The sequence below is a fragment of the Diabrotica undecimpunctata genome, chromosome 8 (genome assembly GCF_040954645.1).
Source record: "Diabrotica undecimpunctata isolate CICGRU chromosome 8, icDiaUnde3, whole genome shotgun sequence".
Classification (NCBI taxonomy): domain Eukaryota; kingdom Metazoa; phylum Arthropoda; class Insecta; order Coleoptera; family Chrysomelidae; genus Diabrotica; species Diabrotica undecimpunctata.
Genome location: NC_092810.1, coordinates 85003936 through 85148114, shown reverse-complemented (window position 1 = coordinate 85148114; position 144179 = coordinate 85003936). Strand labels below are relative to the sequence as shown.

General features: G+C 31.9%; 1 protein-coding gene across 6 annotated transcripts; it reads left to right on the top strand.

Annotated features, from left to right (window-relative positions):
- The first annotated feature begins 40839 nt into the window (after positions 1-40839).
- Positions 40840-103024, top strand: Fer2 (basic helix-loop-helix domain-containing Fer2). Of its 6 annotated transcripts, none has more exons than XM_072541550.1 (5): positions 40840-41078; positions 77642-77760; positions 79025-79154; positions 95180-95391; positions 102804-103024. In XM_072541550.1, the coding sequence occupies exons 1-5, from the start codon at positions 41029-41031 to the stop codon at positions 102908-102910; spliced, it is 618 nt and encodes a 205-aa protein (XP_072397651.1). In that variant the 5' UTR covers positions 40840-41028; the 3' UTR covers positions 102911-103024. The 6 variants fall into 6 exon arrangements, with proteins under 6 accessions (XP_072397651.1, XP_072397653.1, XP_072397652.1 ...); XM_072541552.1 differs by having other exon boundaries at positions 77624-77760; positions 79025-79133; positions 95183-95391; XM_072541551.1 differs by having other exon boundaries at positions 77624-77760; positions 79025-79133.
- The last annotated feature ends 41155 nt before the right edge of the window (positions 103025-144179 follow it).

The window sequence follows — 144179 nt, the reverse complement described above, 5'->3', positions numbered from 1 at the left end:
TTCACAAAGCTCATTCATAACCGAAAATTTATGCGATAAACTTAGATTAAAAACGACAAGCGCGAACATATCAGTCATGGGCATAAATAATACTGCATCTCCCGTTCGATTCAAATGCGAAATAAATATACAGTCGCGTAGCGATATAACTTTTCATAAAACTTTAAATTGTTTCGTAATACCAGAAATTACGGGGTGCGTGCCGGCATCTGAATTAAACATTAGCGATTTGCACATACCTAAACATTTAAAATTAGCGGATAATCATTTTGATAAACCACAAAAGGTCGAATTGTTGATAGGAAGTGATCTATTTTGGCAAATACTGGGCACAAACAGAATTAGTTTAGGTAAAAACAAACCATTCATGCAAGAAACAATGTTTGGCTGGATCATAGCAGGGCCGTATATCAGCCAAAACAAAGCATCAGAAAAGCGAATAACTAAGTGTAATTTCACAAACACAATCGAAGTTACAGAACAGCTAAGTAAGTTCTGGGAACTTGAAGAGGTTTTCAATGGAAAACCTGCACTCTCGGGCGAAGAAATTGCATGCGAAAAACATTTCGAAGATACGGTGAAACGCGACGCGACAGGCAAATTCATAGTATTATTGCCATTCAAGGAACCGATAAGTTCACTCGGTGATTCATTTCGTCAAGCAAAAAATAGATTTTTAAATCTCGAGCGTAAGTTGAATAAAGATGCCAATCTTAAAACTCTTTATAGCAAATTCATCCAGGAATATAAAGAGTTAGGACATATGAAAGGTTTATGCAGAATTACGGAAGCAGCAACAGACTTTAGGGTAAATACTACATTTTATTTTATGCCACATCATCCAGTATTAAAGGAAAATTCTTTGACGACACGTTTGCGCGTTGTGTTCGATTGTAGTGCGCCAACTACAAACGGCATTTCATTAAATAGTATTCAAATGGCCGGACCAACCTTACAAAATGATTTACTCTCCATTTTATTGCGTTTTAGAACACACTTATATGTAGTTAGTGCGGATATAGAAAAAATGTACCGTCAGGTATTGGTTGAAGATGATCAAAAATCCTTACAATGTATCTTATGGCGAAATAATCCGGAAGAACCGATTGAAATATTTCAGTTACAAACAATTACATACGGTATGAAATGCTCTTCTTACTTAGCGATTAAATGTCTAATGACATTGGCAGAGGAGCAAGAAGCTAAAAATCCTAACATTGCTAGCATTATTAATTCCGATTTTTATGTGGACGACCTTTTGACAGGTTTTGATTCAAAACAGAAAGCGCGCGAAGCATGTAAACAACTTTTTGAGGTCCTCAAAGGGGATTTACATTGCGTAAATTCTATTCAAATGATCCTGAAATATTAAGAGATATACCGGATAATTCAACTACGGGTTCCGTTATTCAATTCGGTGAAAACGAGAAGGCGAAAACTTTGGGATTATTGTACTCACCGCAATCAGATACTATGTTTTATAGCATAAGTTCATCTCTAGGCCATATAATCACAAAGCGAACTTTATTATCGGACATAGCTCAAATTTTTGATCCCTTGGGTCTATTAAGTGCGTGTACCATCATAGCGAAAATTATGTTACAACAACTATGGCTCGAGCGTCTTTCATGGGATGATCCCATACCGGAGCATTTAGCAAATAATTATTTACAGTTTAGGAATAAATTAGGAAGCTTAAACAATTTAAAAATACCTCGGCATGTTATATGTTCTAGTAAGGTCAAACTAGAACTTCATGGATTTTGCGACTCCTCAGAAAAGGCGTACGGTGCTTGCATATTCATTAAATCTACCGATTCGTTAGGCAGGTCGTATTCGTTCTTATTATGTGCAAAAAGCAAGGTTGCGCCCTTAAAGCCAGTTACTTTGCCGCGTTTAGAGCTCTGTGGAGCAGTCATTTTATCGCGTTTGACCAATAAGGTCAAAAATTCATTAAATGTGCAATTTGATACGTGTTACCTCTGGACAGATTCATCGATAGTACTTAGTTGGTTAAAAACAGCAGCCAATGCATTGAAGACGTTTGTTAGTAACCGCGTAGCAGAGATCCAGGAAACCACTTCGTTTGCGCAGTGGCGTCATGTGCCAGGCAAGGATAATCCTGCAGACCTAGTGTCCAGAGGCGTGGAACCAGATAAAATAATGGAGTGCAACTTATGGTGGCATGGACCGGAGTGGATCGTGCAAGATTCAGATAAATGGCCAAATTTACAAGTTGTCCCCACTGAAACAAGCGAAACGAGGAAAAACATAAAGGTTTTTACGAATAAACTTGATGAAACACAGAATATGGAAGTATTTTCATTTGAGCGCTTCTCTAATATTTTACGTTTAAAAAGAACTGCTGCGTATGTGTTCAGATTCATCCGCATGTGTAAAAATAAGGAAAGAACTTCTGAACCCCTTTCTTTGGATGAAATACATTCTGCATTTAATCGTATTCTAAAACTGTGTCAATCACAGTCATTTTCTAATGAAATAAAGCATTTGAACCAAAAGGGATCTTTAGATAAAAACAGCAAACTCATAAATTTATCTCCATTTCTTGATGATCAGGGCATCATGAGAGTAGGCGGGCGTTTAAAGCATTCCGAGTTTACGTATGACAAAAAACATCCCATCATTTTGGCGGCAGATCATATAGTTACATCGTTAATATTTAATCATTTTCACAAGGATCTTATGCATGCTGGTCCTCAGCTTTTACTTGCAACTATAAGAGAAACTTTCTGGCCGTTATCAGGAAGAAATTTAGCGCGACGTACCGTACACAAATGTGTAAAATGTTTTAGATTACAATCTAAATCCATTCAGCCAATTATGGGTGACCTACCTGCCCAGCGTCTCGCAGGTGGCCCACCGTTTATTATAACAGGTGTAGATTATGCGGGCCCTTTCTTAATTCGCGATAGAAAGGGTCGAGGTTGTAAACTAATAAAGAGTTACATGTGTCTTTTTATTTGTTTTTGTACGAAGGCCATACATTTAGAATTAGTTACAGAACTGTCTAAGGAATCATTTCTGTTGGCCTTTAAAAGATTTATTGCGCGAAGAGGCAAGCCTCAAAAGATGGTCTCCGACAATGGAACCAATTTTATAGCAGCTAGTTCGGAGTTAAAATTGTTAAGAAAATTTTTAGAGCAGCACACTCCCGCGATAAGAGAATCCTTGCTAAAGAATAATATTTCGTGGTCCTTCATACCTCCCTATTCTCCACATTTTGGCGGACTGTGGGAAAGCGGAGTAAGAACAGTTAAGCATCATTTGCATAGGGTTTTGGGAAACGCGCACTTAACGTTCGAGGAATTTTATTCGTTGCTTGTGCAGATTGAAGCTATAATAAATTCCCGACCGATTCATCCTTTATCCTGTGATCCAAATGATCTCTCCCCATTAACCCCTGCACATTTTCTCATCGGAAGACCACTTATTACCAATCCAGATCCAGATTTGCGTCATGTTCCAGTTAATCGGCTCTCAAAATTCCAGCATATTCAGCAGCTTTCTCAGCATATATGGGAACGATCGAACAAAGAATACATCTCCGAACTACAAAAACGCACGAAATGGACTACTACTAACGGTGAAGTTGCGGAAAACACGTTAGTGCTCATAAAAGAGGACAATTTACCTCCCTTAAGGTGGAAGTTAGGTCGCGTGATCGAACTTTTACGCGGCAGTGATGGTGTAGCCAGAGTTTTTAGAATAAAGACAGACAATGGTATCATAACTCGTTCTTTTTCCAAGGTGTGTCCGCTACCCGTTTCGGACTAAGTGTAGTTTAAACATTTGAACATTTAGCATTAGCAGACGATTTTGTTGGCAGTGTTTGCCAAGGCGGGGGCCATGTTCACGCCTCCATCCAATTCAAGTTTATTTTATGCATTTTTACAACCCGGCAACATAGTAGCGTAGGAAGATATATTAGGCCATATGTGAAGATAAGACGAGTCCCTTAAGGCACCCCAAAGACGACAGACAGCACTCAAATACGAGACGCGACCGGTGATACAGCATTCAGAGCGAGCGGACATAATACTTAATAAGCGTTTATATATTGAAATTGTGTAATTCAAAATAAAGTCAGTTTTGTTTTCGCACGGAGTTTGATTATTAACCAGCGGCACAAGCGAAGTGCATATCAAGCAAATCCAATAAACTTTAATTGGGTCAATATTTTCGCGGACCTCGCGTGACATGTGTATTTAATTTATGTAAATTGTTTAACTTTGTCAGCACTTTTGACTGATGTCCAAATTATATTATTGATAATTGACCAAATGTGTATGTAACCTAATTAACTACGTGTGTGTATTTAATAACAAATAGATTCATTCGGTCTACTGGGTGATAAAATCATACTGTCCAATTTCGGATATGAATTCTAAAGATTTGATATTGGACACTTCTTTTTGAAAAAATGTACATTTTTCTTGATTTATTTTTAGTCCAACTTTGTCTAATCTGTTGATTATAATTTTTAGGTGTTTCTCATGATCTTCAGCCGTTTTAGAAAAAATTAATATATCATCAATGTAGTGAATAACAAAATGTTCATATTGATCCATAATATCATGAAGACATCTACATAGAGCACTGCAAGATGATTGAAGTCCAAATGGTACTACTTTGAATTGATATACTACATCATCTATCTGACATCCCGTATATTGTCTACTTTTTCTTTCTAGAGGTATTAACCAGAAACTATGCTGTAAATTGATTTTAGTGAAAAATTACATTCCTGTAATTCTTCCTAGTATTCCATCTATACTCATTGGTGCTTCAAATTGCTTTTCAGTAATCTTGATAATATTCCTTGCGTCCAAACATAACCTGATTTCACCTGATCTTTTACGTACTACTACTATAGGGTTTATAAAACGTGTATCTGCCTTCGCAATGATTCCATCTTCTAACATATTATTAATCGTTCTGTTTACTTCTTCTCTGTATTTATATGGTATTGGGTATGATTTTGTTTTAAAATATTTTTCTTCTTTAACTTTTATACTATGGATATAATTTTGTGCAATTCTATTTTCTTTATTGACAAGTCCCTTGTGTTGCTGCAATATGGAAACGACTATTGATTTATATTCTTCAGTGCAAATAACTTTTATCACATCTTCTTCTCTACAAATAAAATTATTCTTCATTATGTACTCATTATTCCTTGCTTCCAATTTTTCGCACTCCACCTCGTAGGCATCCATTTGCTTAAAATTTCCATTCCTTAAATATTCACTACAATTATTCTTTACATTCTTTTGGGATATTTCCCTATCATCAAAATACATTTCTTCTTCATAAACATCATTATTTTCTTTTAATAATATCCTATCAACTCTTATTCCTTCTTCCACCTCATCTTTCTGCATAAATTTAATTATTTGCCCTTCCAAAGTTACCATTTTTTCTTCAAAATCTATCTTTACTTTCTTCTTTTCCAATTCATCATTTCCCATTAATATATCAACACATAAATACTTGACAACAAATCCTTGCATATTAATTTCTTTATTAAGAATATTAATTTTAAAATTGGCTAGTTTATTAATTTCATCCAACTTCTTATTATTTGCACCAACAATTTTAATTTTTGGAATCTTTATTATATCTGATAGTTTTAATGTATTAAAAATAAAATTCTCCGAGACTAAAGTACTTTCTGAACCAGTATCTATCATAATTTTAATCATTTTATTTTTGGCCATAGCATTTATATAAATTAAATTAATAGATTCAATAATTTTATCTTCATCTAAAGAAATAAATTCAGAATGTTTTTCATAATAGCAATGGCCTAAATTGTAATTCAGAAAGTTTACTGAACAAAATTTTGATTGTTAGAATTGTCAGATTGTATCTGACCACTTGGATCTGATGTCCTATGTCTTTCCCTACTATGACTTCTACTCACATTTTCTTGCCTTGTACTATTTCGTTCCCTGTCTTCGCAGCTTCTATTCCTTCGTACATAATTAACCTGTCTGTTGTAATTAGGTCGTTCTGTATTTCTTCTATTGTTAAAATCTTGTCTATTATAATTAGTATTATTATTAAAATTTTGTCTATTATAACTAGTATTGTTATTAAGATTCTGTCTATTTTGATTATTGTTATTATTTTTAAAATTTTGTAAATTATCACCATATCTATTATTATTATTATATGATTGTCTATATTGTTAATAATTATTCTTATTATATTGAAAATTATTATTGTTTCTTCTATTGTTATTATTATTCATCCTAATATCATTGTTATCATTATTACTTGTCATATTACCTCTTTGTATTCTTTGAATAAAATTAATAAAACTCTCTATTGTTTGAATATTTTGTACAGTTACTGTTTGCACAACATCAGCATAAAAATGTCTCGATACATTTAAGACCGTTTCATCCTCTCTAAGTGGTGGTTCTAAATATTTTGCAACCGTTATCAGTTTTAATGCATAATCTACCATATTTGATCTTAAATTGTGATTATACTTTTCAAAATATAGAATTTCTCTAAATTTGGCTTGCTCTAATTCACCCCAATAATAATTTAAAAATTTATTTTCAAATTTTTGAAAATTATCTAAATTATTTTCAATACTGGCAAACCAAGTTGCCGCATTATCACTTAGTGTCATGCTAATATATTCTTTAATATCATTAATATTATTCACTAATCTTAATTTATATTTTAAACTATTTATGTATACTCGAGGAAGCAAATTTTTTATATTACCAGAGAATTTAATCCCAGTCTCATTTGTTAAATTTAACTGTCTCCCTATGTCTCTCATTTGTGAAATATCATCTATTCTCTATTCCACATTTCTTATTTGATTATTATTTATTTGGATATTTTGTTGCATATCGTATAATTTTTCTTCTGTCTTTCTCCTGTCTTCGTTAATTTTTACTTCTAAGTTACATTTCTGCAACTCTATTTTCTGTTCTATATCTATCTTATTATCTTGAATAATCCTATTTACTTCTGTCCTTTCGTTTTCTATCCTTTTTTTGTAGTCATGCCGTATATTTTTAATTTCATTTGCTACTTTTTTCTCTGCAGCTTCAAGTTTTTTATCCATTTGTTTTTCTATTTGTTTTACAATTTTATTAGTATTATCTTCTATTTTCTTTTCTAATTTTCTATAATTCTCTTCCAATTTCTGTTCAATTTTTTCCATGTCTTCTTTGACTTCTTTTGAATTCTCTTCCATTTTTTTCATGTCTTCTTTGATTTCTTTTGAATTCTCGTCCATTTTTTTCGTATTCCCTTCCATTTTCTGTTCCATTTTTTCATGTCTTCTTTGATTTCTTTTGAATTCTCTTCCATTGTCTTGTTCATCTGCATCATTAATGACATCAAAGCTGCCATATTGACATTTTCCTCTCTTTCTGGATTCATTTCTGCAGTATCTTGTGGAACTTGAACTAAACTCTCCTCTTCTATAGGTTGTGTTTCTACTTCCACATTTTCTTCATTCTTTTTGTTTCTTGTACCTTTCTTGCCTTGAGACATTTTGAGACTTTACTTGTTCAAATATAATTAAAAATAAAATCTATAATTTTTTCTTTCTAATGATAATTAATTTAATTATATGAGAGCACTTATCTTCCCAAACTAATTCTTTTAAATATAGAGCCCCGCGGTGGGCGCCAAATTGTGATGATGTACAGCTCGTCAAGAATTGCAATGTCTCTGAGTTTTGATAAGAATATAAATTTGGAGGGGAGGATCCGTCAGTAGCCCGAATATACTCAGTTCAATTTTGTTAGTAGAAGCAAACAGATCAGACGCATATCAATTACACTGGTGTAGGACTTATTAATATTAATCCGGTTCCGTTACAATGGAATTTAAATCAAAAGTTCATCGTAAAGTTTTGAGTGGTCAATCTCGTGAAATTATAGAAATGTGATATATTTTATGAGACGAGAAACGGAGGCTAAACATCCGATAATAGAACTAACGAAAATTCAAGAACGTGTTTCGCGCGCAACTGGTGTTAGTGTTATTTATGTAAAGCAAATTTCAAATGAAGTGAGATCAGTTGAAGATGGTGAAAGTGATTCGTTCCATACACCTAATATTAAAAGACAAAAAAGTGCGACCAAAACTAAGTTGAATAATATGGGTATGGAAATTCTTCGGAGATTTGTAATAAATTTTCACGTCCACGAAAAAAAAGTTCCTACGTTGAGAGGCATACACAGGAAATTTGTCAATAAAATTAATTACACAGGATCGTATGGAAGTTTACGAAAAGTATTACATAAAATTGGTTTCTGTTGACAAAGAAAAAATTGCTTATGGAAAAACCTGACATCCAATAAAAAAGGATAGCTTTTTTGCGAAGTATTAAGAAACGAAAATCGTCCTATAGTATACATGGACGAAACATACATCCACTCTTATCACATATTCAATAAAAGTTGGAATGATGATTCTCACGATGGTTGGCGTAAGCCTATCTCTAAGGGACAGAGGTTAATAATAGTTCATGCAGGGGGAGAAATGGGGTTCATAAAAAATTCCTACTTAAAATTTAAATCAAATTTAAAAACTGGTGATTACCATAGTCAGATGAACTTTCAAAATTATAAAAAGTAGCTAGTGAAAATGTTGATACCGAACTTACCAGCACAAAGTTTATTAGTGATTGATAATGCCCCATACCACAATGTTCAAAGTAAAAAAAATATAACGACTGCATCAAAAAAAGATGAAATAAAAGAGTGGCTAAGAAAGAGAAATATACCATTTACAGATGATATGCTAAGAGCCGAGCTATACACTTTAGCCAAATGTTATCGTCATCATAAATCATATGAAATAGATAAACTTCTAGAGGAAAATGGACATTCGGTATTAAGACTACCACCTTACCATCCCGAGTTAAACCCCATTGAGTTAGTTTGGGCATCCATAAAAAACTATGTTGCACAACGGAATGTAAGTTTTAACTTTAAAGATGTGGAGGTTTTATGTAATCAATTTTTTGAGACATTTTCAGAGGATGAATGGAAATCACGGTGTGAAAATGCCAAACAGGCTGAACAGTTTTTTATGTAAAGCGCACCGGCAGTGGACTTAGTTACGGAGAAAGTGATAATTAACTTGGATGATGATGATGATGACAACGATGACGCTGATAGTGATAGATGATCTAGAAGATAAAGATTCGAGTTCTGATCCAGATATTTAAGGCATTAAACTGTTGTAATGTTATTTTGTAAGTATACTGTTAGAATACGGACGTTTTAGAGGAAAAAAAGAACGATTAAACAATTTATTTTATTTTTATATTTCAATATGATGTATACAATGCTAAAATGATCATATAAAAAAAAGATGATGGTCGACGGAGATGGTTTTTTAATTTAAAAATGAACTAGTTATGTTATTAATAAAATTCTGGTTTTGGAAGATTAACTTGATTATAAAATTAAATGACCATTTATACATTATAAATTTTCTAACAGTCAGTTTACTTTCTCTTGTTTTGTTAAGGACATACCTAGAATTACTTAGCTATGTATTTCTTTGCAATGCTATATTCGTAACTATTATTTAACTGTCTGTCACTTATTCAGAGTATATTTGGTTGCCTATGCACATGGCTCATTTAAATATATCATAATTATTAAAAAAAAAATTTACACTTATTATATGCTAATTTCTTAAGAATGCCCTCACATAAATATATTTTATAATATTCTCTAGTATATAACTTATTAAAATAACCAAATACTTTTTATATCTAACATTATCTAGTGTGTAACTTATAAATTATTTTTTTTAAACACCATCTTTCTTTCTCCTATGTTAATATCATCTCAATACCCCAAAATTAATTTTAAAAGAAATAATTCACTTATTATTTTTTTAAATATTAATTTTCTTATCCACATACCTTAGTAAATATAAATTAAATAATTTAATTTTTTATTTAAAATTGTTCTATTAAATACATCCCTGTTGTCTGTCTATGTCAAACTGTCATGTCAAATGGAAGTTTTTGTGTTTACATTTTACAATGAATAAAGATAATCTAAGCGTCTATATTGTATTATGTTTATTTAAGGACAAAATCTAGGAATTCCTTCAATTTATTTTCCATCTTTCCGTTTAAAAGACTCTCATTAATATGAATTGGTAAGTTTTACACTTTTCATATTATCTTTAGAAAGACATTTACACAATCAATTCTGTATCTAACCCCAAATTATGATTTTTAGGGCACAAACACAATTGATTCACAACAATGAAATCTACCATCTATCTATGAAATGGATCTATCAGTAAGCTGTTAGTGTTGTTATTATTAGTGTTAAAAGTATAGAAAACATTATTCAATTTCTTCATAATATTTAAAGATATCATTTATATGAAAAATCCCTCTAAGTCTTTTATCTGTATCTATCAACACATAACTATTTAGTCCATTCTGATTTTCGATTCTGTATGGACCTTCAAACATTGGTTGCAATTTCTTACAACGGTTTCCTCTAACATTACTCTTTCTAAGTGAACGAATTAAAACTTTGTCTCCTTTTTGAAATGTGATTGGTTTTTTTATTATTCGATCTTGTCTTCTGATATATTTTTCAGCTTTCCTCCTAATTCGGTTATTCACTTTCTGCATTACTTGTTCTAACATATCCTGATTATATTCACTAATCCATTTTCTGTTTCCTATATGGCCAAACATTAAATATTCTGGTACTTCTTCTGTATTTAAATTATGTGTATTATTTAAAAAATATTCTACTTATGGTATATGTTGCTGCCATGTCCCATGTTGATCCTGACATACTATCCTTAAATATTTTATAACTTCCTTAATATATCTTTCTGTAGGATTTGCCTGAGGATGTCTGATACTTGTAAATTTTTTTCTCACAAAATGCCCGAAATTTTTGGTTGTTAAAATATGTAGCATTAATGTACATAAAAGTGATTATATATATATATATATATATATATATATATATATATATATATATATATATATATATATATATATATATATATATATATATAACTAATGTACATAAAAGTGATTATAGAAGTTACTCCAAAGTGTGACTGGGCGCCAGGAAAGTATTAACATATACTTTCCAAGGTATTTTGTAAAGCTGTTTGCTGAAATAAAAAGGGAAAGAGGTATTAATTGAAATATTTAGTTTTCTCCAAAAATTTAATCCCTATTTAAATATATACAGTCTAATTCTTTTTTTTATAAATGATGATCTGAATTTACAAATAATAAAATATAAGAAAATTTTAATGATATGACTTAAAAGGTAATTTACTTGACTACTAGATATGTAACTCTATACTTCGGCTTTCAACTAAAGGTTCTAATAAAGTAATGAGGACACTATCCTGAAGGGATAAGTGTCCAAAGGTTTAAATATATAATAATAAAATACCAATAAATAACTCTCTGATTAAATATGTACACATAAAACCGTACAACAGAGTTGAAAGGGAGTATTTAAAAACTCAACCTGTAATTGACAATTAGTCCTTAAACGTTATTTAAAATTATTTAAAAAAAAATGACGGGTCTTTATTATTAGTCTAAGTAGTAGGATTTAAAGTTAAACAAAAAAAATAGTATATAAAGATTATTAAAATTGATAAAAAGACTTAATACAAATTAACTGTGTTTCACCCTCTGAGGTGGTATTTCCAACTAGTTCCCTGAAGTTATTTGGGAAGTCTTATATGAGACTTGCATCTCTGATGGAACAGCTCAGGAAGACGGCAGAGTGGCCAACCCAGTAGGGAATAACTCAATTTCTTTTCTAATATAATCCCCAACAAAAATAAAAATGAAGAATTCTTGATTCTGGACTGAACTTCTGAAATAGGCTAAAATAACATTTGTGTTAGCGTTCCTCCTTACTCTTAATAAAAAGTAGGGAAAAACACAAGGTTTATTAACCTTGAAAGAAACGATAAAAAAAGTTACTGGCAACAAAAAGCTTTAATGATTTTGTAAATAGTGTGACCTTCGCATGGTTTGACAATATTTTAAGTAAAATGGATTGATTAAATAGATAATTTTATAAACGAAAACGCATGCTATGGATCTATTTGATAATATAAACGAACGGTATAAGACAGAATATTTTTATAGATAGTCTTAATAGATATATAATTATATGTTTGTTTAAGGCCGGAAAGTAAAATAGAAATTGGACATATGATTTTATCTTATAAATTTCGATTTAGACGTAGAATATTTCTTAATGAAATGATGTGAAAAATTACAGATAGATATATCGAGTATCAAAGGAAACATGACAATATAGGAATCAAAATGGCTGATGGTTTTTATAATTTTTATTGATAATTGAATCCACATACTGGCTAAGAGTGGCTATAACTCAATGGTATACACTAAAAACAAACTAAAACTTTCTTATTTCCTTCCCAAAAAAAAAAATACTTTTCTTAAAACAAATTTAGCTCATCTCTTGCCGCCTACTTATTTTAGTTCAACGAACTTCCTCTGTCCAGAGTTGAGACCGGAATGCGCGATAATTCTTACTTGTTAGTCGGATAAGAAGGTCTGCCTAAAACGCCTGCTGGGATCGCTGTTTAATACAAACTTAGAAATTCAAAATTATGAAATATTAATGGGATATGCCTATAAGAAATATTAAGGCGATATATAAATCGCCTATTCTGGGACCAAAAATAGTTCGATTGAACCTAACTTACCTAAGTACAATTGTACACATGAAAAAAAGTTACAGGTATTTGAATTTAGAAAATAAAAATCGATGATTTCCAATATATCGAAAACTGTTTCAGATTTTATATTGAAAATGAACATGTGGCTTTCTTATGGCAGGAATATCTTTAAAAAAAATAACAGTGAAATTTGTACACCACATAAAAATTTTATGAGGGTTTTGTTCTCTTAAACTTCCTCGAATGTTTGTATAAGTTTCAATTAAATTATTATTGTGGTAACGTTAGTTGAACACAATATTTTTATCTTGTTTCTTAGTACTTTTTCGATAAGCTAGTTTTTATCGAGATTCTTTTTTATTATGTTTCAAAATTTCTAGTACCTAACAAAATATAAAATATAAATAAATTTTCATATTATTACTAGGTCTCTATAATCTTGCTTAACCATTTACAAATATGTGGTGGATTTTACAAATGTTCAAAATGACCTCCATTTTCTTGAATACGCATTCGACACCGTTTTAAAAAGGAAAATCGAATATTTTGGAAAAACATGGGCTTCTGACGAAATCGATTTGCAGCTTTCAAATTATATTCCTTAGTTGTTGTTCGTTCATAATTGGTACGGAATATACGTACCCTTTCATAAAACCCCAGAAGCAAAAGTCAATTTTGTTAAGATATGCACCTCTGGGTGGCCAAGAAATAGGCGCATCAGGGCCCTTTCTAATCCAACGTCCAGGATACTGATCGAAAAGATATTCTTATTTCATTATGAGAATGCGCTGGAGCGCCATCCTGTAAAAACCACACATTTTTCCTGACTGCGAGATTGACCTCGTCTAAGTACTCTTGTTTTGTAAAAAGTGTAAATAATTTTCACCGTTTAAATTGTTTGAAAGAAATACTGGCCCTATTTGGTTATTATCCACAATTCCTGCCCAAACATTGACCTAATTGAAATTTCTTTGGTAATGAGAGATTGAGTGTTATTATGGTTCGTAATGCCATTTCTGTTAAAGGTAACTTTGTCAGTAAACAAAAGATGATAAATTAAATTAAAATTTTGTGTTTTTCATTAAAAACCAAAAGCAAAACCCTTTCTTTTAGGATAATTTTTATCCAGTAATTCTTGAACGGGTGTTAAGTGATAATGATGAAACTGCTGTTCCTTGAATCTTCCCTAAATCATCATGTTAGACGCATCTAATTGAGCCACATGAGCTAATTGAGCACATCTAATTTATTTGAAACGTATACAAACATTTTGGGGCGTTTAAGCGAACAAAACCCCATAAAATTTTTATGTGGTGTACAAATTTCACTGTTATTTTTTTTAAAAGATACTCCTGCCATAAGAAAGCCACATGTACATTTTCAATATAAAATCTCTAACAGTTTTCGATATATTGGAAAAAATCGATTTTCATTTTGTAACTTTAAAGGGCTATAACTTTTTTTATGTGCACATTTGTACTTAGGTAGGTTAGGTTCAATCCAACTCTTTTTGTTCGCATAATACGTGATTTAATTTATGACCTACCTTTTTGTTACGGTTTTGTTTAGTAAGTGATCAATCAATCTGAAAAAATGTTGTTTAAAACATGAGGAAAGTTTTTGCAATCAGTGTTTATCGTTGTTGTTATAATATCGGCTGTTCACTTTGTGTTCGATTGCTTTGTCTTAATATTTTTCGTACTTATTTTGTTAATTATTATTTTTTTATTTTATTTTAAAGTAAGACAACATATTTGGTTAAAGTAACACGATTTCCCGTACATATCATAACTTTTTCGTAGAATAAAAATAGATATAACCAGTGGTATAAATTCACGACAGCCACCTGATAGACCTGTGTCACAAAATAAAGGAAATTATGAGGAAGATATATGATCTACTAAAAAACACTACCTTCAACGGAAGCTGTTAGTCTCTTTTTTAACAGGAGTATCAGTGGCAACAGTTGAACTTGTGCGTTGAATCAATTGTGCGTGAGGAAAAACTAACATATGATTTTAAACCTCTAGCTGCAAATCAGGGCTGACGAAAACGTGTTAAGTTGGATGAAGTGCAAAAAAATCCTCCGCAAAATTGTACATTCATTTTTCTTTGAAAATAGGGCTCCACTCTCAAATCTACGGAAATTATTATGAAAAGCATTACAAGATTTTAACTTTCGATATACAAAATTATGCCGGAATTCCATGTTAACAGGATAAGGAGGAAATTTTATCATGGCGACATAATTATCTACTCCCAGTTGCCAAAGTTTGGCAAGACACAACAGTAATAAATGCACAACAAGCCTTTGTTGAAGGTTTATTGACAAGGTTGCAAGCGCCGTCAGGAAAGGGTCAGCGTCTAACTATCACTCATATTGGCAGCGATACTGGTTTTCTGTAAAATGGTATTCTTGTTTTCATATCGAAGAAAACTGGGGACTATCATGAATACATGAACTCCATATGATTCGAGAAGTGGTTCGAGAACATTCTCCAGCGTACAGCTAGTAACTCTGTCATAGTATTTTATAATCCATCCTATCACAGCCGTCTTGTTAAACGCATTCCAACGATTACTAATAGAAAATCAATAGAAAATCAATCAGGATATAGTCAAAGCAGAACTAATGACAATAATCAGGGTTTATCGTGCTAGATATCGTCAATATGCTATTAGATTTAATGGCTAGACTTCATGGTATTACTGTTTTGAGACTTCTACATTACCATTGTGAGTTGAATTCAATTGAATTAATTTGGGCTTAAATGAAAGGATACGTTGTACAAGAGAACGTATCATTTAAAATTGCCAATGTTCAGCGCCTAATACAAACCAGCATAGGTTGCATACATCCTACAAATTGAAAGAACGCTATTGGCCATGTATTGAAAATAGAAGGGAAAATGTGTAAGCTGGATGGAATATTGGAAAATGTTATTAAACTTGTAATAGTAAGGATCGGCGCCAACGAGTCAGAAGACTCAATAAATACTCAGGATTCTGATGATTTATAAACCAAGCTGTAAGTAAAAAGTTTAACGTTTAATATAAATATTTTTATTGTTATAATATATTTTTTATCCAAGACGGTTAAGAATGGATTTACTTTATTTGTACTAAATACAGTAAATATAATATAATATAATAAAGGAGGGACTCTGAACTAAGCCGGGATTCTTCAGTACTCTGTGCAAGACAGACTGGGCAGGGGAATCCTTAACTCCAACACGGCGCGTTCCAATGGTTGATAGGGAAGTTTCCAGGACAGGTACGAATAAGGTTTAGCCAAATAAGTACACTCGGATCCATTGAGCATATGACACAGGTCAGCAGCTGTGTCATTAGTGGCCCGTAGCTGAGGAATACAATTCCTGACAGGTGCGGTACCACAAAGTCGCAGACGGCAATCAAGTTGATTTAAGCGGCTGTGATACTGCGAACACTTACCAATCCGTCTGGTAGGCGTGGTGTTTTATTGCCAATATACCCCTTATAACCGCGATGGCAGATTTTAAAACAAATACACATATACCCAGGTGAGTAGTATGCGTCTAAAATCTCACACTGATTTATCAGTCTATTCCAAGGCTTCTGGGAGGGGATCAAAAACTGACTGTAAGGAAACTCAAAAAACTCCATAACTGTATACGTTAGTACATACCAGAAGTCTACTGTCCGAGAAGATATTCACAGAAATGAAAACTGAAATGAATAAAATTAAATGGCATGTCAAAGGTATCAGCGACATTAGAAAGAGAGGTGAAACTTTAAAAACACTGAAATCAGGGCATATATTCTATCAGATTGGCCTTGAAACTACATCAGTTGGAGGTATCGATTTCTTTGTCCATATAAACCACGAGAACAAGATAGTAAACATCCAAAGTATATCATCTAGAGTGGCATATCTTATTATGAAGCTGAAGGGTAGATATCAATTCAAAATTAATAAAGTATAAGCTTCAACAACAGACCATACAGACGAAGAAATTGAAATATTTTATGATGATATATCTACTGCACTTAATGACTTTCGTACTCAATTCACATTTTATGTGACGATTTTAACGCAAAAATAAGTGTAAAAGAAGCAGAGCTAGAAACATCCTTGAAAAAATTCGGTTCCACAGAAAGAAATGATCGAGCTCAAACGCTACTAGGATTCCTACCCCAGAATAATTTATTCAAGATGAACATCTTCTTTCACAAAAAGATGCACAGAAGATAGACCTGGAAAGTCCAAACGGTAGAACAAGGGAAGAAATCGGCTACATCATAAGTGACAAAAAACAAATAATTAAATATGTAACAGTACTCAACAAGCTCACTACAAGCAGTGACCACAGAATGATACAAGCGAAAGTTCAAATCAACATAAAAAGAGAAAGGAAGATAATGATTAAAAATAAATCTCATGGTATTTGGACACCCCCATTAGATATCAACCAATATCAGGCACATATCAAAAATAAGCTACTATTGCATGAAACCTCCGAAAACGAACTCAACGACTTGAAGAATTTCAACATAAACGCCTTACAAAAAAGTCACAGACTGCACTGTCCTAAAGAAAATCAGATAATAAAATAAGTCCATATACTGAAACGCTACTGGATCAAAAAACTAAATGAGAAGCGATAATAATGCAGACAGTCACACTTTAAGAGAAATGAATAAAACTGTTTCGAAGGCAATCAAGAGAGATTTAAGGAAATTTAAAACCGATAATACTAAACGCACTGTAGTGGAGAATAATTGCCTAAACGTTCTACGTACAAAGTTAACGAATGAGAAATGCGAAATTCATAAATTAAGAAAGAAGCAAAATCACGTAGAGACGAGTCATTACAGGTCGTCGAAGAGTTTTACGGGGAATTATATGGAAGTAGATGTGAAGATCAAACAGGAATACAAACAACCATTTAAAAGAAGATCATGAATCAAGGTTTCGAACTAATGCTAAAGATAAAGGTATATGCGATTCGACAAGCATTAAGAAAAATAAAAAATAACAAAACCGCAGGAGAGGATTTAATTGTAATAGAAGCTATCGTAAATGGAAGAGATATGCTATTAAATAAATTAAGGAAACTGTTTAATCTATGTTTGCAGCAAAGAAAGGTGCCCAAAGAATGGAACAATGCTATAACCATCCTTTTGCATATAAAAGGAGATAGCACGAATCTAGAAAATTAAACCTATTAGCCTGTCGAACCACATATATAAGCTCTTGACTGGGTTAGTGACATGAAGATTGCAGAAAAAATTAGATTTCTACCAACCGAGAGAGCAGGCAGGATTCCGTTCAAATTGTGGTACCAATGATAATCTCTATACAATAAAGACACTCGTTGAGAAATATATAGAATACAACAAACCTTGTGTCCTCACTTTCTTTGATTTTCATAAAGCATACGACCCGATGGAAATAGACAGCCTTATAGAAGCAATGAACGACAGCAGAGGAGTAACAATCGACTGAGAAAAGCTTAACCATCTTCGTTTCGCAGATGACATTGTTCTTATCACAGATAATATAGGAGAAGCCACAGATATGTTAAATGAATTGAACTTGACCAAAACTAAGTTTATGGCAAATATGGCCTTGGTATATGGTTTGAGGTATATCGAAAACCAAAAAATTATAAATTGGATGGATTTCTAAGGAATTGGGAATTCTACTAATGTGTTTAAAATACTATATGATTAGTTGGAAAGTGAAAGTAGTAGGTGTATTTATTTTTGATGCAATTTTTAAATCGAACAAAAAGGAGTCTATTCCTGTTTACCAAAAGAATAACATCTGAAGCTGAAAAGAAATTGAATGCCGGTGAATTTAAACGGTAGAAGTAAACTATGTTGTGTGAATTAAAAAGAAATTTTGTTTTTTTTTTTTGTTTTCGAAAGTGTTTGAAAAAGTGGTCGTAGTGGCGGTTATGTATGTTGATTGGTAACAGTGCGAAAGGTAATTTTAACAGTCTTTGTAATTACCAATAAATTATCATTGTATCGGGAGAAGCTTAGGCTAGAATAATTTAGTATCGAAAAGAGATAGGAGTTTTGGTTAGGATGTGAGATCGAGATTCGTTTTTGGGAGCAGATCCAAGGAGGGAGTCTACCTAGCGAATTAATAATATAGTATCCAGCTAAACTTTAGAATTAAAAGAAATTGGAAGTTAATCGGTTTATTAAAATTTGAGAACATTACAGAGATATAAAGTTTTGAAACGGAACAGTGAATAATTAAATTTATATAGCTGTTTGTTTTGTAAGATATGTAAAGTATAATTACTTAATAGCTGCGCAGTTTTCAGTTGTCAGGATAGGGACGGAGCGATATTTATATTTGGTTTGTTGTTGTATATGTGTCATAAAATTTTTCAATGTATTTTATCAATATTTATATGTATATATATGTTATATGTGAAAATAGTCACCTTGAACCACTCAAGGGTTACCGACACTTTGGTTTCGCAATATCAGTTCCTATTTCATCATCCTTTCAGCAAGCGTTCCCATAGAGATAGCTGACCAGCACGGACATAAAACTCTGGTCTCCTACTCAGTCAGTAGGATCCGGTTAACGTTGTTAAAACAAGGAAACTCACTAGCAACGGCGGATCCCTATCCCTCAACGGAAAAGAACCTAGAGCCGTCCTCATTCAACTGGATACTACGGAAGGGTCAAGCCCCTGGTAGCAGATCCCGTTAGAAAACAAGACGTCCTTGATGTTTCTGTTAATGTAAGTTATTGAATCATCTCGTTTTTTAATTTAATATTTGCAAACATACCGTACATACGTCATAATATTTTCAATTTATAATCTTTACTATACAGAAAGTCAAGCCAAGTTGATTATCTAATAAGGAAATATTTTTTTATTACATACTTTTATTGTTTTATCATTCTTTATTTACGCATTTCATTGATTTTATAATATATTTTTACCGATATTTTACTATATTTTACTTTATTTTACCACTTTTTAGTTGATTTTACCATATTTTACTTGATTTTACTATATTTCATTTTATTTTACCATATTTACTTTTCGTATATTTTGTTTTTATACTTTCACTGACATATTATTATCAAAATGCCTGAAACACGTTCACAAACCCAAGTTGAAATTAAACCCTACAAACTTTCAGAAATATTTTCCATAATTCCTGAGTTTGAAGGAGACCCAATTTCTCTTCCCACATTCTTAGACGCATGTGATTGCGCGATTAAAATGTCTTCGGGAGACCAACGCATCTTATTAACGATTCACGTTAAAAATAAACTAAGAGGTTAAGCAGCTCAACTAATAAACTCTAGAAAACCAACTTCATATACGGACATCAAAAATTTATTAAACCTTCATTTCGGAGATAGTAGAGATCTCACTTATTTAATTCATGACCTACAAAGACTTCGACAGTTATCAAATGAATCATCCTTAACCTTTTATAACAGTCTACGAGTTTTAAATGCAAACATACACGCCTCAATCCAAAAATCATGCCTAACACAAGACCAAAAGACCGCCCAATGCACGTTAATTGACTCTATGGCTTTGAATACTCTTTTAACTGGACTAGAACCCCGCTTAGAACAAATAATTAGGACTAGTAACCTTAAAGATCTTATTGAAGCCAGTAACCGTATCCGACGTGAACTTCAGTTATCGAATTTCAAATAACAAAAATAAAATAAAGATAGCCAAAATCATCCAAAACCTTCCCAACCGATGAGAAGAACCTCATCTAATTTTTCTAAATGCACAAGTTGTGGTCGTATTGGCCATTTAAATAGCGAATGTCGCTCATCACGTTTTCCTTCCTACCAAAATCAATATAACGGTAGACCACAAAACTACCAAAATAACCAAAACCAATACCCTTCCAATCAATATAATGGTAGACCACAAAATTACCCAAGTAATCAAAATCAACACTCTTCCAATCAACAAAATTTAAACTCACAGAGATCGAACTTCCCTTCTAAAAACCAACCGCAGAATCGCCCCTCTGTTATTCAGAGAAATCCAAATTTCCAAAATTTTCAGCAAAGAGCCCATGTCTTTAATTAATACACTGATGATCTCGTAGAATCTTATGAAGATTATTATACAAAAAATGATCTTCAAACTGACTATTTTTACGATTAGACCAATGATACATCCGATTATATCAATGATACACCTGATATAGAAAATTATCAGGATTTTCTTTCGCTACCCAATCAGAACCATCCTCCAGTGCATATGAATCTTTCAACCGATATTATGAACGTACAACAACAAATCCAAGCCCTCAATTTGGACAATTTCGATCCAAATGTGAATTTCCCCGAACAGAAATTCCTGTAAGCCCCTTTCACACAATGAGTTCTAAAAACTTATATTATATCAATGCCGCTACGAATATTTTTAAACTTCTAATTGACACCGGTGAAGGAATTACAGTTTTAAAAGAGAATACTGCACGAAATTATCATAACCGATCCCCAGAAAATGTTACCGTTCAAGGCATATCCGACGAAAAACTCTTAATTACAGAATCTGTCCTTATTCCCTTTCCCGATGACAACCCTCACAAAGTTTTCATTTTTAATCTAGACATTGACTTTGACGGCATAATAGGCCTAGATTTCCTAGACCATTACGAATGTATAATAGACCTTAAAACCAGACAACTTCATACAAACTTTAAAACTCTTACCCTGCATAAAGTTGGACAAGACACACATAAACCCACAGAAAATATTCCGGTGAAATTTCCTACAAAAATAGTACCGCCAAATAATTTTCAAACATATCCGAAATTAAACACAAACATTAAAGCTCAACAAAATAGCAGCTCACTTCACGAAAGCACTCATGATCAACAACACATCCCAACACCAGAGAAAAAAATTAATAAAAGAAAAAATAAACCAAATTTCGATTGATAGCCGAATACAACAAATATTCAAATTAAAATGCAACCTATCCAATACAGACGCAATACTGTCATGCCAAGAAATCGAAAAAGTTCGAATTCCTCACGCATTAGTTCATGTAGATGAAAATGAAGACTTTTTAACTTCCGTCATTAATGCTAATGCAATGCCAAAAATAATCGAATATTTCCATCGAACCTATAGAAAACTTGGAGTCAATTTTCACCTACGACGAAAATGACTGCGAACATCGAATTATAGACAGAGAACAAATAATTAAAGAACAACTGAGAATTGACCACTTAAACTCAGAAGAAAAGGAACAAATTCTAAACATTTGTACGGAATTTTCAGATATATTTTACATAGAAGGTAACAAGCTAACATTCACGAATGAAATTAAGCACGCAATCAAAACGAACAACGCGAAACCGATATACACGAAAACTTACAGATATCCACAGGTTCATAAAGAAGAGGTAAAGACACAAACCAACTCAACAAATACTAGAGCAGGGAATAATTTGGCATAGCATATCGCCCTAATCAAGTCCAGTGTGGGTGGTACCCAAAAAACTTGACGCATCTGGCAAACAGAAACGAAGAGTCGTTATTGACTATCGTAAACTTAATGAAGTTACAATAGAAGACCGTTATCCACTTCCACAAATTTCAGAATTGTTGGACCAACTTGGAAAATGTCAGTACTTTACAACATTAGATTTGGCGTCCGGATTCCACCAAATTGAAATCGATCCAAAAGATATCCAAAAAACAGCATTTTAAGTTTACAAGGGACATTACGAATTTGTTCGTATGCCTTTCGGATTAAGGAATTTTCCTTCCACATTTCAACGAGTAATGGATAATATCCTCTTAGGAATTCAAAACGAAAAATGTTTAGTATATAATATGGACGACATAATCATCTATTCAGCCACCATTCACGAGCATATGTCATGACTGACAGAAGTATTTAAAAGATTAAGGAAAGCAAATCTGAAGATACAACCGGATAAATGTGAATTCTTAAGAAAAGAAGTCGCATACTTAGGACACCTCGTAACTGAGCACGGAGTAAAAACAAATCCTGCCAAGGTATCATGCATAAAAAGTTTCCCAGAACCCAATACAACTAAAGAAATAAAATCATTTTTAGGCCTAGTAGGTTACTACCGCAGATTTATCCCGAATTTTGCCAAAATTTCCAAACCACTGACTAAATTACTTCAAAAAGATGTCCCTTTTGTTTTTAATGCCGAATGTAAGTAAGCATTCAACGATCTCAAAATATTCTAATAACAGACCCAATTTTCATATATCCAAATTTTGAAGAACCCTTTTTACTCACTACTGACGCTAGTGCTTTCGCAATTGGAGCCGTTTTGTCACAAGGCCCATTAGGAAAAGATCTGCCAATCGCTTATGCCTCACGAACATTATGCAGTGCAGAAACCAAATATTCCACAATAGAGAGAGAATTACTAGCTATAGTATGTGCAGTAAAACATTTCAGACCATATCTTTTCGATCGCAAGTTTACTCTTATCACTGATCATCGACCTCTTACATGGCTATTTTCAATCAAAGACTCAGGAAGCCGCCTAGCACGCTGGCGTCTAAAACTTGAAGAATATAATTACAAAATAGAGCACCGTTCAGGAAAAATCAACAGAAACGCAGATGCACTCTTAAGAATAAAAATAAATCATTTTAAGGACTGTGCAGATTTTCAATCAAAACTTGCCCTGCATGCATCTAACAGAGATGAAACCCAGACAGAAGAAGATGAAGAAGGAAAAGAGGACACAGAAGAAGGAATAGAAAAGATGTCCTAAGAATTCGAAAATTTTCTCGAATTATATAGAACAAAATCCATTATCGATTACTCCAAAATAGAAACGTCAAACGCAGAACTGTTAGATAAATCTCACAAGAATATCGTTACCTTTTTCTGGCAGAATAAGCTTGTGAACCTGCACGAAAAAATAATAAGTGACATATTCGAAGAAAATATAGAATACAGTAACCGAAGGATCAATATCGTATCTAGTAAAACCATAAAAGATCGAAAATATTTCATTATCCCATTACCTTTCGACCCACAAACAGTAATATCATACTTATTTCTCATACTTTATGCGAACCAAGAACAATTTGTAGAATTAGAATAGATCTGTAGAAAGATTCCATTCCACACTATCAGAAATGATCCGAGCAAATAAAGCCGAAAATCCCGATGATCACCCATTCGTGATCCTCCCTTATGCAGTGATATGTTACAATAATGCAAAAAACAAGACACACGGTTTTACGCCGTACGCACTAGTCTTTGGACATACTGCAGGACGACCACCAGAAACTTTATATAATCAAAAAAGCCTAATTAGCTAATATGTTAGAGACCTTAATAACCGTATGGAATACTTTTATAAAGTAGCCAGAGAGAAAACAGAAAGAGCAAAAGAAAAAGCTAAAGAAAGATTTGATGAAAATATTTCAACACAACGCCCTGATTTTAAAATCGGCGACAAAGTATACGTAAAAGAATCCCAAATAAAATCAAAATCTGAAAATTTATTTAACGGACCTTTTCAAATTCAAGAAATATTTACAACTTCTGACATTATCCTAAATCCCCAAACAAATCAAACTTCTAAAGTAAATTTTGACAGGTTAAAACCATACTTTGAGTAAATTTTTTCTTTACAGATTCTATGGACTATTTTCAATCGCCTACTCCCAATTTCTCCTCTCTCCCATTAATAATACCGTCGGAATCTTCTATCACGAAGAAGAAGGTACCATTCGAATATCTAACGATAAATGGGCATTACTTGTTTACAAGGAATTGCTCCCTATAAAAATTGCCATATCCAACATCGACAGAATTTCTGTTACAACTTCTGTCATAAAATCTTTTAACACTACTATCCAAAAATTACAAATAGACGAAGAAACTTTTAACAAAGACATAAACGATATCGATACCACTCTTACAGACATTGCTGACGACATAACATTTTACTGCGCACAATTACAAACCTTAAATTTGTGTGAATCGTTAATGGAAAGCTACATATTTTTAGAAAATTATCTCAATGACATTTTAAATGCCATCACTTTTTCTCGGTTGCAAATTTTACACAGGTCAATTATTTCGCCCAATGATTTACTAGATTCATTGAAAACTATCTCACAATTATTACAAAATAATGTATTACCATTGCCCATTTATACATCAAATATAGCCCAGTATATCGATATAATAAAACTTCAAGCATATCAACTCGATTAAAAAATTGTATTCGTCTTAGAAATTCCACTAGTCGACCCCGAAATCTATATCTTATATCATTTATATTCAATGCCAATATTAGATAATCAAACTGGTCTTTTTTATACACTTTCTACAATACATAATTATATAGCGCGAGATGATGATTCAATTTCATATGTATTACCCCGAAACACAGAAGAACGCAAATCAATTAATCCAAACCAAAGAATGTGCACAGATATTCTTCCCTATCCAATAGACAGCGATACTATATGTGAAGCCCAGTTATTGAAACCAGTTAGCGTTCTACCAAAAACTTGTCAGATGTCGACGTTTTTAGCACAAGATTACAATTTACAAGAAATTGACAGAAATTTATGGTTAATAACAGTATCCGATCCATTACCAGTTACAATCAAGTGAGAAAGAAAAGACATCAGTACCCAGATAATCAAAGTAAACACAATTCTAAGATTACCACCCAAATGTACAGCATTTATTGGAAGTACTAGAGTCCACGCCAGAGATCAAATCGATAAATATCCAAATATAACCTACAGAAGTCATCCAGTTAATCCATACAAATGATGTGAAAGAAAAAACCACATACCAAATTTGAAACCATTACAACTCAATAAGATCAATGCAGATATTTAAATATTGCACAACATAAGCTGGACCAATATTCAGAAGAACTTGACCGAACCATGAACCAACCATTCATCGAAGAACATTTGCCTTGGTTCACTATATTGTCTTTATCATTAATTATCATTCTAGTTTTTGTATACATCTTTTGCAAATGTAGACGCAAAAGATTTCCAAGACTTGCCATGAACTATCCGCAGGATTCACCTCCACCTTCACCACATCGCAGCAGTTCCATTAAACAGAAACTTAAAGGATTAACCTTTAAAAGAAGACCAGACGTACGCCCAGAAAATGAAGAAGTATCAAAAACCCCAATTGAACTTTAAAAGTCGAAGCAAGGCATCGAGTTTTCACTAATGAGGGGAGCTGTTGTATGTGAAAATAGTCACCTTGAACCACTCAAGGGTTACCGACACTTTGGTTTCGCAATATCAGTTCCTATTTCATTATCCTTTCAGCAAGCGTTCTCATAGAGATAGCTGACCATGCACGGACATCAAACTCTGACCAAAGCTGGCCTTTCGTGGGAAATGTCGACACCACATTTTGTAGGAAGATTATAAATTTAGGACTTTAACATAATTGTATTACTCGTCATTTAAGTTGGTTGCTAATAACATATTTGTATTATAATTTTATTTGCTTCATTTTATCGTAGAACAAAGTGTAACTTTTGGAATCCAGTTCGAGACTCATTAGTAAGGTGTCAATAAATTTCAGCTCCGAATAAAACGTGTTTTTTGTTGGTTTATACCAAAAATTTAAATACAAGTTTGTACTAAGAGTGAAATTAAAGTGTTTTCTAATTACAGAAGAGAAAAATTGTAAGTACAATTTTTATTTGATCCAGATAAAACCATTTAAAGATTTTATTGAAAACTAAACAACAGAAGATCTATTTTTATTTCAAATAAAAACGCCGATAAGCCGGCTTAATTACAATAAGTCATTAGCGGCTCTAGTATAATTCTATGAAATGAAGAAATTAAAAATTAAAAATGGATAACAATTTAAAAACAGACACAGTAATCACCAAACCATTATTAACATCTTCAACACCAACCTCTTCTTCAATATTAACCTACTCTAATGCCGTAAGCAACTTTAACTTTCCATCCAAAGAACAAGCAATTGTTTTGTCATCAGTGCCAGATATAAAAATACACGAATACATAACAGCAATAGGAACTTTGGTACAACCAAAAAATATCATCTTCGCGTCCAGAATTTCAAATAACAGAGTATGCATTTATCTCAGTAACACTACAATCTTAGAAAAATTACTACATAATCACAAATCCGTTTCAATACAAGGAAACGACATAGAAATTAGAAGATTACTTACTCCTGCGAGCTGACTAGTGATATCAAATGTCTGCCCCAGTATTCCAAACACTATTATCGAAGAAGAGCTCAAAAAATTGGAGCTTATTGCAGTGTCTAAAATAACATTTATAAAAGTTGGTATGCCTGAATCTAAATATAATCATATATTAAGCTTTAGGCGTCAAGTATTTTTTGTTCCAACAACTAATAATCATATCCCAAATTCACTTCTTATATCTCATAACAATACCCCCTACAGAATTTATCTTTCCTTAGATGGCCTAAATTGCTCTAAATGTAATACCACAGGACACAAAGATGAAAACTGCACTATCGAACCAATTAATATACAAAATATTGACCAGCTATCTCAATCTATAAATGTTAATATTTCTGAGACAGAAAATTATCCAATAAATAAAACATCCCTTACATCAGAAACCCCAACTGCTCATCAATCCAGTACTCCTGCTACTTCTTCAATCAGACTACTACCAAATAACTCTTCTAACTCACAAAACCTACCCGAATCACTATCTAATAATACCAACATAATATCACATACTTCTATAAAAAAGACAAATGTCAACATCTCCTGAAATAATAGAGTCAGAAAATCAAAAAATAATAATTCCTGCTCCAAAGAAATCTGCACCTAAAAGGATTAAAAAATCTTTGAACATCGAAATCTCAATGAAACCTATAGAAGCCATTTTATCGTCAGCTACTATTCCTTACACACTAAAATACACAGAGCTATGCGACTATATTACAAATGCTATAGGTTCAAAGTTTCCTGAAAACGTAGCAAAGGATTATACAAATGATCTAGAAGGACTTAGCGCTGAATTGCAAATGGTACACACAAACACAAACGACCGACATCTTAAAAACAACATTTCAAGGATCTTAAAAAAGATACATGGAACAGACAACTCTTCTATTACTGAGGAAGAAAGCGACAGCAACTCTATCCAATAACCAAATTCATAGTTCAATGGAATTTGAATGGCTTTTACAGCCATATTGAAAACTTAAAAATATTAATCAATGAATTCTCACCTTTAGTAATATGTTTAGAAGAAACACAACTTTCTAATAATAATGTAAAATTGAAAAACTATACACCATACATCAAAAATAGACCGTTGCAGCAAATAGCTAGTGATGGTGTTGGCATCTTTGTGAAATCTACGGTCGAATCCAAAGAAATTCCGTTAGATACAAATCTGGAAGCTATTGCAGTCTCAATAATTCATCATTTCAAAATTAACATTTGCAGTGTATATTTACAACATCCGGAAGAATCTATACTACTAGAACTACAAAAAGTGATAGAACAAATTCCATCTCCTAAATTAATTCTTGCTGACACAAATTGTCATAACGAATCTTGGGGATCTGCGAAAACTGACAAAAATGGCAAAACTCTATTAGAAATAATTAACAACCTAAAACTGGTGCTATTAAATACAGGAATGCCTATCCGTTTTAACTCATATAATGGCACGTTTTCAACCATCGATTTATCCCTCAGCAATTTAACTTTAGCACTACTACTTGAGTGGAATACACTTTCGCACTTATTTGACAGCGACCATCTACCAATTTTGATTACTCATATTAAAGACACAAAGATTAATACAAAACCATATGAAACATGGAAATTAAAATCAGTGGATTGAGAACGAATGAAAGACTTCAAAATATTAGAAGATATAAACATTACAATAACAAATTTTAATGATATCCTAATAGATTCAGCCAGAGAAGCGATTGGAAAAACTAAAGCTACCACAAAAACACCTCTACCCTGGTGGAATATCGAAATAGAAACTTCTTTGAAACAAACAAAACATTCCTTTAATGTATTGAAAAAACACAATTCCGAAACTAACTTAGCTAGATTTAAAGCGTTAAGAGCTAGGTCCAGATTTCTAATAAAAAATCCAAAAAAGAAAGCTGGGCCAATTATGTCTCATCAATAAATTCATCTACATCAATAAGTGATATTTGGCAGAAAATAAGGAAAATTAAAGGCTCAACCAAAATTAATCATATTGACACCATTGCTACAGATAACTTAATTACTTCAGATAAACTAGAAATTGTAGAAAACTTAGCTGATCACTATCAACTATATTCGAGCAATGATCAATACAACTCTATATTCCTAAAACACAAAGAAAACACCGAATTATGACAAATCAAAATAGAAGATATTTTATGCCCTCTCAATATACCGATTACACTAGACGAGTTAAACGAAAGCCTAGGCCATTCTAAAAAAACTTCTTTAGGACCTGATCATATTCCAACCATATTTATTGAGACACTACCTGAAACAGTAAAGAAAATTTTAGTTGACATCTTTAACAATATTTACACAAATAAAACGTTTCCTTGAATATGGCGTCAAGCAATTATAATTCCTTTTTTAAAAATAAATAAGCCAAAAAACTTACCATCCTCCTATCGTCCAATATCTCTCACCAGTAACATTTGCAAAGCAATAGAGAGAATATTGAGTAAAAGACTGAAATGGCACTTGGAAAAGAAAAAACTCTTTACTCCAATACAAAGCGGATACCGTTCAGACAGATCGACAGCTGATAACATTGTTGCACTAGAATCCGAAATTCATAAAGCATTTACAAATCAACAAAAAGTAATTGCAATATTTTTCGACATCAAAAAAGCTTTCGACACAACATGGAAGCATTATATCCTCAAAATTATGAAAAACTGGAAAATAGATAGTAACTTTCTCGCTTTCACTAAAAACTTTCTTCAAAACAGGTCCATACAAGTAAAAACGAATGGATTCATATCAACATCGAAATCACTCCATAATGGAATTCCTCAAGGATCGGCCTTAAGTCCACTATTATTCTTAATCACAATAAATAATATAACAAACCACATAAAGCTTCCCGTAAAAGCTAATCTTTTTGCTGATGATCTAGTAATATATAAAAGTAAAAATATAGAATTAGCTAAGCAAATTTTACAGAAAACATTAAACAGCTTAGAAATGTGGTCTTTAGAGACTGGTTTAACTTTTTCAACTGAGAAGACTAAAGTAATAATGTTTGACAAAATAAGGGCAGAATACAACTTAAACTTGTATCTAAATGGTCATTCTCTGAAACAAGTCCGCGAAATCAAATTTTTGGGTGTAATATTTGACTCACAACTCACATGGACTTCACATATCAACAATTTGATCAAATCCTGCCAACAAAGAATAAACTTACTAAGAGTTTTATCCAATCATAAATGGGGTTCAGATACTAAAATTCTTCTTTATTTATATCAGACATTAATAAGAAGCAAACTCTACTACGGATGCATCTGTTATGAAACAGCAAATACAAATACACTAAAAAAACTGGATATTATTCAAACCACATCTCTACGACTAAACTTTGGAGCCTTTAGAACTACTCCAATAAGAAGCCTTCAAGTGCTAGCAGGAGAAATGCCACTATACCTCAGAAGACAATATATATCACTATGCTACGCTTTAAAAATTCTAACCGCAAAGGATCATACCTTTCTCGCAAGTTTAGTATCGGAAGAATCACTAGAACAATACACAAATTACACCACCAAGACAGTACCATTTTACGAACGAGTTAAAAGATTACCATATTATATAAATCAAATCACCTTGGCCCCCATAAAACTATACCAGACTCTCCCTGGACAGTTTCTTTACCAATAGTAGACCTCTCCTTACTTAATTATGATAAGCATTCACACATTTCTGCTGAGGTGAGGCTTCAGTATCGTGCAAATTTACTCAAATATTCCACTTATAAATTGTTCTTCACTGATGCCTCCAAAGATTGCAACGGAGTAGCAGCTGCTACTGTATCAGAAAACGCAATTGCTGCCACTAGATTAAACGACGGCTGTAGTATTTATACCGCAGAGCTCCAAGCAATACTTGATGCACTAAATCATTGTAAAATCACACATGAAAAACAAATACTAATATTATCAGATTCATTAAGTTGTTTACAGGCCATTAAACATATTTATCCTACACACATCAATCTATTCCTAATTAAAGACGCATTGCAACAGCTCCAATTTTCTGGAAAAACCATATCATTTATGTGGGTCCCATCCCATGTCGGAATAACTGGTAATTAGCTAGCAGACAAAACAGCATTTGAAGCAATAAACAATGTGAACATTCCGACTACAACAGGTATACCAATATCAGATACTAAGACTTTATTCAAGACTCATGTAAATAAAATCTGGCAAGAAATATGGGATCAAACAATCACAAATCTTAAAAGCATCAAACCCGACGTATCTTCAAAAAATCTTCCTATACCACCAAAACGAAAAGACCAGGTAATTATCAGCATACTCCGACTTGGGCATACACGACTTACGCACGGCTACATAATCTCCAAAGAACCACTACCAATGTGCCAAAGATGCCAAACACCTTTCAGAGTCAACCATATAATAATAGAATGTCCAGAGTACACCTCAGCCAAGGCGATATTCAAGATACCCAACAGCCTGAAAGAAGCACTGGTTACAAAATTCAATGAAGTTCTGTCTTTTTTAAATTACTGTAAACTCTATAATAAATTGTGATTTAATTTTTGTTACATTTACATACATGTACATCATACCATATTGTTGTAAGTCATAAATTGTAAAATGTATCTTATTTTCTCTATTTGTATCATAAACCTACCGCTAATAACCCTAGCGGTTGATGTGGATAAATAAAAATAAAAAAAAGTGTAACTTTTAATTGTGAAATAAATCTTTTTTAAAAAGTCAATCAAGAAGTTAGTGATTTAACATATATATATATATATATATATATATATATATATATATATATATATATTGTTATGATGTATTGTTTGTTTGAATGATGAGCAATGAGTATTTTTAATAATATAATATATAGGGTTTTTATCGCGGTTCTCAAAGAATTAGTTTGTAAGTACTTTTTGAAATTATCTTTATTAGATCTACTATGAAACACACATATATATCTAAACTAGCTAATGTAAATTTAAAATAAACTATCTTTAAATTGAAATTCTTATGAAACTAATTAAATTCTATAGACAATGTAAAATTTAAACAAACTATCTTCAAAATTGAAATCGATATGATACTAACTAAATTATATTAACAAAATTTTTGTACCTTTCTGTCACTGAATGCCTAAATGAACTGTTTTCCACTATATAGATTATAATCACCACTCAAATGTCTTCTTCTCAGCTTCGGTTATCCTTGTTTTTATGAAATTACTTTTTCCAATTATCAGCTTCCACCAATTTAAGATATTTTTCTTCACCAGCATTTATAAACCACCAAGCAAACCAGCAAACAGCATTTATATTTATTCTTCTTTTCTATATACCAATATCCAATCACCAAATATATTATTTAATTTTAATATTCAATTAATACTTCTTCCATTATCCAATTATCATTTATACATAACATAATTTTTAATCTTCAATATTTTCTTTATACTGTTTCTTACTTTTGATTTAACTCACTATATTGAACAATTATAACTGATTTGAATTCTTCTTACTAACTGAATGACCTCTAACTGATTGAACTGAATGGACTTTCTTACTAAAACTTTCTGACTGACTTGACTGAAACTTTCTGACTGCTTGACTTAAACTTTCTGACTGCTTGACTTAAACTTTCTGACTGCTTGACTTAAACTTTCTGACTGACTGACTTAAAAAACTGCCCTCTTGAATCCAAATCACCGGGTATTTATATCTTTTTGGATGTTCCAGAACCATCTGGTAAGAAATCATGTTCCATTTGTTCTATTAAATACATGTCTGAATTTTCTGGAACAAACCATTTCGCAAACAAGGCCATCTCCGGTGATCTAGAGAATTCCATACTTTTCTATTAATAATTTTGTTGACATTTAGGCTTTTCAGATCAGAATAAACACTTAAATCAGTAAATATATATAAATTAAACATTTTAAACTAACATTATTATTATAACCCCACTTAAATTCGTAAAAAATGATTAATTTCTGTCTGTCACTTACTGTATAGTTGGTTGCCTATGCACATGGCTCACTTAAATATATTTACAACATTAAAATACAACTTTTTACAATTATTATATGCTAATTTATTAAAAATGCCCTCACATAAATATATTTTTATAAAATTTTCTAGTATATAACTTATTAAAATAACCAAATACTTTTAATATCTAATATTATATAGTATATAACTTATAAATTATTTTCTATAAACCCCAATCGTATCAATATATATATATATATATATATATATATATATATATATATATATATATATATATTGATACGATTGGGGTTTATAGAAAATAATTTATAAGTTATATACTATATATATATATATATATATATATATATATATATATATATATATATATATATATATATATATATATATATTAGAAGTGATTATTTCGACCAAAAAATAATTTATAAATACGTTCGAAATATCAGGTAAAGTGGTATGTAATGAAAATCTTTATTTTTTCTATGATAGTCAATATTTCGCTATTTATTTAATAGCTTCCTGGGTAATATTAAAAAATGTTCCTAATATTAGTATAGCTAAATATAATACCATGAACAGCAAACAACTATTTTCAAAAATCAAAGACCCAGTACCAACCTTATATAAAAGTAATGTCGTTTATGAAATACCGTGTTTAGGATGTTAAAATAGCTATATTGGTCAAACATCACAATGGCTAAAACAACGCATCACACAACATAAAAGTGATTGCTGCTTGAAAAAAAAAATACTTGCGCAGTGGTTGAGCACTATAAAAACACTGGTCATATGCTAGACTATAACAAAGCTCACATTTTGGCACAGACTGATAACTACAAAAGTAGATTATTTCTTGAAATGTATTACATTAACAAAAATAAAAACACTTTAAATTATAAAACGGACACTGGACAGCTAAGTAACATATATTGTAATATATTGAACAAAATTTATAAATATTCAAAATAGCCAACATTCATCTTAATAACAACTAACCTTAATAATTCATCAAAGAAACATCATTCTTCTAACGTTTCTTTTGTTGTTATTTTTATTTTTACATTTAAAATAATTTTAATTTTTTATCGTATAGCTGTAACGAACGTGCTTAAGACAATTTAATCTTGACATTCAATATTTCAAAAACTTCAATGTCATTTTTTATTTGTGAAATCTTTTAATTTCTGTGGGTGTTTTAAAATGTATTTGTACGTCATTTTTTGTAATGTTCAAATTGTTTTAGTTTACTCCTGAGAAAGCTATTAAATAAATAGCAAAATATTGAGTATCAGAGAAAAAAGAAAGATTTTCATTACAGACCACTTTACCCGATAATTCGAACGTATATATATATATATATATATATATATATATATATATATATATATATATATATATTGATTTATTATATATATATATATAAATATATATATATATATATATATATATATATATATATATATTGATTTATTATATATATATATATATAAATATATATATATATATATATATATATATATATATATTTATATATTATATATATATATATATACATATATATATATATATTATATATATATATATATATATATATATATATATATATATATATATATATATTTTAATTGTATGGATTTCGCATTCTTTGTCTGTTGGTATGTATTGAACACTATTAAAAGACAAAGGTATTTCAGAACAAAAGAACCGTGAGATTAAAATTTAACATCTGTACAATTGCCGTCTGTAATTAAGATAAATGAAATATTCATTGAATAAAAATCTGAATAATTTATTTTTATTGTTTACTTTGTCAAGTTTATTTTAATTTTATAAAATTAGTAACTGTATTATAGAGTAAATTTCAATATCATAACTTTCACCAAAACGTGGAAGACTGTAAAGAAATACCAGCTATATAGTGAAAAATAGGACAAAAGCATATCTTTATATATAAAAATCTCATAGCACTGTGTTTGTCCAAGCTAATATTCAAAAACCAATGAACCGATTGCAATAAAAGTTCATTAAAACATGAAATGACGTCTAACGAATTTTAAAGTGACTATTTAGTCTATTTAGTTTTATCGTTTCGCTTAAACTTGAGAAAATATGATGAAATTGTAAGGAAAATAGTAAAAGCAGTTTTATTTTCCCATACAAACAGTTATATATACTGATCTATACCATATACAATCAGATATCAACTTTTATTAGTTGTGTATGAAGTGTTTTAAAACATGTGATTTTACTCGGAAATAAAATATTTTTATTTTTGGCAGAATAATTTTTATTTAGAATTAAAAATAATTTTAAAATGTTCATCATTGTTTATTTACAATAAAAAAACTATTTTTCAACGTTTTCTCTGCAATAAAGAGAAATTTAAGTTTGTGCATTAATTCAATTTTAAAATTGAAAATTAAAAATATTAAAATCTACTGAAATGATAATAATTATTTACAGTCGTTGAGTTGCACCAACTGAGGAATCATTTCACTTAATATTTCCTTAAAGCAACGAATATAATTCAATATTATTTAATATTAACATCTCAAATTTAAAGTAATGATTCGAAATGAATTTCATAGTTTATTGAAAATCGAGGCAACACTTTTTTGTGAATGTATTATTTGTTCATTTGAATAATATATTACACGGTGTAAATAAATAAATTTTGATTGGCGGTAATTAGTTTTACTATTATGGTTGTATTTGTTTGGTTTCCACCAAACAAATGGTGATGGCCCAAAAACTATTTTGTAAATACAAATCTTTAGACGATTATACAGTTTCAAAAATATAAACATGAAATCTTTGATTTATAGTTTCAAGCTGTTTTATTTTGCATGGTTTAGTAGCGAATAATTGTTAGTTTACAGGCACATCCAGTCTTTTAAAATGTAACTAACTTCGCAAAAAAAATAAATTTCAAAGCAAATGTGTAAGCAAAGACATAGAAGAAGATAATTAGTGATTAGTAATTGTAATTTTAATTCGGTTCGGGTGCATCCAAACTAATAATAAGTATATTGTTACCCTACCCGCATCCCACAATTCTGCCTAAGCGCCCTAAGCGGGAAGGCTACTTATATTTTCTTAATCTTTTTTATTAAGATAGAGCAATATAAATAAATTTCAAATCGTGACGGCTTGCACCGTGGAACGATTGTTCTCACTTTCAGACGTATGAATACCTTTCTCAGATTCAGGATAAACTAAGAGAGACTAAATGTTTTGGTATTACTCAATATTCATCGCAACACTGACTTTTCCACTAAATCCAAAAAACATCATAGACTTTTGGCAAAAAAATATCCTAGTACTGTACTAATTACATTAAACTGTAAATAGTAAGGCTATAATATAACATTATCCTTTATATTGTCTTTGGTAAAAATTATTTTAATTTATAATATTATATTATAATATCAATAATAATAATAATAATAACATAGATATGCTGGTACATATATTAAGAATATATAAAGTCGATGATAATATCGTGACCTTTTTAAGACATATAATGACAGATTGGAAGACTAAAATTCACCTCCAAATACATGGTGAAAGCAATATCGAAACGGAAAATATCGCAATTAACCGCGGCCTATTCCAAGGAGATTAGCTGAGTCCATTGTGGTTCTATCTAGCAATGAACCCACTATCCTAGCTATTGAACTCCACTGACTCAGGTTTTAGTATTAAAAACAACAATACTGTAGTGGCGAAGCTTAACCCATTAATGCCCACTATATTTTATGTAATACTGCTACATATTTCGCTATCTACTAGTCAGAAAAAAAAGTAAACATTGTGGACAAGTGGAAAAGTGGACGAAGCCATGGAGCCGTATTATGTGCATCATTCAATAAAGCAGATTATTTGAAGAAAACCCATCCGTTACGGATATAAATTCTGGTGCGATGCGACCAATAAAGGTTACCTTGCAAAATTTCATCCCTATACTGGAAGGGGAGATAAATTACAGGGTAACTCGTTAGGAAGTTTTGTAACCAAAAAGCTGTGTACAAGGTTTTTACCACAAGAATCTGTTATCTATATTGATCATTTTTATACATCTTTACCTTTACTGACAAGATTGAGAGATCAAAAGATACACTGTATCGGCTCAATTAGAAGAGACAGGATTGAAAGAGCCCCACTCAAAGAAATAAAAAAACAAACGCTCTACGTAGCGAAGAACATCAGCTCACTCTTGTTCGCTAGAATGACAATAATGAAGTTATTATGGCAACTAATATTTCAACTCCAGAAATATTTACTATGTATAGGAAACTGTAACAGATGGTCCAGAAATGACAGAAAAATTATAGCGGTTCATCAATCAAACGTTGTGCACAGGGAATGGGGGGTATAGACTTATTCGATAGGCTAAGAGGTTTATATAAAATTCGAATTCGATCTAAAAAATGGTATTGGGCGATAATAAGATTTTGCTTGAATGAAGCAATATTCAGTATACTTCTTCTGTCTTCTCTACTGCAACATTGACGTAATTTCTTTATTAGATTTTACAGGCGAATTATGGAGGCCCTGCTGACGGCTCCAGATATTCCAACGCCACGTAGAGTACGTAAAAAATGTTGCTGAAGAAATTCGTTTGGATAATGTGGGTTATTTGGTGGACAAAATTAAAAAACAACGAAGGTGCGGCAAATGTGGCAAGTGTACCAATCGATGCATTAAAAATGTAATGTAGGACTTCATCCCCAGAAATGTTTTGTCAAAGATCACACGATCTAAAAATTTTAAAATAAATAATGTTTTATGAAATATTGTGTACTTCATTGCCCAGCGCATGATATATCATACGTCAAAAAAAACACAGTTACAATGAAAAAAAACTCAAATTTTGCAGATTGCTATTAAAAACAACCTCTCCTTATTTCATTCTGAAGTTTTGATTTCGTTTTGATGAAAATTTAATTTTGGGCATTTATGGGTTAATCATCTGTTGTATATGGATCATTTGAAACTAATGGCTTCCACTCGAAATCACTTAGATCAAATGCTAAAAACTGTAGAAACTTTTTCAAATGATATCAGTATGCACTTTAGGTTAAACAAATGTCGTGTACTAAATATAGTCAAGGGAAAAGTTCAGCCCGGAGGATTTGATATGCAAAAATGGCCAAAACATCGAGGCTATGGGCGAAAATAATATGTACAAATATCTAGACGTAAAGCAAGCGCGGAAAATAGACCATAAACAAATGAAAATCGAATTAACATCAGAGTTCATACGAAGAGTAAAACAGCTACTCCGCTCAAATCTTAATAGTAAAAAAAGCAAACCAACAATACGACGTCAAACTATTGGTCGAATTCAGAAGAGATGTTCCCTGAAACAGAAGGTTCTTTGCTCCTCATTCAGGATCAGGTTATTCTAACCAAAAATTACCTCAAATATATTTTCAAATACCCTCAGGTCCAAAAAGACAAATGCCGGCAAGGATGTCAAGTTCAAGAAACCATCCAACATCTTACTGGGGGCTGCCAGGCATTTGCTGCAACTGAATATAAAGAACGGCGTGACCCAATAGGAAATATCCTTCATCGAGAGATGGCATTAAGCTGGGACTTCTTCAAACCAACCATTATGAATATGTTCCTGAGAGTATGCTTCAGAATGACAACTAAAAGCTATACTGGAACCACACTGTATTCACAGATCAAACAGTGGCACATAATAGACCAGATCTCAGATTAATAATACTAATAAATTAACGAAATAAACAACACTAATTGATGTGGTGGTAACTAATCATCATTGATGTGGTGGTAACTAAACATTAAATTGTCGCGATGTCCGGGGCCAAATAACCCTGTTAGAGGACCTTATTTTTAGAAACCCCGTTTTCTATTTGGGAGTTCATTTTACCAGGACTCTCAACTGGAAAACCGACGTTCAAGATACCCTAGATAGGGTGAGAAGGAGGTTTAAACTCCTGGCAGTGTTAGCCGGTAAACTGGGCAAGACGTCATCCAAAACATTATTGCACACCTACAAAACATTCATTAGACCCATCATCGAATACAAGGCATGCATCTACGCTTCTCTTAAGACCTACGAAATCAATGCCATTATGGCAACCGAAAGAAAAATCTTTAGATTATGCATGAGACGGAGCAGGCTATATCCATCAGCACACATACATACACTTGCAAACATAACACCAATAAAGCACAGAATTCTATTCCTCAGCAGGAGGTATGTCCTTAGAACCATTGCAGGCTCAAACAACCGAGCTAAACGAATATTAAAGACTCCTTGCAATCGCCGAGGGTAAATACTTGGCACAATCACCTTGATTCCTCTTGCGCGTTTCTAACGCATCGCAAACACGCCACCTTCTGAACCCCAGCTCCTTAGTAGTCCACTATTTCTCCACACAAACATCATTCATCACGTTTGTTTCACCACCACTACTCCAAAAAAAAGGAGTACCCCTTCCTTGAAGAAGCGTTAAGCTTAAACAAGGTTAAAACTCTGGATCCAACTAACAACAATAATCTGCGTGGTAAATATAATGAAAAGATCGCCAAATATAGAGATCTGGAAATTCAAATACGGATACAATGGAGAATAGAAGGTAACAATGGAACAAGCTGGGTCTAAATAAACATCTCTATAGAACATGCAGAAAGCTGTACTAGTTTCGACGTCCAGATCTGTATGAAAATTTTTGGAAGATACTCCAGCATACCACGTCACCTAGTAACATGAAAAGAACCCCATCAGAGTTCAATCCTTTTGACGCCGTAGGTATTTGGAATGAGTGAATTTTCCCCTTAGTGGGAGTGAGAGCTGTATGTCTAAATCTAGAATAATGATAAAAAAATTTTCCCTTAGTGGGAGTGGGAGCTGTATGGCTAAATCTGGAATAATATTAATAATAAAATTTTCGGTAAGTCTCGCCCCCTCCCCCTATTATGGGTTTCTAGATCCGCGCCTGTCTACAGGCTCAACAAAAGATATTTCTTTCAACTGGGTACCTTTCCATATGGGAATAAGTACCAATGAGGAAGTAAACTCCCTGGCAATTAATGAAATAACCGACCAAAATTATGCTATCATAAATCAAATACCTTGGACTGATGTGTACCAAGTGCAACACTCAATTATCAGTGGAATATATAATCATCGAGTGCCCAGTACAAAAAATATGCTTACTTCAAATTAAACATTTTTATTAAATTATTTTTAAATAACCAAACTATGCACCAAACTGTAAAGTTTTATTATGTAATAATCTATTATATCTTACTGTATCCCGATAATAACCCTTAGTGGTTGATGCCGATATATTTGTGTAAATAAAAAAAATTAGTATTTGTTACTTTAATAATTAATGTAGTAAGATCTTTTCTCGAACATTTGTCTACAAAGTATTTAAAAATATTGTTATCAGCATTATCTTTTAATAAAAAGATATTGGCAGATTTTAAGACAGTCTAAAATGGATATAATAGTTTTTAAACTGATTTATCTAAACAAAAAATACATTTACTTCTTCAACTTTTCCTCCAAACACCCTATAAAGGCCATTAAATACAAGCGTCTGGAACTGATGGCTCATTTTAGGCCTGTCACCAGCAAAACCCCTTCAAACGAATATAATTTACCAACCCTCCTTTGAGCAGAATAACTCCCTCGGAATTCCTACGACCAACCCCAATAGAGGAACCCTCAAAAACGCGGAGAGTCTGCTCTTATTGGTGAATAGAAAATTAAACCACACCCTTAATCAATAATTTCAATTCGATTATATATTATTACCCCGATGTGATATCGGGGTAAAATAAAAAAAAGCTACTTGCCTTAGCATATAAACAAATTCTCCGGCGAGTATTTATCAGTCGAAATTTAGAAATCGTAGTGCACAAGTTTTATCTTATAATATATTTTGTTTGTGTTAGTGCCCTTTTGTGGTATATTGAACAAAACATAAATTATCAATATTGGTCCGGCAGTGGTTTTGAAGAAACGTTACAAAAAAATGACAAATCGCGTTCACCAGTTGCCCGATTCTTCGTCGTCACCTCCTTCGTAAGTATTTTATTTTTCGTTATATTACAGTTTACGGTTTTGCACACAAAGCACCGGCATATTTAAAAGAATAGAGTTTTATTAAGTTATTATATATATATATATATATATATATATATATATATATATATATATATATATATATATCTAGTGACGGTTAGTAGGAATAGTCATGTTTGACACTTCTTTTTATGATGTCCTGAATATTAGAAATTTTCAAGTCTTCGTGTATTATTTCCGGTCAAAATGGTAAATTGTATCTTCTTGTAATTTTTGATTGGTTACGTACCATGGAGTATTATGTATACCAATTATATATATAGTATAATTTTTAAGTGGCTTCTCTAAATTATTGCAACATTAGTTTTGCTTACGATACGTCAAGGCCTACTGCGAATATTTAAACTCGCTAATTACAAATTAAACCTTTATTAATATAGGTAGACAGGTTTTTCTACTAATCATTTAATATAGCTCATTTATTTTCAAATCGATTCGTGTCCATTTTGACTCATGTGCTACTTCTACACCAAATTTAACTTAAAGATGCAGTAATAGTAAACAAACCAATACACGTTATCAACATTATGAATATTACGAGGAGCACTCCCAAATCACGATTTACGATGTATAAACGTACATAATATCCACCTCATAAACTATATAAATAGACATTGTATACGAAACTCAAGTATTTACAACATACCATATCATTTAGTAGTCCTTGTACGCGGAAGAATTGCTATAACTTAGTTGGACCACTGTCGTTCTAGTGATAATATTTTCACCAGGGCGTGCGTCAGGGAATTATAGTGCTTGAATTTATTCATTTATATTTATAATAAATGTTATCATTTATATTTTATGATCAGAAGAATAACAAAGATAAAATTAAATTAATAAATGTTAGAATGAGGTTTTCCAACAACATAATATGCGAATTCGTTATTGTAATGCATTGAATTAATAAAATTAAATTAAATATGTAAAAATTGTTTTAAAATTAAATGTAATATCTAATGGCGGTTTCCCACCAAACGGACAAAATAAAAACAAAACACAAACTCGTGTCCAATAAAACAAAATAGCAACTTTTCACAAACTTTACTAAAGACTGGCGTGTTTTCAAGGACCCTTAAGCTAGCGGGGACACATGAGCGGAATCCAATTTGGCCTACGTAATATTTTTTCACCCATTTTTCACTAATTTATTACCACCCTAATAATTTTTCACCACCAAACCAACCTTAAGGGGAGCGATTCTGCTGGCTTAAGATTCAAGCTAGCAGAATTCAAAAAAGAAACTTTTTGTTGATGGCATATTTTTTCACCCATTTTTCACTAATTTATTACCACCCTAATAATTTTTCACCACCAAACCCCCCTTAATGGGAGCGATTCTGCTGGCTTAAGGTTCAAGCTAGCATTATTAAAAAAAAAAAACTTTTTGTTGATGACATATTTTTTCACCCATTTTTCACTAATTTATTACCACCGTAATAATTTTTCACCACCAAATCACCCTTAATAGGAGCGGTTCTTCTGGCTGAAGGTTCAAGATGGCAGAATTAAAAAAAAACTTTTTGTTGATGGCATATTTTTTCACCCATTTTTCACTAATTTATTACCACCCTAATATTGTTTCACCATTATACCACCCTTAAGGGGAGCCATTCTGCTGGCATGCGGTTCAAGCTAGCAGAATTAAAAAAACATATTTATAATATACCACAGTGTTTTGCTACGTTTTTACTCCTAGTAATTTTTCACCCCTTAATTACACCTTGTGAAAAGTCAATAATTGTGTTAGATTAAAATTTAAGGAGAATTTTGTTTTTCAAATTTACGGTCCACTACTTATAACTGAAATAAAAAATGTTTTGTTAAGTTTATACTAAACTTTGACCAACCTGATAATTTTGCTCCCATAAACCTATTCGAAAACTTTCCTACTAGCTGAATATTTGAACCAGCAAAATAAGAAAAAAACGTATTTTTGAAATACCTCAGTATTCTTCTAAGTTTTTACTAATTTATTACCAGCCTAGTAATTTTTCACACCTACACTACCCCTTGTGATAAGTCAATAATTCTGTTAGGTTAAAATTTAACGTGAAAAAAATCTTTTTTTACAATTTTACTATCCTCTACTTATAACTGACATAAAAAAGTATTTTTACCCTGATAAGTTTCCATCTCTAAACCAATCTTATTTGGAAACGTTCCTGTTAGCTTAATATTCGAGCCAGCGTAATTAAAAAAAATTATTTATGATATACCAGTGTTTTGCTAAGTTTTTACGAATTTATTACCAACTTAGTAATTTTTTTATCCCTCGACTAACCCTTAGTGGAAGTCAATAGTTTTGCTACGTTTAAATTAAAGGTGAAAAAGTTTTGATTTATAATTTTACTAAATACTATTTATAAATAAAATAAGAAACTCTCTGGTTAGTTTTTACTAATGTTAACCAACTTCACCATCTACACATTTACGCTGGTTGAATGCAAAGCAAATCTTTTCGGAAATATGAGATACTACAGTATTATGCTAGATTTGTACTAATACATTACCATCCTAGTAATTTTTCACCCTTCAACTACCCTCTATGAGGAGTCAATAGTTCTACTACGTTAAAATTTAAGGTGATAAAAACTCTATTTTTATAATTTTACTGTATTCTACTTGTAACTGAAAATATAAATTGCTTGACTGGTTTTTACTAAATTTGATCCACCCTTATAATTTTTGACCCCCTAAACCTCAGTTAATGGGAAACATTCAACAAGATACATATTGACGCTAGGTGAATAAAATATCTTTTTGAAAACACAAGAGTGCTCTGCTAGAATTTTACTATATTTTTACCAGCCTAGTCATGTTTTTCTCAACTACTCTAATTGAAAAACATTTTCAAATGTTATTCTATACTAACTAATATTTATTTTTTCAATGTTTAAATATTAAAAATATGAAAACACTTACACATTCCAAAAACTATAAATTTTACCTGTTTTAAAAAATTGACTCTGATTCGAGTCGTATTACATGGCTAAGCGAAATCGAACCGTTAGTACCTTTTATGAATATAAAATAACTGAAATCAAGTTGAGTTTAAGTAAATACAATGGAATTTTTATATTTCACAGAATAAATTACCAGGTAAGAAATATTCAAATTGAAATAATTTTATTACGTCTATTACATTATTTATCTGATTGCAAAGAAGGGTCGTCGGGACCGTACGCACCTATTGTTAAAAGATTTGTATTCATTAGGTAGATGAAAATTTGAAAAATAATTTAGGTATTTAATATTTTAATATTATTTAAATAAGAAGAGTATTAACGATTGGTCAAAACATAATTTTAAGATTAGGTGTATAACATAAAGAATTTATATTGGAAAACATTTTAGGATATAAATATTTTAAGTAGGTATATTCAAATGAGACCGAAATTACCGGTTGGTCAGAACAGCTGATATAGATTATTTGCGTGGTAAAATAAATTTATATTAGCAGCATTTTAAAAAGTTAAAGATATTTGTATTTTAATTCTTCGTCGATTTTTCATTCATTGTTAGTTGAATATAGGTAAAAATTAAAGGTTATTACAAAAAAATATTAACTTATTTATTTTGTTTATGGAAATGTTTGAAAGAATCGCCCACGGAGAGATCTGGTTTCTCGGCACAATCCACACACTCATAAATTGGGTTTTTTCTTATTTTTAGGATAGGACATACTCTGCATCTTTTCGTTTTCGTTTTTCGTTTGTCCGATTTATTAGCAATTATTTATAGGTAAATGTTCGCGTGAGATATTCCGTCTTTATTTGCTTTTTTATAAATTAATTTACGAATTAATTCTAACCTTGATATCGTCTTTTATGTCTTTTGTTTAGTATATTGTTTAAAACTAAGTCTAACTTTCCACGGTACCATCGATTCATCTAGCGATAATTCTTTTACTGGATAACGCAGAGCAGTCATTTTATTATTAAAAAGTCTATAACTGTTCTTATTCTATAAAACCGTCTTCAGGAATAACATTCGGTCCCATTGGATTATGGATGAACATTAAGCACCTTAAAATTATAAGAAAAAGATCTCTTCCGAAGTTCTGCAAAAAAGATTTTAAGTTGAATAGTGGATCTGTTTTCCAATAACCATCCAATCTTGAAATCCGTATGTTTCAGTGTGGAAGATAATTCCCATAAATACTAGAAATTCAAATAAGGAAAGTAGTTTACATCTTTAAATGCTAGAATTTCCACAAACACCAACTTCACCAACTTTTTTATATGCTAAACATTGCAATATTGTTGTTTTGTACATTGCCTATTTTTTAACAAAATTTTACAACTTAAAAAGGGACCATTCCCGTGAGTTGGCTGTATATCATATAGTTAAAAAACTCGAACATTGAAGTAAAACACTGTTGTGATTGGTATATTTAATTAAATTTTAAAAATCCTAAAGGATTAAGTTCAAAACGTTTTCGGACGTATCAGTCCGTCTTCAGTGAAATTTGTAGTACTTTTAGTAAGTAATTAAGAAGTAATAGGTAAGTAGTAATTTTTAATTAAATATACCAGTTATTACAACAGAACTGTTTTTCACACACACACACACACACACACTCGCAAATTTATTTAATTTTTGTTAAAGGGGTAATAAGGGGAGAAAAATTACTAAAGTCGTAATAAATTCATAAAAACCTAGCAGAACACTGTGGTATATCATAAATATTTTTTTAATTCTGCTAGCTTGAACCGTAAGCCAGCAGAATCGCTCCCTTAAGGGTGGCTTGATGGCGAAAAAATATTAGGGTGGTAATAAATTAGTGAAAAATGGGTGAAAAAATATGCCGTCAACAAAAAATTTTTTTTCGAATTCTGCTAGCTTGAACCTTAAGCCAGCAAAAACGCTCCCATTAAGGGTGGTTTGGTGGTGAAAAATTATTAGGGTGGTAATAAATTAGTGAAAAATTGGTGAAAAAATATGCCATCAACAAAAAGTTATTTTTTTGAATTCTGCTAGCTTAAACCTTAAGCCAGCAGAATCACTCCCATTAAGGGTGGTTTGGTGGTGAAAAATTATTAGGGTGGTAATAAATTAGTGAAAAATTGGTGAAAAAATATGCCATCAACATATAGTTTTTTTTTTGAATTCTGCTAGCTTGAACCTTAAGCCAGCAGAATCGCTCCCCTTAAGGTTGGTTTGGTGGTGAAAAATTATTAGGGTGGTAATAAATTAGTGAAAAATTGGTGAAAAAATATTACGTAGGTTAAATTGGATTCCGCTCATGTGTTCCCGCTAGCTTAAGGGACCTGTGTTTTCAAACAGTTCGTTTTGTTTTTCGAGTCCCGAGTTTGACGTCTGGGCGGGGCTTCGAAAACCTTTCTAAACATTTCTACACTAAATATAAGATAGAGCTGCAGTAAGTATAAATAAACCGTCATCAGTATGAATGTTACGAGGGACACTCCCACATCATGATTTTAACGATGTATAAACCTATATTTTCCTGTATTATGAAATACATATGAAAATATGAAGTAGACATCTTAGCATAAGTTGCGGTCGCCTGTATGATTTATAGTCATTGTACGCGGAAGGATTTAATTTAACTTAGTTGGGCCACTGCTACCTGGGTCTTTAATGTCTTACCTAGAGCATGCTGTATTTACGTACTTGAATTTATTCATATAAATTTTTTGTTCACAGAAATAACAGAACTGAAAATAACTGAATAAACATGTTAGAATCAGGTTTTCCAACAACATAATAATGTGAATCCGTTATTGTAATGCACGGAATTAAAATACAATTACATTAAATTTGTAAAAATGTTTTAAAATTAAACGTAATATTTAAGGTTGAAACGGAGTTGCCACTCGTGAACTGAGCTCTTAATGACACTCCATTCGTTGGTTTAAGGAAAACGAAATTTCAAAGCAAAAACCTATGCAAAGGTCAGAAAAATCTTGAATATCCGCTTTCTTTAACTCGGTTGTCGATATTTATTAAACGGGGAATATATAACGAATATATTAAGGCGAAAAAAACATGGCGACTACCAAAATGGCACTACACAGGATCTTGATTATATAGAACGTATAGTAACGTACGAGATATCATAGGGCACTATGAATGAAAATAAATTTACTATAGAAAAATTTTGATTTATTGACTTAAGGAATGCCTCTGGTTGAGTTCAAAATAAACAACTGATCGAATCCTAACATGCGACATAGCAAATGAAAAGGGACGATATAACGAATCTATTAAGATATGTAATTGATTTTCTATCTTAATATATTCGTTATATCCTTCCCTTTCATTTTCTATATCGCGTGATAGGATTTGATCAGTTGTTTATTTTGTACTCAGCCAGAAGCCTTCTTAGTCAATAAATCAAAATTTGGCATACGGTTTTGCTTTCGTATTAAATTATTAAAACAATATGTAAAATTACAGTTTTGTTTACTATGAATAACAAATATAAAATATGCAATGTTAGTATGGTTTTCAAGGAAATCCAATGCAGCAACTTAAAATATTTGAAAAATTGAAAATGAAAATTTTATATTAAAAAAATTATACTAAAAAAACAAAAGTTAACGCTGGTGTAAATTGTGAGAATTGCGACGCCTATGTTAATTAGTCATTTTCTATTGATTTTACAGGTTGCTACTTGTTTTAGCAAGAATCTTTGAGTCTAAGGCTTTCGGCTATAGTAGTTAATTTCCAGTTCAAGAGTAAATTAAAAATCGCTTTATTTTTAGGTAAAGGAAAGAGGTTAATCATTTGTCACATTGGTAGTGAGGACGGGTTTGTTCCTGATGCTTTATGGGCTTTCGAGTCAAAAAAATCTGGCGACTACCATGAAGAGATGATTGGCGAGTCATTTGAAAAGTGGTTCTTTTCGATATTAGAAAAATTGGACAAAAATTCAGTTATTGTTTTAGACAATGCACCGTACCACTCAAGAAGAGTGGAAAAAATACCGACAACCGCGTTGAAGAAAGTGGACATTCAAAATTGGCTACAATCAAAAAATATAAATTTTGACAACTCGCTTCTAAAAGTTGAGCTTTTGGCTATTGTAAATAACCATAAAAAAGAATATACTAAGTATATTGTAGATGAAATGGCTAAAGAAAAAAATCAGATAGTATTGAGGCTTCCGCCATACCACTGCGAACTTAATCCGATTGAGTTAATTTGGGCAGATTTAAAAAATTATATTGCAGAGAAGAATACTACGTTTAAATTTTCAGATATGAAAAATCTTTTTTATGAAGGAATTACGCGTATTACATCTGCCAAATGGCAAAAATGTATACAGCATGTTCAGCAGAAAGTCGAACAAAAGATGTGGGATCTTGACAATATCATTGAGACTCAAGTTGAACCACTGATAATTAACGTAGGTAATGAGAGCAGCACGTCAGACTCTGATTCTGAATAAAATATTAATTTACACTGTGAGTTTTTTGTTTTATTTATTAGTCAGATATGTAGAATGTTTTTATTTTTGACGAATGATTTTCTCTGACATTTGCATAGGTTTTTGTTTGAAACTTCGTTTTCCTTAAAAAACGAATGGGGTGCGATTAAGAGCTCAGTTCATGACTGGCAGCCCCGTTTAAACCGGAAGCTCTTAGATATTGATACTCATAATTTCAACGCAATTTAAGAAGTTTTTACTTCTGGCGGCACTTCTCCAAGTGCAATACCTTATTTTTTTTTAACACAAAATTTTCGTTTATGAAAACATTTTAAGTTAAGGTATATCTGTATTCAAATTTACGAAATTTATGTAAAATGAGATTTCAATTTCTGGTAACATTTGTAATCTGGATCACGTGAGTTTTATTGTTTTTCAAATAAAAACTGAAAACATAATAATAAGTTACTACTTTTGATGCGAACTAACACACAATTTACTTTAAAAAATAAGTGTATTTGATGTTTCGATTTCGATCGTTTAAGTGTCAAAACAACGTTGCAATTACTGCTTTATTATTTTTGTCAAACCCTAAGTTTCTTTTTATTTTACAGTAGTGAAGCTAATTTTGAATTTCCTTGAAAATAATACTAACATTGCATATTTTATCTTCATTGTTCATAGTAAACAAATCTTTAATTGTACATACTGTTTTATTAATTTGATAAGAAATAGGAAATATGAAAGCAAAACCGCACGCCTATGGAGTCTTACGTAGCATAGCCTGGTTTTGTTTACTTTTACTGCACGTCGAATTTGAATGAGGTGTAGATGGGTTTGTTGTCGAAGTGCCTATTATGTATGTATATATATATATATATATATATATATATATATATATATATATATATATATATATATATTTACAGTGAAAAGGAGATAATGCTGGGAGATGCCCTTTTATTCCTGAGGAAGCAAAATAAAACTCGGGTGCTTCCTTTAAAAAGGGGAGTTTTATTTTGCTTTCTCGGGGTTAAAAGGGTATCTCCCAGCATTATCTCCTTTTCACTGAATATTACAAGTGCCCGTTATCATCTTTTTGGTTATATATAATATATATATATATATATATATATATATATATATATATATATATATATATATATATATATATATATATTTATATATATATATATATACCGGGTGGTCCATAAAGCCGATCTCTCGGCTATATATCAGAAACTAGTCATGTTATAACTTTAGGAGAAAAAATTCCTTAGTAAAAGTGGCCAAGAGAAATCGCTGGAAATAACTTTCAAGTTTCTGGATTAACCGCCAGGGGGCGTAAACTGTGAAGAAAAATTTGAAAACCAGTTTTTTGTGAAATATGCCCAATTATACCAGGTGTTCAATAAGTAAACTAGAAAGAGGCCTAAATTCCGCACAAAGTTGTTTGAGTACTTTTTTTTTATTTTTTCAAATAAAGGGTGGGGCAGAGTGGGAAAGTATTTATGGATAAATACCTATAACTTTGGTTTGGATCAACCGATTTTAACGAAATTAGTGTCATTAGAAATAGTGTAGATGATTTAATTTACATCTACTATAAAACAATTGCATTTAGTTTTAATTGTCATGGGTAGAGGGTACTTTCTAATAGAAAAAATTAAAATTTGTTTTTCTTCAAAATGTTTAATGGAAACACCTATTTATTGTAAATTATAATGGAACAGGATTAAATTCGTAACAAAGTGGCGCAAACCGCATGTTGATAGCTTTTGTCGAACTCGAGATATGAATAAAAACGCATAAACACAAGTAAGTATAGTATTGACTCACCCTTTATTATAACTTAAAAAAATTAAATATGTGAAATATCATACAAATATCTCGATCATTAAAACTTAATGTCCAATTAAATGTTTAAATCGTTTTCCATCGTTGTCCACAGAAAGATGTAATCTTTCGCGAGTATACATAACAGCTGCTTCAATCTCAGCTGTTGATATACTATTTATTGCGTTTATAATGCGCTGTTTGTCGCCTCGCGTGGTTGGTCGAGTTTGGTATACTAAGTCCTTCAATCTTCCCCACAGATAAAAGTCCAGACATGTTAAGTCTGGAGATCTAGCTGGCCTTGAAAATATACTTCCCCTTCCAATCCATTTATTTGGATAACTTGCATACACATAATCTCGAACTCGTCTGGAAAAGTGCGAAGGACACCCGTCATGTTGTAATATCATACCTTTTCTTGTTTGTAAGGAAATATCTTCCAATAAAACAGGCAGCTGATTTTCCAGAAAATCCAAATATGTTTCGCCATTTAAAGTTCTATCAAAGAAATATGGACCTACGATCTTTCTATCAAGTATACCACACCAAACATTAAGACTCTATCTACCTTGAACCTGCACCTCATGTATCCAGTGCAGATTTTCTTCAGCCCAATAATGCATATTATGCAGATTAACAACCTGTGATGTTTTAAAATCCTTAGAACAGTAGTTTTGGGTATGTTTAATTCTATAGAGATTTGCCGACTACTTATATGTGGATTCTGTTAAACTAAAGCAATAACATTGATTGAATTATCTTCGATCATACCTCTACTTACTTACTACTTAGTCCTAAGCCTTTCTACCGTTAGGTGTAAGGCTGGTGGGGTTAAGATTTGCACTGTTGTCTCCATGCTATCCGGTCTTGTGTTAGATTTCGTGCACTTTCCCATGTCAATCCTTTCTTCTCAACTTCTTTTCTGATTTCGTCTACCCACCTAACTCTTGGTCTTCCTCGTTTGTTTTTCCCTTGCATTCTCGTTTCAAACACTCGTTTTGTTAATCTTTCATTCGACATTCTACACACGTGTCCGAACCATCTTAGTTGCCCCTCTACTATTTTTTCGTTTATTGGTTCTAGTTTTAGGTTTTGTCTGATTGTTTCGTTTCGTATTTTGTCTGTCCTCTTTCTGTTTGCTATTTTCCTTAGGAACCTCATTTCCATAGCATTGACTCGAGATTTTTGTCTCCCAGTCAATGTCCATGACTCGCTATTATAGATGATTGTAGGTCTAACTACTGATTTAACGACTGCCGTTTTTACCTTGTCCGGTATTTCTTTTTTCCCCAAAAATGTTGTTTTCATAGTGTTAAATAAGCTTCCTGTTCGTCCCATTCTCTCATTTATTTCCATGTCTTGTTTACCGTTTGATTCAATTATTGCTCCTAGGTATTTAAAATGTTCCACTTGTTCTAGTTGTTTTCCGTTTAATTGTATTGCGTGTGTCTTTCTCTTATTTGAAATTATCATTGTTTTTGTTTTCTCTGTATTTATTTTCATATTTATGTTTGACAGTTCTTCTTCTAGGATTTCAAGGTTGTTCTGAAGGTCTTCTCTGTTTTCTGCTATCAAAACCATGTCGTCTGCAAATAGAAGCTCTGATAGTTGAGTCTGTTTCATTTGCCAGTATCCTAATGTTAGTTTTCTCATTCTTCTCTTGGCTTTCTTTATTGCTGTATCCAGTACCACTGAGAACAGCAGTGGGCTCAACACGCATCCCTGTTTGAGGCCTTGACTTGTAGTAAATTCTTCGGATTCCTCGTTGTTGGTTCTCACCGTATTTGTATTATTATTGTACATATCCTTTATTACATCAATTGTTATCCTGTCAACTCCTCTTTCCTTTAATGTCCTCCATACGTCCTTTCTTTGTATTCTGTCAAACGCCTTTTCCAGATCAATAAAGCATATATGTATTTCTCTATTTTTATTGATTGCTTTCTCACTTATTTGTCTTATTGTGAATATGTGGTCTTGCGTGCTTCTGTCCTTCCTGAATCCACATTGTGTATCTTCCATAGTTGGTTCTATTTGGGTTTTTATTCTTGTTTCTATTATTCTTGCGAATACCTTCCCAGGAATACTTGATATAGTAATACCTCGGTAATTATTACAGTTTCTCTTGTCGCCCTTTTTGTGTATTGGTAGTATAATGTCTTTCTTCCAGTCCTGTGGTATTTCTGCTTTTTTTATGATATCATTCATTAGTTCTTTCATGCTGTCCACTCCCTCTATTCCCATGAATTTTATCATTTCCGGGGTGATATCATCCTTGCCTGGTGCTTTGCCTAATTTAACTCTTTCAATTGCCTTTTCTAGTTCCTCTGTTGTTATGGGTTCTACTTTTTGTTCTTCATTAATTTCTTGTATATCCACTATGTTGTCTACGTCTGTATGAGTTAGCTCTTTGAAATGTTCTCTCCATCTTTCCATTATTTGGTTTTCTTCTGTTATTACCTTTCCATTCTTGTCTTTTATATTCGGCATTATGTGTTCTTTCTTTTGTCTGAGCTGTTTTAATGCGCCATAGAAGAGTTTTTGGTTTTCTCTATAATTATTTGTCATTTTTAGTCCAAACTTTTCCCATGACCTTTCTTTTTCTGCTTTTACAGCTATTTTAACCTCTTTTCTTTTTTCTTTATATGCCTCATAATCTTCAGGGCGCTTTGTACTTAGATATCTCTTCCATTTTTCTTTTTTGTTCTTTACTTTCCTTCGTATTTCGTCCGTCCACCATTCAGTTCTCCTCATGCTATTATTTGCTATTTTTGTCTTCCCGCAAGTTTCCTCAGCAGCTATGATTAAGCTGGTCTTGAGATTTTCCCACTTTTCCTCTATACTAGCAGTTTTTGCCCTACCTTTCAAAATATTGTCTAATTTTTCTTGGAATATCTTCTTATATCTTTCTTCTTTTAATTTGTAGCTTTTTACTTTTTCATTTACTACCTTTCTCCTCTTTTCTTCATTTTCTTTTGCTGTTCTCATTCTCATTATTACTAGATGATGATCACTGCCAATCACTGAGCCTCTTTTGACTTTCGTGTCTTGTACTCTTTTCCATTTGTTGCTACTTACCAAAAAGTAATCTATGATTGATTTTTCATTTCTACTTTCTTGTACTCTCGTGTATTTGTGTACTTTTTTATGTTTAAATTTTGTATTTGTTATAACAAGTTTATTCTCCATATACATATTTCTATTATTCTTTCGCCATTTTTGTTTAGTATTTCTTCTCCTTCTTTTCCCATGCATTCCTCTACTACGTCGTTTAAAACAAGGACGATGAAAACTACCAGATTCTCTTAATCTTCTTGCCTTTCTTTCAAATACTTCTTTGCCATATTGTCTCCTGTCAGAATATCTTACAGAATATATACATGAGGCAATAGCGGTATTTTGGTGACATTCGAAATAAACTCCAATCATATCATACAATTCTTCATTTGATATACTTATCACGAATTATTAGTACTGATAATTAATTACCAATATTACCAATATTAATATCTATTGAAAAAAGTGTAATCTTCAATTCGAATTATAATATAACACTTCTTTACAATGTTTTGACTGCTGTTAATAAATAAACAATATGAACTCACCGTCAAATTCATTGTCGTAGCCTACTTAGTTTCGAAAAAACTATTTTTAAACATATGAAATAACAGTGGTCAAAATAGGTATCAACATTAAGATTCTTCTGCTATAAAAAAATTTGAAAGTACCTACTGACTTATTTATAATTTAATTTGTAATACAGGGTGAGTCAATACTATAATTACTTATGTTTATGCGTTTTAATTCATATTTCGAGTTCGACAAAAGCTATTAACATGCGGTTTGTGTCATTTTGTTACGAATTTAATCCAGTTCTATTATAATTTACAATAAATAGTTGTTTCTATTAAACATTTTGAAGAAAAACAAATTTTAATTTTTTCCATTCGAAAGTACCCTCTACATATTATAATCAAAACTAAATGCAATTATTTTATAGTAGATGTAAATTAATTTATCTACACTCTTTCTAATGACACTAATTTCGTTAAAATCGGTTGATCCAAACCAAAGTTATAGCTATTTATCCACAAATACTTTCCCACGCTACCCCACCCTTTATTTGAACAAATAAAAAAAATACTTAAACAACTTTGTGCAAAATTTAGGCCTCTTTTTAGTTTACTTATTTAACACTTGGTATAATTGGGCATATTTCCCAAAAACTGGTTTTCAAAGTTTTCTTCACAGGTTACGCCCCCAAGCGGTTAACCCAGAAACTTGAAAGTTATTTCCAGCGATTTCTCTTAACCACTTTTACTAAGGAATTTTTTCTCCTAAAGTTATAACATGAATAGTTTCTGATATATAGCCGAGAGATCGGCTTATTGGACCACCCGGTATATATATATATATATATATATATATATATATATATATATATATATATATATATATATATATGTATATATATATATATATATATATATATATATATATATATATATATATATATATATATTGAAATGATATTATTTAAAAAATTAATTTATAAGTTACACATTAGATAATATTAGATATTTGGTTATTTTAATAAGTTATATACTAGAGAATTTAATAAAAATTATTTATATGAGGGCATTTTTAAGAAATTAGCATATAATAATTGTAAAAAGTTGTATTTTAATGTTGTAAATATATTTAAGTGAGCCATGTGCATAGGCAACCAACTATACAGTAAGTGACTGACAGAAATTAAGAATTTTTAGGAATATAAAGTGGGGTTATAATAATAATGTTAGTTTAAAATGTTTAATTTATATATATTTAATGATTTAAATGTTTATTCTGATCTGAAAAGCCTAAATGTCAACAAAATTATCAATAGAACATTATCGAATTCTCCAGAATGCAGAATTTGATCTTTGTTTATGTTGGAACATTCTGGAATAATGATTATGTCCGTGGATCGAACAGATACTTTTTCGAGAACATCCATATAGAAGTAATAGAACAAATGGAACATGATCTCTTACCAGATGATTCTAGAACATCCAAAAAGATATAAATACCCGTGATTTGGATTCAAGAGGGAGTTTTAGTAAGTCAGTCAGTCAGAAAGTTTTTAGTCAGGCAGTTTAGTAAGAAATATGAAAGTTAGTTTGAGTCAGTGAATCAGTTACAAATAGTACAATTGTTTAATATAATTAAAAAAGTATGTTAGAAGAATATTGGTTGGATATTGGAAGAAATTAAAATTATATTATGATTGGAGATTAGTATAAATCAACTTATAATAATTGGATATTGGTATATTAAAAAGAAGAATAAATATAAATGCTGTTTGCTGGTTTGCTTGGTGGTTTATAAATGCTGGTGAAGAAAAATATATCTTAAATTGGTAGAAGCTGATAATTGGAAAAAGTAATTTCACAAAAAACAAGGATAACCGAAGTACGAAGACATTCAGTGGTGATTAGAATCTATATAGTGGAAAACAGTTCATTTAGGCATTCAATGAAAGACAGGTACAAAATTTTGTTAATATAATTTAGTTAGTGTCATAACAGTTTCAATTTTGAAGATAATTTGTTTAAATTTTACATTGTCTATAGAATTTAATTAGTTTTATAAGAATATCAATTTAAAGATAGTTTATTTTAAATTTACATTGACTAGGTTAGATATATATATATATATATATATATATATATATATATATATATATATATATATATATATATATATATATATATATATATTATATGTGTGTGTGTGTGTGTGTTTCATAATAGTTATAATAAAGATAATTTAAAAAAGTACTTACAAACTAATTCTTTGAGAACCGCGATAAAAACCCTATATTATTAAAAATACTCATTGCTCATCATTCAAACAAACAATACATCATAATAATTTGGCACCCAACGCGGTGGCTCTCTATTTAAAAGAATTAGTTTGGGAAGATAAGTGCTCTCATATAATTAAATTAATTTTCATTAGAAAGCAAAAATTATAGATTTTATTTTTAATTATATTTGAACAAGTAAAGTCTCAAAATGTCTCAAGGAAAGAGAGGTACAAGAAGCAAAAAGAATGAAGAAGATGTGGAAGTAGAAACACAACCTACACAAGAGGAGAGTTTAGTTCAAGTTCCACAAGATACTGCAGAAATGAATCCAGAAAGAGAGGAAAATGTCAATATGGCAGCTTTGATGTCATTAATGATGCAGATGAACAAGACAATAGAAGAGAATACGAAAAAAATGGAAGAGAATTCAAAAGAAGTCAAAGAAGACATAAAAAAAATAGAACAAAAAATGGAACAGAATTCAAAAGAAGTTAAAGAAGACATGAAAAAAATGGAACAGAAATTGGAAGAGAATCATAGAAAATTAGAAAAGAAAATAGAAGATAATAATAATAAAATTGTAAAACAAATGGAAAATCAAATGGATAAAAAACTTGAAGCTGCAGAGAAAAAAGTAGCAAATGAAATAAAAAGTATACGGAATGACTACAAGAAAAGGATAGACAATGAGAGGACAGAAGTAAAGAGGATTATTCAAGATAATATGATAGATATAGAACAGAAAATAGAGTTGCAGAAATGTAACTTAGAAGTAAAAATTAACGAAGACAGGAGAAACGCAGAAGAAAAATTAGACGATATACAACAAAATATCCAAATAAATAGTAATCAAATAAGAAATGTGGAACAGAGAATAGATGATATTTCACAAATGAGAGACATAGGGAGACCTTACTTAAATTTAACAAATGAGACTGGGATTAAATTCACTGGTAATATAAAAAATTTGCATCCTAGAGTATACATAAACAGTTTAAAACATAAATTAAGATTAGTTAATAATATTAATGATATTAAAGATTATATTAGAGTGACATTAAATGACAATGCAGCAACTTGGTTTGCTAGTATTGAAAATGATTTAGATAATTTTCAAACATTTGAAAATAAATTTTTAAATTATTATTGGGGTGAACTAGAGCAAGCCAAGTTTAGAGAAATTTTATATTTTGGAAAGTATAATCAAAATTTAAAATCAAATATGGTAGATTATGCATTGAAACTGATAACAGTTGCAAAATATTTAGAACCACCACTTAGAGAGGATGAAACAGTCTTAAATGTATCTAGACATTTTGATGCTGATGTGGTGCAAACAGTAACTGTACAAAATATTCAAACAATAGATAGTTTTATTAATTTTATTCAAAGAATACAAAGAGGCAATATGACAAGTAATAATAACAAAAGAAAAAACAATAATAACTTTCAATATAATAGAAATGATAATCAACAATATAGACAATCATATAACAATAATACTAGATATGGTGATAGTTTACAAAATTTGAATAATAATAACAGTAATCAAAATAGACAGAATTTTAATAACAATACTAGTTATAATAGACAACATTTTAATAACAGTACTAATAATAATAAACAAGATTTTAACAATAGAAGAAATACAGAGCGACCTAACTATAACAGACAGGTAAATTGTGTTCGAAGGAATAGAAGCTGCGAAGACAGGGAACGAAGTAGTACAAGGCAGGAAAATATGAGTAGAAGTCATAGTAGGGAAAGACATAGGACATCAGACCCAAGTGGTCAGATACAATCTGAGAATTCTAATAATCAAAATTTTGTTCAGTAAACTTTCTGAATTACAAGTTAGGCCATTGCTATTATGAAAAACCTTCTGAATTTATTTCTTTAGACGAAGGTAAAATTATTGAATCTATTAATTTAATTTATATAAATGCTTTGGCCAAAAATAAAATGATTAAGATTATAATAGATACTGGTTTAGAAAGTACTTTAGTCTCGGAAAATTTTATTTTTAATACATTAAAATTATCAGATATAATAAAGATTCCAAAAATTAAAATTGTTGGTGCAAATAATAAGAAGTTGGGTGAAATTGATAAACTAGCCAATTTAAAAATTAATATTCTTAATAAAGAAATTAATATGCAAGTATTTATTGTCAAGGATTTATGTGTTGATATATTAATGGGAAATGATGAATTGGAAAAGAAGAAAGTAAAGATAGATTTTGAAGAAAAAATGGTAACTTTGGAAGGGCAAATAATTAAATTTATGCAGAAAGATGAGGTGGAAGAAGGAATAAGAGTTGATAAGATATTATTAAAAGAAAATAATGATGTTTATGAAGAAGAAATGTATTTTGATGATAGGGATATGTCCCAAAAGAATGTAAAGAATAATTATTGTAGTGAATATTTAAGGAATTGAAATTTTAAGCAGATGGATGCCTACGAGGTGGAGTGCGTAAAATTGGAAGCAAGGAATAATGAGTACATAATGAAGAATAATGTTATTTGTAAAGAAGAAGATATGATGAAAGTTTTAAATTGCCCTGAAGAATATAAATCAATAGTCATTTCCATATTGCAGCAACACAAGGGACTTGTCAATAAAGAAAATAGAATTGCACAAAATTATATCCATAGTATAAAAGTTAAAGAAGAAAAAGATTTTAAAACAAAATCATACCCAATACCATATAAATACAAAGAAGAAGTAAACAAAACAATTAATAATATGTTAGAAGATGGAATACTAGGAAGAATTACAGAAATGTCATTTTTCACTAAAATCGATTTACAGCATAGTTGGAATAGTTGTTAATACCTCTAGAAAGAAAAAGTAGACAGTATACAGGATTTCAGATAGATGGAGTGGTATATCAATTCAAAGTAGTACCATTTGGACTTCAATCATTTTGCAGTGCTCTATGTAGATGTCTTCATGATATTTTGGATCAATATGAACATTTTGTAATTCACTACATTGATGATATATTAATTTTTTCTAAAACAGCTGAAGATCATGAGAAACACCTAAAAATTATAATAAATAGATTAGACAAAGTTGGACTAAAAATAAATCAAGAAAAATGTACAATTTTTCAAAAAGTAGTGATATATCTAGGTTATAAACTTAACACTAACAGCTTACTTAAAAATTATTTATGTGAGGGCATTTTTAAGAAATTAGCATATAATAATTGTAAAAAGTTGTATTTTAATGTTGTAAATATATTTAAGTGAGCCATGTGCATAGGCAACCAACTATACAGTAAGTGACTGACAGAAATTAAGAATTTTTAGGAATATAAAGTGGGGTTATAATAATAATGTTAGTTTAAAATGTTTAATTTATATATATTTAATGATTTAAATGTTTATTCTGATCTGAAAAGCCTAAATGTCAACAAAATTATCAATAGAACATTAACGAATTCTCCAGAATGCAGAATTTGATCTTTGTTTATGTTGGAACATTCTGGAATAATGATTATGTCCGTAGATCGAACAGATACTTTTTCGAGAACATCCATATAGAAGTAATAGAACAAATGGAACATGATCTCTTACCAGATGATTCTAGAACATCCAAAAAGATATAAATACCCGTAATTTGGATTCAAGAGGGAGTTTTAGTAAGTCAGTCAGTCAGAAAGTTTTTAGTCAGGCAGTTTAGTAAGAAATATGAAAGTTAGTTGGAGTCAGTGAATCAGTTACAAATAGTCCAATTGTTTAATATAATTAAAAAAGTATGTTAGAAGAATATTGGTTGGATATTGGAAGAAATTAAAATTATATTATGATTGGAGATTAGTATAAATCAACTTATAATAATTGGATATTGGTATATTAAAAAGAAGAATAAATATAAATGCTGTTTGCTGGTTTGCTTGGTGGTTTATAAATGCTGGTGAAGAAAAATATATCTTAAATTGGTAGAAGCTGATAATTGGAAAAAGTAATTTCACAAAAAACAAGGATAACCGAAGTACGAAGACATTCAGTGGTGATTAGAATCTATATAGTGGAAAACAGTTCATTTAGGCATTCAGTGAAAGAAAGGTACAAAATTTTGTTAATATAATTTAGTTACTGTCATAACAGTTTCAATTTTGAAGATAGTTTGTTTAAATTTTACATTGTCTATAGAATTTAATTAGTTTTATAAGAATATCAATTTGAAGATAGTTTATTTTAAATTTACATTGACTAGGTTAGATATATATATATATATATATATATATATATATATATATATGTGTGTGTTTCATAATAGTTATAATAAAGATAATTTAAAAAAGTACTTACAAACTAATTCTTTGAGAACCGCGATAAAAACCCTATATTATTAAAAATACTCATTGCTCATCATTTAAACAAACAATACATCATAACAATATATATATATATATATATATATATATATATATATATATATATATATATAGCCTTTTTATTGACTCCAACCCATCCAAAACAGTTATATATTTATAATTTATACATATATATGTATATATATATATATATATATATATATATATATATGTATATATATATATATAATATATATATATATATATATATATATATATATATATATATATATATATATATATATATATAAGTTAAGAAACCAGAACTGCTAATTCAACTATAATAAAAGGACAGCGTCAGCATGCCACACCTCGGCGTCACCGAGATTATAAATTTACTTTTGCATTGTATAGCGTCACTCTTATTTTGCATTTTACTGTAGTAAGTAGTCCCTTGTAAATAAAGTTCTTTTTAAAAATATCGTTCTTGGACTTAGAGACATCATTGGCGCAGTCAGTACAGATTTTCGGGAATTACGTTGCTAACCGTTACAAAAATCGAACAGTTTCGTGTAGTTTTTCGTTTTAACGATTTACCGGAAAACCGAACCTTTTGTGAAAGTGTCCAAGATCAGCTTTAGACAAGGTATCACCAAGACCTGGGGAAAGAACAAAATCGTCGAACCCTAGAGGCAGCAGATTTAAGCAGTAGTTTCAACAAGACCTGGGAGAAGAACAAAATCGTCGAATCCTATAGGCAGAAATGCTGAAAATCTACATTTTTATGTAAGTGTTTCCTATTTTTGCCATTTTATTTTCCATTTTATTATTTCCATATTTGAAAATACTTATAGTCAGAGAGCTAACGAGAGTAAACAGTTTTTAAAGATTTTATGATGTTATGAGATATTTTTAATAAGAGAAAGATTATTATTACTATATTATATTATCATATTTTTGAAAATATTTTATTATATTGAAGTTGAAAGTTTTATATTGAAACATATTTTATATTTTATTACAATTTGATATATTATCTGAATAAAAAGAATAAATATTTAATGAGTGAAACTGATAGTAAATTAGATTTAAGTAGCCTTGCAGCAGAATTAAATTCAATTTTAGAACCAAATAGCGATAAAAATATCGAAATGGCTCAAACAAACTACCAGTTGTTAAAACTTTACTTAGATTCTATACCAGCATATGATGGTAATCCACATACCTTAACCATATTTATAGAAAATTGTGAAAATTTAATAACTAATTTTGCTAGCCAAACAGACGGCACCTTAAATACATTTTTACTTCGAGCTATATTAGGTAAATTAAATGGAAGAGCTCAAATGTTAATGGGTTCTAGGACAGAATTAAATACATGGCAACTCGTAAAAGATGCCCTTAATCTTAGTTTTGGAGACCAGAGAGATCTCGATTGCCTTATCCAAGACCTGATAACGTTGAAGCCTTTCAAGAATGAAACCCCTTATAATTTTGGCATGCGATGCCAAAAAACACGTAGTTTAGTAACACAAAAATTAAATACGCTTAATATTAATGCACAAGAGAAATTAATTAGAATAAATAGTTACGATGACTTATGTTTAAAAACTTACATTAGAGGCTTACCCTTATCGTTACAAACAAATATACGATTGAGAAACCCAGACAGTTTAGAGAAAGCTATGAGCTTCGTTATCGAAGAAGAGAATTTTCTATATTCATTACAACGTGGAAATAATTTAAACTCACAAAATTCTTTTAGACCATCATCGAGACATAATCCTACGAGAAACAGTAATCTTAATCGAACTTTTATTCCTAGAAATAATTTTCAACAAAATGGCCCTAATATGAGATTTCCACCTTACCAATATCAAACCATCAGACCGCAATACCAAAATAATAATTTTTATCCCAACAATACTTTTCAACCACACCAAAATCACTTCCGAAATTTCAATAATTATAATTCTAATTTCAACCCAAGAAATTTCGACAATAATAATTCTAATTTCCGACCATGGAACTTCCATACTAATAACCCTAATTTTCAACAAAGAAATGTTAATAATAAACCCCAAAATCAAAATCAATACCAGCCAGAACCGATGGATACAAATTCACGAAATACTTCTTTAAGATCTAGACCACATTTTACCTCTACCCAATTATTTAATCAACAAATTAATAACGATCAAATACAATTCAAAAACCCCTTTGAAAATAATATTCCCACTGATTACGTACACCCAACTCAAAGTTCATTACCGTCTTACGATAACAATTATGAAACTCAATCCAGTCCTTATCGCAATCCAAATGAGACAAACGAAAGATCATATCACAATCTCACTCAAAATGTTGAAACACAAATTTTTGCATGCGCCAAGAAAATTACAATCCGACCTAATATATTTAAATACAACGATAGCAGATTTACCACATATTATTATTCCTGAACTCAATGCCAGATTTTTATTAGATACAGGGTCTTCCAAAAGTTTGATATCTCCACAGATAGCGCATAAATTTTATAAAAATTTTATTTCTTACGAAAATTTTAATATACAAACGGCTCACGGAATTTCTATGCACAATGAAATAATTAATATTCCAGCTTTTAACATTTTTAAAGTAAATCAATATAATAAGTTTTATGTTTTTAAATTTAGCGAAAATTTTGATGGATTAATTGGTATAGATTTATTAGAAAAATTAAAAGCTTCAATTAATGTCAACACGCGACAAATAAAAACGCCTTATGTAACGATACCCATAATTTTTGCACCCAGTAAAAAGAATATTTATATTATATCCCAAATCAACTTTTAATCATACAATAATTAGTCCCCCTAGAACTAAGCAAATAGTCAAAATACCGGTAAAATTAAATGTAGGATTAGGTATATTAGAATATAAGAATTTCGGTAAAGGAATCGAAATGCCTAAAGCAGTAGTTAACGTAAAAAATAATTTTGCTATAACCACTATTACGAATATAAGCGAATATAAGACAACGTTAAGTATTATTGAACCTTTTGATATAGAACCATTAGACATAGTAAATATAAATTTTATAAAAAAGATGGAAACTGATGAAGAAACGTCTATTAATGATGATAACATGTTAAAGAGGAATTTAAAAAATATAAGGATAAATCATTGTAACAAAGAAGAGAGAGAATTACTAAAAAAGCTTTGTTTCCAATATAGAGACATATTTTATTGCGAAGGAATACCCTTAAGTTTTACTAATAGTATTAAACATAAAATTAAACTCACTGATAATTCTGCAATATATACAAAATCATATCGTTTCCCGGAAGTTCACCGAGGAGAAGTTAAATCCCAAATAAATAAGATGTTAGCAGAAGGTATAATAGAAGATAGCAATTCCCCGTTTTCGAGTCCCATTTGGGTGGTCCCGAAAAAACAAGATGCTACAGGAAAAAGAAAATGGCGTCTAGTAATAGATTATAGAAAGTTAAACGAGAGAACCGTAGATGATAAATACCCGTTACCAAACATAACAGAAATTTTAGATAAATTAGGGAAAGCAAATTACTTTTCGACACTAGATCTTGCAAGTGGCTTCCACCAAATAGAAGTAGACCCACAAGATGTTGAAAAAACAGCCTTTAGTACACCACAAGGTCACTTTCAATTTAAAAGAATGCCTTTTGGTTTGAAAAATGCACCCTCGACTTTTCAGAGAGTTATTGATAATGTTTTAAGAGGATTAACAGACGAAACATGTATAGTATATTTAGATGATATTTTAATATATAGTACATCTTTTTTAATATATAGTACAAGAGCACCTTGAAAAGTTAAAAATAGTTTTCGAAAGACTAAGAAAGAGTAACTTAAAAGTACAATTAGACAAGTCAGAATTTTTACAAAAAACAGTTATGTATTTAGGACATGTAATTACCCCTCAAGGCGTTAAACCAAACCCTGATAAAATCTCCGCCATAAAAAGATTTCCCATTCCAAAAACCCAAACTGAAATAAAAAGCTTTTTAGGATTACTAGGTTACTATAGACGATTTATAAAAGATTTTGCAAAAATTACTAAACCGATGACCAAATGTTTAAAAAAAGGTTCTAAAGTAAACCACGATAAAGATTTTATTGATTGTTTTGAAACTTGTAAACAAATCTTAACAAATGACCCCATTCTACAATATCCGAATTTTTCCCAACCATTTATTTTAACGACAGATGCTAGCAATTTTGCAATTGGAGCTGTATTATCACAAGGAAATGTTCCAAATGATCGACCCATTGCATACGCCTCGAGAACTCTAAATAAATCAGAGACAAATTATTCAACTATAGAAAAGGAGCTACTAGCAATTGTATGGGCCTGTTAACATTTTAGACCATACCTTTACGGAAGAAAATTTTATATTTCCACGGATCACAAACCATTATCTTGGCTTTTCAGTCTAAAGGAGCCAAACTCAAAATTAATACGATGGCGTCTAAAACTAGAAGAATACGATTACAAAATTATGTATAAAAAAGGAAAACACAACACAAGCGCAGACTGTTTATCTCGCATTACAATTAACGCATTAGAAGATGAATCAATAGTAAATAATCCTGGAGACGTAGACGAAGATATTTTAAAATACCTCCAAAATTTTGCAGAGAATCCATTAGACCCACAACCTTCAACAAGTAATAATAACGACTCAAGACAAATTAACATTATTTATGATATAAGAATACCTCCAGACAAAATAGATACACCAGACGAAACCTCAGATGAATCTACACAACATTCAACCGCAAATGAAACAACAAATCAAGGAATACCCATTTTAGACGAAATAATAAATAACAAAGTTCACCAAATTTTAGTGTACCCAAACGTTTACCCAAAAACCGATATAACTCATGAAACTTATCAAAACCATAAAATAATTAAAGTCAAAATTCCTGAAACTGATAATGAAAAATATATTTTTGAATTTCTTATGGCATACACAGATCTTAACAATACATTTTATTTTTATTTCAGTAAAGACAACCTGTATAATGATTTTAATAAGTATTACCTAAAACATTTTTCTGAAAATGGTCCGAAATTAATTAAATGCACTAGATTAATTAATACAGTAGCAAACGAAGAAGAACAAATCATTTTATTAAAAAATTACCACGAAGGAAAAACTAACCATAAAGGAATTAATGAAACTTTCGAAAAATTACGTCAAAATTATTATTGGAAAAATATGAAGACATCTATTACTAATTACATTAACGAATGTTCTATTTGCCAGAAAAATAAATACGGTAGACACACCCCCTATGTCCCGCTAATGCTTACGGAAACCGCCAGCAAACCTTTTCAAGTTGTTCATATAGATATTTTTACATATGACGGTAACAAATATTTGACTATGACGGACGCATTTACTAAATTTGCCCAAGCTTATTCGATTCCAGGTAAAAACGCGATTCATATTGCGAAATCCTTAATAAAATACTTCACTTCTTTCGGCATTCCCCAATTAATAATAGCAGACAAAGGTAGAGAATAACGAAGTAATAAAAGATTTATTAGCAATACACAAAATCAAAGTTCACTTTACTACTCCTGGCCACCATGAATCAAATTCAATAGCTGAACGAATACACTCTACTTTAATCGAACATTTAAGACTTCTAAAACAGACATATCCTAACGAAGATGACTTAATGGACTATGCTCTTATAGCTTACAATAATTCTATTCATAGTTCCACAAAATTTACCCCATTTGAATTGACTTTCGGACATACAGACTCTAGAAACCCCAACGAACTATTTCTTTCTCAAAATTTCTATTCCGAATATATAAATAATCATAAAGACAAATTAAAACACGTTTACCAAAAAGTACATGAAACTCTAACAGAAAATAAAACTAAAGTAATTAATAAAAGAAACGATCAAGGAGAGATAAATTCAGAATTCAAAATTGGACAAGTAGTTTATAAAGCTAATACCCAAAAACGTAACAAAAAACATCAACCATACTTAGGTCCCTACAAAATAACTAAAATTCTTGACAGAAACCGAGTAGAACTTGTACGACAAAGACTTAAATATAAAAAAGACATTAACCAGACAGAAATTATACATATCAAAGAACTAAAGAAACCTCCCGTTGCAGGTTCATCCTCTGGACAACAAACGTCGACGCAAAACGTTACGACGACGCTATATCAACTCTAACAAATAATCAAAATAATATTAAAACTATAGTTAAAAATCAAATCACCTTATTAAGTTCTTCAATAAAGAATTTTGAAAATAATACAAAAATCTTAGCCCATAACCAGTTAATTTTAAGCTCACGAATAACAGAAGTTCAAAACTTAATTAAAGATATAAAGATAGAAAAAGTTGAGACATTTCATTATTTTACACTAGAAAGACTTGTATCGCAATTTTACACTAGTTTCCAAATTATTTATGATCTATTAGAAAAAATCGAAGTTGCTATCAGCTTTTCAAAACTAAATACCTTTCATAATTCAATAGCCGACCCAAATGAACTATTTCTCGAAATTTTAAACGTTAATGAACTTCTTAAAAATAACAAACTCCCTTTTGAATTATCTTTGCAAAATATTTTGTTATTTGAAAAAATAATTAAGATAAAAAGTTATAGTAAAGCAAATAAAATAATTTTTGTACTTGAATTGCCTATTGTTGAGATCAATGACTATGATTATTATCATCTTTATTCCTTTCCGACCAGATACCAAACTCATTTTAGAAGAATTATTCCAAAATCCAAGTTCCTACTTTCCAATCGATACCAATATGCACTTGCCAACGTTCAATGTCAAAAATTGGTAGAAGAAGAATATTTATGCCACGATGTCCAGTCAATTGAAGTAACACCAACAGCCCCTTGCGAAGTTCAACTCATACAGTACTCAAAGTTTGTAAATCAATGTCAATCAGTGCCAACAGAAATTAATAATATAAAAATTCAAAAACTAGAAAACAATAAGTGGATCGTAATAACGCTAAACAAAGTGATCAGTATGAAAAAATTCGATAAGAATTCGGACAATATTCCATTAAACGGTAGTTACTTAATCGAAGTCAATAGTGCGTGCGAAATATATATAGACAATTACGTTTTAAAAACATTTGAACTAAAAATTCCAAATTTTGTTAAAATGGAACTGCCAAATTTAGAAGTATTACTAAAAATGCCGGTCAGTGATCTAAACTTTAAACCAATAAAAATAGACGCGATAAAATTAGATGAACTAAATAATGTGCAAAGTGCTTTAGCAGATCAAGAAAACAAAAGAGACAATCTAAACACAGTTCCTGTTCATTTTCAACATGTCAGTTTTTATACCATAATTTTATATGTCTTAGCAATCATTTTCCTTGTCTACACCATTTGGCGAATATACACAAAAAGGACAAATCCAGAATCACCAAAAGAATCCACAGTACGAGAAAAAAAGGTACCAGATAATTTTCCATTTCTTCGAACTATGCCACCCCATAGTTCTCATCTAGCCCCGGAGGAGTTAAGAAACCAGAACTGCTAATTCAACTATAATAAAAGGACAGCGTCAGCATGCCACACCTCGGCGTCACCGAGATTATAAATTTACTTTTGCATTGTATAGCGTCACTCTTATTTTGCATTTTACTGTAGTAAGTAGTCCCTTGTAAATAAAGTTCTTTTTAAAAATATCGTTCTTGGACTTAGAAACATCATTTATATATAAAAATTAAAAAACATGTGACCCAATAACCCCCACTTACCCTCCAAAACTACCCTGTATTAATATAGGATGTGGTAGGTGGTGACATGAAATTAATTATCCTAATGTCTTATAATCACTCCCAAAATATGAACTCCGTATTCAAAACCGTTTGGAAGATATTTGAAAAAATAAGAATTTCAATTCACCCCTTTAAAGGGTTGTATCTCCCTTATTATTCAGTTTTATAAAAAAGTGTACATAAAGAAGTACCCTTATTTTTGGACGTACTATGAGCTCTAGAAATTAATGTACATAATTCTGGACCACCTTGTATATATATATATATATATATATATATATATATATATATATATATATATATATATATATATATATATATATATATCATCATGTGCAGTTTTATCAACCGTTTCCAATTACGGTGCAGCCTCCCTTATTTCAATGTTATTCTATGTTCTTATTATTATTCGACGATGTCTTAGTTATATGTTGTTCTAATAATTTGCGCTCATTTGCGCCCATATTTTTCTATCTTGTGCTATTCGAGACCACGTTGTTCCTGTTAATTTTCTAATATCATAATCCCATCTGAGATTTGGGCGCCTCTTTGGTCTCTTAGCGTTCCTGGGGTACCACATAGTTGTTCTAGTGGTCCATCTGTTATCTGTTCTTCTTGCCATATGTCCTGCCCATTGCCATTTCAGGGATTTTATTCTTTGGATTACATCAGTCACCTGGGTTTGCCTCCGTATCCATTCAATTCTTTTACGATCCCTCTTTGTTATCCCTAGCATACATCTTTCCATTGCTCTTTGAGTTACTTGGAGTTTCGACGTTATTTCTCTCTTTAATATCCAAGTTTCACATCCATATGTCAAGACGGGTAATATGCATTGATCAAATACTCTCTTCTTGAGGTATAGTGGCATTTTGGACTTGAAGACTATGGAATTTCGTCCGAATGCTGACCACGCTTGTTTTATTCGTCTGTTGATTTCCGGAAGTAGTGATCCCGATTTATGTATGGGCTGTCCCAGGTATATGTATTCATCTACTACTTCTAGCGAGGTTTCATTAATTTTTATTTCCACGTTGGCGATCAGATCATTGCACATTATTTTAGTCTTTGCTAGGTTCATTTTTAGGCCTACCTCATTGCTGGCTGTATTAAGGTCATTAATTTGCAGTTGTAATTCTTCAGGACTTCTAGCAATTAGAATGATGTCATCAGCGAATCTAAGATGGTTTAGGTATTCTCCATCTATACATAGACCTTGGTTGTTCCAGTCTAATTTCCGGAAGATATTTTCTAAGGTTGCAGTGGAGAGCTTAGGGGATATGGTGTCTCCTTGTCGGACTCCTTTCTGAGTGGGAAATTCTGGGGTATTTTCATATATGCTTACTCTAGCTGTGGCCTCTTTGTATATATTTGCTAGCGTTTCGACATATGGTTTATCTACTCCTTGGTCGACAAGAGCTTCTATGACTGCTCTTGGGTATACGGAGTCAAATGCTTTCTCGAAGTCTATGAATGCTAGCGCCAGTGGTAGATCATATTCTTTTGTTCTGCTCATTACTTCCCTTAATGTTTGAATATGATCCATTGTGCTGAAGCCACTTCTAAAGCCTGCTTGCTCTCGGGGTTGTGCAGCGTCAAGTGTGTTCTGTATTCTGTTGTTAATGATTTTGGTGAATACCTTGTATATCACAGGTAGCAAGCTGATCGGTCTATAATTTGTCTAAATAATGTCTTCCTTGCTACCTTTCTTGTGAATAAGGATTATGTTGGCTGAATTCCACTTTTTTGGAATATGTCTCGATTTTAGGCAGTCTGTGTATATTTTTGCTAGGATTTTCCAAGTTGTTTTACCAGCAATCTTTAGAAGTTCGGCTGTAACACCGTCATTACCGGCTGCCTTGCCGTTCTTCATGCTCTTAAGAGCTGCCTCTACCTCATCCACGAGAACATCTGGTATATATATATATATATATATATATATATATATATATATATATATATATATATATATATATATATATTTATATATATATATATATATATATTTATATATATATATATATATATATATAAATATATATATATATATATATATATATATATATATATATATATATATATATATATATATATAAGAAAAAAGAAGTACTTGTGACTCGTTTGGAACAAATATATAACTGTTTTGGATGGGTTGGAGTCAATAAAAGGGCTATTGGTTAACTATTTTTTTATTCTCGAGCTTTCAATTGTGTTTACAATTATTATCAAGAGCTAAAAAAGACAAAATACTTACAAGGTTGAACTAAAAAGAAAAAACAATTTTTGTTAACTTACCAAATAAAAATTAGTTTAGTAAGGAAAAATTACTGCTAATACATCTTCAAAATATTTAATATAAAAATGCTTTAATCCAATAAATGTTTCTCCAAAAATTTTTATAATTTTGAAAACATTTTTTGAAGACAAAAATAATTGAATTTATAAATAAGTTCAAATAGCAACCAATTACAAATAGCCTCAATGTCATAAATGTCAACATAAAATTTTTATTTTTGACAATTATATTGCCAAAAGTAAAATTTCGTTTAAACATTCTTTTTTGTTTAGTAACAAAAAGAAGAAAATTTATTCACCGTTGACAGATATATAAGTCATATTTAATTCTCCATATATCTGTTACATTCTTTCAGACATCTGTCAACGGTGAATAAATTTTCTTCTTTTTGTTACTAAACAAAAAAGAATGTTTAAACGAAATTTTACTTTTGGCAATATATTCCAGTGTTTTCCCTAGAATTTGTCCCAGGGTTGAAATCTGATGAATTGTTGATTTACCACCTCTGAAACCAGCCTGGTATTGTCCTATTATTCGCTCTGCATATGGTGCCATACGATGGCATAGTATATTGGAGAATATTTTATACGCTGCATTTAGGAGCGCAATTCCTCGATGGTTAGAGCATTCAAAGATATCTCCTTTTTTGTGTATGGTGCAAAGTATTCCAATATTCCAATCATTGGAATACTTTGGTCTTCACCTTGTCAAAGGTCTTTAGTCTTCACTTTGGCAAAATTGATCTGTCTGTATCGCAAGATAGAATTCGACCTGTAGATCCTTTACCAAAACAAACTACAATTAGATATGTATCTCTTCCATACATTAAGGACATTGGACAGAAACTAAATAGAATTTTTTCATCAATTAATAATATAAAAATTGCACATAAAACGGTACTAACAGTTAACAAAGTTTTTTCTAAACTTAAAGACTAATCCACACTCTTGTCTTTAACGGATGTTATTTACTGTATACCGTGCGGATCATGTAAACAAGTATACTATGGTCAAACATCAAGATGTCTTAAAGACCGCATTACATCCCACAAGTCAGATAATAGACTGCATCCTGAAAAAAGTGCATTGGGTGAACATGCATTTAAAAATGGGCATCAGATAGATTATAATAACATCGAAGTAGTAGAACAGGAAAGTAACATCACCAAAAGACTTTTTCTTGAAATGGCCTACATTTGCCAAAATAATAATGAAATGAATCATAGAACTGATATTGGTCATCTAAATGAAATGTTCTCCTATTTGTTACTACTAGATAAATGCAATAATAACACAAACAATAATTTATCAATTGACATTTAAAAGAATTTTGTCAGAATAATGTCATGTATTTATTTAGAATAATTAAGTGTTTTTGGATGTACAGTAATTTTTTAAATTTTTAAACATAAAAATAGGTTTTATATATTAAAAAAGATGAGAGACTATGATAAATTTTATCAACATTATAATACATCTTCGTTGATACAACCTCATTAAGTTTGTAAGTAGTGAATTTTTTAATTAATTATACCAACGCCAACAATCACATTTGTAGCTCCCTGATGAAGGACATAACCAATGTTCGAAAGCTTGGAATAAAAATTTAAAAGAGTACACGTTTCATTTTTTATTGCTGCAAACTCACTATTTAACGTTTACTTCCTTACGTTGTCAGCAAATACTTCTGGTTCATTATATATATATATATATATATATATATATATATATATATATATATATATATATATATATATATATATATATTTATAAAACTTAGAGCTAAGATTAATACTATTATAAAAATTAATATTAAACTCACCAGTCTTCCGGGTTGAACCGCGTCGATATCCATTTTGCCGAGTTTTCGACATCCTCTCTGATGTCTTCTTCTCTGATGTCTAACATCAGACAAGTGGGAGTCTGGCCTGTAGTTTCGTTCACGGCCGAGCGGTAGGCAATTAGGAATAAATGAATGTGCTCGTCCCAATCTCTTTAATGTTCTGATACAACTTTGGACAGGTGTTTACCCATCGTTCAGTTCATTCCCTCGACCATTCCATCTGATTGAGGATGCAGGGGTGTCGTTCTGGTCTTATTGACACTAATCAATTTACAAACATTTTGGAAAAGGGTTGACTCGATGTTTCGCCGTTGGTCGGAGTGGATCTCCAAGGGAATACCAAATCGGCTAAAGAAGTCTTTAACAAGTACCTCTGCAACGGTAGCAGCCTCTTGATTTGGTATCGCATACGCCTCAGTCCATTTCGTAAAATAATCCATGGCTACCAGGATGTATTTATTTCCATCATTCGTATTTGGAAACGAACCTACAATGTCGATTGCTACTCTTTCCATAGGACTACCAACATTGTACTGTTTCATGGGTGCCCTCTTTTTACCAACTGGACCATTACTGGTTGTAATGTGAACACAGTTCACATTTCCGGCACCATCTTCTTAAATCATCTTTACAGTTCACCCAATAGAACCGTTCTCGAACCTTTTGCAGTCTTCGTAATACCGAAGTGTCCATCTGATGCACCGGCATGCAACTGACGCAATACTTCTGACACTTTACTTTTAGGTACAATCAACTGAAGCTTAGTTTCTGTACCATCATCGTTCTCAAAGGTTCTATACAGAAGATCATCTTTTAACACTAGGCAATTCCATTGGCTCCAGTAACACTTGACTTCTGAACTACATGCACTAATGTCTTGCCAAGAGGGTCTTTCACTTCGACGCACCCAATCCAATACAAAAGTTCAAAAGTCTTTTTTTTTAAGTCACTGCTGAATTTTTTTTAAATAAATCAATTGTCCTCACTCTGTGACACCAACTGTAACGTTTTTAAATAAAACGAGCGGTTCGAATTTATACAAATATATTTATTTATAAGTTTACAGCACGATTATATCTTATCGACTAACTTAACTCATAGAAGGTATGTTTATATATAAAAGTAATTATGTACTAGAACATTCTGGAATATCCCACCTCTAATTCGCCTATTTGACGGGTCGATCCCTCCCGCGCTCCATACATCGCTGGAAATTTCTAGTCGCTTTCGAGATGCAACCGTTACACGGGCCACACTGAATGCATGTTCGTAACAATACGAAAAAAATATTATTTAAAATATGTGATATTGACTCAGTTTCTTTAAATTTGCCGATGTATATATATATATATATATATCTATATAGATATATATATATATATATATATATATATATATATATATATATATATATATATATATATATATATATATATATATATACCTGCATGTATATTTTTATATTTTGGCTTTTCTATGCATATAATTTTCTATTCTAACATATATCTAGCTAGTAAGTTTAATAAAAAATTAGTTTCATATATTTCTAAATATATTTTACCAAATTTCGTCTCTTTGAGTTTGAAAGGCAAAAAACCAAGCTGATGAGATCTGATAAACCAAACTGACACAGATTAGATAATCTATAGAACTTAAAAAATTTGCATAATAATTTCATTCTTAATATATACATATGTAAAGAATTCACGCTATGTAGATGAAACACCCATAAAATGTGACCAAATGTTAATTAAAAATTTAACTAATAAAAAACACTAGAAAAAAGTAGAAAAAAGGAAACGAACATCCAGAAGCCAGAAGACATAATATGTCTTCTGGCTTCTGGATGTTCGTTTCCTTACAAAGTTCGTTTCCTTGACATATTATGTCAAAGAAATAATGGAGGAGAGTGAACTCCATGAAGGTGACTGGCAAGATCGAAAATTATGGATAAAATAAGTGATACGTTCGAACCAGAGCACAAAAACTGACAAAGCCGCAAGATGTCTGATTGTTTCTTGATATGTGTGCAGCAGTGCCATCCATATTAGTGCTAATATGGACGGCATATATGTATTCTAAGATTACAGTTCTGTTTTTTATCATTATTCTCAAAACTTCGTGATTTGTGATGTTATTCACCCAGTATATTCTACATATACGTCGCACATTTATTCACATTTCGAATGTCGCAATGCAGTTTATTGTAACGACGGTTATGGTCCAAGTCTTTACTGGAGACACCAAGACAGAATACACGTAGCTCTTGAAAAATACGAACCTGGCTGTTACAATGAAGCTGCGGTCTTAATCTTGAGGAAAGTTGCTCTTCCTGGGACCAGATCTGGGTCTAGGTAATCTCTTATCCAACAGCTTAAGTATTTGATTCTTGTCGCGTGTTCAAGTGGCTCCTTAAAAATAGTTATCTTTGTCTGTAATTTGGGGTTTAGGTCTATGAACTTGATTTTTAGATTCTATGATTAGTTTTTTAGTAAGAGTTAAAAGTTCTCTACGCCATCTACTAATACCGCTGTGTCGTAAGCGTATTTTTTATTTAATGAGGGTTTACTATTTTTTTTCGTTCTTTTGCATGTTCCAAAAGTAAAAGATACATTCTGAGTAGTCGTGGAATAGAATAGGCGATAAGATAGGTCGTTTTGTTACATATGGTTAACAGATGTTAGGTACTGATGTTAGAACGCTTTTCAGTTTTACTAACACCACTACGTAAAACATAGTTCGCATGTTGTTGTTGTCTAGTCCTTTTGTATTCAAAATTTCCATTAACTCAGAGTGTTTGCTAAAATCCAAAAGCTTTTGCATAGTAAGTATACGAACCAAATATCCGGGTTTAAAATAAAATTGTTCTAGCCATTTTCTTTATGTTCTGGGATATGTGATTTTTAGATACAGTTTTATGGTTTGACTCATCAGATTTATAATCTTTTTCATTCGTAACTTCCAAGATTAAGGTCAAGAGTATGTTGTTTACAGTTACATCTCAAACAATTTAAATTTTTTTAGTTACACTTTTTTTTAAACAATGAAACAAGGTTTCACATTTCAAGGTATTTACGATTAATAACATGTAATGGTATTATGGAATTAACGTAAAATCTCACTAAACTGGCACTTCAATAAACCGACACGCCCACAAATTGTTCTCCCTCCGTCTGCTGTCAAGTAAACGGAATCACAAGACTCTAGCTTTGAAAGGTAAATAAACTGAGCATTTTAAAGAAGTTCGATAGTAAAGAAAACATGTGCAAATTATTAAAACAATATGGAGTTGAGGGTGCTGCTACTATATACGATTCTATGAAAAAAAAATGACGTAAAGACGACGCAATTTGTACCAGGAAAGCGTAAAACATTAAGAGTTGGTTAATGTACAAAGAGAGAAAACGCTCTATCTATATCTAGAAAAATTATAAAAGCAAAAACGAATCGAATTTAAAAAAAATCACAAAGAAAGGTAATTATCATGCCTGGTTAGGTGGCTGGATAAATTTAAAAAGCAACTTGGTATTCTACTGTTAACTATATCGAGTAAAAAATTGTTAAGCGACTGCAGTGTAGCCATTTATCCAGCATTTTAAAGACAAAGTAAAAGAACTGCATCTTCTTCTTGGCCAAATCTATAATGTAGACGAGAGTAGTCTGTTTTGAAGACTTTGGCAAAACAAAAAAATCGCATTCTCTAAAGAACGTCCGCACTAAGTCGTGAAATAAGTAAAGGTAGAATCATGTGTGTTCAAATGCAGCTGAAACAGACAAATTATTGAATTTGTTAGTGATTTGTAAAGTTAGAAATCTCAAAGCTTTTAAGCATTTTTCTGCCAGTCTGCTACAAGAACCACTTTAAAAGTTGGATCACGAGAAAAGTATTTAGTGAATAGTTTTATAAACACTTTGTCTTAAAAGTAAATAAGATCCAACTTGTCCATAAAAGCTTTACTAGTATTTGAAATTGCTCCAGGCCACCCAAATGAATAAAAACAAGATCAAATGATGGAAATATCCAAACCATCTTCCTACCACCAAACTGCACACATTTACTGCAGCCGATGGATCAAAAAGCAAAGCCCTTGTATAGAAATAAATTAATCATCCATATTATTTCTAAGGACTCAAAATGATGACATAACGCAGAGCCTCAAAAAATTTAATTTGAAGGATGTTTTATTCTGACTTTCACCTGACTTAATTTAATCATAGTAAAAACTATAGCCTACAATGAATTTTATATCACAAGAAACAGAAAAATATGATCCTGAAGATAATCTACCTATTGGCGATGAGTTCCAATTTTTTTGAAGGAGGGGGATTCGAGACATGTGAAGAAGATTTGGTTTAAATTCTTGGTTTGAAGGGACTGAAGAAACAGAGCAAGTTATGACAGATACAGAAATATGTGAAACAGTACAACAAGAAGGAGAAAGTCTAGTAGAAATATTGGAGTTACCAACTACTAAAGCAGAGAAAGTAAAACCAGAGAGAACATTTAATTGTTTATTGTTAAATTAGTTAAATGTGAAATATGGTACGGTTATAAAAAACATGTAGGACATGAACACAAATACATATTTTATGTTGTACCTTTTATGAAATGATTTATTTTATTTATTATAAATTTTCGTGTAAAATCCAGTAATCCGATTACTCCAATAATCCGGCACCCTCTGGTTTAATACTGCTGGATTAGCGAAATTATACTGTACTTTCTAATTATAATTAATTTGAGAACTGTTGACGCTCATCCATTATTGTCTTAGTAATAAACTACTATTTTTTTTTCTTATTCGTGTGCAACATGAAATTACATAGATTGTCTTCATTTGTATTTATGTCCTCAAAATATGAGCCAAAATTATAATACCTGTTAGCTCACGTCTTTTTTAAGCATTGAATCTTTAATTATTTTAATTATTTCTTTTGCATTCTTATAACTTTACTTTTCAGTTTAATTTTTTTTTTTGTGGAAAGGCATGCATCAGCACAAACCTTTTGCGCACATTAGAACAACCTTTTCACACTGTATACGTACGATTCCGCAATAATCGCACCACCTATGGATGTTTCCCTATGTGTAATGCACTTTCCTTCCTTTCTATTTAAGCTTACAATTTGGATATAGTGCAGGAGACATGTCTGAGGATGAAGTTTCCGATCTGCCCAGCTGTGCCTTCGCGTCCAGGCCATCTTCCAATTCCAGTCTTCAGCATCATTATTTGAGCAGCTTACATCATGGTGGAGGTAAAATTTTCGCTTATTTGTTGATAATATTATTCTAAATTTGGTTTTAACATTTTGTGAATAACAAAATTGTTTTCGATAATGATAAATTATATTTTATCTGATTTATTAAGCTCTGAATATCTGGTAGCCTTAGGGCTAAGGTGATGTTACGTTTTAACTAATTAGAGTTTAGTTTTCAAATTGATTAACGTATCATTATGTATTCAGTTTTTCCATTGCTTCCTTTACTAGTTTCATCCGGTTCTCTATTCCTTTTTTTTTCATTATTATTATTTTCTTTTTAAATCTTCTTTCACGCTTTCTATCTATCTTTAACGTATTTTTCCCCTACAATTTTTACCAAAAACCATTTTATTACCTGCGGTTCTATGTTCTATTTATGTTGCTATTTTAGATTAATTAAACTTAATTTGTATCTCTTTTTAGGTCCTTCTTGTCGACTTTTCTGCGGTCCTAGTCCCCATATATAGCTCTTAATATGTTCCTCCCCCATCGTTCTAATTATTAATTCATGTGATTGCGGTTCTCATTACGGTACTGTAAATTATTTCCTTGTTTTTATTTTTTCCAGTTATACACTTTTTTAATAATCTTCTCTTCAGCGTTTATTTCAGATTTCCTACGGCTTTTTCGTTTATTTCGTAGTTCTGTAACTAGTTTTACTCCAGGTATGGAAATTTTCAGACCGTTTTAAATTTATACTCTTCCCTTTGTCCACTTACACTTTTAAGTCTTTCACGTCTTGTCGCATGTTTTTCATTATCAAATATTCTTTCTTTTCGTGTCTTATTCTTAGTCGATATTTTTCTGTTTCCTTCTTTCATCTTCTTACAGTTCGTTCTAGATAGATTCTGTTTCTCGCAATTACTGTAGATTCATTGCATAATGCAACACACTGATGGTTTTTCTTTTTGTAATTATAACTTCTAACACTAGATCAAAGATCACCAAGCGGGTCTCCTTATCGGAAATTTCGTTAACTAAAAAACCCATTTTACTTCATCTTCAGTTGCTTCTACATTTATTCTATTTATTCTGCATCTTTATTACTCTTTTTTTTAGTTAACTTAAGACCCAATATTCTTTGTAATATTTCTGTAATTTAATAATTGTATTTTGAAAACAGCTTTCGTTTTAAAAGCAGAAATGCCAAATATAGAGTTAATTACGTTTTTTCGAAGCAAGATATTTGATCAAAATCATACAAACAATCTAAAAGTGTTTAAATATTTTTGAAATATATATTTTTAATTGTTTCCAGATGGTCAATGCACAGGTACTCTCTCCAGTTCAGGTGACTACTACGGATCGTCCCCTTACAGAGTTCAGAGGCACGCAGCCAACATCAGGGAGCGAAAAAGGATGCTGAGGTCTGCTATTGGACCCACCGGGTACACCTGTCTTGATATGTGATTCATTGCTAGTTGTGTTGCATATTTTTAGTTTCTTCTGAATGTTGTAGGTATCATTTATAGTAATTGTATTAGATAGTTTTCGGCTATTCCATTGTGTATAACATTTGCTTACTTAATTATAAGTTTAATAATGTTCATCATTCTATCAAGCAAATTACAAATAAAAAGGATGATGAAAAATATAGAATAACTTAATATGAAAAATTGTCAAAAAAAGCATTTTTTTTTAAAAGAAAATAAATACACAATTCGGCCAATAATTGGATTTTAATAATAGGATTAAATCTTCTAATATGTGTATATCTTTGGTTCTTTGAAGAAGAATTTCTTGGCCGCAAAACCACCAAAACCTTCCTGAATGGTTTGGAATTATATCGGTCGAATTATTCCGTGCAGCAGTTTCGAACAGCCATGTCGATCCGCAACCTCCACAGAAGACATTGAATACAAGAAGAAAAATGTGTATATCAAAAAATAAAAAGGACTGATAGAAAATAGAAGAAAACTTAATAAAGAAAGAATAAGGAAGTCAAATATACTGAAATTAATAAAATTAGTCAACACAAAGAGTCACTAATGTCGAACTACTGTGACATGTCAAAAAAGAACTAGATATAATAAAAACTATAAAAATTATAAAACTGGAATAACTCGGTCACTTGGCCTTATGAGAAAAATATGAACTAATTCGTATCATCGTAAAAGGCGGAGTTAGGGGGAGAAGAAGCGTATGAAGTAAATGCATTTCCTAGCTCAGAAATGTTTGAAAAGGGTTCAAAGCAGCGACTGCAAAGTTATTGTAGCCATAATAATATTCAGCCTCCGATAAAAGAAATAAATTTGAGAAGAAGAATAAAAATATCAAAAAACAAATAGACGAAGATATCAGAAATACTTCAGACATAAGAAGGGAGAACTAGAATTAATAAAATCAAAGATAAGAAAGACGTAGATAAAAAGAGCTAAGATGAAATTATAAACTCAAGTCAATATATATATATATATATATATATATATATATATATATATATATATATATATATATACCTATATATATATATATATATACATATATATATATATATATATATATATATATATATATATATATATTATATATATTATATAAAACCAAATAAGACACCATTCCTCAAGAATAGAGATCAAGCATCCTAATACCTCTCTTCAAAAAGGAGACAAATCGGACCCGGAAAATTAGAGAGGAATTAATTTATTAAACATAACACTTAAATTACAAATCAAAGTAATAACAAATAAATTAAATAAAATTATAATATTAGCAGAAGTACAACAAGGTTTCAGGTCGGGAAGATCATACACCGACGCTATATTTATACTGAGGCAAGTGCAAGAAAAATAATTAGAATACAATAAACCGGTATATCTATGTTTTGTGGACCTTAAGAAGGCATTTTTTCTGATCAAATTAAACGACAGTATCTACTTATTATATATGCAACAGAGATATCGATAGGAATAATCAAAACGATCGAAAATATTTACCAAAACATCACAATAAAAGTAAAAGTAGAAGAAGAACACCCTATTAAAGCTGGCAATGGGATAAGACAGGGAGATTCTCTGAGTCCTCTATTGTTCAACCTGATTATCGAAGAAATAATAAAAAAAGTAAAACTAAAAAAGGATACCAAATTGGAGAAAAACAACCAAAAGTTGTTTATTCTGAGTTCACTTTCAGACTGAAGATGATTTACAACCTATGCTGCACCAATTTAATATAACCGCCAGAAAATTTACCATATTAATTTCCCGAAAAAAAAACAAAATGCATGGTTATAACAGCAAATTTACTAAGATGTAAATTGAAGCCGGAAGGTCAGATAATACAACAAGTGATTAAGTTTAAATATCTAGACATCAAATTATCTAGCTACAGAAAGCTCTAAACGAAACTGGGAGATCACCTAGTAGAGCAAACAGAGCTGCAGGTTACCTGAATGAAATAATATGGAGAAATAAAAATTACGAAAAAAAAAATAAAAGGGAGAATTTACAAAACAGTCATCAGACCAATAATGACATACGCGGTAGAAACACAGGGACCTAACACAGGGAGGACAAAACGGATGTTAGAAACAGTAGAGATGAAAACACTTAGAAAAATGGATAGTAAAACACTATGGGACAGAGATAGAAGTACAAACATACGACTTAGTTGCAACGTGGAGAATATCAAGGACTGAGTAAAAATAGAAGACCAGTTAAACGATGGAACGACAACTTACTGGAGGCACATTGAAAAACAGACAGAGTCATGTCTACATAAAAAGAAGAAGAAAAAAAAATCCAGAAGAAATAGAAAAAATGCTTGAAAGGAAACTTAATGACGTAAACGTAAACTGTTGTTACAGCCTGAAACCAGTAAAATACAGATCTTTAAAGAAAATGAAATAGAAGGAAAGAGAGTTAGGATTGGATTTCGCGTACAGTGCGTCTGTATATCCGCTTATACGTATTTCATCCTAAAAGGAATTGACAGAGCGGCTATTTACAAGCGCTCTTAACGTGAAAACAATCTTTCCTGTCGTAGTAGAAGCAACACTAAAATGGCTTCGATATGGACGCAATAGCGACATCTGATCATAAATCCGAAAACTAATTGTCGAAACCAAATTCAGATTTCTGATTTAATCTGTGCCTCCTAAGAATTGCAATGCAAAACAGACGTTGATAAAGATGTAATTAGAGACATGGGGAATCTAAAATTGCATTCCACAACATATCTCCTCAACTAAGCAAAAATTCTTAGCGAATTGGTTTCTAGTACTCATAAAGAGTATACCGAGATAAAAGGAAAGACAGTTAAAATTTGATTTCACGTACACTACTACGACAGGAAAGATTATTTTCACGTTCAGAGTGTTTGTAAATAGCCTCTCCGTCGATTCCTTTTAGGATAAAATACGTATAAGCGGATATACGACACACTGTACGTGGCGATACCTAACAACAATAATCTGCGTGTTAAGTACAACGAAAAGATCGCCAAGTACAAAGATCTGAAAATACAAATAAGGAGACAATGGAAAATGGAATGTACCCAGACGATATCTATTATTCTTTCTACCAGTGGAGTCAGCCCGAAGAACCTCCTAGAAAACATAAAAAAAGCTGGGTCTAAATGAACATCTATATAGGATCTTACAAAAAGCTGTGCTACTTTCGACGTCCAGATGCGTGCGAAAATTTTTGGGAGATACACCGACGTACCAAGTCACCTAGGACTTGATAACATGGAAAGAGTCCCACCAGAGCTCAATCATTTTGATACCGTAGGTATTTGGGATGAGTGAGTTTTCCCCTTAGAGGGAGTGTGAGCCGTATGGCTAAATCTGAACAATATATTAATAATATAATCAATCCTGTGGGAGTTTTTGTCAGTACTTCTATCAGGCGCGGCCCCTTGCGAATGGGGGATGCTCTATGAATATTCTTGTCAACGATATCCAGAGAGAAGCAGAGATACCTGTCGTGGAACAAAAACTGATACTTGACAGTAGGAATAAAGTACACAACAATGAAAATATGAAAGTGACAGTATGTGGTACGTTGGTGGCAGGGTATTGATGAGGAGAGCTCATGCCATACAATCAGCTACAGCTCAACAACAATTACAATCAAGCTAAACAACATGAGCTGCACACGCTGAAGGTTCTGCGCTGAAACATTAGCCGGCGCTCACTCAAACGGTATGACTAAGGCAGCGCATGAAATGGACTGTGTCCATAAACAAAAACATTTTGCACTTCGATTATAAGATAACAAACCTCGGTCAAGAAACGATCGGCTCTCGACAACATATGTATGCCGTCTTTTGCAGCGTGTAACCAGAGATTCAAGTGTTAGAACAATGAATAGCAGACCAGTACCAGATAATTATAAGAAATAACCTTATCCCAGAGACTAGACGAAATATCATCAGAAGCATGTTTGAACGGGAGATTTATAACCAACAGATAGTTGTAGATTAAGTCTCTAACATAATAAATGAGCAGATTCCTACACTTCTCATACAAGAAATTCAACCTGATGATACGCAGAAGGACAACAATGATTTGCACAATGGTTTGATAAATGAAATGTGACGTGCTATACAAGAGTTTAAAGGAACAAATCCACTTAGCAGACCACCGCTACTAAAAATAAACTCTTCTCAAAAACTAGGTGCTCTATTACAAATTTTGAATTCTTAAGTCCTACCCAATTATACGGTAGAAGCACATAGATTGGAATAATTGCATATGCTGATTTAGTATGCAGCAAAATCAATAGCTACAACACGACGGAGTACTAATATCGAAAGAACTAATAACAGAATTGCACCCTGGAAAAATGTGACTGCTAAGGTAGATTGAATTATTGCGTAGGGGTATTGGACAAATGATGGAGTACATTGATAGAGTGATAAGTAGAGAAATAGAGAAGTAATCAAAAAAGCTGAAAGAATAATGTTGAATACTTGAAGACACTCACAATGTGATCCACAAAACAATACATATCAAAAATGCCTGGACACAATAAAACAAAAGCTATCCATTTATTTAGGCCACCTAAAGAGATACAAAGATAGTAACAATCGAAAATTACGAACCCAAGTCAAAAATAAATTCATGAGTTTTAGGGAAATCAAGTTTTAACGCAAGCTACTCACAACACCAATGTTATGTGGATTAATGGCACCACGAACAACTTTCAACACCACTAATATTTCTCACGAACCCTTCACCACTTAAGAAGTCTCGAACCTTATCAAAAACTTTCATAACTACAAATCAGTATGAGGTTTATGGAGTTTTATCAATATTAATTATTCATGTTATTTTTAATCCGCAGAAAATACCATCATTTCTTACTCAGGGAACCTCTTATTTAATACCGAAGGACCAAAATAACACCCAAGATCCAGCCAAGTACCGCCCACTTCCGTCTTTCAACTTGTATAAATTGGTCACATCCTGGGTAGCCCAGCGTATCTACCAACACTGTGATCTAAACAATATCAGAGAGCAGATCATAATGAATACGCTAAGAGTTTCGTGGGCTGCAAAGAATAACTTATAATCAACTCAGTCATTTCTAACCAGGCATACACCAAAAAAGGAACCTTCTCATTGCCTTTATTGGCTACAAGAAAATTTGTTTAATGCATTAAATATGTACACCTGTTTCACGCATAGCTACTCATTTGGTATTATAAATTAGTCAAAAACGGATATAGAAAGTCTTAAGCGGAAACTTCTCACAAAGGCACAAAAATATCATCCACGCCGTGGGGTAGATGGAATAGCATTACCACAAGATCTAGGAGAAGAGGACTTATGAACATAGGTGAGCAACTGGATAAACAGATTATTAATTTAAGGACCTTTCAGAAGCAGGCTGAGGCATCTACTTTACATCGCCCAATTTGCGCAGTAGACATAATACCGCTTAAACTGAGGGAACAAGAAATGCGCATAAACCACCGGTCCAAGCAAAAAAAATGCTCACCTGTATGAGTAAACCTCTATGTGGGCGACTTCTCAATGAAATTAGCCATAAATATGTTGACAATACAGCGTCGAACTATTGGTTGACATCAGGAAAGATGTTTCCCAAGATTGGTTTTGCTAGTTGCCATTCAGGATCAGGTTATTTCAACTAAAATTTACCTGAAATATATTTTCAAAGACCCTCAGTTGTAAAACAATAAATACCAGTATAGATGTCAAGTCCAAAAAATCATCGAACATGTTACCGAGGGCTGCTAGGTGTTTGTAGGAACTGATTATAAAGAACGCCATGACTTAGTAGGAAGAATTATTGACCAAGAACCAGGTAACAAACTGGGACTTCTCCACACCGACCATCTTCGTTATTATCAATACTTTCCTGACAAAATGCTTGAAAACGATCGTTTTCAACGATCGAAAACGAACGAGCACAACCTGTACTGGGACCGCACTCTGCTCACAGACTAACCAGTGGCACATAATAGATCGGATCTCATATTATTTAATAAATTTACTAGGTAAATAACACTAATAGATGTGGCGATCTCTAACAATAATATGCGTGTTTATTATAACGAAAAGATGGTTAAGTGCAAAAATATGGAAATACAAATAAGAAGACAATAGATAATGGAAAGTACTCAGATGATACCTCTTATGCTCTCTACTACTACAGTCATTCCGAAGCCTCCTAGAGAACATAAAACAGCTGGGTCTTAATAAACATCTCTATAAGATCGTTCAATAAGTCATACTACTCTCAACATCCAGATCCGTAAGAAAATTTCGATAACACTGATAGTCTCACCATAGCTCAATCGTTCTTAAACCGTAGGATTCTGGGATGATGGGTCAATTTTTCTCTTAGAGGGAGTGTCCTTAAATCTGGATAACATAATATTCATAATATAAAATAAATATTAAAATAAGTATTTATAATCTGCTATGTTTACCCTCCTGATCTCTTCTTGTGAGGCTGGGTTGAGAATGTTTTATTTCGATTTTCTTTTTTATCTTAGAAATTGTAATATTTATATTAACACTTTTTAACTACATTTATTATTTTTTTCACAACTACTATTATTTTTTGTTTTGGTTTATTTATACTTTCTTAGAGCTACAACTAATATTTTTTATAACTACTACTAATATTTCTTGTTTTTGTTTGTTTTATTTTTTGTTTTATATTTTAGAACTATATTATTTACATTTAAAACTAATTTTGAAAATTATATTTTTTAGATATACTGATTATATCAAGTTAGAATTTATAATGCGTGGATCCATTCATATGTCTCTTATTATACATGTATCCGGTTCGCTATTGCATAATTTTTTCCTGAACTCTTTTCCTTCTTCTCAAGGACTGTTTATTATATTGTTTTCTTGGGATGTGTGTACTTCTTATTTCAGTAAGACACTCTTTTTGGAATACATGATTGACTTCAACGAAGATTTATATATTTGGATGCTTTCTACTGAAACATTAACTAAATTTTGAATGGAAAGATGCACATGGATTGGTAGTAGCCTCTAACGCAAACTCTGAAACCGCCCACATAAAAGGTAAATTCTGCGAATCTGGAGCTATAAAATTATCTACCAAATAATCTGTATATGGATGAAGTCCTTCTAGAGCTCCAGCCATGAGATCTTCCACAAATGCTTCGTCTACTTGATTGTGTATCAAAAATATGACTATACCCTAACCATTCGCCACTTGGTGATTCTGGATTGATGTAATCCTCAGAAAAACCTCATTTTTGAATCTTCCTGTACCAAGATTCATTATTCATCATCATCACCCAGCCCTTTGCGTCAACTGCTGGACATAGGCCTCCCTCATTTTTCTCCATTGTGCTCTTGAGCACTTTTTATCCAATTTCTTGACATTTTCTTGAGATCGTCAGTCCAACGAGTAGGGGGTCTTCATCTACTTTTTTTTTCAAATCTCGGCCTCCACTCAAGCAATCTCTTCGTTCACCTTTCATGACTGATTCGGGCGACGTGTCCAGCCCAATTCCATTTCAGTGTGACAATTCGGGAAATTACATCGCTAACTTTTGTTCTTCGTCTGAAGTCTTCATTTCTAACTCGGTCACGAAGCGATATAGTCAGCATTGATCTTTCGATTTTCCTCTGCGCTATTTGCAGCTTTTTAGAAGTTGTAGCTGTTAGTGTCAAAGTTTCGGCACCATAGGTCATCACAGGCAACACACATTGGTCAAATGTTTTATGTTTTAAAGAAATTGGCATATCGCTTTGAAAGATATCTTTGAGTTTTCCATAGGCTGTCCATGCTAGGTTTATTCTTCTTTATAGTTCGCATGTTTGGTTGTCTCTTGTGAGCTTTATTTCGTGTTCAAGGTATATGTATTTTTCCACCATCTCTACTTCGTTGTCTCCAATATTAATATTTCCAAATTTGTTAATCTTCTACCGTCAATGTTCAGGCCTTTCTCTACCCAATTAAGTTTTTTACAAGCATATTCTAGTACTGCGGTAAACAGTTTAGGCGATAAGGTATCACCATGTCGGACTCCTCTTCCGATTGGGATATGATCTGTGTTTTTATGTATTTTCACCGAAATAGTTGCATTCTTGTATGTATTGTAAATTAACCTTGTATATCGGTAGTCAATGCGGCATGCTTATAGTGCTTCCAGGATTTTGTCAAATTCTACCATGTCAAATGCTTTATGGAAATCTACAAAAGCTAGAACGAGTGGTCGATTGTATTCGATAGTCTTTTCTATTACCGTTCTAATGCTCTGTAGGTAATCATTTATTCCAAATCCGGTACAAAATCCCGCTTGCTCTGTTGGCTGGTAGAAATCAAGTTTTTTTTCAAGACAATTCGTTACTATTCTTGTAAGGAGTTTGTATAGGTGACTAATAAGACTTATAGGTATGTAGTTTTCTAATTCGCGGGGATATCCTTTTTTGTATAATACAATTACCTCAGCATTGTGCAATTTGTCGGGTATATTACTGTCCAAAAGGCATATGTTAAAAAGTTTTTTTATTTTCGTAAGTAGGCAAGAGCCTCCGATTTTGATTGCATCACTAACTACACAATCTTCGCCTAAAGATTTGTTATTCTTAGCTTTTCTTCAGTCTTCAACTGTTTTAACGGTTTCCTCTCTGTTGATTGTAAGATGACCATTTCTATCTTTAATCTTTATTATCTAACTTGTCCCCGTTCTTAGTCTTTTTCTCAATACTTGCATACTTCTATTGTTCTCAATGGTATGTTCGATTTGTTCTTGGTTGTATATTCGATTATCTTGTCTAACATTTCTTTTCTTTTCTGCATCAGTTGCCTGGTATTTTGGCTAAGCTTCTTTTCTTTTTGAGTTCTAGGACAGAATTTATTTTGACTTTCCAGTAAGGCATTTGTTAATTTATTTAGTACCAAGATTAAGCTAAGTGAAATCCACATTCTCGAATTGATACAGTTGGCCACGACGTTTTTAGTGCTAAATGGATAGCCTCTTCATAATCTGCGACAATCTTCCTTGGATGAAATACCTTCCTTGGATAAAATAATTTTGATACATTTATTTATTTATTATTATTATATATTTATATACACACAACCAAACTTATATAGAATCATCTGATAGTTCTAATCGAATTTAAAAAAACCAACCTACGAAGTTAAAGAATATTTATTTTAAAGCAATTTAATCACCAAACTCTAAATTTAAAGAAACCCATAAATTTTTAAATTATAAAATTGAAATTATTTGTTTTAACCCTTTAATCGGCAAGATAGAAATAGCAGATTTTAAGTTTCAGGAATTTTGGTTTTAGGGTAATTTGGGTGTGGGAAAAATTAATCTAAGGTCAGTTTGGCGATATTGGGTCTGTGTGGGGTCTTCAGCTCAATAAATGGTAGACCGTCTACAGACGGTCTTGTCGTTCAGAAGGAAAATTTATGAAACCACCATAATTTATTAGTTGCACGAAATTAATATTTTTATTGAAAAAAAATTACAAGTAAATAAACAAAAAGGTATCAGACTTTGGTGTGATACTATGTGAAGCAATTTTTACCTTTCCTGTTGGAGGAATAAAGGTCACTTGGTGAAAAAGAAATGAGTGTCAGACTTTATACACAGTGTGCACGACTTTTACGATTCCCATTCAGGCCAATGATTTAATCCGCCGTATCTTACACTATCCACCTGAAGAACAGCTCGTCTACCGGCGGCAGAACTACTAGACGGCTGTGGAACGGACGATGGTCGTCCAACAGGACGTTTTTCAGTAGTAGCACACAGCTCTTTAGCAATTTTCCATCGAAATTGTTGCGTCGTTATGTCCTTGTCTTTCACCTTCATCGGAGACATTCCGATTTTTCTCGACATTTACGCATCGATAAAGACCGAAGACATTGGTAATCGCCATTTCCAGTAGATGGTAAAAAATTCTGGTGGCCATGTCCATTCTTTTGATAATAAGTCTATTTTGACCCATATATGACTCCATGAGGTCTACACCTCCCATGTGGGAGTTATATTCTCAAATGATTTGTACAACCTCGTTTACATGTAAGTACACTGAACGTTGACGCCACAGAATATTCTTCCATTCCTGTGAAACCTTTGCAATATTTTTTAACGCTGAAAGAAAAAATAATCAGTAGATCTCATTTTTTTTTATTCATAATATGTACAGACCTCTTCAAGTGAAGCCACCTACTGATGGTACTACTCTCGGGCCGGAAACTTCCAAAGTCGGTAACAATGATGTTGGTCCCTTTGGTGGTTTGAATGTAGATGCAGGTGTTGCTATTGATGTTGCTGCTATTACTGTCATATCTACTGTTGTTGCTACCATGGTTGTGTCTTCTGATGTCGATGCTACTGTTTCTGCTGCTGTAGTTGGTGGAGATTCATCTCTAATTACTATAGCCGCTAAGTTTGTACTATTGGAGTAGCATCGATCGAACTGAGTGAAGTACTACTGATATTCAGTGATAAGTTTGCAACCTGTACAAATTTAGTGGTTGAATCTAAGTTTTGCATGCATTCAGTTATCATCTCATCATCCTAAGGTGTTATTTCATCACACTTGTAATTCGGATCACTGTCTACGTCATCAACATATTCTTCATCCGTAAACGATTCCATAATGTCTGTTACTTCTTCTTCACTCAGAGTAGAGACATAGAATCCTTTTCCTACCGCCCACGCTCTCCTACATCCTTCTACACCATGTTTACCCTTCATTTTCTACATAATAAAATGATAACCACAGGTTTAGTAGGTAAAATAAAAACAAAAATATCGAGCAACTAAGCGACAAGACCGTCTGCAGACGGCCTTCATTAAATGCGCGATATTTCAAATCCACTGTTTATTTCCTCAATACACAGTAGTAAATCAATAAATATACCTAATAACTACTCATCACAAAAATTTTCATGTTTATTTCTCAACTAGAAAGTACTTTTTTAAAATTCATTGTTGTTACCCGTAACACAAATAATTTTAGCGTCTCAATCATACGAATGTCTCGACACAAATGCCAGCTAATGTAAATCAACTAAAGCTAGAGTGTTCAAACTGGTACCGTTTGTTTCGTATTTTCAGTACCTACAAACGGTTTTGTCGTTCAGCTCGATTACACACGTTATTAAAAAAATACTTAGGTTAGAGTAAAGACCGTCTGTAGACGGTCTTGCCGATTAAAGGGTTAAAGTCAATAGCATTCAAAATTTCAATGTACATGGAATGGTGTTTAAATTGTTTTTATTTATTTATGTTTTTTTTTAGTAGTCAGTGTTACTAACCCTAGGCCTTATGCAAGCTCCAATTCGTGTGGGCATGCTACTAAACAAATTGTCAACATTTTATTGTGGTAGGTTGTTTCATTTCTTCAAGAGCAATTTGTACTAGCTGTTCGGTGTTTTGTGGATTATGGCGGCGAGGTCTAATTCTTTTTTTAAGCATATCCCACAAATGTTCTATAGGGTTAAGGTCGGGTGAGCAAGCAGGCCACTACAGAATAGTGATATCTTCTGCTTCAAGGAAGTCTGTAGTTACTTTGCTGGTTTGTGGAAGTGCATTAGCATCCATGAAAATTAAATTTTTTTCTACTGCACTTTTTTAAAGTCCAACTACAGATTTTAGAACCAAATCAATATACCTACGAGTTACTAAAGAAATTAAAGGAGTTTTTTCACCGACCATATTACTTTTCCAGAATTTAACACTTCCTCCTTTATCTCTGTGAACAGATCTGACTGTTTCCGTTATAGCTTGTCTTCCTTGCCCTCCAAGTACACGAATTCATCGGTCATATGATTTTACAAAAATCCTGGTTTCGTCTGAAAATAGCAAGTTTTGCCAATTTCCAATGTGTCAGTTTTGGTATTGAAGACACAAATTTAGGCGATCAATCTTATGCTGCCTGGTTACTAGGGAACCCGTAGCTGTCTACTGCTGTGTAGTCTTTGGGCACGAAGTCTTCTTCTTATCGTTTCAACTGAAACACTTACACTTGTATCTTCCTAAAGCTGCTTTTAAAATTACGGGTGAGAAATTGTTGGGTCTCTTCTAGCTACTTAGATTAAAAAGGTTGTGGCAAGCCGTTGTTACTTTTTGGCGACTTTATTTTGGTCTATTTTTAAGCGTTCCAAACTCCTGATACCTAGCAAAAGTTTTTAACACAACAGCCTGTATTACGCCTAAAGCTATGTCCTTCTGAGACATTCCTTGTCCCACAAGACCAATTATCTTGCGCCTTTGCACATCCGTTAACCCCACATAAGGTATATTTTCGTTTTTGAAAGCAAAAGTTAGTTTATTAATTTTCGTTCAATTTACAACTAAATCAAATAATATATACCGTACTGGTCTGTGTTATCTGATTGTTTTATTGGTTTGTTTATTTTCAGTAAAAACCTTCATTTTTTGCAACAATATTAAATCTTTTTAAAAAATATAATTATTGGTTTGAAATACATGGTGATCGCATATAAGTTTGGTGTGTATATCATATATCCATAACGAGCAACGGCTGTCAAACTCAATAAGCAGTGATAACACAATAAAAAGGTTTGAAATCTTTCACACTGTAACTCTTGAAGGTCTCAGTCAGATAAGAAAAGAAAAGAAACAAAGCTAGATGTTTCTATTCCATTTATAAGCGGAAACGTTTCATTTTGTAATTATAAAAAACAGCATCAGTCCAAATCTGCAAGAGTAATACTCTTTCCTTCTAAAAGGTATCAATCCTTCTAGAATATCTTGATGGATTGGTAATTGTACAATGGCTACAATTTTTTGATACTCTCTCGCTAATGCTGCTGTACGGCGTAGATCTGGTGAAGCGATATTACTTAAAATAGGGAACCAACTCACTGGGGTTGATTTTATTGTTCCAGTGATTATTATCATGGTTTGATTAAGTTAAACATCGTTCTTGTTGGTATGTGCACTATTTATCCATACTGGTGCACAATATTCTGCCACTGAAAAAAACAATGCTATCGCAGAGGTCCGAAGTGTATTTGCAGAAGCACCCCATGTTGTTCCAATAAGTTTTGTTATTACACACATCAAAATAATCTATAGGTCAAAAACAAAATGCGAGATGACAGAAGGATTTCAAATAATTTATTTTAAATATTTGTAATAAAAAGTTATAAACAAGTGTGCAGAATATAAAATAAACATTTTTTCTTAGAATTATCGCAATAGCTCTTAAGAAAATTAAAAGAGAACTCCATTAGTCAAAAATGATAAAAAAAAATAAAAAACTAATTTATTGCTCCTCAACTCCCAACAAAGTAATCTTTAGGTTAAATTAGTATAGTGTATAATCTCCACTCTTATTGATTATTATTCTACATCTGTAATGCAAACTCATGATCAGATGGTCAATACCTTGCTACGGCATTCTGTTCCACTCCAATGAACGGCCCTCAAACAGTTGCTGCCTTGTATTGAACACAATCTTTTGTTGTAAAATATGTCTGCTCAATATGTCCCATACATGCTTAATTGCGTTTAAATCTGATGATTGTTCAGGTCATGGTAAAACCTCAATTTCGTTATCTTGCATAACTGGCAGTATGCGGACACGCATTGTCGTGCAATAATTGAAATTGGGTACCAGGTTTTTGTGCACAGGGTACAACAATACGTTCGAGAATACTATCGCGATAGTGTGTTGCATTTAGAAACTGTTCTTAGAAACTGTTAGATAAACGAAATTGGTTCTTTTACCAAGAGTGATGCCACCTCATACAATTATACTGCCGTCTTGCTTTCTATGAACCTTCTGCACGGTGACCAATCTTTCAGTGCCAGATCGTCTCCACATTATTGTTTTTCTTGTATCTGGTGCAAATCCAAATTGAGACTCATCTGTGAACAAAGTGGAGTCCCACTCACGTCTAACCTAATTTGGGTGTTCTCGTGCCCACTGAAGTCGATAAGCGTGATTTCCTCTGGATAACACAGGCACTCTCACAGGTCTTCGAGAATTTAATCCTACTTCATGCAGTCTATTTCTAATGGTTTGGCCACTTACAAACACTTGATGGGTCTCTTGCAGCGTCATTGGTAATTGTGATACATTTACAGTACTATCTGCAGCCTGCAGTCTAATAAAACATTCTTCAATCTGGTTAGTTATCCTTGTATGGTTTGTATGACGTTCAGCAACATCACCAGTTTCTTGACACCTTAACCACAAACGATTAATGACACTTCTGTTTATGTGGAGAACCTCAGCAACGTCTCTTTGACTTCTGCCAGCTCGAACCATATCGATAGCACGCCACTACATTTTACGATTTAAATGATGTCTCTCCATTATTTGCAATTACAAAAATAAATAAAAATCCACATAGACATCGAAAATCAAGTACCAATAAAGAAATATTACTTTTAATCTTATAGACAAAAAACGCATATTGAAGTTTTGTTAAATTTTTTATAGCCAGTCTTATTAGCATTAACGTCCAAGTTGGTACATTGACATGACAAAACAACAGAAAACTTTAAAAACATAGATTTATTTTTGTATTTGTAGCTAACATTGATTTAACGCTATTAATATAGGCCTAGATTATTTGTGTGTATATTGTTTCTTGGTCTCAGTTTACCGGCTGCATTTGTAAGATGACTTTGAATGTTAGTGTTCTATCAAGTGTGTCGGCTAGATGTTCGGGATTGTTCTTATGTTTGATAGCTATGTCATTTAGAGTTACATTGAAAGTACCTATCTCCAGCAAGTCGACTCGGTAGGTGAAAGTCACGGGTTTCAGTTTTGCTTGTGTTATGGCGTAAGTGCCAGCTCTTAAAGTAGGTACTTGGTATAGTTAGATCTTCGTTTAGCGCTTGTTCTTCTGCTTCTTTACTTTTATTTTTTAAGCCAATGGCCAAGTCAAAGAGACGTTGTTAAAGTCATCAGCATAAGCGAATTTTCTTGATTTTGTTTCAGGTATGGTATATCTGAAGTTTATGGTTTACTTATTTGTATAAATTTTAATTTATAAAATGCATGCAGTACCTTACAATTTTTGACATCAAAAGCACTCATTGTTACACTGAACTTCTATTTTATTATTAGTCTGTTTTTATATTCAAATTATAATAAGAGCACCTTTGTACATTGTTCACTAACCAAATACCAGGATCGGATTTAAAACAAGATATTAAATTCTCCTAATAACAGAGGCCTTCACCGACAGTATAACATTAAGCTTAAAGATATCTACAAACATAGAAGTGGTAGCAAATTTAATTACCAAGATAAAATAATCTCAGTAAAAGAACACGAGGACTGCGTATTTAATTAGAAGAATCAAATATACGTGGAGTGCATTCGAAAGACTAAACTTTATAACAAAAATTAGAAACAAAGGAATTAAAACGTATAAGGTTAGTACTAATATGCTCAAAGAAAACAAGCACACCACAAATGTTGGTTTTTACAGCAAAAACAATCCACAGACGCCAGATTGCACAACGAAATGTGGATAGGGCTATTTTAAATTAGAGACTACAAGAGAAGAAGCAGAATCAGATGAAGCAGAAGACTTAACAAAATAAAAGACATTAGTCCATTTATTAGTACAAAAATAAATGGGGATGAGTCGGACATATAGCAAAAATAGACTAGATGGTCTAAAATGCCGAAAAGAATCATGTGGAACCCAATGCTATCCTATCAACAGAATCAAGATTCCTAAGTAAAAGCCAAACTGAAATGTAGATTTACTACCGAATGTAGTATTTGAGAAAGCAGTACAATTTTTTTCTGTTCTGCTTGAATCTGCTCCTAATTATAGCTGTATATTTGGATGTACAAGAAATAGAAGAACTTGTTGACATTTAGATTTTACAATTAGAAAGAGAGAATCTATTTTTAAATTAATAAATACATTAAAGATGTAGATTATTTATTACTGTTAGGGAGATGTTTTTATTTAAGTTTCGTTTGCAGCAGTATAAACTCTGCGTTCGACGAGCTGCGTATGCATGTACCAACATTTCCTTATGAGAAACGACTAAGCAAAATCGACACTCTCCGACTGGCGATTGCCTACATCGCTTTATTGCGAGAAGTTCTAACGGCGGACTGTGATCCTTTGACTTATGTGGAAAGGTGTCTAAGGGGTGAAATTAAAGCAGACAGGGCTAACTGGAACACTAGTGGTAAGAAATATTTTTTTCATAATACAATATCAATAATCTTGAACTTACTCCTTGCCCCAGGTCTTCTTTATTTTGATTGAATGAAAATTTTGTTGCTCCTTTTCCCTTTTTGTGTATTCAATTGTTAATTTAATTTATTTTAGTGTTCTTATATGTTCCCTCGTGATTCTCCCTTTTTGGTTCTCCTATAAAACAAAAAGAAAAAAAAGTAAAAAAATGATACAACGTAACAAAAAGTAACGGATACTTATGATATAATATTAGTCTAATAAAAAGTAATGGACAAGCAACTGAAAAAGTAACAACTTATGATTCTATAAGGAGGGAAAATATCAAATGACGGAAAAATTGATTTAGATATAGCTCACAATAAAAAAAAGCAAACAATTTATACTATGTAATAAATAAAACTATTTTAGGCAAAAAACATATACTGCAGAAAAATTTAATGGCAATAGAAATAAAATTCCTAAGAAAGATTACAATCGATTACGAATATTAAGAAAGCAAATGACAATAGAGAGAGGAGAAGACGATACAACTTCGAACTTTATAGAACATACCAGGTACCATATATCGTGATATATATTAAGATAAAACGTCTGAGGTAGATAGGGCTCTTTGATAGACCCATTGGTCAGAGAAGAAGAGGAAGACCCAGAACAAGGTTCCTTGATAACATCGATGAAGACATAAGAAATATGGGAATACGTGCTTGGCGGAGGAAGGCGAAGGATAGGGATGACTGGGGAGAAATTGTTGTAAAGCCAGAATGATGGCGAACAAAGATTAGAGGGAAGAAAATTATGGACAAACAAAAATAATGAGTGATAGGTTAAAAAATAGGCCAAAAAAAGAAAAGCAATACAAGCAAAAGCTGAATAAAAGGCAATGAATGAACTGGAAGCAAAAATAAATAAAAGTTTAGAAGAAATTAAACATTTGGCGTGAAACTTAAAACTATGGAGGAAGTGAATTAGAAAATAGAGAACATATATATTCGACACCTGTAAGGGCTATAAGCAACGATTACGAAGAAGAAGACTTATTTCTCCCTTCTCGCTCAATCCTCCTTTCAATGTCAGTATACTCACATAACAATTTATGAAATTATTAGCAACATCTCTTTATTATTATTATTATAGTTTTTATTAATACTAGATTTTGTCTCAATATCAGTTATTGTGCGCATTTTTGTCCTTGTAGAGAAGTCACGTTGTAATTTATGATACCTATATTGTGACAATCTTCTCATACTATTCTCAAATTACTGTAACAAGCTACATGACCGTCAGAGTTTAAAATGTTTTCTATCAGTGAATCATGACAAATATAAATATTTAGAAATTGTATCGGTATAATCATTAGGCAGTTAACTTGTAAATACAGTTTCGGAATCTAAACTGTAAAACTGAAAGTTAAAAATTGAAACCAATTAGTGTTTACACAACAGGATGTACGTTTAATTTAAGTACACAGCGGTGTCAGAAGTGGGTTGGTTTGTTTCAAAATTAAACATAAATTATAAAGATATTGTAATAGTAAATACATTGGATTTTTGAAGCATATTCGGGACTGTAAAACGTTTGTGAACTATCGTTTAGTATGTAGAGTTGTTCTAAGTGGTGTTAAAACATTTTATTGTAAAGCAGACGAGTGAGCAACTAGAACTAGAGGTGCGGGATAAAGATGCCAGTATCTCCAAGTCCCACTAGAACGATTAAGGAAGAGACTCGTCAAAATGAAGAAGATCCAGGAAGATTTTAGTTCCAGTAACAGGCATATCATGAGCTAAATCGATAAAACCTCTGACACAATCAAAGAAGCATCTAGCGAAATTGATAATATTTCTAGAAGCACTGACGAGAACATTGAAAATTTTCTAAATTATCTAAACTTCCAGTAAGAGTGGTCAAAGATTCGTGTAGAAGTGTATAAAACATTTTATACAAATCAAAGAAATGTAGATGGTCAAGAAGCAAGATCAACAAAGACAATAAAACAATACAAAATCATGAGTCTAATGCGGTTTCAACAATAGATCTATTAATGCAGTAAATACAAATCCGATAGTAAATTGAGAATGAACAAAAGAAGAGTTTACGCATCATATTTTTGTTATTTAAATTAACACGCTTGCAGAAAACGGCTATTATTACTAAAATCTGATTACAACATTTGAACAATGTATAGTTCTGTTCTAAATTACAGGGGTATATAAACTAAGAACTTAGAATTCCTTAGGTACACATCATATGAGATTCAAATTATCACCGTTTATTAGGAAGTATTCTTGGACTATATATCTCAAACGATTAGATATTGCGACGGACAACTGGACAAAAGAAAAAAATGCTGTTTTCTTTACTGCCGATTTACCATGTCATGCTGTCGATATTTAATGATAGATTCCTGATTCCATTACCGACAAGGATACCAAGCACAACTGCGAAGTAGAATCCAGCCTGGAAGTGAGCACTTGCAGGAATTTAAAGTTAATGTTGCTCGTAGAGTAAGGTGTGTTATTCTAGAAGCTTCTGACAATATTTAGGAAGAAATATTGCCAAATACGTCCGTTAATGGCTTGAGGAGAAAAAATAACAAAACGCTTTACTATTAACAATACTAAAAATATTATATAAAGCACTTGCTATTGATAAAATCGTGTATTTTATAGTTCCATCTTTTTCGAACCATTGGAAAAAAACTCGAACAAAACTACGAACGTCTGAAAGGGATGGTTCGAAAATAATCGTTAATATGATACTGATAAAACGTGAGCAGAGATTTTGGAAACATAGGCCACCTTTGCCACACTTGTAAAAGCCAAAACAACAATCGGAAAACTAAATCTGGTTGCATAAAAGGGATACCTTTGACCTACAAGAAGTGATGTTAAGGACATGTAGTCACTCTTAATATAATATCTTCTTTTGAAGTTCATAACTGGTACATTCATGATCGTTTCCATAATAAGGATAGATCATCTACTATTAGTAGATGCGGGTGTAATGAGAACCATAAAAGAAACTGTCTTAGATTGTCACCAGCATTATTACAACTTCCAACCACAATTGTTGAGATAACTAAAATATACGACGAAGATTTTAGATTAGAAACCGGTAAAGAGTTCTTCTGAGTGCAAGGATATCAAGCTAAAGACAAAATTTGTTTTGGCCGAACTGATCATGCAACTCCAAGTGACAAGGATAATAGAACGATTACAGAAATATAATTATTACATAGAATATATGGCAGGAAAAATTCATTTAAATGACGATGCCCTTTCATATTATATAGCGCGAATTTAGCTATTATTCAAAATTAGATAAACGGATACTAGGTGTAACGAAACACCTTTACAAATTATCACTGGTTAAGGTGTAAGCTAGAAGATTCTCAAAAAACATATCTTATATTGTAAGCGTAAAGAGGAAAGATCGATCTGGCAAAATATAAGTGCATATAGTCCAGAATAAAGTAAAGCTTATGAAAGCCAGTATAATTTTCCGGTACTGAAATATAATCTTCTATAGAGAAACCCTTAAAACGACCATAGTACGTGATATAAATTACAGCTGATTTACCTACAAGTAAAGTGTTAAAGAAATATTACATCAGTTATATGAAAGTGGATCAGGTGGACACTTTGGTATTACGAAGATTTTATAAAAAGTTTGGGAAAGGTTTAATTCGGTGAAGAGTACAGAAGATGTAAACTAATGGTGGCTAAAATTAGAATTGTGCGCAACAGACAATAGTTCAGTTGGTAAAATGGAGGGGTCTGTGACATAGTATAGTATTTACAACTTATTGAGAAGTGTATCCAATGATTTATGCCTTATCATCGGGCACTGTGGTTGAAACTATCAATGGTTAAAACGATACAAATATCAGGGGTGATGTAAAAATGGTTTGTGCAAAAAAAAATCAAAATATGCTAGCATGTAGTTGGTGTTACTGTCCAGCATATTATGTTGTTACAGTGTTACAATGTTACATGATTGTAAACTATACAATGGAATGGGACACCGGTCAGTGATCATCAATGAGGATCGAATAGAGGATTAATGTTTCCATGGAATTTAATTAATTCATGTACTAATATGTCTTCTTCTTGTAATAGGACGAAGTGATTCTTGTGACATTAATGTCCAGCTATGATATTAACCTTTTGGGGGCCTACTAATTGGAAGTCTTGATGCTGGCTTTCGTGTTTGATCCACTTTGTAATTCAATCTCCACCCATTCGTTCTACGTGGTCTCTAAAATAACAACGTATTTCCCTTACTATCTGACAACATCCTACACTCCCTATTCCCTTTCACTCAAATGTCCTCGTTACATGTCATATCAGTTAATGTGGTCCACTTTATTGTTCGTAAAATTTTCATCTCTATTGTTCTCATTTTCCGTTTTTTGTTTGTGATGTTTCGGCTCTTGTCTCAGCAGTGTAAGTCAGTATGGACCTGACGCAGGTCGTAGAAATTCGCGTTTTACTTTCTGTGGTCACGTATTGATTTCTTTATCAAATATCCACTGATATATTTTCTGATATTATATTACTCTAATATTCTTGTGACTTTTGATCTGATTGTCCACTTCATTCAATATACTTATGCTGTTCGATGTCTATGTTATGCTGTCGTAATAATTAAAATTCATCACCTGATTTAGAATATTTTTATTATTTACTACCAACTTGCGTCGTATCGGATCTTTGGATACTACAATAGATTGTGTTTTTTCAAACGAAATTTGCGTATTTTTTACCGCTAGGTTAAACCTGTATAGGAGGGTTCTGGATCGTCTTCATATTGATAGTCTATGCAGCGGTTGTTCATCTTAAATTCTTAATTACCTTCATTTATACTTTTAATTATTGGGTCGTCTATTATATTAAAAAGGCATGGGCTAAGGCTATCTCCCTGGATGATGCCGGATGAGACTAAGTTCTCATGTCAGTCCCCATCTTGTTCTTATTGCTGTTTTATTTTTATTATTAAGTTGCATTATTAGGTCTATTTCGTATTTGATGACACCGTTTGGGTTTAGTCGGTTGATATCATTCTTGAGCTTTATCCTTGTTTCAGAACTACGAAGCATGTGTCATGTGTCTGCTTATTGAACTCTATCAATTTCTCGTTGAAGTATGCATATTGCATCTATTTTATATCTATTTCGAAACCTTGCTGTTCTTCGGAGATTCCTAAATTGGCAATTAATTGCTAGTATTTTTGTTAGTAGGTTTAGCACACTACTAAGTAACGATAAAGATCTATTTCTTCGGGTCCAATTTTGTATATCGGTACAGTTTGCTAGTTTTCCATTCCGCCGTAAGCCCAGCTATGATGTACGGAACTGAATGTTGGGCAGTAAAAAAGAAGAGGAACATCTAATGCATGTGGAGAAAATGATAATGCTTAGATGGATGAGTAGATGACAAAAAGGATAAAATTAAAAATAAATTATTAGAGAAAGTCTAGGTGTGGCATCAATTGATGCCAAAATGAGATAGTATAGATTAAGATGGTTCGGGCAAGTTCAATGTCAAGACTTTAATCACCCAATACGAACAATGGCTGATTTTTAAGTTTCTGGGAGAAGTAGAAGAAGGCCAAGGCCTGAGTGGAAACGCTTAGGCAGCAAATTGTGGTTAATTTCCAATAAAAATAGTAAATTATAGAAGTTTATTGGGGATAAAAGGAAAAAGAATCGTGATAAGCTATACGACGGGTGTTACTTCAGTTCGTTCTATTTTTCTCTATAGATTTATTATTTCTTTACGATCTATAACTGGGAAAATAACTTTGTAAAATGTATTTTACAATAATTTTAATCTAGGTAACATCTGAGTACGCTGGACCATTAAGACTAACTACATGCTAGCATATTATGATTTCCAACTTCAACAAAAAAAATTTACAAGACTTTTGCACAAATTTTGATATATGTATCGTCTTAGCATTTGGCAGTTTTAACCACTGGGCTTTACGATAGGGTATAAATAGTAAACCCCAAAACTGGTCGCCTTATTTTACAACAATAAATAATTCGTTTGAATTGTGAGTACCTGTCTTTATTTGGCTAACATAGTTTAATATATTCCAAACAAAATTGCTTCTATGGTTACAGATATACTGGTTAAAGAATGTTTCCACCGTTTTAGTGTTCCTTTAAAAACCGATTCACATAAACAGCGAAGTTTTGAATAGGCAATCTTCTAAAACGTTTTCTCATTAATTGCTAATAAAATCAAAGTGATGATGCCGTTCCCTTCATCCGAAGGCAGATGGCAGAGAGGATGAACAATGGGTAAACACCTTTTCAAAATGATCTCTGAACATCCAAGAAATTGGAACAAGTATATTCAGTTATTCCTGATATCTTAGCAATCAGCTGTCAGTAGCTACTAGTCAGATTTAAGCTTGATTTATGTTGGGTCGTGAACTTCGTCTACCGTAGAAAGTAAAGGATAAACAACACTCCCAAACTGGAACGATATTTTCAGATAACCAGGGGTGAGATGAAATATCAATATAGTCCTCAATTCACCAATGCACGTTTCGAAATAGATGAGCGTGTCCAGGTTTATTGGCCACAATTATATCTACGACTTTATTCTAAACTTCGAAGACAATGGAAAGGTCAATAGGAAATCAAAAATAAAATAAATGACAATATATAGCGAATTAGGAAACTGTCAAAAGTGAATCGAGAGTTATCCACAAAAAACGGTACTGCAAAAGCAAAACTCTGTAACAAAATCAAAGCGTAGATACCTGCCAACTTGTGTATGAATTTTAGACAGAGTACCTGGCTAAATATTAGGTAACTAAGGATACTTCTCGATTAAATAAGTTTGCCACTTCAACTTGACTTCTGCAGTTATCCCTGTAATCGATCATCATTAAAGAAATTAGTGTTTAACTAGGAATTTATTATTCTAATTATTGGCATATTAAGACAATTTTTAGATATTGATGACGAAAAATGTCAACAAAACCCAATATATTAATACTTAGTTTAAAAATTTGGAGTCTTTATTATTTAGTTAAGGTAAAAAAATGCTATTATTTAAAACGATAAATTATGAATTATTAATTATTACTTTCTATTATTCATAATAGACCTTACACGAGATAGTCCGTTTTGATCAGATTGTTAGGGAGCTTCTACAAACATTTGAATTTAAAAGTTCCAGCGTTTTTAAACTTTTCTAAAATAAGGACGCAAAAATTTTATTCCGTAGGTGGTTTCTCCAATGTATGAGAAATTATTTTTTCTTGGAGAATTTAAATTTATTAAATAATAAGTAAATAACATTTAATCAAAACTGTTAAATATATTTTGTATAAATGCAGGAAACTGATGTTTGACCATTTTTATTTACCAATTTATAACTTTTTTAGATTTAACTGCCCGTTTGTCTTGGATTAATTGGGAGAATTTGGGAGTCACACCTGGAAGACGTAGTGCTTTGACGTCTTTAGCACTTACTTCCGAAAACAATCAATGAATAGAGACGATAACCTGAGAAAAATAGCTATTTCGTATGTACTGTGTATAAAATACTGTTATATTTTAAATTATGTGCAATATTTGTTTCTTTTAATAAAAAATACTGAATGTATTATTTCTCTTTAATATTTTTCACTATTGTACGTCTTCTTATACGTCGCTGTTAATCAGGTAGTTACACGATGAAAACTGGAGATTCTGCTGATATAAAACGACTATTTTTAGAAGATTACATTATTCAGCTATTTAATTGAACCAAAATTATTGTATGGGGGAACTTCCATTAACCGTCAGTACGATAAAAACAAAAAGAAAATATATCCGACTACATAATAATGGTAAACATTGTTGACATGAAGAAAAATGTTATCACGGTCTAAAATTTAAAGCTAGCATTAGATGGCTCCATAAATTCAAATTTTATCGTGGTATTCGACAGCTTGACATCAGTGTGTTACATGCAGTGTAAATAATTGAGATATTGGTCAGTACGTTGAACAGTCTAAAGAAAAAAATGATATGGTGATAATTTGGCAACTAGAAATTGCCCCTAATATTGATCGGAAGATCATAAGAATCTCGTGTATTAAAGAATTTGAATATCAATGCTCTACTTACCAAATATGTTCAAGAGAACGGTTGGAACGAACTATTATTAGTGATTAGTTTCAATAACATTTTGAGCCTTAAGTTAGAGCACATTTTACCACAGAAAGTATTGTTACGGATGGATCATCCACCTACTCACCCAATTATAAGATAAAAAATAATGACGTAAAAATAACTTGACTATATCTTTCAGCGAATTCAACTACATTAATACAGCCTATAGACCACGGTATCATTGAAAATATGAAACAAATTAGGGTAATTTCGGGAGAGATGGCCCCTGTTTTTTTCCAACATAATGTAGCGTTTTACCAATAAAACGAGCGGTTCTAATTTATGTAAATATATTTATTTATAAGTTTACAGTATGATAATATCTTATCAATTAACTTAACTCATAACAGCGCTTCCTATATCTTAATATATATAAATCTCGTGTCACAATGTTTATCTTCAATGGACACCTAAACCAATTAACCGATTATAATAAAATTCGCACACCATGTGCAGTTCGATCCAACTTGAGAGATAGAATAGTTTAAATCTCAAATTATAGTCGCAATTTTAATTTATTGCTAATTATTTGTCTGTTATTATTTGACAGTCACAATTATCTGTTAACTCCAAATGATTCTAACAGATGTCGATACCTTTCGACTGGGTTGAGTAAGTAATCAATAGATGGCGCTGCTATGGTAAATCTACGAACGTGTCATATAAGATACATTTTAATAGCATAATTACCACGTGTTGTTGACGCTATAAAATTAATTAAATTTATTTTGTAGTGAACGAAATACTGTATAATTCAATTATTTCCACTTTTTAAATTTTTGGTGTTAGCATAGCCGGCCACGTGTTACTTAGACTGAAGTGTAAATTGAATTCATATTATAATGAAGATAATACAGTGAAATTAATCCTGTTTTTTACTTATTTGTGCTTCATTGATCAAAACTTTATAATTTAATTTGAATATATATATGTAAGTATTATCACATAATTATAAAATTTAATTAAAATGTCAATGCAAAAATGATACACAATTTCCTACACTTTTTCAATAGTTGTACAAATATTTTTTTTATTGTTTTTATTTAACCTCTATTAAAAAATATTTAGCACTTATTATTTCAATGTGCTATGATGACAAGTTTTTCAGATTTTTTTCTTATATTTAAACGATTAAATTAGTATTTCAATTCTTATTGAAATTATTATTTAAAATCTATAATTTAAATATGTACATGTCAGTATTATCACATAATTATAAAAGTTAATTAGAATGATTTTCAATTTTTCTTTTCTCATATTTAAACGAATAACTTATTATTTTCAGGCAAATGCCACCGAAAAAATCTAACCTCAACAACGCGAGCAGCAAAGGGTCACGACGCAAACGTGTTGAAAGAGCTCAGCAATTACCAGAACAAATCGAAACAAGAAATGCAGCTCAAAGAATCAGGACTGCAGAAAGTCGTGCACAAGAATCTCAAGAACAGCGTGACGAACGTCTGCAACAGAATATTACGAGAACAAGAGCGGCACGAGAACGAAACATAGCTACAGTACGAGTACTAGATCGACAAAGGCAACGGATCAGCCGCTCATTAACACGTGCATCATTCGTTCGGCTTGCCTTTGAATATGCACCAGATATTAACTACTCAGCGCATTCAAAAATTGCTATCGGTAGAATGGATAAAGTATGTCAATATTGTCAGGCATTGAAATTTCGGAATGAAGCAGCCGGCATGTGCTGCGCATCAGGAAAAGTTGTGCTGTCACCTCTACCCGCTCCGCCGGAGCCTTTATTATCCCTTCTTACTGGCAATTCAGATGATTCCAAATTATTTTTGCGTAAGATACGCAAATTTAATTCTTGCTTCCAAATGACGTCATTTGGGGCAACTAAAATTTGCGATCGTGCATCCGATGGACGTAACTTTGAAACTACATTCAAAATTCAAGGCCAGGTGTACCATAAAATCGGATCACTGATGCCAATGCCTGATAACAATCCGAAATTTCTTCAAATTTATTTTATGGGCGATTGTGAAGAGCGCGTGACAACTCGGTGCCTGTATAATTTTATTGAACAAGCAGAGGAAAGAGCAATTGTGATATTATTGGAAAATTTTTTAGAAGATCACAATCAACTAATTCAATTGATCAAGAGTTTCGCCACGACTGCAAAATGACAATTATCAAATCGTCATAAAAGCCGACAAAGTACCATTAGGTGAACATGCTGGTAGATTTAACGCTCCAAATGTTGATGAGGTTGCTGTTATCATAGTTGGTGATCAAGTTGACAAAAGATCTATAAAAATTACACGGCGAGACAACACTGTCAGTACGATTTCGGATCTACACCGTTCATATGACGCACTACAATATCCATTGATATTTTGGCAAGGACAAGATGAATATCACCTTAATATCAAACAGTATGATCCAAATACTTGTAAATTTGACAATTATCTATTTACTTTCTTACTGTATGTATAGATTTTAATTTCGTATTGCATTTTATTTTTTATTTTTTTAGGTGATTACAGAAATAATAAAGTTAGCTCAATGAAATACTACGCACACCGAATAATGGTTAGGCAACATCAAGACAATTATATCCTTCGATATCGTCAGCTGTTCCATCAATACATTGTTGATATGTATGCTAAGGTCGAAAGCGAACGCTTGCGATTCCTTCGATTCAACCAGACAAAACTACTATCGGAAGAATATATTCACTTACGAGATGCTGTTGCTGGAAACATCGATGGAAATTTAAATCCCAATGACATCGGTAATGCTTTCATTTTACCTTCAAGCTACATCGGCAATCCACGGAACATGCAGGAATACATACAAGATGCGATGACGTACGTACGTTATTACGGCCGACCGGATTTATTCATTACATTTACATGTAATCCGAATTGGGAAGTGATACAAACTTTACTATTGCCAGGACAACAAGCCATTCATCGTCATGATTTAACTGCACGTGTGTTTAAACAAAAATTGAAATCCTTAATTGATTTTATTGTTAAATATTCAATTTTTGGTATCACACGTTGTTGGCTGTATACGATAGAGTGGCAAAAGCGAGGTTTGCCTCATGCCCACATTTTGGTTTGGCTTAAAGATAGAATCCGTCCTGAAGAAATCGATCAAATAATTTCAGCCGAAATTCCAGACCCATTAATTGATCAAGAATTATTTGATATTGTCACCAAACACATGATCCATGGGCCATGCGATGCTTTCAACATGACGTCACCGTGCATGGAAAATGGAAAATGTAAAAAAAAGTTCCCAAAGCCGCATACGAATGACACGATCACGGATATTGATGGTTATCCAATGTATCGCCGCAGAAGTACTGAGAATGGTGGCCACACATTTACAATGCGACTGCCGAACTTTCCAAATCAAGTTGAGTTTGATAATCAGTGGGTGGTACCATACTCACCACTACTTTCAAAAACTTACAAAGCTCATATCAATGTTGAGCTTTGCAGTTCTGTTAAATCAATTAAGTATATTTGTAAATATGTAAACAAAGGCAGTGATATGGCCATATTTGAAGTACAAAACATAAATAAAAATGACGAAATAGCACGATACCAAATGGGCAGATACATTAGCAGTAATGAAGCTATTTGGCATATTCTCAGCTTTCCCATCCACTAAAGAGATCCTGCTGTCCAACATCTGGCAATACATCTTGAAAACGGTCAACGTGTATACTTCACTGAAGAAAATGTTCTCCAAAGAGCGTTCGAAGCTCCGAAAACGACTCTAACTGAATTTTTTACATTGTGTCAAAAACCTGATGTTTTTGGCCAATTCGCGAAAACATTGGTGTTTGGTGATGTTCCACGTTATTTCACATGGAACAAATCCAGTAAAAAATGGGAGCCACGGAAACAAGGAAAACCACATCCTTCCATTACAGGCATATTCAAAGCGGAGACATTGCGGAGACTTTACACGGTACATCCAAAGCAACGTGAGTGCTTCTATTTACGTTTGTTATTGGTGAATGTTCCCGGACCAACGTCTTTTGAATTTTTACGAACAGTTAATGGTCGAGTATTCAATACATACCAGGATGCATGTCGTGAACTGCAATTGCTAGAAGACGATAACCATTGGGACTTAACGCTTGCTGATGCTGCGTTGACATCAACACCGAATAACATTCGTCAGTTGTTTGCAATTATTTTGACGACATGTTATCCCTCGCAAGCACAAACTTTGTGGGAAAAATATAAAAATTGTATGACAGAAGACATCTTGCACCGAATTAGACAAACAAATCAATGCCGAAACATAGATTATACACCAGAGATGTACAATGAAGCATTGGTCTTGATCGAGGATTTATGTGTTCTTATTTCAAATTTACCACTTAATCATTATGGTATGCCATCACCTAATCGTCCAGCCACCGACTTAGTCAATACCGATTTACAACGAGAAAATCAATATGACCATGGAAGTTTAGCAACAATTATCATGAACAGTGAACCATTACTGACAGCAGAACAAAAAATTATTTATGATCGGATTATGCTGGCTGTTACTGCTGAACAAGGCGGTTTTTTTTTCTTGGATGCACCCGGTGGAACCGGTAAGACATTTTTAATATCGTTGATTCTTGTTAAAATACGGTCGCAACAAAAAATCGCATTAGCAGTAGCATCGTCAGGCATTGCGGCTACTTTACTGGATGGTGGGCGAACAGCACATTCAACATTCAAGCTGCCATTGGACGTTCGTAATAAACCAGATGCAATGTGTAACATCAAAAAGAATAATGGAATAGCTGCAGTGTTGCGGAAGAGTTCTATAATAATTTGGGATGAGTGCACAAATATTCACTTGAAGCATTAAACAGAACTATGCAAGATTTAAACAGCAATAATAAACTTTTCGGTGGTGCTATCTTACTTTTGTCTGGTGACTTCCGGCAGACCTTACCGGTTATACCTCGCTCTACTTTCGCGGATTAGATTAATGCATGTTTGAAACAATCATTCTTATGGCGAAGTGTTGAAACACTTCGATTGACCATAAATATGCGAGTACAATTGCAAAATGATCCATCAGCACAAATATTTTCCGAACAACTACTAGATATTGGGAACGGTAAAATAGAACTGCAACCAAATACGCAATGCATTAAACTACCAGACAATTTTTGCACTGTTGTTCAGGATAAAAATGAATTGATTCAGAGTATTTTCCCGGATATACAGAATAATTATTTGAATCATGAATGGCTTAGTCAACGGGCGATTTTGGCAGCCAAAAACGTTGATGTTGACGAAATTAACTTCCAGATTCGACAGTTGTTACCAGGTGATCTGATGTTTTTTAAATCAATCGATACTGTTGTTGATGAAAATGAAAGTGTTAATTTTCCGATTGAATTTTTAAATTCATTAGATATCCCTGGAATGCCACCACATAATCTTCGATTAAAGATTGGTTCCCCTATTATTCTCCTCCGTAATTTGAATCCACCTCAATTATGTAACGGTACGCGTTTGGTCATCAAAAAGATCACCGGAAACATTCTTGAAGCAACCATTTTGGCTGGGAAGTTTAAAGGAAAAGTGGTCCTGCTGCCACGTATTCCGATGATACCATCAGATTCTACCATATCCTTCAAAAGGCTACAGTTTCCAATTCGTTTAGCTTTCGCCATGTCTATAAATAAATCTCAAGGTCAAACAATGTCCATTTGTGGTTTAGATTTGGAAAATCCATGTTTTTCTCATGGGCAACTATATGTTGCGTGTTCACGTGTTGGGAAACCGTCGAATCTATTTGTGTTAGCTAAAGACAGGTTAACCAAAAACATTGTGCACCGATTGGTGTTAAATTAAATTGAAATTGAAAGTATTTATAATTCAAAAAAATAGATATTAATGTTTAAAAGTTTAAGACTGTCTGCCTTGCCTACCTCATTCATGAGTTTGAGCGTCACATGTTATTTACTGTACAGTACATACAGTACAGTATATACAGCTAGTATATATATATATATATATATATATATATATATATATATATATATATATATATATATATATATATATATATATATATTAGCTGACCCGGCCACGCGTTGCTGTGGCTAAAGTTTTTGTTATATTACATTATAGTAAACGATCTAAGAGGAACAATAAGAGAACATCAATCACGGAGTCCACTATGCTTTTTCACACAGATGGTATTTGTAAAAAAATATGGTGATCTCCTTATTTGACTTTCTACTACTATAACCCTTTAGTACAATGAAATTATTTACGAACAAGGACGAAAATGTTCATGTTGGTATACAAATTCACTGGATTGAGATTTGAAGGGGAAGTACGCTGAACACAATTAATTAAAATGTTCTTACACTTGATATTAAGCAGAAATCAATAGGTACAAAATAAAAATTTATCAGATTTATTATTTCCATTTAATTTTATAACAAATATAAGTATATTACAGTATAATACAGTAAATTACATGTGACGCTTAAACTCATGAATGAGGTAGGCAAGGCAGACAGCCTTAAACTTTTAAACATTAATATCTATTTTTTTGAATTATAAATACTTTCAATTTCAATTTAATTTAACACCAATCGGTGCACAATGTTTTTGGTTAACCTGTCTTTAGCTAACACAAATAGATTCGACGGTTTCCCAACACGTGAACACGCAACATATAGTTGCCCATGAGAAAAACATGGATTTTCCAAATCTAAACCACAAATGGACATTGTTTGACCTTGAGATTTATTTATAGACATGGCGAAAGCTAAACGAATTGGAAACTGTAGCCTTTTGAAGGATATGGTAGAATCTGATGGTATCATCGGAATACGTGGCAGCAGGACCACTTTTCCTTTAAACTTCCCAGCCAAAATGGTTGCTTCAAGAATGTTTCCGGTGATCTTTTTGATGACCAAACGCGTACCATTACATAATTGAGGTGGATTCAAATTACGGAGGAGAATAATAGGGGAACCAATCTTTAATCGAAGATTATGTGGTGGCATTCCAGGGATATCTAATGAATTTAAAAATTCAATCGGAAAATTTACACTTTCATTTTCATCCACAACAGTATCGATTGATTTAAAAAACATCAGATCACCTGGTAACAACTGTTGTATCTGGAAGTTAATTTCGTCAACATCAACGTTTTTGGCTGCCAAAATCGCCCGTTGACTAAGCCATTCATGATTCAAATAATTATTCTGTATATCCGGGAAAATACTCTGAATCAATTCATTTTTATCCTGAACAACAGTGCAAAAATTGTCTGGTAGTTTAATGCATTGCGTATTTGGTTGCAGTTCTATTTTACCGTTCCCAATATCTAGTAGTTGTTCGGAAAATATTTGTGCTGATGGATCATTTTGCAATTGTACTCGCATATTTATGGTCAATCGAAGTGTTTCAACACTTCGCCATAAGAATGATTGTTTCAAACATGCATTAATCTCATCCGCGAAAGTAGAGCGAGGTATAACCGGTAAGGTCTGCCGGAAGTCACCAGACAAAAGTAAGATAGCACCACCGAAAAGTTTATTATTGCTGTTTAAATCTTGCATAGTTCTGTTTAATGCTTCAAGTGAATATTTGTGCACTCATCCCAAATTATTATAGAACTCTTCCGCAACACTGCAGCTATTCCATTATTCTTTTTGATGTTACACATTGCATCTGGTTTATTACGAACGTCCAATGGCAGCTTGAATGTTGAATGTGCTGTTCGCCCACCATCCAGTAAAGTAGCCGCAATGCCTGACGATGCTACTGCTAATGCGATTTTTTGTTGCGACCGTATTTTAACAAGAATCAACGATATTAAAAATGTCTTACCGGTTCCACCGGGTGCATCCAAAAAAAAACCGCCTTGTTCAGCAGTAACAGCCAGCATAATCCGATCATAAATAATTTTTTGTTCTGCTGTCAGTAATGGTTCACTGTTCATGATAATTGTTGCTAAACTTCCATGGTCATATTGATTTTCTCGTTGTAAATCGGTATTGACTAAGTCGGTGGCTGGACGATTAGGTGATGGCATACCATAATGATTAAGTGGTAAATTTGAAATAAGAACACATAAATCCTCGATCAAGACCAATGCTTCATTGTACATCTCTGGTGTATAATCTATGTTTTGGCATTGATTTGTTTGTCTAATTCGGTGCAAGATGTCTTCTGTCATACAATTTTTATATTTTTCCCACAAAGTTTGTGCTTGCGAGGGATAACATGTCGTCAAAATAATTGCAAACAACTGACGAATGTTATTCGGTGTTGATGTCAACGCAGCATCAGCAAGCGTTAAGTCCCAATGGTTATCGTCTTCTAGCAATTGCAGTTCACGACATGCATCCTGGTATGTATTGAATACTCGACCATTAACTGTTCGTAAAAATTCAAAAGACGTTGGTCCGGGAACATTCACCAATAACAAACGTAAATAGAAGCACTCACGTTGCTTTGGATGTACCGTGTAAAGTCTCCGCAATGTCTTAGCTTTGAATATGCCTGTAATGGAAGGATGTGGTTTTCCTTGTTTCCGTGGCTCCCATTTTTTACTGGATTTGTTCCATGTGAAATAACGTGGAACATCACCAAACACCAATGTTTTCGCGAATTGGCCAAAAACATCAGGTTTTTGACACAATGTAAAAAATTCAGTTAGAGTCGTTTTCGGAGCTTCGAACGCTCTTTGGAGAACATTTTCTTCAGTGAAGTATACACGTTGACCGTTTTCAAGATGTATTGCCAGATGTTGGACAGCAGGATCTCTTTAGTGGATGGGAAAGCTGAGAATATGCCAAATAGCTTCATTACTGCTAATGTATCTGCCCATTTGGTATCGTGCTATTTCGTCATTTTTATTTATGTTTTGTACTTCAAATATGGCCATATCACTGCCTTTGTTTACATATTTACAAATATACTTAATTGATTTAACAGAACTGCAAAGCTCAACATTGATATGAGCTTTGTAAGTTTTTGAAAGTAGTGGTGAGTATGGTACCACTCACTGATTATCAAACTCAACTTAATTTGGAAAGTTCGGCAGTCGCATTGTAAATGTGTGGCCACCATTCTCAGTACTTCTGCGGCGATACATTGGATAACCATCAATATCCGTGATCGTGTCATTCGTATGCGGCTTTGGGAAGTTTTTTTTACATTTTCCATTTTCCATGCACGGTGACGTCATGTTGAAAGCATCGCATGGCCCATGGATCATGTGTTTGGTGACAATATCAAATAATTCTTGATCAATTAATGGGTCTGGAATTTCGGCTGAAATTATTTGATCGATTTCTTCAGGACGGATTCTATCTTTAAGCCAAACCAAAATGTGGGCATGAGGCAAACCTCGCTTTTGCCACTCTATCGTATACAGCCAACAACGTGTGATACCAAAAATTGAATATTTAACAATAAAATCAATTAAGGATTTCAATTTTTGTTTAAACACACGTGCAGTTAAATCATGACGATGAATGGCTTGTTGTCCTGGCAATAGTAAAGTTTGTATCTCTTCCCAATTCGGATTACATGTAAATGTAATGAATAAATCCGGTCGGCCGTAATAACGTACGTAAGTCATCGCATCTTGTATGTATTCCTGCATGTTCCGTGGACTGCCGATGTAGCTTGAAGGTAAAATGAAAGCATTACCGATGTCATTGGGATTTAAATTTCCATCGATGTTTCCAGCAACAGCATCTCGTAAGTGAATATATTCTTCCGATAGTAGTTTTGCCTGTTTGAATCGAAGGAATCGCAAGCGTTCGCTTTCGACCTTAGCATACATATCAACAATGTATTGATGGAACAGCTGACGATATCGAAGGATATAATTGTCTTGATGTTGCCTAACCATTATTCGGTGTGCGTAGTATTTCATTGAGCTAACTTTATTATTTCTGTAATCACCTAAAAAAATAACAAATAAAACGCAATACGAAATTAAAATCTATACATACAGTAAGAAAGTAAATAGATAATTGTCAAATTTACAAGTATTTGGATCATACTGTTTGATATTAAGGTGATATTCATCTTGTCCTTGCCAAAATATCAATGGATATTGTAGTGCGTCATATGAACGGTGTAGATCCGAAATCGTACTGACAGTGTTGTCTCGCCGTGTAATTTTTATAGATCTTTTGTCAACTGGATCACCAACTATGATAACAGCAACCTCATCAACAGTTGGAGCGTTAAATCTACCAGCATGTTCACCTAATGGTACTTTGTCGGCTTTTATGACGATTTGATAATTGTCATTTTGCAGTCGTGGCGAAACTCTTGATCAATTGAATTAGTTGATTGTGATCTTCTAACAAATTTTCCAATAATATCACAATTGCTCTTTCCTCTGCTTGTTCAATAAAATTATACAGGCACCGAGTTGTCACGCGCTCTTCACAATCGCACATAAAATAAATTTGAAGAAATTTCGGATTGTTATCAGGCATTGGCATCAGTGATCCGATTTTATGGTACACCTGGCCTTGAATTTTGAATGTTGTTTCAAAATTACGTCCATCGGATGCACGATCGCAAATTTTATTTGCCCCAAATGACGTCATTTGGAAGCAAGAATTAAATTTGCGTATCTTACGCAAAAATAATTTGGAATCATCTGAATTGCCAGTAAGAAGGGATAATAAAGGCTCCGGCGGAGCGGGTAGAGGTGACAGCACAACTTTTCCTGATGCGCAGCACATGCCGGCTGCTTCATTCCGAAATTTCAATGCCTGACAATATTGACATACTTTATCCATTCTACCGATAGCAATTTTTGAATGCGCTGAGTAGTTAATATCTGGTGCATATTCAAAGGCAAGCCGAACGAATGATGCACGTGTTAATGAGCGGCTGATCCGTTGCCTTTGTCGATCTAGTACTCGTACTGTAGCTATGTTTCGTTCTCGTGCCGCTCTTGTTCTCGTAATATTCTGTTGCAGACGTTCGTCACGCTGTTCTTGAGATTCTTGTGCACGACTTTCTGCAGTCCTGATTCTTTGAGCTGCATTTCTTGTTTCGATTTGTTCTGGTAATTGCTGAGCTCTTTCAACACGTTTGCGTCGTAACCCTTTGCTGCTCGCGTTGTTGAGGTTAGATTTTTTCGGTGGCATTTGCTTGAAAATAATAATTTAATCGTTTAAATATGAGAAAAGAAAAATTGAAAATCATTCTAATTAACTTTTATAATTATGTGATAATACTGACATGTACATATTTAAATTATAGATTTTAAATAATAATTTCAATAAAAATTGAAATACTAATTTAATCGTTTAAATATAAGAAAAAAATCTGAAAAACTTGTTATCATAGCACATTGAAATAATAAGTGCTAAATATTTTTAATAGAGGTTAAATAAAAACAATAAAAAAAAATATTTGTACAACTATTGAAAAAGTGTAGGAAATTGTGTATCATTTTTGCATTGACATTTTAATTAAATTTTATAATTATGTGATAATACTTACATACATATATTCAAATTAAATTATAAAGTTTTGATCAATGAAGCACAAATAAGTAAAAAACAGGATTAATTTCACTGTATTATCTTCATTATAATATGAATTCAATTTACACTTCAGTCTAAGTAACACGTGGCCGGCTATGCTAACACCAAAAATTTAAAAAGTGGAAATAATTGAATTATACAGTATTTCGTTCACTACAAAATAAATTTAATTAATTTTATAGCGTCAACAACACGTGGTAATTATGCTATTAAAATGTATCTTATATGACACGTTCGTAGATTTACCATAGCAGCGCCATCTATTGATTACTTACTCAACCCAGTCGAAAGGTATAGACATCTGTTAGAATCATTTGGAGTTAACAGATAATTGTGACTGTCAAATAATAACAGACAAATAATTAGCAATAAATTAAAATTGCGACTATAATTTGAGATTTAAACTATCCTATCTCTCAAGTTGGATCGAACTGCACATGGTGTGCGAATTTTATTATAATCGGTTAATTGGTTTAGGAGTCCATTGAAGATAAACATTGTGACACGAGATTTATATATATTAAGATATGTATATATATATATATATATATATATATATATATATATATATATATTTATATATATATATATATATATATATATATATATATATATATATATATATCATCATCATCATCATCATGTGCAGCTTTATCAACCGTTTCCAATTACGGTGCAGCCTCCCTTATTTCAATGTTATTCTATGTTCTTATTATTATTCGTCGATGTCTTAGTTATACGTTGTTCTAATAATTTGAGCCCATATTTTTCTATCTTGTGCTATTCGAGACCACGTTGTTCCTGTTAATTTTCTAATATCATAATCCCATCTGAGATTTGGGCGCCTCTTTGGTCTCTTAGCGTTCCTGGGGTACCACATAGTTGTTCTAGTGGTCCATCTGTTATCTGTTCTTCTTGCCATATGTCCTGCCCATTGCCATTTCAGGGATTTTATTCTTTGGATTACATCAGTCACCTGGGTTTGCCTCCGTATCCATTCAATTCTTTTACGATCCCTCTTTGTTATCCCTAGCATACATCTTTCCATTGCTCTTTGAGTTACTTGGAGTTTCGACGTTATTTCTCTCTTTAATATCCAAGTTTCACATCCATATGTCAAGACGGGTAATATGCATTGATCAAATACTCTCTTCTTGAGGTATAATGGCATTTTGGACTTGAAGACTATGGAATTTCGTCCGAATGCTGACCACGCTTGTTTTATTCGTCTGTTGATTTCCGGAAGTAGTGATCCCGATTTATGTATGAGCTGTCCCAGGTATATGTATTCATCTACTACTTCTAGCGAGGTTTCATTAATTTTTATTTCCACGTTGGCGATCAGATCATTGCACATTATTTTAGTCTTTGCTAGGTTCATTTTTAGGCCTACCTCATTGCTGGCTGTATTAAGGTCATTAATTTGCAGTTGTAATTCTTCAGGACTTCTAGCAATTAGAATGATGTCATCAGCGAATCTAAGATGGTTTAGGTATTCTCCATCTATACATAGACCTTGGTTGTTCCAGTCTAATTTCCGGAAGATATTTTCTAAGGTTGCAGTGAAGAGCTTAGGGGATATGGTGTCTCCTTGTCGGACTCCTTTCTGAGTGGGAAATTCTGGGGTATTTTCATATATGCTTACTCTAGCTGTGGCCTCTTTGTATATATTTGCTAGCGTTTCGACATATGGTTTATCTACTCCTTGGTCAACAAAAGCTTCTATGACTGCTCTTGGGTATACGGAGTCAAATGCTTTCTCGAAGTCTATGAATGCTAGCGCCAGTGGTAGATCATATTCTTTTGTTCTGCTCATTACTTCCCTTAATGTTTCAATATGATCCATTGTGCTGAAGCCACTTCTAAAGCCTGCTTGCTCTCGGGGTTGTGCAGCGTCAAGTGTGTTCTGTATTCTGTTGTTAATGATTTTGGTGAATACCTTGTATATCACAGGTAGAAAGCTGATCGGTCTATAATTTCTAATGTCTTCCTTGCTACCTTTCTTGTGAATAAGGATTATGTTGGCTGAATTCCACTTTTTTGGAATATGTCTCGATTTTAGGCAGTCTGTGTATATTTTTGCTAGGATTTTCCAAGTTGTTTTACCAGCAATCTTTAGAAGTACGGCTGTAACACCGTCATTACCGGCTGCCTTGCCGTTCTTCATGCTCTTAAGAGCTGCCTCTACCTCATCCACGAGAACATCTGGTACATCTTCTTGAACCGCAATTTCTTCTTCGCCTATTTCTTGTGCTTCCGGAGCTTTATATAGACCCTCATAGAATTCGGTTACATGTTTTATTATTTCATCCCTATTTGTGATCCTTCCGTTGTTGTTTCCTAATGCTATTATTTGCTTTCTACCGATTGCCAACTTCCTCTTGGTTTTCCTATAGCTTTTACGGTTTTCGATTGTATTTTGTACAAGTCGTTCATTGTAGGTTTTTATATCTTCTGCGATTTTTTTCCGTATTACTTTGCACAGTTCGGTATATTCAATTCTATTAATATTGGAGTTAATTTTCATTTCTCTTCGTTGTTTCAGGAGAGCTGTTGTTTCATCTGAAAGTTTTCTATTGCTGTTGTGTGCTTGTGATCCTCCAACTTCTTTGGCGCAATTTAAGATTGTGTCCATTAAGTGTGTGCTATTCGTTGGGTCTTGTAATTTTTCTTGAATTAAATTTTGATAGCGTTCCGAGTTGTTGCTTAGGTTAGTGATATTTACCCCTGCAGTTGGTTTCTGGAGTAATTTCATTGTTTCTAGTTTAGTGTTTAGAACGACCCGAGATCTAATTAGTCTGTGATCGCTACCTGTTCGGAATTTGTTGAGCACACTTACATCCTTTATGGTTTTCAGCTTATTAGTTAGGATGAAATCTATTTCGTTCTTGGTAGTTGCATTGGGAGCTAACCATGTCCATTTCATATTGAGGTTCTTCTTAAAATAGGTATTGGCGATTGAGAGGTTCTGGTAATGTGCGTATTGAACCAGTCTCTCTCCCATTTCATTTCTTTCTCCAATGCCAAAGTTGCCGACACATTGTTCTTGATTTGATTGTTTACCCACTTTGGCATTAAAGTCCCCGACTAGATACTTAAATTGTGGAGTGGGATATGGTTGGTGCATATACTTGCACAATTTGGATGGTGTGCCTTCTGGATAGTCTTAGACTTAGACTAGCTACTCTGTCTGAGGTGCTTGCTATGTCGACTATCCTATCCTTCCATTTCTTATTAATTAGGAACCCCACTCCACTTGTTCGTCCATTTTCTGTTCCTTTGTGATAGAGGATGTTGCCCGATTCAAGTTCTATTAACTCTTCGTCCTTTCGTCTTACTTCGCTTATTCCGATGACATCCCATTTAATATTGACTGCTTCATTTTCTAACTCTATGAGTCTTGCCTGGTTCGCTAACGGCCTGCAGTTATAGGTCGCTACGTATAGTGTTGTTGATCTGGCTGGGTAGTGGTTTAGACTCCGCAGATTCTATATATATATATATATATATATATATATATATATATATATATATATATATATATATATATATGTATGTATATATATATATATATATATATATATATATATATATGTATATATATATATACATATATATATACATGTATATATATATATATGTATATATATACATATATATATATATATATATATATATATATATATATATATATATATATATATATATGTATATATTGAGATGATATTAATATATATATATATATATATATATATATATATATATATATATATATATATTGAGATGATATTAAATATAGGAGAAAGAAAGATAGTGTTTAAAAAATAATTTATAAGTTATATACTAGATAATATTAGTTATAAAAAATATTTATGTGAGGGCATTCTTAAGGAATTAACATTATAATAAGTTTAAAAAGTGTTTAAGTTGCAATGTATTTGTTTATTTTCATAATTATGATATTGTAAATATATTTGTGTGCACCATCTTTGTAGACAACCAAGTATACACTAAAGCATATTTGACTATGGATTTAAAATAGTGTCATTAAATAATTTAAAATGTGTAATTTATATATAAATTTGTATTCTGATCTGAAAAGCCTAAATTTCCATAAAATTCTAGATAGAATTTTAGTTAGAATAGTAATCTTCTATATAGAATGGGAAGGAACTATCTAAAAATATAGTAACAAGACGTCAATAGACAGAATTTAACCTTTGTTTACGGTAGAACCTTCGCGAATATGGTTATGTCTGTGAAATGGAAATATTCGAACATATATTTTTTCGGGAACATTCGTGAACAGAAAAAATGATATAAATATGAGGTGATTTGGATTCAAAATGTTCAGTTGGGGAGATTTTCAAGATAGTAAAGTCAGTATAAGGTCAGTTAGTCAGATTTTCAATATAGTCAGTCAGTTGGTGAGATGTTCAATATAGTAAGATAGTAACAAAGAATATAGACGCTTAGAATAAGCGTCTATATTCTTTGGTATATTCTTTGATGGTAAGTTCAGTAAGTCAGAATAGTTCAGTCTAGATACACAGTGATCAGTGATTCAGTATATTAGATGAAGATTAAGAAACAGAACAAAGAAAATATTATTGAAGATTAAAAATTATGTTATGTATATTGTGATTGGAGGTATATTTATTGGAGTTAATGTATGTTGGATTGGAGTTAATATATGGTGATTGGTGATTGGAAGAGAAAAAAAGATTATTAGAAAGAAGAATAAATATAAAAGAGGAAAGAACAATATTTTACTGATTTTTAAATACTATTAAGAAGAAAAATATTCTAAAATGGTGGAAGCTGATAATTAAAACATTGTGGAGTATTTGGCAAGGCAAGTTTACAAAAGAAAGATAACCGAGGCTGAGAACGAAGACATTGAGTGGTGATTAAAATTTTATTTTGGAGAACAGTTTCATTTAGGCATTCAGTGACAGAAAGGTACAAAATTTTGTTAATATAATGTAATTAGTGTCATAAGAATTTCAATTTTAAAGATAGTTTGTTTTAAATTTACATTGGCTATGTTAGGTATATATGTGTGTTTCATAATAGATATAATAAAGATAATTTAAAAACGTGCTTACAAACTAATTCTTTGAGAACCGCTATAAAAACCCTATATATATATATATATATATATATATATATATATATATATATATATATATATATATATATATACATATATATATATATATGTATATATATATGTATATATATATATATATATATATATATATATATATATATATGTATATGTATATGTATATATATATATATATATATATATATATATATATATAAATATATATATATATATATATATATATATATATATATATATATATATATATATATATGTATATATATAGCATATATCGGTACCTCGGAGGTAAAGGACACTATGTCCATTTACTTACTTTTTCAGGAGAGCAGTTTTAAAATTTTTTAAATTTGTAATCAGTAAATACTCAAATGTTACTTATATTTAACCAAGATTAATATATTATTATTGTGGTGTGTATAATCGTTTTACATTCCATGAAGTGTTATATACATGAGGTTTACCGTTCATTATTTAAAATTTTTTTAAAAATGTGTAGTTGGACATAGTGTTGTTTACCTCTAACAACTTTTTTAAATAATGTGGCATTGCATGTTAAGGTCTTAACGAAATAAACAATACAAACACATTAAACAGCCTATACTATTATTTTATTAGAGGTAAATATTATAATGTTATAATAATTAAGTAAAATTATAGTCGACAAGTTTCAAAATTGTTAAAGATGCTCTATCCATATCATCTTCATCTTCTTGTGGGTAATCGTTTGTGGCTACATCGCTGAGTTAAATTTTGATAAAACGCATGACAAACTGATGGAACAAAAGGCAGTAGTGCAATTAAGTCATTGTACTTTTGTTTTGTGATTGGTAATGGGATTATTGAGACTTGATTTAATTGGGTTGGAAGCGTTACTTGCTGTCTTCGACACCTCATGAAGTCCACTTCATACATATTTTGATTATTGAAATCGGTCTTATAAAAGAACTTTCCAATGTGTTCTTGTTGGACTTGTAGGAAAACACATGTTGACAGTAGAACAGGGTCTTTATTAACACTTTTTTTTCTATTTACAAAAGGAGGATTAGATGACAATTTCTTATCGAACAGCGTTTTGAAGTTTTTGAAATCTGCAAGTTCCATATTGTGTACTGTGTATTTACCTGATGTTTGCCTGACTAGTTGTTGCCAGTTCTATGGTGTTAAAATAGCCAAATTGGAGAGTTTCTTTCTTTTTCTTTCGATTAAAGCATGAACAGTGTCTGCTTCCATATGTGTGTGCCCTTTCAGTAAAAACTTTTGAGTGATCGTCTTTATTTGCAGTATCCAAAAATAGCACATTATAATACTTATATTTTTATTTTGTCCATAGCAGTTGTCGGTCCAAAGAGTGATGTCCTCTACGTATTGTCAGCCCATTTCAAAATTGACGAGGCAATTTCATTTGCACCTCGGGCCTCTTTCGATTCGTCCAACATTATACATTGTACAGAAGAATCACTGGCATCATGTAATGTAAAATTTAATGTCCAAAGCTTCCTTTTGTAGAAACTAATACAATTGTTTGTTAGTGGTAAAGGCAAACATTTTTGCAAATCACCAGATAGTACTTTGTATTTTGGTGACTCTTTAGCTATTATAAAGTCCAATTGTTTTAAGTTATACCGAGTTTTAGATTCAATTAGGTGAGCATCATAATCAGCCTGTACACTAGTTAGTTCATCTGCAGTAAGATTATTTTTTAATTGAGCGGTGAATGTACTGCATGTATCGCAAATGTCTCTTTCAGGCGGTTTAAACGACAACTTGAAGTCTTTATTAAAAATATCTGCGTACAACCACTTTTTTGCTCTGAGCTTTGGATCTACATGTCTTTCATTGCATTCATCAATGTACAGTTGATATATATTTTCTATTGTAATTTCTGTGCCCAGATAATCTCTCTTACTCCTTTCTCTGGAATAATGACTCTCGTATTTTGGGAATGATTTAATGTGTTGATGTATACTATTTATGGTTTCGGTAGGAGTTTTATTGGTTGGCGTGTGTCTACCTCTTTGATCAGTTTTTAATAAACCTCCTGACTCAATTTTTTTCAACATATTTACTACTACTAAATTAGATTTAGTAGATTACTACTACTAAGTTAGATTAGAATTAGATAAAAATATAAAACGTGCACTAAAGCTTAATATATACAGGACCTTAATAAGACCAGTTTTGATATATGGGGCTGAAACGTGGATCTTATCTCAAAATGATAAAAGACTTCTTGGTATTTTTGAGAGAAAAATTCTTAGAAAGATTTTTGGGGCCGTAAATGAAAATGGGCTATGGCGTCGAAGATACAACTTTGAACTGTATCAGTTATACACCGATCCAGATATTGTGAAATTCGTTAAAATGCAGAGACTTAGATGGGCTGGACACATTGCTAGGATGTCAGATCACGAATACACGAAGAGATTAACATTTTCAAAACCAGAGGGCACAAGAAGCAGAGGACGACCACGAATGAGATGGATTGATGATGTGCAAGAAGACCTACAGATTCTAGGGGTTAGAAGATGGAGGGAAGTTGCAGGAATCGACAGGAGTGGCGACTTCTTTGTGAGCAGGCCAAGATCCACAACGGATTGTCGAGCCACTTATGATGATGAAATTAGATATACAAAGTGTGTTTAAAAACATAACCTTGCACACCATCAATAGCTGATTGTTCACTGTAAAATGGTAGTGTAGTGTATTATTTTTAGATTTGCTGGAATTTGGATCTTTTTTTCTTGATCAAAGAGTAGGTTGGATGTCGATACATGAGAAGATAAATTGCTTTTTAAGACCTGAAATTGGTCTCAGTCCAGTATGAGTTGAAAATTTTTTGTCTTTCGCAATCTTTCAGAGCATTTCATGCGACACATGCAAGGAGGCTTTAACATTTTTGCAGGCATGTCTTTGCCTCTTTTACTGAGATACTCTTTCCCACCAGCTATTTTTCGTTTGCGCGCATTACAGGCCCAATTTTGTTCATTTACTACACGTTTTTTACCTTTTTGTTTGTACTTAGTTATATTTTGTACCTTTCTTTTAACACTTTTTTCTTCTAAAATAACTTCATTATGTTCATTGAAATTGCCAGCATCACTGCTTAGGGATAAATCGTCCTGAAGAAGATTTTTTTATTGCCCCACTAATCGTAGGAGTAATAATAGCTTTCTCTTTTACCTTTGTTTTCGCTGGTTTACTTATACGTCTCATATCATTGTCGTCCGATTCTGAGCTTTCACCACTTGGAGGCTCATAGATTTTATCAATATCCGAATTTTCATCTCCAAACAAATTATCATTTTTGTCCACTTCTTTCTTATAACGAATATATTATATTATATCGTGTTTTATTATAATTTATGAAAATATTTTAATTCAAAAATAATGTTAAAAAATAAAAAATTTAGACATGACTTTAAATTATTATGTTTAATTTCAAATCGAGAGCTGTCATTCGTTTCTCGTAAAGTGTAGCACAAAACTGTATTGAGTTGTGGCATACTAGAATCAATAAAACACACTGGAAAAATTAAAAATTTAATTTGAAATTAATACAAAATGAATAACTTTTACAGTGAACAAGTGTGGAATTTAAATATATGTATTATAATTCGAAACTGCTGAAATAATAGTATTTTGTCATATCTCCATTATTAAAAATTCTTCAAACATTTTGGACATTAACTCAACCGTCTCTCTGGTTATTAAATTTATTAGATACCGTTTTTTGTTGTTAATAATAAAAATAATATTTATTTAAACACATTTTTGAACGTCATTTTTTTGAAACGTCTGAACCAGAGATATGTAAGAGAGGCTCTCTTATATATCTCCGGTCTGAACACTGGTTTACATTGGGAAAAAAAAGTGTACCATTTTTATATGACGGGAAGTGTACAAGGGTACATAACACTATGTCCGGATGGTAAATGACGGTGCACACACATAGTAGAGGTAAACAATACCAAGTCCACATAGTGTTGTTTACTTCTGACTGGAAGTGGACTTGGTATTTATTAAAAAGTCGGTAACTTGCCGTAAAATTGTCTCTGGACATAGTATGGTTTACGTCTGTGTAGAGCCAGAAAAGTTATATTCAAAAGTGCAATAATCTAAATTTCAATAAAAATGGACATAGTGTCCTTTACCTCTCGGGTACACATATATATATATATATATATATATATATACATCTAGCGGTTAATGTAAGCTCCGTTCTAAAACGGTATTATACTAACTCCAGGCGAATATACACCGTGTATATTATTATCTGGGTAGCGCTTTATGTGGACTCCGACTAACACGTCGGATTAAGTGGACTCCGTAATAGATTAAAACACTTTTGGGATCCGTATACATTTCTTTGCGTATACAACTAAACTCCTCCGATGTTGCCAATAATTTGATTAGTAGTAGATTTTTAAATTTTACAGCAGGTACGTTTTGGATCTTCAAATTTATTTAAATATCAATTAATTTAGTCATCGAGAAATTTCACAAATACGTACTTGGTTATTGTAGTTAAATATTTTATGGTGGTAATTTATATTACTTGCTTTAATTATAGATAAACTGAAATTAGTGTCTATTATAAACTTTGAAAAGGCAAGGGTCCATTTTTATGTACTAGTATGTTGTTTAATGCATTGGCACTGAAACATTTATTATATTATAAATGTACGTTCCGATGTTTCGATTGCTACAGTTTATGACGAATAAAATATTTGTTTCATGAAGTAGTCAAATTTGAATTATAACAATTTATAAATCATTCTTAAAATTCCAATTTTTTACTGTCTTATTTCAGTATTTCGATTTTTAAATGTAGGGAATTCAATATCCTATATACTATATTTTAGATACACATAAACACATAGATACACTTATGGCAGATACTAAAAGAAGAAATATTTCGGTACCTTAGTGTAACTTGATTCTCGGCAACATATCTATTACAATTACATATAATATGTTCGGTCTTATTGTTTTAAATGCTTTGGGCTTGTACAAGCTATCATTATTTCATCTTTAAATAATTGTGTTTTTGTATCTTTCACTGTCAGACATATCAAAATTTAATATTTAATTTAGAAGTAAATGTATATTATATAATATTCTTTTTTTTTTTGTCATTTGGTTTAAATATAGATCACTTATATTCTTCTTGCTTATTTATTTTTATTCGTAATACTTATTAACGTACTTAATAACGTACCCGTTTTTGCAAAAAGCAACAACGGGTACAAAAGATGTCGGGTATTAGGGGTGGTATTTGTCAATCTAAATGCCACTTACGACATATTAAATTAGAGGACATTTCTCCAAAACTGTATGACATCGCCTTAGATAAAAACATCACGTGTTTTATCCGCGTATATCTACAGAACAGAAAATTTTTCGTATCATTCAATGGTAAGATGAAGAACGCAGATGAATGGTCTCGCTTGGGTTAGCGTAATGGCACGTACACTGTATTACATTTACACAAATGATTAACCGATACCAGTAGATACTAGGACTTTCATGTAGCCGATACATTGCACAACCAAAACTTTTGTTGCTGAAGTGAAAAAAAATCTAAATGATGCCTTAAATATAATAAAAATAAACTACGAATTAATTTTAAGCCAAACCCCGAAAAATCTTAGGAGCGCTCCTTTAATTTGTCTAAGACAGGCGCTTTCACAAAACTGAATATCTAATCTAATATAAATCTAATATAATCTATAATCAAATAAAAATACCTTTTTTTTTAAACGCATCTACCACGAAGAGGCATTAGCGTATTTAGATTAATGTTACACTTGATACAAATAGTGTATATATATATATATATATATATATATATATATATATATATATATATATATGTATATATATATTAGTTTACAATTAATAATAATAATATGTATGTGTATTACAATGTATGTTTTAAATCTTATGAAGAAGTTGACAGTCTTTAAGATATGAAATTATTCTTTGGGTATCTGTATTTTCTTCTAGGGCAGTTGGGTATGCTATATTTGAGTCGTTCACTGTTATATTTAGGACACTGTATTAAAAAATGTTTTACCGTTAGAACATGGTTGCACACTTCACAAACTGGTTAATTTTTGCGCTGTAGTAAATAGCCATGAGTAAGTCGTGTCTGGCCGATACGGAGACGGGTGTCATCAGGTGCCACCAATCACGCACCTCGATGTGCATCGCCCTTCCTTCTGGAACTTCTAATTAAATTTAATTGGTTGAGAAATGAAAAAGTTTCATATAAAAGTTAATTTATCTTTAAATATGGGACATTTTCGGATCTCAAGTCAGTATGGTTTTACTCGTCTAGGGTAGCTCCCTAGAGCACTTTGCTCGAAGGGCTCTGCGAATTTTCTAAGACTCTGAAGTTGAGTTTTTTTCTTCTTAGAAAACCTGTGTTTTATTTCTACAAAAGTAAATAAACCATAAAGGCATTGTCTTTTTCAAGACAATGCCACAATAAGGGCGTACCGGCTAACTACGCAATATTGCAACATATTGCGCAATAGTTTGAGACATTAATAAACATGGAAACTTGCACCAAGATGCTATCGGCTTTTCATACGTTTATTAATTACACCGGAGACGACACGGGTAAGCATCACATGCTCTCTTCTGTCTTTTACTTTTGGTTTCCAAAGATATGGATGTTTCTTAACTTCGTATAGCCTTAATGGAGTGTTGTTCCAAGTTTGTTGCCATTTTTGAATTATTTTTTGTTTTAAGTATGGTTTTAAATCGTTTTGTACCATTATGTTACTTTCTTCGGACATCAGGTTAGTTGGTGCGTTTTTAGCTAGTTTATCTACAACTTCGTTACCTTCAATTCTGACATGAGAAGGCACCCATAAAAAATGAACTTGGATGTTCTTATTTGAAATGTTTTTAAGTTCTTTTTTAATAAGAAGTAGAAGGGGGTTGTCTCTTTAGAATTGCGAATAATTCGGCCGAAAAGATGGTTGTAATTGACGACAATTTGAAACTAACTGAGATAGGTTTGTTAGACTGATGTCGATATCCGGAATAGATATTGTCCGTGGCGCAGGGTTGCGGATTGAGGAGGTATCATAAGTTTTTGGAAATTGAAAATTTAATTTGGATACGTATGAGCTTATACGAAAGTAAAAAGGATGATCAATTTGATGTGTTTGAAAATTTATTTGTAAATCGATCAGCAAAAACGTTATGCAGAACTGGATTATTTCGGTTTCATGACACCGCTGCTGCATATGTTAGGCTTATTGGAAAATAGGAATTTTACTACAACGAAATATAAACAATTTATGAAAATTTGATGATTTGAAGGAAAAAAATGAATCAAGTGGGAATATTGTCGAATTAATTTGAAAAATTATAATACCAACATAAAAACAAAAATAAAAGAGGCTCTTTGAGAAAGAAAAATAGACACACTTTATTAAAAGAGGTAAAAGTAAAATGCTAAGAAAAAATGCTTGTTTGAAACAGATGTGAAAGAGGGCAAAAACCAAATCAAAGAATTGATTGAGATTAAGTACATCCCTAGAGAAGAATGAATAACATATCTCAGATAAATAAACGGAACAACAGAAACTGAGTATACACTTGTAACTCCAGAAATATCATTAAATTAATTAACGCAAATCGTACGAACTGAAATACAAGAATCCATCACACAGTTAAAAAAAAGAACCCCCACGAAAAAAATAAAGTAGAGTATAACTACTTTTGTACTCTAGCATTATGGTAAGAAGTTAAAAATATAAATACCTACATAATTATATTACCGAAAAGTTAATAAAAACTTCTGTTCGTTAGCGGCAAGAGAAAGCGTATATCAGAATGTATTATGAAAAATTTTGTTAATAATACAGTATGCAATATAATATAATGACAAGAATACTTTTATATCTTTCCTTATGGCATATTTTTAAAACAAAGCTTCTATACTGGCATTGTATTACTTTTTCTCTCTACAGTAAAATGCTGAGGTGAGCGTCACGGAACTAGCGCCACAAGATGGCGTCGTGAAGGGTAGCTTCATAGAATAGCGGCTCTTGGCATCGATTCACTACTCTTGATCAATTCGTTTTTAGTCATCATATATTTACTCCAAAAATAACTAACAAATATAGACATTAAATGAGAAGTAAAAATTAAAAGAATAATATGTCACTAAAAGACTTGATTTGTAACGATTTTCAAAATTTAATAAAAGTCATAAATGTCATCCGGTTAATAACAACATTAAATCGTCTGTCAATAAAAAATGTGAAGAACAATTGGACAACACATAGTTTGGATTTAGAGGTGGATTGGGAACAAAAGAGGAATTGTGCGCAATGGTGGTACTATTACAAAAATGCAGAGATTATAATGAAAGCGTATTCTTATCTAATATAGATTTTCAAAAGTATTTGACACAGTTGAACCTGGTAAGCCCATACATGCATTAAAACACATAAACCTAGATACCAAGATATTAATTTAATAAAAAATCTACTAAAATCAAATAGCGGTCATGCGGGTGAAAGATAGTGAGACAACTCAAGCAGAAATTCAAAAAGGAGTCAGCCAGAGATGTGTGTTGTGATGTGAAATGTCACCACAATTATTTAATGTGTACTCCCAACTAATATTTTAGGAGACTATGGGAAAGAAGTAAGGAATGGAGTGAGCATCATTAATAACAAAAAATTTGCATACTAAACCCCAATTATGACAGAAAATATAGATGATTTACAAATTCTTATATAAATCATTAACAGATAAAGCAAAAAGATAGGACTAAACTAAACAGATAAAAGTCAATGTTTACAAATAAGAAATTGAGTATGGTTATTAGATTAAGATCGTCGAATGTTATGTATGGTCGCAACTGCTCTATGGGGTAGAAGCTTGGACCCTAAAAGCCAAATCTGTAAACAAATTAAAGGCATTCGAAATGTGGCTATATAGGCATATTCTTAAAATTCCTTGGACTGTAAAAGTCTCAAACGAAAAAGCGTTAAGACGAATTGTCTATCTGGACATCGGATCTGGGCCACATAGTTCGAAATGATAAATACTCTCTTCTACGCGTCATCATGCAAGGAAGAGTAGAGGGAAGAAAAGTCTTGGGAAGAAAGACAAAACCTTTAAATCTCAAAAAGAATATCTAAAGTCAAATTTAACACGCTTTCATGCCTTGTAGTGAAATTTTGTTTCTTATTACAATACCGGATCCTGGAAAATTTTAAATACATTAAATTAAATCTCTCGTAAATTATAAAGCCTATTCTTAGATTAAAATAACAGACTTCTTAGTATTATGATATGTAGTATTGTGATAATGTATAGGTGTTAGTATTCTTTTAAAAGAGATTTATAGATTGGTATATAAATTTCACGGTCATGTTTCATACGGTTTTATCTTTCATACAAACATTAAAAACCTTAAAAAGTTTCATTTTACATACAATTAGCACATTGGCTCTGAAAATGACCTATAAATATGCATTGTTAAAAATCGTATAGATTTATCAATTTAAAATGTTCTTTGTCGTCTTGATTATTTATCTCAATTCGTTCCTAATTAAGCACATTAAGGTACCTCTCTCATTTTTTAATTACTACTTTTTTTTACCTTTTGCTATAGTTTTCCTCATTTTCTTGATTCATATCGATTTAACTCATAACGAATATTGGGTGGTTTATTGTTTCATGAAACTTTCTCCTTATATGTCCGTATCATACAAGTTGTCTAGTTATTATAGCGTATATAATGTCGTATGTTAATTCCATTTTATTTAACAACAAAATACTAAAAACTTTGTTTTCAAAACTTTCACCAAATTAATTGTATCTTATCACTACAGCTGTTTCGGCAGAGTGCCTTTCTCAAGTCTCAAGTTTCTCGAATCCATCAATCATCTATTGTATTTCTTATCAAGATTTTGAAGTAGCTGTGCTCCATTAGTCCATTTTTGTTGGTTTGTGTCACTGATTCTTTTTTTTCTTTATTGTCATCATTACGTAGCGCTACAACACTGGGTGGGCCTTCGCTAACTACAACTTTTTTCCAAGTTGATCGATTTTCCACGAATCTTCAATGAAATGTTAATTTTCTAAGATATGATTGGATGTTTTCTCTCCATTGTATACTGAGACACCCAAGTGGCATTCTTCTGTGCTAAGTTTCTTCCATACCAGTTTTACAAGTTTGACATCTTGGCGTCTATGCATGTGTCCGATCTACCTTAAGCGATTTATTTTCCTGAACAATATCGTTATAAGAGCTTTCTTTATTCAGTATATGTTCTTATTCTATACGGATTTGTAGTGATATAATAATGAGGTTAAAAAATTTTAGAAGAATTATGCTCTGTATTTCTTTAGTGACATTATTATTACCTGTGATTATTGATCTAAGATATTTAAAGTATTCCATACTTTCGAAATTGAAGTTGTTGACTTTATTATTTTATCTAGATGTATTGAATTGCTCTCTTCTTTTGATTCGCTTGTATTTGGTTTTCATTTTGTTGATTTTAAGTGAAACATTTTTCGTACTCTCTTCACTTTTCCTCTTCACAAATCAATATCATTAGCATATGCTAGGAGTGCTTTGTACCTTGGTCCATTAATGGATTGCATCTTAAATATGCGTTATTTCTATTTTAGTAAGCTGTTCATAAAATTTTTGAATATTTAAATCGAGAATCTGTATTTATTCGACTGTTTTATAACACAGTTTCTTGGCGCCTATTTTAATCTCTGTTTTTTTTTGGTTCGGTTATCATTATTACAAAGATTTTGCGGGATATCGACATAGGGAACTCGGTGCTATGTCCTTAACGTTTCCATAACCAACGTTCGAATATTTGTCTTACTGTAAAGTCATGACGATTTTACTAAGAAATATAGTGCTATTTAATAATATTAAAGTTCAAGCAACAATTCCTATATGCCTTAACTTGGTACTGATATCTCTGCTCCCCGATCCCAGGTAGCAGTCAAGAAAACATTAAAACTGCTACACTCATGTTTCCTATTATCCAACGATTAGCCAGTCCAGGACTATACGCCTTATTATAGTACTGATATTGCTTCTGCCCCTCATAAGTGAATCCCCCTCATCCATTGTATTTCTTATACTTTCATTTCAATCCCTTCCAATCAAGATTTTGAAGCAGCTTTGCACCATTAGTCCATTTTTGTTGCTTTTTGTCACTGTTTCTCCTTTCTCTTTATCATCGTTACGTAGCGCTATAACATTGGGTGAGTCTTCGCTAACTTTTCTCCAAGTTGGTCGATTTTCCACGAATCTGTAATCAAACGAAATGTTAATTTTTTGAGATATGATTGGAAGTTTTCTCTCCATTGCATACTGAGACGCCCAAGTGGCATTCTTCTGTGCTAACTTCCTTCCATACCAGTTTTACAAGTTTGACATCTTGACGTCTATGCATGTGTCCGATCTACCTTAAGCGATTTATTTTCCTGAACAATATCGGTATAAGAGCTTTCTTTATTCAGTATATGTTCTTATTCTATACGGATTGGTAAGCGATATGATAATGAGGTTAAAACATTTTTTTTATTATTTTTCTTTCATATATTCGTAGTTCTTTCCTATTTTGTCCATGATTCGCATCCATGTATTAAAATAGGTCTAAAGTTTGAATTATGCTCTGTGATTCTTTAGTGGCATTATTGAAGTTATACTTCTATACGCACGGTCGGCGTTGGAAATTTGCACGGGAGTGAATCTGTGAAACCATTACATATGTAAGATAATGAGTAAGAGAGAGATATAAGATATATTTTCTCTCTCTTCCTACCTCGGGAATAAAAATGTTCCTTTTGTATATATATTTAATATTATAAATCTATTATATTATATTATATAATGTTATATACTTATATAATATAATATATATTAATATTATTATTTATGTGATATGTTTTGTATTATTTATTAAATGTTCATAATTATTTTAGGCTTTTGCATTTCAAAATAATCACTGTATGACAGACAACTGTCAATTCTGAAATCCGTTAGTATCATGTCTAATTGGCAAATCTTTTACGTGTTTGGTTCATACGCTGGTGTACGTGAGTTCGAATCCCAATATGAATTTCCTTTTTTATTTTTGAAATATTTAAAAACTTCATGTTAATGTTATTAAATATATGTAATATACGCAAAAATGCTAAATTTTAAAATTAAATGAAAATTTGTTTGTGAGTTGTTGGTTTTTTATTTTTATCTTCGTAAAGTAAGTTATGTATATTGGCAGTTTTAAATACTTATGAATATTGCATTTTAATTTGTATTGTATTATTATATTGAATTATGTTGCAGTGTATTGTATTGTAATTTTTATATTAATAACAAAATAAACAATGCATTTTACTGCAGAGTATGCGTAAAAAAATTTTTTTGCGTTCAACTCCTTTTATACATATATGAAAATAAAAATACATATTTTCATTAAAATATTGAGACAATCCTTCATTTACTATACTCCTATTACAGGTCAAATGTTTATATACAGCAAACGATGCACCATATACCTATATACCTATTTATTTTTCTCTTTCTGCTCTCTCTTACTTATAGCATTAAATATGTAATGATTGTGCAGATTGACTCCCATATAAATTTGTAACGGCGAACGCGTGTATAGAAGTATAACTTCTACCGGCAGTCCCACTGGACTGCCACACCCGTTTTTTTTTATTAACCACGATTATTTATCTAAGATATTTAAAGTTTTTTATATTTCAAAATTGTAGTTGTTAACTTTAATATTTTATCGAGATTTATTGAATTGGTCTCTTTTGTTGATTCGCTTGTATTTGGTTTTCATTTCGTTGATTTTAAGTGAAACATTTTTCGTGCTGTCTTCACTTTATTGAAGTTTTTGGACGGGAGAGTTTCTTATTAGAGTTATGAGATATATATCATTAGCATATGCTAGGAGTGCTTTATCCCTTGGGCCGTTAATGGAGTACTTCTTAAATAGGCGTTATTTCTATTTTAGTAAGCTGTTCATTAATTTTTTGACTATTTGAATTGAGAATCTGTATTTTATTCGACTGTTTTATAACACAGAGTTTCTTGGAGCATATTTTCATCTTTGGTTTCCCGTATCATTATTACAGGGATTTTGCTGGATATCGACATAGTGAACCCGGTGGTATGTACATGATGTTTTCATAACCAACGTTCAAAAATTTTTCTTACTGTAAATTCATGATTATTTTACTAGGGAATATATTGTTGTTTAATAATAATAAAGTTCAGGCAATAATTCCTATATTCTCGGTATATAACTCGGTAATGATAATTCTGATCCCCGATACCAGGTAGCAGTCCCGAAAACATTAAAACTGCTACACTCATGCTTCTCATTATCCAACAATTAGCCAGTCCAGAACTATACGCATTATTATGGTACTGATATTGCTGCTGCTCCTCATAAGTGAATAGAATATGCAAGGAAGGTTTTGACAATTTAATAGGATTTTGTATGTTAGAATATTATTTCTCTGAGAAAGTGAAGAATATCTATTTGCTATCCGGATTTAATCCATAAATTAAATAATAGTATGCTATAAAATAATGCTAGTAGCAGCAAAAAAGCGGTCTAATAGTCACTAATGAGAAAATCAAATAAATGTTCTTTAACATACAAAAGAGAGGATCTAGATTAGGGCATAACGGAACAATAAAGCCATATAATTTTGAAAGATTGCAGCGTCTTAGATATCGTAGGTAACGTTGTTACATAAGAAATAAAAGGAAATATTCAGGTAGCTAACTAATGTATATGTATATATAAGCCTCTTTTAAATCCAGAAGTCTAATTCGAATCCCTAAAATTAGGGTATATAAAATAGTGAGCAAACCAGTGCTAATATGTGGAGACGTGACGAGAACGTATTAATTAGACCAGGATTGCTAGAAAAGCCATCAGAGGTATTTTCCGACTTACAGAGGTCCGAGTACTAACCAATACCAAACAGAAATAATTCCAAGATCAAACACATATATAAAGATAGCAACTTCGTACAAGAAACTAAATCTCAATGCTAAAGTTGCGCTGGCTTTATCCAAAGACTCTATAATAACTGCCCAATTTAACTTGCCAAGTTAAATTGGGAGGATGCCCCAAGAGAAAAAATGTCCTTAGGACTTCCACAAATGAAGTGGGAGGTAACATATGGTCAGATTTAGGAATAATAAGACTATCTACCGACCCATCATATTTATCAACACCTGCTATCCTACCTACAATCAATACTTATCTGTTGTGGACTATCAAATCAATTACATATAATCAAACGAACTAGGCTTAAAAAAATTATCCTAGAAAAGGCACTTCAGAAATATTGACATAAATTTTAAAAATGCCATTTACGTGGCTGTATTTTCAAAAAGGCAATAGAATCGTTGCGTTCTGACTATACGATAACGATGATCTTTATATAGAAAATATAGAAAATAAAAGCAAGAGAACTATAATTATGAAACGAAAAGATTACGAAATGAAAAGATTATATAAATCCCTTATATTTACACAGACTGGTTTACAAAAGGTGAACGAATGAGCATAAAAACACAGCTGTTTTAAAAACTTAATATTATTAGACGAATTTAGGATCAATTTCACTCAAAATATGATATGCTAAATTATGATACGACAGAAAAAAAGGCAATGACTTTTACAGCTAATTGCCACATAAATATCAATGTAAATATAATAATTGAAATATGAAACCCAAATATGATGATTTTGCCACAGCATATGAATATTGTCTCATACTGTTATATAGCAATTTGTTATCACATTTTAACTTGTTTATTTCCTTATTATCCATATATGAGTTGTAAACCGATATTACAAGCTCATTTACTTTTCACAAAGAGACTATATAAGTACAGTTATTACTAAACAAATCTGACTCGAAATATCGTCTATAAGTAACAGTATGTAAAATTTAAATTTTTATGGAGTTCAAAGTAGAAGCCTTCACGAAATTTGAAGTTACAATAAGACCACCGCAATCGAGCGTACTCTTACTCTGGATAATGAATAATTATTTAATCGGTTAATTCTTCAATCACCCGTTCAATATGATGTTTGTCAAATCGGTCCTTTTCAGGACCAACTATTCTACTTATGTCTATAAATATTAAGGACATATCTACAGATACACACACTCTACTTTACTTAAGCTTATCAGACATATACGCTTAACACAAATGTGACGTATTTCTACTGCAGGAAGCAAATAGAGGGCCAAACCTAGGGTATTTGGTATTAAGCTAATCGCTGAAAATAACGAAATAAACATAATAAATGCCGGCAAAGAAGCAAAGAAAAACTTAAAATAAGAGAGGACAAAACCAGTCAGCTGAGGAAACCTTTCAACGATGTTGAGTTTGGATCCACTATCCACGTATATTATAAACAATATTACGGCTCCTTACTGAGGATCTAAACACAAAACTAATTATAAAATTTGGACAAAAAAATACAACAGTGGCTAATATCCAAAGTCTGTAGACAAGCAAAGTAAAGACAAAGTTATTGCCTTGCTTAAACCTGACAAAAACCCCAACGACCACAAAAGCTATCGGCCAATATATCTATTTATTTTTTCAGCTATACACAATACTTCTGCATATGATCCTTAATATAAACCGATAATAGAAGGTAAACTTAAATTTAAAGATAAAAGTGGCTATATATGACAGGGTAGATCATGTTCGTCACACATACTAAATCTTGCCCAACACAACGAAGACGGATATAAAAAATATCAGACATGAGGAGTGGTATTTGTCAATCTAAATTCTGCTTACGACACCTTAAATTAAAGGACATTTCTCCAAAATCTATGTGATATCCCCTTAGGTAATAGAACAACAGAAGATTTTCCGTATCACTCAATGGTAAGAAAAGATGAAGATTGAGAACGTAAAAGAACGGTCTCCTTTGGGGTACCGTAATGGCACCCACACTGTATAACATTTACACAACCCATTCCCGTAAATACTAGGACTTTTATTATGTAGACGATACATCTATTGTTGCAGAACCACAAACTTTTGTTGGTGAAGTGGAGAAAAATCTAAATCATATCTTAAACACATTAAAAATAGATTATAAATCAATTTTAAGCCAAACCCTGGAAAAAGTGAGGTGTGCTCCTTCAATGTCCCTAACAGAGACGCTTTCACAAATCTGAACATATACCTGAACCAATAGTGTCATGAAATCATTAAACACACTTTGTAATTTACAGAACTTTGTTTAAAACTAAATGGCAAACGAGAACCAGAAAAATAGTATTCTCCGCGAACTTGTCAGCTAAAAATGGGAAGCACATCCTTCCACTCTTAAAACGTAGACACTTAAACTCTATGCTTCTGCTGCCAAATATACCTAGCTTGTATGGGTGACATCAATACATACTTGACACGTAGATTTAGCTATAAATTAGTCAGCCAAATTAAGCGGATATTAAGACTCTCATCCATACATAAGCTCTACAATATCGTAGTTATCAATCCACCTAATATCCGAAGATAAGTAGCTAGAGAACAAAAGAAACAAAGTCTAGATTCGTAACATTTACTCCAAGAATAACAACCCATTTTATGACTAGAATCGAGGAAAAACTGGCTAGATCAATACATCTGCAAGATATACAAAAAAAATAAGCTGTTTCTCGCCATCTGAACCCTCAAAAGGAACTTCCTTATGGTAGTTATCTTTCTTAAATCTGCCAGGAAGACTCTTGCCTGCAAACAGCGGTTAACCTGTGTGAATCTGGGGTGATAAAAGATTCATTACACTTTCTTCGTTGACTTTGCCATTCAAATCGCTCTTTTCTGAAGGGACAAGGTTTATTTATTTGAACTCAACATGTAAAGTACAGTCAGTAAGCTATTACTTATAAAGATCATTGCAAATTTGACACTAGCTACACTTATATTGACTACATATTACCCCTAAATAGGAGATAAAACATTCAGAAGTATGTAATATGGGTGAAGTGATATAATTCTTGTTAGATAAATTAAGCATTCTTCCCTTTTTTGTGCACTACTATCCATTTTTACACAAAAATATCTATTTAAGCAAATAAATATTTATTTTGAGATAACCTTCTATCCAGAATTATATGTAGTACACAGATAAAACCAGAAATAAAATAATAAAAATCTGTATACAAGATATCATAAAACATTGGATAAAATAAAAAAGTTCTTATTTATCGAATTCTTAAATAAAACGTATGAAGACATACTCACGTTAACAAAATACATTAGGAAATTTCCGCATATGAAAAAAATCCAGTTTGGTAACGAAATCCTTTTGTATCTATAAAGCTATTTTTAGAAAAGCACGTACCTACCAAAAACAGGTAGTTAATAGTATACATATCTTTTACACACTGTAATGCGTATGAACGATAACAAAAATAAGGAGTCCATATCAACCGTTCAGACTATACGCGAGAAGTATACAGCCTAATGGCAGAGTTGCCAAACTATCAGAGCTTACTTAAACCGATATACCTATGGTTCCAATATACAGTGAAAAAGATCTGAACGACCCCTATAAGATATACACGTGAACTATGCAATATACATTCATGATACAGGGGTACTTAAGGGCTCCACAAAATTTTTAAAAATTATGAAACTATACATGTTGACGAATCGACAGAGCCAATATTATGGAATGGTCAAGTGAGCTCCGTATATCGGTGTCCAGTTGACCACGGAGCTCACTTGAACCTGAATTTTAACATGGGCGGAGTCCACTTTATGCCGTATATATATATATATATATATATATATATATATATATATATATATATATATATATATATATATATATATATATATATATATATATATATATATAGCATATATATATATATATACATGTATATATATATATATACATGTATATATATATATATATATATATATATATATATATATATATATGTATGGGGACACAAAATGAAGGTAGCATCATAAAAAAATTTCGTTGCCCAACCAAAACCCCCCCAGAGGAAAATTCTAGGTGCGCTACTGCCCGTAAGGCGTAAGGGTTTATTTTTTACACAAAATTTTTTATTTTTATGTTTTTATTATGTGGCATTAAAAAATAGATACAGCCCTTTATTTTCACCTCTCTATTACTAACTCCTTTTTTTAATAGCCATATTAGTGTCACAGAGTTAGTTGCCATACTTCTCCGAAATGCCTAAACCTATTTTTATGAAATTTTACGTGTGTATTCTGTAGGTCTGGAAATAGGTTGTTATCTATTTTTCATACCCCTAAAGGGTAATTGTGGTTCATCCCAAATGTTTTTTTTTTGTTTTTTGGCCAAAATTTTTAATTTTTAGTTTTTTATGACGTGGCATTAAACAATACATACAACCCCTTAATTTTTACCCTTCTATTACCAACCTCTATTGTTTAATAGCCATATTAGTGACGCAGAGTTAGTTGCCATACTTCTCCAAAAAGGCGTAACGTTTATGAAATTTTCCATGTACATATATTAGGTAGGTCTGATAATTGGTCGTAATATATTTGTCATATCCCTAAGTGATAAGGGTGGTCCAACCCAAACTTTTTTTTATTTTTTAAAGAAATTAATTTATTTTTAAGTTTTTATTATGTGGCATTAAAAATCAACAGAGCCCTTAATTTTCACCCCTCTTTTACTAACCGCTTTTTTTAATAGCTATATTAGTGTCATAGTTAGTTGCCATACTTATCCGAAATAGCTAAACTGATTTTTATGAAATTTTACATGTGTATTCTGTAGGTAAAAGAAGATGGGTAGACAAAAAAATGCAGGAAATAGAGCAGGAAAGAACAAACAGAAATACGAAAAATACAAGGGCAAAACAAACGGAATAAAAAATAGAGAGGGAGTAGTGGTAATAGAGGACCAAGAATACAAGCAAGTATGGAGAGATTACTACAGAGAGCTCTTGACGGAGGAAACAACAGAAGAAGAAATGCATAACGAGGAGGAAACGGTGCACGAAGAAGAAGCAGATGAAGTAGATCAAGTAGACATCGAAATTTCAAAAGAACCAACATTAGAGGAATTGGATGAAGTAATACAGAGAAGCAAAAATGGAAAAGCCCCTGGTAAAGATGGAATTAATATGGAACTAATAAAATACGGGGGAAGGTAACTAAAAGGAAAAATACTGGCACTATTGAAAAATATATGGAAAGAAGAGAAAATGCCAGGGGACTGGGAGGTAGGGCAGATCATAACAGTACATAAAAAGGGAGACCAACAAATCTGTGAAAATTATAGAGGAATAACGTTACTAAATACAACATATAAAATAATGACATCAATAATAAAAAATAGGTTATCAAAGATCACAAAGAAGGCAGTAGGACAGTACCAATGTGGATTTACAGAAGGAAGATCTACAATAGATGCAATACACACAATAAAACAAATAATGGAAAAAGCAAACGAGTATAAATTAGAATTGGAAATGTTATTCATAGACTTCAAACAGGCATTTGATTCAATTAAAAGAAACGGATTAATGATAGCACTTAAAAAATTAAAAATTCCACATAAACTCAGAAAATTAATAGAAATGACAATGAGAACTACAAAAATAAGCATAAAGACACAAAGAGGAGAGACAGAGGAATTCATTATAAATAAAGGGATGAAACAAGGAGATGCCTTATCAACAACGCTATTTAATCTAGCATTAGAATATGTACTACGAAATATAAATAAAGGAAATCTCAGAGCAAGAGGTGGTTAAATAATTGCATATGCAGACGATATTGCTATTATTGCAAAGAACAGAAAAATAATGAAAGAAATGCTAGAAGAAATAAGAGAGAAAGGGGAGGTAATGGGGCTAAGATTAAATCAAGAAAAGACAAAAATATTAAGATTAGGGAAAAAACCAATAAAAGAAAAAATCAAAATAGGAAGTTCTGAGTTTGAAGAAGTAGAATACTTCAAATACCTAGGAGTTACAATAAGTAAATCCGGAGAAAGGAAATCCGAAATAAAAAAAAATATATTAGCAGCGAATTAAGCTTATTTTGCAAACAAAAGATTACTTAAAAGCAAAACACTGACTAAAAAAATTAAGATGAGCATTTATAACACCATAATTAGGCCAATATTATTATATGCAGGAGAAACAACGACGATGGTTAAAAAAGATGAAGAAGACTTAAGAATAGCAGAGAGAAAGATTATGAGAACCATACTAGGACCAATCAGAACAGAGCAAAATGAATATAGAAGCAGAACAAATGCAGAAATTAAGGAAGAACTTAAGGAAGACATCGTAACTAAAATAAAGCAATGCAGAGTTAGATGGTTAGATCACATTTGGCGAGCAGGCGATGAGGCAGTGACATACGCAATGATAGAATGGAATCCAGGAGGAAAAAAGAGAAGGGGAAGACCGAGATCAAAGTAGCTGCAAGAAGTTGAAGAAGACCTCCAAAGGGAGGAGTCAGAGAATGGAGAGGAAGAACTAGAGACAGGAAAAAATGAAGAGATATTGTCAAGAAGATAAGATAAACAAAAAAGACTAATCCACTTAAGAAATAGGATCTAGAAAGCATTTGCGGTTTAACCCCACACTGGGGTATATAGCCATTATATATATATATATATATATATATATATATATATATATATATATATATATATATATATATATATATATTCTGTAGGTCTGAAAATAGGTTGTTTTTGTTTTGTTTTATGGACAAAATTTTTTATTTTTATTCTTTATGATGTGGCATTAAACAGTACCAACAACCCCTTAATTCCTGCGGGCCTTAGTGCGTGTGTAGTGGCTTGCGCATAACTCACATGTTTATTTGTCTTTTAGTTTAGTCTGTGGAATAGTTCTGCCTCTTGTTGTTTGCGGATGAGTTTTTCTTTTTGAGACCTTGGTACACCCTCCATAATTAGTGGTGTATGGCATAAAAGTTGACAGTTGTAGCACTGCATACTTTTATAGTTACTTTTCGTTTGTTTTTAAATTCATTTTTTAAATAAATTCTCATGTAGCATAGATTCGTTATGTCCTTTATTTTATTGTCGTCTTCTTCTTTGATGGTCACATAGAATTGTGGCAGCACGTTTCTGTCTCTTTTTGAGATCATAGTGGCAACTCTTATGACTTCTACTCCTTTATGATCCAGTTCTTGCTAGATTGCTTTTAGGTCTGTGGTTTCACCAGACTACACGGCCCCCAAGCAAACCGTTTAACAACATAAAAGATTGTCGCATATTTTTCTTAAATTTGTCTGGATTTACGACTTTTTTCTAAATCTACTAACAGAAGTCATATGTTGAAAGATATTTGCGGTAGTGAAATGCCAACTTTTGCTGCTACGTGTTGAAATTTTACATCTAGAGCAGTATTTTCAGTGCACACATAAAAAGCTAAATTAATTGATGTCTTTAATTTCATTTTAAATAGTGACGATTTTAAAAAAGATAATCAAAGTGTCAGGGAGGCAAAAGATTTCAAAGTGTCTTTTAAAAAATCACACATTTTGTTTTTTTGCTGGAAACATATAAATTCATATTTGAGCAAACACATTACTCAAAACAACGATTAAATAATTAAACTAAATTTTAGTGAATTATAGAAATCATAACATTGTTGAGTTAATTAATGTAAATCTAGAAAACTCTTGGCATTTCAATAGCACACGCTTCAATGAGCTTTCGAGGAGACGAATTAGAGGTGGGCTACTCCAGAATATTCTAGTACATAATAACACATATATATATATATATATATATATATATATATATATTGTGACAATTAGGGTTTATAGAAAATAATTTATAAGTTATATACTACATAATATTAGATATTTGGTTGTTTTAAATAAGTTATATACTAGAGAATTTAATAAAAATATATTTATGTGAGGGCATTTTTAATAAATTAGCATATAATAATTGTAAAAAGTTGTATTTAGTAATTTTAATGTTGTAAATAGATTTAAGTGAGCCATGTGCCTAGGCAACCAACTATACATACTCCAAGTGTCAAATTAAGAATCATAATTACGAATAAAAGTGGGGTTATATAATATATTGTTTGAAATGTGTATTTTATTAAATTAGAGTGTTAGTTACTAATTTAATTATATATTCTGATCTGAAAAGCCTAAATGTAAACAAAATTATTAATAGAAAAGAATGGAATTCTCTGGATCTCCGGAGATGGCCATGTTTGCGAAATGGTTTGTTCCAGAAAATTCAGACATGTATGAAATAGAACAAATTGGAACATGATCTCTTACGAGATGGTTCTAGAATATCAAAAACATATAAATACCCGTGATTTGGATTCAAGAGGGAGTTTTTGAAAGTTTTTAGTCAGAAAAGTTTTAGATAGTGCAGTCAGAAGAGTTTTAAGAAGTTTTAGGCAGTTTTTAAGTTTTAGTCAGAAGTCAGGCAAGTTTATTATGAAAGTTAGTTAGAGTCAGTGAATCAAGTACAAATAGTCCAATAGTTTAATATAGTGAGTTAAATGAAGATTAAAAATTATGCATATATTTAATGCACATTTATAATTATACACAAATAATTATTGAAGATAAAAAAAAGGTATATTGGAAGAAATTAAATTATATTATGGTTGGAGATTAGTATAAATCAACTTATAATAATTGGATATTGGTATATTGAAAAGAAGAATAAATATAAATGCTGTTTGCTGGTTTGGTTGGTGGTGTATAAATGCTGGAACTATATCTTAAATTGGTAGAAGCTGATAATTGAAAAAAGAAATTTCACAAAAACAGGATAACCGAAGTACGAAGACTTTCAGTGGTGATTAGAATATATATAGTGGAAAACAGTTCATTTAGGCATTCAGTGAAAGAAAGGTAAAAAATTTTTAATATAATTTAGTTAGTGTCATAACAATTTCAATTTTGAAGATAGTTTGTTTAAATTTTAGATTGTCTATAGAATTTAATTAGTTTTATAAGAATATCAGTTTAAAGATAGTTTATTTTAAATTTACATTGACTAGGTTAGATATATATGTGTGTTTCATAATAGTTATAATAAAGATAATTTAAAAAAGTACTTACAAGCTAATTCTTTGAGAACCGCGATAAAAACCCTATATATTATATTATTAAAAATACTCATTGCTCATCATTCAAACAAAAAAAACACATCATAACAATTTGGCACCCAACGCGGTGGCTCTCTATTTAAAAGAATTAGTTTGGGAAGATAAGTGCTCTCATATAATTAAATTAATTATCAGTAGAAAGAAAAAGTATAGATTTTAATTTTAATTATATTTGAACAAGTAAAGTCTCAAAATGTCTCAAGGAAAGAAAGGTACAAGAAGCAAAAAGAATGAAGAAGATGTGGAAGTAGAAACACAACCTATACAAGAGGAGAGTTTAGTTCAAGTTCCACAAGATACTGCAGAAATGAATCCAGAAAGAGAGGAAAATGTCAATATGACAGCTTTGATGTCATTAATGATGCAGATGAACAAGACAATGGAAGAGAATTTAAAAGAAATCAAAGAAGACATAAAAAAATTGGAAGAGAATTCAAAAGAAGTCAAAGAAGACATGAAAAAAATGGAACAGAAATTGGAAGAGAATTATAGAAAATTAGAAAAGAAAATAGAAGATAATAATAATAAAATTGTAAAACAAATGGAAAAACAAATGGATAAAAAACTTGAAGCTGCAGAGAAAAAAGTTGCAAATGAAATAAAAAGTATACGGAAGGACTACAAGAAAAGGATAGAAAATGAGAGGACAGAAGTAAAGAGGATTATTCAAGATAATAAGATAGATATAGAACAGAAAATAGAGTTACAGAA

Coding starts and splice junctions, on each gene's coding strand:
- Fer2 (XM_072541548.1), top strand. CDS start 41,029: ATGACAAATCGCGTTCACCAGTTGCCCGATTCTTCGTCGTCACCTCCT. Junction 41,079..77,623: donor TCTTCGTCGTCACCTCCTTC/GTAAGTATTTTA, acceptor TTTCTATTTAAG/CTTACAATTTGGATATAGTG. Junction 77,761..79,024: donor CAGCTTACATCATGGTGGAG/GTAAAATTTTCG, acceptor AATTGTTTCCAG/ATGGTCAATGCACAGGTACT.